General features: G+C 43.9%; 1 long non-coding RNA gene across 2 annotated transcripts; it reads left to right on the forward strand.

The window, feature by feature from the left end:
• The first annotated feature begins 2,782 nt into the window (after positions 1-2,782).
• Positions 2,783-87,842, forward strand: LOC142491067 (uncharacterized). Of its 2 annotated transcripts, XR_012800255.1 has the most exons (4): positions 2,783-2,905; positions 22,404-22,468; positions 86,042-86,217; positions 87,150-87,842. It is a non-coding gene; the product is annotated as an uncharacterized LOC142491067 (long non-coding RNA). The 2 variants fall into 2 exon arrangements; XR_012800254.1 differs by lacking the exon at positions 86,042-86,217.
• Positions 87,843-117,758: the final 29,916 nt, after the last annotated feature.

Genomic DNA, 117,758 nt, shown 5'->3' on the forward strand with positions numbered 1-117,758 from the left:
AAATGGCATTGTGTAACAATAAAACATATGTATGTGTATAACAACAAAGAATAATTGATTAATGTATCATGTCAGACATATTAAAGACATGAAATAATGAATGAGCTATAATTGAATAATACAAACATAAATGTCTAAATAATGGAGATAACCGACAAGTATGTTGGATATAACATGACATCTCTAACATATAGTATCTCATATAGACCAGGGCATAATACAATATAGTATAAGTCAAATAAACCATGAAAGAGAATACAGGTGTAAGAGTCAACCTAAAGTCTAAACACATCTAACATTGGAGTTTGTTGATTAAGATGATATATTTATTGAAAATGTTTTTATGAGGAATGATACTATAGAAAATGTACCTGTTCCCAGTCAATGTTAATACCGTTGGGATGCATGGAATCAAGGGAGAAGATCCAAAACATTTCTCGTTGATTTAATGTCTTCAACCTGTCCCCACCACGATTGTGTATAAGGACATGTTCAAGACCCGATTATGAAAAATTCTTGATGCCACCCTTGCGGCATTCTGAGAAATGTCTGGGGACCGGATGTAATAAATCCCTCTTTTTGATGGCTCTCACATGTTCCATGATCCCCTTCTTGAGGTGTCTAATAGTACATCCAACATATAATTTTTGGCAACCACATTTCAGAAGATAAACCACATGACTAGTATTGCAGTTTATGAATTTCTTAATAGATTTAAAAATCTTAGGTTTAACACATGACATTGTTTTAATAGGATGTGCATATTGGCATATTGCACAAAATCCGCATTTGTGAAAACCCCTCGGGATATTCCCCAATCTTGAATGGGAATCGGTGGAACTAAACAAAGAAGGGGATAAATATGTTCCCAAAGATCTAGCCTTCTTAAAGACGAATTTTGGTCCTTGATCAACAATAGAGACCAAATCTTTATCCAATCGTAGAGTATCCCAGTGTTTCAGAACTATGGATCTAATTATATCAGCCTGTTGGCTCTGTTGAGTGATAAACAAAGGTGTTTTGTTAATACTATCAGACTTAATTTTGTCTGATCTTTTATATGAAGACAGTAGATCTTGTCGATCCATAGCCCTGACAACACTGAGCGCCTCATGTAGGTCAGTACTGTTATATCCTCTTGATTAAAATCTAGCCAGAAGTTCCTGAGCTTGTACCTCAAAGGTCTCTTCTGTGGAGCATAACCTTTTGAGCCTCGAAAATTGGCCCTTTGGGATGCCCCGCTTGAGGGGTTTGGAATGGTTACTGCTGGCCATAAGAAATGAGTTCCTTGAATTGGGCTTCCTGTATAGCATGGTTTGTATCGTCCCATGTAAATCTATATACAGCATCATATCCAAATAATATAAATGTTGTATATTGTGCTCAAAAGTAAAATGCAGATTATAATCATTGATGTTAAGTCCATCAATGAATGTTTGTAATGAATATGTGTCACCATCCCAAATTAACAGTAGATCGTCAATATAGCATGCATAAAATTTAATGTGATGTCTAAATGTGTTGTATTCATTGTAAATAAAAAGAGATTCCCAGAAACCCATAAACAAATTTGCGTAAGAAGGTGCGAAAGATGTGCCCATAGCAGTGCCAGTGGTTTGTAAATAAAACTGTGCATCAAACTTAAAATAGTTATGTGTCAAAAGAAAAGTGATAGATTCAAGAAAAAAAGTGCAAAGTGCCTGTGACAAATTGGAGCGGTCAAGAAAATAACGTGTGGCCGCAATGCCCTGCTGATGTATGATGACTGTATAGAGAGATACCACATCCATGGTAACCCACCTATAATTGCTCTGCCAATTCACATGTTTAAGTTTGTCAATTAGATCATTACTATCCTTAAGAAAGGAAGGCAGAGATTGAACAATTGATTACAAATGTGCATCTATGTAGCGTGAAAGACCATCTCCCAAAGATCCAATGCTAGACACAATGGGCCTACCTGGCGGATGTGTCAGCATTTTGTGGACCTTTGGGAGATGGTGAAAAATGGGCACCATGGGATGTGTGGGATACAGGAAGTCCAATTCTTTTTTGTTGAGAACATATAGTATCTGACCAAATTCTAACAATTCTTTTAGTTCCCGTTGAAAATTGTTAGTGGGATCCCGAGGGACTTTTTTATATGACTTAACGTCATTGTGCTGCCTACGGGCATATATAATATATTTTTTTATTGGTTTCATCACATCTTCACAGGGCATGTATATATTTTTCAGCCCTGATTTTACACTTTTTGAACACATGCAGTATTTAAGTGTTTATGCATATACCGTGATATGGCTTTATTGTCATATTTTATATTGTATTGCAAGTGTACTGTGATGTATATGTGTTTCTGAGACTATGGTAACACAATATTTTGTTAAACCTATGTGGTGTCTTCACAATGGGCATCTGTCTCTTTAGTTGTCTATCAGTGATGGGCTGTGCTCGATTAGTATCGGGCCAGCAGATCACTGATGGGGGACACCTGCGCAGAGTGGGACACTACATAAGACATTGACCTTCCAAACATTATTACCCTTTGAGAAAGCACCCTGAGAGGCGGGAAACACGTCAGGGGATACCCTGTGCTTTTTATATTGGCTTACATGCCTCAATAAAGAACTTTTTATCAGCATCAACCAGCCTTCGTTTCCAGTTGCTGTGCCCGAATTTTCTCTTTTTATCTTTCACTACTTGGCTACTTCATTTGGTGCACGCCTATTGACAGCATATATCTATATCTCAACACATGTGAGATCTGGTGTTCGGCCACTGCTCCGGTGCCAGCAGGGAGTGTTCTGCGGCAGTTTGTGGCAGTCCCGGTGAAATGATGCAGGCAGCCAGAGACCGGTGATTAGCGGGTCGCGGCGTGATGACGTCATTGTATCGACACTTCCAGGTGAGCCACCACGTGGATCAGGAGGTCGACAGCGCAGTCTGGAGCCCCCCGAGTCGATTCCCTGCCTCTAGACCGGATCGTGGGTAGTCCACGGGCAGCAGCCGTGTCTGGAGCCCCCCCCACTACCTTCCCCCCGGATCACGTCTTCGCTTCCATACTGGACCGAAGGAGTTATCCAGGGACCATATGCTCAGCTAAGTGCCATACCCCCATACTCCTTCTCTGTATTTTATTCAACTGTGTAGTTGCCTCTGTTATATATCGTGTATTAGGCATGACACATTAGCATTCTTGATGTCACTGCCAGACACGGGGAGGTTCAACAGGTTATATCATCAAGGGGGAGACACACACGCTGGTTTGTGGGATTTATTACTAATGGACTACCTATCATTGTGGCCTTTTACACATTTATTCATTCATTTTGCTGTCCTGTAACTTTACCCTAAGGTCCTTCATATCACATCCGCTGTTATTGCTATTGGAGCACACAGAGGGCAGCTTCTCTACCCGTTCCATTTGACTTTTGATTACTGTGTGGCTCATTCAATTTTATGGATTTTTTGTGGACTATATGGACATTTCTGGATATTTGTCAATATGCCATTTTGTTGCCTATCATTTTTTGGGGCAACAATGGCTGGTTCATGAGTTCTTTTTCTTTTGTCGTCCTATTATGGATAATATGTTTTCATTATCATTATTTGTTTGATATTTTGTCATTAATGAGGAATATCTTATCATTATTATTATTATTTATTATTAATTAATGATTTAAGATGGTTTATGACTTATAATGGAAGACTTTCAAGATGAAGATATACAGGACATTAGACTTGACACTTTTGTTCACACTTGCAGTGATCACACTAAACGTACACAAAGGGCATTGCATATATTCAATGAGGGAGGCGACATTACGTGTGATGAACACTCTGACCTAATTACACACTTCTTCAAACTAGAGAAACTCTTAACGTCTAATGTTAGGCTATGGTGGGATATTACATCCTTAGAAAATTACCTCAGTGTCAAAAGGATACCTCGAGGTCTGAGGATAAAAAAGTCCCCAACGTTTGGTTTCATTAACAAAGAGTTTGAAGATGAAAGAGGTCCACACTTGATGAATGCTCTTTCAAATTGATTAAAATTATCATTCAACATAAAACTAATGAGAAACAAGGTTTAGAGAAATAAATCACTAGTTTACAAACTAAACTTAAAGCATTTGACCATATGGAACACTTTTCTAGCAATGATGGTATTTTATTGGAGAATGTTAAAGAGGTAGAAAATACAATCATGAACAAAAAACAAATCAAATTTGATAGGGATAAACAGGATTATGTAAAAAATCAGGTTTACGTTTGGCAGATACCAAAAAATCCAAATTCCAGACGTAATAGATTCAAGTCCCCATTTAGATCTAAAGGTGAAAAAGATCATGTAGATAACATTCCCAAAAAATCTATATTAAAACACAGGTATGCTGAGACCTCCAGTTTTGAGTCAGATGCATCAGATAGTGAGAACCGTGCTTCTACGGTTTCATTCAATCGCACGGATGATGACTGGAGGTCTAACAGCAACTTGGGGACAGCACGTAGGGATCAAACTATGTTTGGACGATCATAATCCCCTACGACATTCCAACAGGATAGGGCACCTAAACATTTTTTAGGACGAGGAGATCAAAGAGGAAGAGGGGAATAAACGGGAGCTGTCAAAAGGAAAAAATACTCTTGACGGGGGAGATGACAATGTCATTAATATCTCTGATATTGCATTAACCCCCGATCAGCAGTTTCTTTTAAATAAGGGACTCAATTTCGCACCCAATTGTGATTTTCTCCTCTTCGATACAACAATTGATCTCCATCAATTTACACGTAAACTCTGTCTAAAGAAACATTTTCATAACAATATGTCCATGGTTGATGAGGTTGATATTGGTCCACAGAGTCAAAATGTTATGCAAAATAATAATATAGATGTACCAACATCATAATACATATTAAAAAAATACATATAACCCCCCCATACATATATATACTGTACACACACACACACACACACACACACACACACACACACACACACACACACACACACACACACACACACACACACACACACACACACACACACACACACACACACACACACACACATATATGTAACAGTGTTTGCCCGGGCCAATCTCAGATTACCCCCCCCCCCTATGTGGACACTGACCCATGTTACAAGGCATACAGTACTAGTGTGGTGCACCTGCTGGCTTACAGGACTCCTGAGTCTCCCGCTTGATGGTATTATGGGGAATGGCATCAGGACTGGCTTATGAGGTAATGCTGAGTTATACCAACTGTGGCGGGGGAAGGGAGAACCAGGGTTATAATAAAGGTCAAGCCCACTTGGTTACCCCTGACCCGTGTTTTGGGGTCCTAGTGTGTCAGCTCTTGGGCCTAGGCATTGTATATGCATTACTGTGACTGTGCTTACTGTGACTGTGCAAAATATGAAACAATTGCCGTTTGTGTTTTACCGTTTCCAGAGGTGCTGGGATGCCCTGCTTCAGCACAGAGCAGGAAAAGGTAAAAATGGGACACAAAGGGTTCATGTATATCTCCACACTCCAGCCAGGTATAAGACGGAGGTTGGTTTGATTAAATAGGGTTCAGGGGGAAAATCATATAATGTATGTTAACAATGTTTTGAATAAGGGAAAAGAGAATGGGGGTTAACCATCCCCCAAGCTTGATATGATTGAAGGAATGTCCTAATGTTCTAATTTTTGTATGCAAACGATTAGGAGAGAGACATGTAGACTGATATGATTTTATTAATAGTACCATGGGTGTAAATGCATAAACGGGCATGGCTCTTGTATAGGTTACAGTTATGTGAGGTGGGGGGATTTAAATGACAGGCAGGGGACAGAATACATTAAAAGATTCACCCTGATAGTTTATGGCCAACCATTCCGAAGGCCTGGCTTTTAAGGGACCCTGGGGAGATGCCATACAGGATGTATACAAAAAGTTAGAGCTTCAAAGGGGATTCTTGACCAGAACCAGATATGCTGTCACTGAGCACAGGGGATTTGGCATGCTAAGTGGGGGGACGTGGGCAAAGCTTGTTGCCCAGTTACCAGGACTACTGGCAATCCTGCAATAGGGCAGAATTTGGCCCCAAGCCAAGATTGGTTCCCCATTACCCAGATAGGGTTTTTGAAGGTCTTATAAGCTTGTGCAGGCCATGGGGAAGTTGTTCTCTGCTGTAACATCAAGAAGGAGGGGGTGAGGGTGAAGAGGACATTTATCACCATCCCAGATTTGAACCCCGCTCAAGATGCATCAGTTCTAAGAGAAACATCTAAGTATTTCAGGAGTCTATCAGTTCCATCTTGTGTGTGTAGCCGGGACCCCGTTTTTCCCCAATTGGATGAAGGGGAGGTGCCCCTAGGGAATGCTCCGATAACAGAGGTTCCGCGCAAGAGGGATCCGCCATGTTAGGTTGGCGCCAGCGCAGAATTGGTACGGCCGGAGGTTGCGCATGCGCAAGGCATGGAGACAAAAGCCCGCGAAGGAGGAGAGCTAGGAGAGGGGGGGAGTTAGGGGACTAGGGTCCCAGCAGCCCCCGCGTTTCCCCCGTGACGTGTCAGGACCAATCAGGTACGGGAGGAGGAAGGAAAAGGAAGTGAAGGGGCGCACAAGGGTCAGAGCTAGCTGACGGAGGAAGGAGAAGGAGCTCCGGTGTAGGGAGGCTGCATGCCCCTACCTAGGCCGCATGCCCCAGGCCCAGTTAGACCCTGAGCCCCAGTAGCGTGCAGCTGAGCTAGGGACTGGCCATAGTTAGGTTCCGGATCCCCTTACTGTGCTACGAGTCATACCAGGACAGTTCTATACCCACGGGAGGCCTGGGACCAGGCCCCGCCACTAAGTCGCAGCATGTCAGGATGGGATTGCCACGGACATCTACGGGTGACGTCATCTACACCCTCGCCGATCCTTTGTGAAGATAGTTGCAAAACCGGGTACAGGAGTACCCGGCAGGTAAAACGTCAAGTGCACCAACGGTACCATTCTCACTCAGGGACACGGTGGCTGCGCAGTCACACACATATACACCCACTGACTCACTTGAAGGGGGGGTGGGGAACGTACTCCAAGGGGAAGCTGGACACGGGGTGGGATCACCCGGTGGAGGGAGAGGGAGAGTGAGCGTTCCAAGGACGCTGGTAGTAGTGTCGCCTCTAGAGAGGGGCACCTGTTATTACGTTACTGGTTGCATAAGTAAAATATCTTGGTTACGGTATTGCTGTGCGTGTACATAAGTTCATGTACATAAGTTCCTGCGAAGACCCACTTCCCCTAGGGCGGAAGCTATCGCAGGTGGAGGCGCTGCACCAAGGCATAGGTATTGTGAGCACCCCAGGCTCTCCATGGCAGAGGCTTAGGCCCTGTGAGCCTACAGGTTATATAGCACATAGTGGTGGTCTGCGTTCGATAGGAAGCAGGGCTACATTTGGAGGCGCTGCTGAGAGCTTAGACCTGGGGTGCCCCCCAAGAAAAATATATCGCCGCGGCCCTTCCTTCGCGTCAAAAAATACGCGACTGGGCATGACAAATGCGCACGCCCACCAACCGCGCAGTGACGGTGACCCAAGTACCCCTGGCTTTACCCTTAGAAACATTGCAAACGGCCTTACGACAACTACTGGGTTTTGCCAAAGCCTGCCTTGTAAACGTACTCATAGATCAAGATGCTAAGTGGAACACCTTGCTCGTAGATTGTCAGCGAGATTTAGGAGTCCTCGAGCCTACCGCCCCGCAATATCTGCCGCTTCCAAACTCTCCGTCCGGTGGCAGCCCCTTAGCTATCCCCTGCGGGATCCTCCTGTGGGGGAACTTGGTGACGACGAACCGACACACCCCTTTGCTCACTACCCTGTGACCGAGGCGGGTAGTTGTCCGTCAGAATGTAGCTACCCTGAGTCAAGCGCCTCTGAAGAAGCGGGGCTGCGTAATGATATGCTTCAGAAACTAAATGATAAGATAGACCAGTTAACCACCCCCTCAAGCTTACCGCCGTTAGTGGAAGCGCTTACCCTGGACGCGGATTCCCAAAGCTACCGGAAATTAAAGTGCCCACGGGGGAGAATGGGATAGCCCCTTGGAAGGAGCATACTAGGGGAGTAATGGAAGAATGGTCGTGTACCTATGTAGTGAAACGCCAGCGGCTCATGGAGTGCTTGAGACCCCCGGCGTCCACCTTGATCAGTATCCACCGAGAGTAGTACCCCAATCTGACAGCTCGTATGATGATTGAGTTTCTAGTCGAGGCCTATAGTGCGACCGAGGATGATGGGGCCTTGTGGGCTAAATACTACGTCATAAATCAAAAGGAGGGAGAAGATTTGTCTGCCTATATCCACCACGTGCAAATCTCCCTGGGTCCTCTCCTGCATCATAAATACTTGGCCGCATCCCAGGTGGATGAATACGTCCGCAAACAATATCTACGGGGGTCCAGTCCTACTCATCCTATTGCAAACATGATTCGTGATAATCTCACTTGAGGGCCTTCCCCCTCGTTTATCAAACTGTTACAGCAAGTCAAAGAGCACGAAACACATCTCATGCTTCACTCCCCACAGAAGTCTAAAGCAGCCAGCAACCCTAAACCCAAAGGGGGTGCTGAAAAGAAGGAAGAACCGCCGGACAAACCAGACATGGAGAGGCCAAAATACCCTGGCCGAACCTCGCCTCATTATGACCGCCGTACCTCCTCCCGAGATATGTCCTGCTATAAATGCAGGAAAAAGGGACACATCTCCTACGATTGTCGAATGTGGGACTCTCGCCACCGGAACCCGTCACCCAAGAAGTTCACGCCTCAGACCATGATATGTGGCATATACGCAACCAGCCCCGAAGCCCCTGCTTCCACCCAAAGTGGCGGCGAGAGGAGAGTAACCGCGTGGGGCCATGTAGCGCTGATCCGAGTACTAGTAGACGGTATCTACTCCTCTGCACTGCTGGATACAGGATCCCAAGTAACCATCATATATCGAGGATTCTACGATCGACACCTACAGAAGTGTCCTCTGAAATTGGCTGGGCATATCAAAGTAAGAGGGCTGAGAAATGACGACTACCCTATTGATGGCATAGTGACCGTGGACTTGGAGATACAAAAGCTCAACACTGGGAAGTCGCATCCCATGAAGGTGGACGCCTTGGTGTGTCCGGAACCCAAAGAGACACCTGAGTATCCCATCATCCTTGGTACGAATGCTGACATTGTGCAAGCAGTCATCCGGGCCTATGTACACGAAACTAACGAACTTCCCATGTCCAGTCTACAGCTTCAACTGGTCCAGGTGGACCCGGACTCCCCTCCGGCCCCCACGGAGCACCACGGACTGTTGTGCTGCAGCCGGGCAGGGCTGACCCGGCTCTTACCGGGAGAGACGCAGAGGGTACCCGCCTGGTGTGCATATGTGGAACGAGTAGGCGAGGAGCAGCTCTTTTCTCTCGAAAGTACGCCCGAAGAAGATGTCCGCCGAGGGTATCGTCTAATACCGGAATGTCAGAATTGGCCGACCGCCATTCCCCGTTGAATTTATGTGATGGTTCAAAATCTTTCGCCCTTCCCCATGGCCATCGACGCGGGACAAAGGATAGGGAGGATTTACCCCGTCAGCTCTGTGAATGAGGCCGTACAAGTAAAAGCCGCCAGAGTGGACGATCATGAAGCGCCGCTAGACTTCGACTTCGGCTCGTCCGGATTGTCGGATACCTGGAAGGAGCGGCTGCGAGTACAGCTGGAGGAGAGATGACCCATATTCTCTACTGGAGAGATGGATGTGGGGTGTAGCCGACACGCCCAACACACCATTCGGATGACTGATACCAAGCCCTTCAGGGAACGTTCCCGCTGGCTCGCCCCCAAGGACGTGGAAGATGTACGTGCGGTCCTCCATGAAATGGAAGAAGCCGGAATCGTTACAGAGTCACGAAGTCCTTACGCCTCGCCCATAGTGGTAGCGCGCAAGAAGAATGGGACGGTGTGATTATGTGTAGACTACCGGACCCTTAACAACCGAACCGTACCGGACCACTACAATCTTCCCCGTATAGAAGAAATCCTGGACGCGCTACATGGAAGCAAATGGTTCAGTGTGTTGGACCTACGGTCCGGGTACTATCAGGTACCTATGAGTCATGAGGATCAAGAGAAAACGGAGTTCATTTGTCCCTTTGGGTTCTACCAATTCACCCGTATGCCCCAAGGCATATGTGGTGCCCCTGCCACCTTCCAGAGGCTAATGGAGAAGACTTTAGTGTACTTGGATGACATCATAGTCTTCGGGAAGGCCTTGGAGGAACATGAGGCTCGACTCTTGAAAGTACTTGACCGATTAGCGCGAGAAGGACTTAAGCTCTCTTTAGATAAATGCCGTTTCTGCCGAACCTCGGTGACTTACGTGAGACAACCCTTTGGGGACAAATGGACGACAGAGTGCGAACACGCCTTCCAGGACCTAAAACAGAGTTTAACCGCGGCTCCCGTGTTGGCCTATGCAAATCCCGAACAACCATATATCTTACATGTGGATGCTAGTCTGCATGGGCGAGGGGCGGTGTTACATCAAAAATATCCAGAGGGACTACGGCCAGTAGCTTATATCAGCCGCAGCCTGACACCCAGTGAAAAGAACTATCCCGTGCACAAACTGGAGTTCTTGGCCCTCAAGTGGGCCATTGTCGACAAGCTTCATGATTATTTGTATGGTGTGTCATTGGAGGTGCGGACCGACAACAATCCACTTACCTATATTATGACCTCAGCTAAACTCGACGCGGCCGGCCATCGCTGGTTGGCTGCCCTGTTCAATTACAATTTCACTCTAAAATATAAGCCCGGGCCATTAAACATTGGCGCTGACGCCCTGTCTAGGCGACCAGGGCTGGCCAATACACCCGATGAGGACCAATGGGAAGAAATCCCAGGACCTGGACTAAGAGCGCTATGTGGTACCGCAGGAGAAAGAGATGGGGGAGCACAGGTGGAAGGGTGAAATGGAACAAAATACGGTTCAGGTGTGTTAAGCCCTGAAGCAATGACAATGGGGTTTTGAAGTATGTATTATATCTTAACACTCACACGGCCTTGTGCAAATGCTGTTGCATCAAGGTATCTTTTGGTCTTCTCCTCTCTGTCTTGTAGAGCAGTTCTTCACTCTGCGTCTGCGAACTTCTTCTCCTTCTTCTTTGATGTAGTGTCACCCTCGGGATAAACGAATGAACAAATGAGCAGAATTCCGGGACCTGGACTAAGAGCGCTATGTGGTACCGCTGCCATAGTAAATGATCAAGAGGCATTCTCAGAATTACGGGTGGACGATTCTCTAGGGTGCACATCCAACGCTATACCGGAGGCTTATCGGGATCCCTGTGGCATACACGTTGGTCCAGACAAGATCATAGCCTGGAAAGATATGGTACGCTACCAAGAGCAAGACCCGGTCGCAGGGGCCATTCGCTATGCTATCTGGCAAAATTGTCCGGCCCTCCTCAGACAAGCTCCGGGGGATGTAGGAGGTATACTAATGCGGGAAGCCGACAAGTTCGAACTAAGAGACAATATGCTGTACAGAGTGGTAGAGTATCATAACCACCCAAATAGGAGACAACGAGTACTTCCCAAAAGACTACAGTACTTGGTACTGAGGGCTCTACACGATGAACATGGTCATTTGGGAGTGGACAAGGCTTTCGGTCTAGTGAGAGATCGATTTTTCTGGCCCAAAATGAGAGAAGCAGTAGAGCATCACTGTCGATGGTGTGTGCGGTGTATTCAGCGAAAGACATTACCCACCAGGGCCGCCCCAATGGGCAACTTAAAAAGCACAGGGCCTATGGACTTATTGTGTATGGACTTCCTATGCATTGAACCTGACAGCCGCAGCATAGGTAATGTGCTGGTCATCACAGATAATTATACTCGCTACACCCAGGCCTTCCCGACCAAAGATCAGAAAGCCATCACGGTGGCCAAGGTGCTCTGGGAAAAGTATTTTATGCATTACAGGCTCCCTCAACGACTTCACTCCGATCAGGGAAGAGACTTTGAAAGCAACTTAATAAAAGAACTGCTGAAAATCTTGCACATCGCTAAGTCTCGAACTACGCCCTACCACCCCGAAGGGGATGCATTGCCGGAACGGTTCAACCGCACTTTATTGCACATGCTAGGCACCTTAACGGGGGTGGAAAAGACTGAATGGAGTCAACACGTAGAAATGATAGTGCATGCCTACAATTGCACGTGACATGACTCCACGTGTCTGTGCTCCGAGCATAACTAACATCTGGTCTGTCGGGGTCACTATGGGGCACCTGGTTTAAGAGCCTATGCTGGCTAAAGGTTATCAGCTATACTAGATCATCACAGGTCTGCAACCTAGATCTTAGTAGGTATATAGGCTGATCATCCACCTTGCCCCAAATTAGGTCATTCCATTCTGACCATTATTACAGCTCTGAGATACCAAGGGTTATTATAGTTCATTTCTCATGACACACTGCTCATGTGCTAACTGTCTTCCCCACTGCAGCTTATGAGATTAAGGCTGTGGTCCCAGTCACTGCCACAGCGCACGGCGCGGCGTGCGCTGTGCGTATAAGCACCGCCCCTCAATGGGGAAGGGCCCAGTACGCACCTTCACGCTGAAGGTGCAGCCGCGCCGTACTGCAAGATTTTAAAATTTGCGACGGAAGCATGGCCACGCCCCAAACGGCGGTTCACCCAATGAGGGTGAACCAGCCACGTGATGTAATGGGCACGCCCCTGCAAATCCCCGACCATGCTCCCTCCCATCGCAAGCTCCCTCTCTCCCCTGAGACCGCAGATCGTGGTTAGCGCTGTGCACGCGCCGCCCCCCCGCCGGGCGCGTGTGTCACAGACATGACTGGGACCGCAGCCTTAAGGACATATCAGGTGCTTTTCCTTTCTGCAGCAAGATCTGTTTATTGCTTGTGAACATACTTACCTAGATACGCGGGGTAACAGGTTGATGTACCTGATGCACAATAACACAAACAAGGCAAATTAATGAAACAATACATTGAATAACATTTGTTTTATTATCCATTTGTGCTATACAATTATATGTGTCAGTACCTACATCCCCAGTAAACAACAATGATTACTTTATACAGCTCAACAGCAGAAAAATCCCTTCTTGATCTACCAGTTTAACGCACCCTTAAAAGGGTATGCTTTCAATAGTGGATACCTTATATTTTCACGGTTAATCCACTGGTAATCTCAGGATCCTGAGAACACATTACACTCAGCATAAACATCCAGTACGCGTCTTAAGTGTCATCTTAAAACCCAATATTTTAGTTGTTGTTTATAATAAATACAGTGTTTTATAATACCACAATTCATCAGAGCGTGAGCTTGAGTGCTTATTTTGGGTTACTTTCTCCTCCTATGTTAATTCCACCATAACTTAACTAAGTATGGTAAAACCTATCCCTTGCTTCGTTTTTTGCATAGCCAGTATAACCAACCCAACACTGAGGAGACCCATTAAGGTCGATACAATCTGTCTGTGGGTTGGTTTGTTGGCTATGCATCTTAACCCTGGCTGTACTCAAAGCTGTGACCATGCAGCAAGCTTAAGCCTATAGGGAACCATGTTTATGGTTTTGAAGCAAAAGGTGGCACTGTGTGCTCATTTGCATGTCATTTCCCAGAATCCCTTGCTGCAGTGGAAGTGCTGTGTGCTGGGTGATAATGGTGAAAAGCGGGGTTGCAGACCTGTCTAAGACATGCAAATGAGCATACAGTAATATTTCCTTTTGCTGTATGCTTTGCAGTGGAGGGTTTTTGTCCCTTTTTTTACCCACCATAACTTAACTAAGTGTCTGTATGTATGTATGTATGTATGCATGTATGTATGTATGTATATCGGAAATAGCCATGTTAATCCAGTTGTGATAGTGTAGAATAAATGAGTTCTTCAGTATTAGGTGATGCCTTTATTACTTGGACTAACAATTTATGTGATAGGACAAGCTTTCGAGAGTTCTCCTCTCTTCCTCAGGTAACCAATATTGGTTTACAAAGTATTCTATAGCTAAAACAGAGGTTTGAAAAGCAGAAAAAACAGAAAAGTAGATAAGGTGGGGTGACAAATGGATGTTTGAAGAAATAGGAAGGGTAATAAAATGGTGACAAGTAACAGCATAGAGGAGGAAAGGGATGCTGTGGTGGGGAGGCAGGGGGGGTGGGAGAAAGTTGTGGATAAGAACATTAGCAGAGAGGCAGGCAGGCCGGATAATTACAGTCACAATCTTGGAAATCACAATGTTAAAAGATCATACTGCTGCACGTCCAGGACTGTAGTTTATATGATTCAATGCAACAAATGTGACCAAGGATGTTACATTGGGAAAACCAGCAAAAAAATTCAAGGAAGAATGAATATGCACAGACACTTATACTCCGCCACGAAGAAGGAAGATATTGCTCACCAGTGGGGCATCATTTTTCACAACGATATCATTCTATAAATGATTTAAAAATCAAAATCCTCAATGGAATGTTTAAATGCACCCAAGAAGGGAAAACATTTGAACCCAGACTGGTAAGACTTTTTGACACCAAAACAAGAAGACAATGCGGATATTGGGTTTCTCAAACACTATCACAAATGTTTGTAATTATCCTGCCTGCCTGCCACTCTGCCAATGTTCTTATCCACAACTTCCCCCGCCCAACCCCCCATCCCACCCCTACAGCATCCCCTTCCCCCTCCTTGCTGGTATTTGTCACCGTTTAATTACCCTTCGAATTTCTTCAAAGATCCCTTTGTCACCCCACCTTATCTAAATCTGTTTTTTCTGCTTTCTAACCCCCTGTTTTAGCCATAGATTCCTTTATAAACCAGTATTGCTTACCTAAGGATTAGAGGAGAACTCTCGAAAGCTTGACCTATGACATACATTTTTAGTCCAAATTAAAAAGGTATCACCTAATACTGAAGACTTCTTTTATTCTACAATATATATATTTTTTTTGTATCCCCCTGAGGAAGGTCCCATTCTGTAGGACCAAAACGTTGGGTTTCTGAATGTATTTTTGCTTTCACTAATACACTTTGATTTTCAACATTGAGTGCTGTCTCTTGTTTACCAATCCTTGGAACGGTAATGTATTACTATATATATATATATATATATATATAAATACATGTAGAGGTATCAGTACCGTGTTAGCCGAGCTTCAATAATCAATAATCCCCCCCCTCCTGCATCACTCTGTTGTCTTTTGTACTTTGGCCTCTCTGAATCTCTGTATCATTATCTCTGTATATGTATTATCTAGTAGAGACCCATTTATTTAAATCACTAGGATCAATGTTATCTCTCTATTAACATCTGTTTATTATATTATTATATGATTTTGCCGATGATGCAATATTATGTTGTATGATGTTATATTATATTTTGTTGTAGTATTTAAATGTATTTTAATTAAAAAATTTTAATTGTATGTTATCACATGTACTGCTGCGGCCAAGTTTATTCGAGCATTTGCCCGTTCTTGGCCGCAGCAGTATCCTGGCGCGCGCCGGAGGGTGACGGGCGCGCGCCGAAGCAGCGGAAGAGCGCCCTCCGATCGGGGCGCTCTCCCTACCGCTGCCGGGTCCGCCGGGTCCCCCGGAACCCCCTGCCGCCGTCCCGCGATCGCGGGACACCAGGGCTCCCTCGGGGAGCCCTGGACGCGCGTGCAGGGGGCGCTGGCACCCGATGATGCGTGACCGCGCATCGGTGATGCACGGCACGCTGAGGGAGTGCGGCTCGCAAGCCGGGACATTTCCCGGCTTGCGGAATGAGCCGCACTCGGATAAACTGTGTCGGCAGTGTATCTGTTTATTTGGTCACTTTCTTTAGTATTGTTGGTCCACTTTGCCCATATGTGTTCTGGAACATATAGGGGTTAATATTATCCTTACATTGATCGTGTGTACCTGATTAGCAATTAGTAGTCTTCTTTGCCCTGATTGGTTCATCTTACTATAAAACTATGTCCCCTATCTATGTTTTTAACTCCTGATGAAGTCTTTTTGAGACGAAACGCGTAGAGAGTGTTGTGTGGAGGTTTACTGCCCAGTTTTATTATATTTCCACTCACTGGCTTGCTACAGCATTTATTGCGTTTTTGGATGTATCACTCTCAGCTGTCCACTCGTTGCATACATTGGAACTTTTTCCGGTCGAATCCACTGACGTCACTGAGTTCTCGCGGAATCTGGAGCTGAGAACTCATTGTGTGACGCAGGATTGAGAGGAAGGCGGCATCACTCGTGTTCCCCGGGCTCCGGAGGTGTCCATAGAGGCTGTTGCAGTGTACCTACAGCGGACACTATACCTAAGTCATCTGCTACCTAGTTCCTGCGTCTGGCTGGCTGAGTTTTACTCACAAATGCTTTTTATTAAGCTATGTTTGTGAGTGTGCATTTTTAATCCTTGACTCCATAAATATATTGTTATACCTTTAACGCTATGAGTGCGCCTGTTTTTTCTGTGTTTATATATATATATATATATATATATATATATATATATACATATATATATACAGTATATATATATATATAATAACCAAGTGTCAAATGAGCAATTTAAGAAGGATTTCAACAACACTTACTATTTAAAAACTGTTTTTTGGGGCATCGGTATCAGGAAAGTTTAATGTACCCAGAATATATACTGAAGAAGTAAGGAAGCCAACATATAACTTCATTCAACCCTTAAATTGTAAAACTATTCAGTTTCTTTTTTCTAAAATTCATGAGATTTGAAATAAAAATGAGCACATAATACAAAAAGTGTGTGTTTTTACATACAGTAAGATTATATTTACTAGAGCTAAAACTCTGGGAACTTTTTCAACTATTGCAGCATTTTATTGACATTGCAAGCCTGTAGCTATAGGAGTAAAATGATAAATACCTTGTAATGTGATTCTCTTTTATACAGTACATCCACCTGATGATGTATGCATGTAAAAAATGGTCAATAACACAGAGATACTAACATTCTGATTTATGTTTTGAATGTTAGCAAGTAAAGTTTGCTTTTATTATATTATGGACTTTGTTACTTTATGCTGGGTGCAACACAGAAAGATGTTTTCTTGTGAAAAAAAGATTCACTTACCAAAGGTATGATCCTGCCTTAGAAGTGTTATATGTGTTAAAGTGTTCCCCTTTAAATTAGTCCTAATAAGGACCTTTTTGTATATTGTGTATAGTCTTTGATGTGTAGCACCTACTAATGTATCATATATTCATACTGCTTCTCTCTTATTCACTTACAATGAAAGCATATTTTTGGCATTGGAGAAATAGGGACATTTATTGCAATATTATAGTTCATATCAACATTAGGCATATACAGATGCAGCGGCCATTATTTTAACAAATCACTGCGCCGTGTTCGTACGCGGCTGCTGTATTCCACGCGGCATGAATGCGGTCAATCGCCCCAGGCACACATGTTTATCGCGGTTGCTTTGTTTGAATTTCATGGTTTGTGTGCAATTAAATGCAATGAAATTAATTGTAATGTGTACAGTACTGTGCTACTGTGTCAATTTCAGGAGTTTAAAAGCCAGAACACTAAAATGCCAATTTATGCACTCGCCTGCACTCGCATCTTAAGGCGGTACGGTTGGAAGAAATCCCGCGCCATGACATAGGTATTCCGAAGTACCCACGCGTGATTTGTTAAAATATTGTCCGCTGCATCTGTATGTCCCATATTTTAATGTAAACTGTGTTCAACAGCACAAAATTGTACAATAGTCTAATATGCTCAATACAATTTATTCTTTGATTTTTTATTCTACAGTGTTCTGTAATGTAAGGCAAATATTTTGCCATATGAGCAATACAAATGTGTGTTTTTTACTGTCCTGTGTAATATTATATTAATTATTTGTATACAAACAGGCTAATAATGACCTGTCACGGCTGTATCATTGCGGCTGTGCAAAAACAAACAATAACTAACTGCTATAAGCCACATTTTTCTAAAAAGGCCTTTTTAACATTTTACTATCCATGTAATGTGATCATGGTGAACAAATGATGTGATACTATTGTATGTTAATGCAGTAGCAAAGCTTTGACATGCACATTGGAGCTTTTTCTAGGTTGTGTCAGAACATGTAACCTTGCAAACAACCTTCATACAGACTCCCTATCCACTTTGATTGATGTCTCCAATATGGATCCATTCCTCCTCTTCTTTTTCCAATCAACATGACAGCAATTCTCAATTCCTTTTCTAAAAAGGCTGATAAAACTCAGTATAGCACTCTCTCTGTTATTAACTTCCACTGTAGTATTATTATTGATATTTCCACTATTGAGATATAAAGCTATTGTTAGTGATAATTGCATGTAATGCACTGTTACACAAATAGACATTGCAAAATGTTACCCTATTACTATTACTTAACCACTATTAATTAATGCCAGGGCATGTTATTTTAGACTTTCTTACTTTCATTTTTTCATGAGATAACTTGAATTACAGATGCATTTATTCACTGATGCAGCATCATTTTGAAAAAAATACTACAGAAAAGATAGTAAACCTACTGTATATGAAACTGTTGGTAATGCCTATGTATGGTAGGGTATACATGGCAAAGTCCAAGCCTGTAACAGTGCATTTATTGGTTTTTACATTCGTCCAAGAAAGCCTGAAAGTTTAAACCCTCACTGAAAGTAATTAGGTAGTGCAGAAATAACACAATAAAATACCAATGCGTATTGGAGAACCAGTCAGGTTTGTTTTGTTTTTTTTTAAATGGTGGTAGTGCTGAACAGGGAACTATCATATGGAATATCCCATTCATTTCAGTATACAGTATTTTACAGGGTACAGTGGCAGAATGGCTGTGATCAGTGAGTAGGCAACGCAATTCTTTCGGTGTGAAAAAAATTTTGGGTGGTTTTTTTCCACATAAACAAACATAAGTTAGGAACGTCATGCCTTGGATATCTATTTCTTCCAGATTGATATGAGCTGCAAACTGTTTGCCTGTGTCTGCTCTTCTTTGCTCTCTCTCTCCTCCTGAAAGTGACATGTCTGCAAAAGCTTATACCCTTTTTAACCAGGTCAGTTTGAGTTAATTAGGTACACCTGTAGAATGCTTAGCTTGAGGAGTTAACCGCCAACATGCTGGGAAGCATGTATACTCCAACATACTGCAGTACCACACAATCTACGGGGGCCTATTCATTAAACTTATTGACTGGTAAGACCACTTTCCAAGCGAGTTTCCATGTGTAGCTATTCAGAGAGCTCCGATAACATGGCAAACTCACTTGAAAACAGCTTCTTACCGATCGATAGCACTCTTGAAGACAAACCGAGCGGTAGATCCAAAAATGCCAAAACTTACATTTTTTGCCTGTCGCTTTGATAATTATCAGGTCACTTTGATAATCACATCACGGCTTAAACTTGCATATTCTGATCTCGCCACCTAAAGGGTTATGAGATTGGAAACATGATGTGCATATAAAGGAGAAACATGTATTGTTTCTACAAAGTCGGGGATCTCTGGAGCTGACATGCATTAATATCAGCTCCAGAGACCCCCCACTTCAATCCTATGTAAAAAAAAAAAATAATTACAGCCAAGCTTCATTACCGTAGTGGCAAACTGATAAGGTAATGAAAGGGTTAAACAGCACTGTCCAGTTTTTCTGTATGTAACCCTGCTTCCCCCCCCTCCTCCAGACTCTACAGTAGTGTCTACGGTGCATGAGGGCAGATTACATGCGGTGTGGTGCATAACTGTGAGGAACAGGTGGGCCCGAGCTTCCCGCAATGTTGTGGGGGAGCCAGGACCGGGCTTCTGGGGTGATACCCTCCATCTTCTCTTATTGGTGCAGCGCCTCCATCTTCTATACTCCCATGAATATGGGACAGGACCTGCATAGAAGAACCCCTTGGGTCCCAGGGTAATACCTTCCAATTCACACACAGTCTTTGGTAATAACGAATAGTCTCTTTTATTGACAGATCAGTAATCTCCCAACGGTAGTGGCTTCCAGTAGCCGCAACAACAACAGCAAAGACTTGTTATTACGCCGCTCTCCTTCCACACAGATAATTCCTCCTCTCCTTCCCTCCAAGTCTCTCCTCCAACAGGATGGTCTGGGCTTAGGGCTTCAATACCCCGTGGCCCACCCCCGAGGTTATCCTCGTGGTGGGGCTTGGATTCTCTACATCACCCCTGGCAGTGGGGTGAGGGCATTGGTCCACCAAGTCTATAATTCTATCAGCTCTACTAAAGGAAGCTGAATCTTTCCACTCCTCTCTCTCTGGAGACCGCGGTCTCCTCCCACTCCTCGGACCGATCCGCAGGATTCTTCGACTCACGGCATACTAACTGAACTGCATACTCCCGGCATAACTAACCGGCAACTCCAGACTCTCGATATCACTATCAACTAAACTCTTCTCACAGGAGTTGGCTGCTAAATATAGAGCTAGCCCCGCCCCTCATGATGTCAGCAGAACCTCCCCTCTTGCTCACGCCTGCAGCAGAGTCCAGGCTTGCATCTACCACTCATGATAGGGCTATGAAGGGGGGAAAACCCATGATGATTACTGGTGCCTGATCTTAACAGGACTTACCACAGTAGAAGGAAGATAGGTATAGCCTCTGCTGTTTTCAGGGGGCTACATGTAGTAGAGTGGGTGAAGCTTGTAGTTGCCCCAGGGTGGGTGGTTTAGGCCTACTGGGAGGGTTTGGTGGAGTTAACCAATTCATTACCTTAGCAATAATAAAGGAGTTAACCCCTCCCGCTACCCACCCAGGAGGCCTAAAAATCCACATCGGGTCAAATGTCAATTTCACAGTTGACCCATGGTGGGTGGTTAGGCCTCCCGGGAGGGATTACCCCCTCCCAAACCTTAGCGATTACAACCACTAAGATAATGAAGGGGTTAACACCTCCCACAATGCCTAAAAACCCACCCTGGGGCAACTACCACCTTCATCTACCCCCTCTACCACCACAACCACACAGGAATGGGCAAAAGTGTGTGATGGTGAGGGGGTAACCAGGCTCTTAAAAGGTCAAGCCCTGTTTGGTTACCTTTGATCTGAATATAAGGGTTCCAGAGTGTCAGCTCTTGAACCCAGTCATTGTCAATACATAACTTGTAATTTGCAACAATAAAGATTTTTTATGTTTTTGCCTTTCCCTGGATGCCAATGAGCAGGGATTGCTAGGGCATGAGTTTCAAAGGGGGTTTGGGGGACAAATTGTTGTCAGAATGTGCGTAGGTAGTTGGGGTCCGGAGTTGTCAGTTCCCCTAAAAATGTACCTGGTAACCATGCTTGATTCTCTGATACATGTAGGCACATTGTCCCAGCAATATCTCCACTTGAAAATGCTTGCGCGACTCACCGCTAGGGTTCCCTGCTTCCGCATAGCCCAGAAAGTTAAATGGGGCAAAAGGGTGCAAAGTGTCCCTGTAACTATGAGGGGTCCCTAGGTTAAGGGGGATACCCAGTTCATGCCCAGGTAGCCAAGAACCTATATTGGGGTTCATGGGCACTCCAACCATAAATTTAAGGTCAGAGTCCAGTCTAAGTCCCTTGAAAGTATGTGGGAATAAGGGCTGATAGAATTAAAAGTGCATCTTTCTATTCTATTCCCCATACCCAGAGACTTAGGATGTATTAATAGTATATTGTATTAACATTGTGTTTAATCCTGTAATGTACTGTTGTGCACTGTATATAAGCTGGGGGTGTCAGACCCAATGACCACTTCGACTGTGAGGGCTACCAAGTAGGTGCCAGCAAGTTTAGTGGACATCGGAGTTCAAAGTAGCCAGAGGATGCAGGAGGTTTGAAAGCCATTTGGGAAGGAGGGAAGGGCTCAAGTACCCAAGTCTGGGGAACAATGGTAGTCATCCTGGCTGCCATCTGCTAGCCCAGACCTTGAGGAGCCAAACCACACAGCTAGCATCTGAATAGCAAGGGACACAGGTGGCAAAGTTGCGTATGTCCCTTGGCAGATTCAGATTCCCTGCTTACCTGGCTTTTCAGACCGGCTTTACTCTGATTGGCTACTGAGAAAGTTACCACGCTCTGATTGGCTGTAGTGGAAGTAGAAGACTAATCACTGCTAAAAGGGCTGAAGGCTCGCATCCAATACAAAATATGTATTTAATATTGCATAACTGCAGTTATTGCTGTTATGCAATATTAAATAAATATTTTGTATTGGATGCGAGCCTCCAGCCCTTTTTACAGTGATCAGTCTTCTACTTCCACATCTTACCTATCCCAGACTGAAGCACGCCATGCCGAGACCATAGAGATGCCGTCACTTTAAGTGCCAACTCACTTTCTTATCTACTTTCCCCGACAGCCAGCGTATCAACACATCGCTCCAGCCGCCTATGCCGCTGGGTTGACTCCTGCGCATACGATCGGGTGAGTGCTACTGTTTTCTTCACTTACCCCCCATTGCGCAGTCTCTGTCTCCCAATGTCGGCTGAGATGGGGCTTTTATTGTGAGCAGGACTGTTTTGACTACTCATACACGCAGCTATAGTGCAACTTCGGGGGCTTTCAAGTTACATTGTCTCGGCTCCACTATCAACGTTTTGCCTGTGTTGGCATACCTAGAAGCACCAGTGTAGAAGCATTTTCCTATGTCTCCTAGCTTTAATCTGATTGGCTGTAGTATTTTGTGAATGAACTCCAAAATACTAATAAGAAACCCCTAAAGCCAATCAGGTTTGATATTTCCAGCGCTAGAAGTACAGGCGGGATTTTCAAAGACGCTCTTGCGTGAATTGCAGAGCACTGGCTTTAGAAAAATCTGCCTGGAAAAGTTCTAAGTCCCACTTTTTGCAGCCAAGTTCTCAGAATGGAACTTAGCGGGCATGGCTGGGATTGCAAGATGATTTTAGTTCCAGGTCATTTGGTACTAACTCCCGGTCAACAGAATACAAGGGAGAGAGGTGCCAGGCTTGTGCATGCCTACTGGCTTTTTCAGATTTCCCGCTGACCCTGCTTTTCAAGCTGGCTTGGCTCTGATTGCTCGCTTGGGAAAGTTCCCATACATTGATTGACTGCTGAGTTTTGTGAGTGAAACTCAGAATACTATAAGAATCTGTGAGCCAATCAGATTCGGAGTTCCCTGTAGTAAGAGTGCGGTGCGCTTTTCAAAGGTGCTCTTGCATGAATAGCAGAGCAAGCGGCTTTGATTTCAAGCCTGAAAAGCCTGGCTGCCAGAGTTTAAGTACCGACTTTTGCACCCAAGTTCTCAGAAAGGATCGTAGCGGATGCGGCTAGAATTTTATGCTTATTTTAGTTTCAGAAGATTTATGGTAGATCGCGGTCAGGCGGGACCAAGTTCTCAGAAGAGAACTTACCGGTGGCATGTGGAACATCATGCCGATTTAAGTTCCATTTAGAGTTCCCTGCACCTAGGAAAGTCTAGTTTTCTACCCCAAACCCAAACTAAGTGTGTCTTTTTGTCTGTATTTTGTGTATCATTGTGTGTAAGTGAATTTATGTGAATAAACTACAATTTATTTCATTACCTTGGTTTGCTCAATGAATGATCCTGGTAAAAAGTTGTAAATAACCTGGTATCCTGTGACAGCAAGCAATGGACACACAACAACACCCCCCTTCCCTCTAACCCCAACTTCCCCAACACACACTTTAATGGACAAAATGCCTATTATTCATACTGTATCTGGATAATATTGCATTTTCCCATTCAAAATAAAACATTAGCCACACAGCAAATAGTAAAAAATATGCTGTACAGAAAAATAAGTGACGGCGCTTCCATGTAAGCACTCAATAATTAAGTGGTGAAACAAAGGGTGAAACAAAAAATTGTTATCAGAACATCAAAGAGTCCAAAGTCTATGAAATACAATAGATCTACCATGCATATGGGTCCGATAAAGCGGGTCCGGATAGTTCTCACATGCCCAAGTAGACTTTATATACTGCTGCGACAGCTTTTATTTTAAAACTTCTCGTGGGTGTAGCGGTTGCATTTTCTAAATTTCACATGCTTCACCTCATTCATGCCACATTCATGCCGCAGTCGCGCCACCCAGCACCCGGCTGATCCGCGGTTGATCTGTTTAATTATAATGGCTCGGATTTAATTGGGGGCAATTCTTTGCTTATCCACCAGGTGGCAGACATTCATGAATTGTAATGAATTCTAATGTGCTACAGTAATGTATCTACTTGCAGGTATTTAAAAAAATAACACAGTGGTCCATTGTGAATTGACCTTGGTACTGAAGAAGTTACAATACAGTATCAATTTAGGCGTTTCATAATAAAAACTCAATGCACAGTGTCTTTTTTACATAACTGTACTGGATTTATCCTGTCCTGCAATGAGTACACCGCCTGTAACGATGCACGGAACACGCCCCCTGCGGCGTGTTCCTTCCGTACCTGTTTACTTCTGATCGCCGCCCTCTAGCTGTGAGTCAAGATCCTGTGTCTTTAAGGATTCTGAAGCATACAACGCCATCTTGCTTCCTGGCAAATCCTGCCCTCTTCCTTCTGACAGGAAGTAAGCCTCTCTTTGACTTTATCTTGGCTATTAGTCATTTGCTGCCTGCCCTGGTGCCTGCTAGTACAATCATTGCATGCTTTTCCTGCTTGGACCTCCTTGGGACCTTTACTCATCTCCTTTGGATTCCGGAAGACTGGGACAGTCAGTCATATACTACTGAGGTTAGTTTACCATCGGGTAGTGTAGGACCTGCTTAGTAGGGTTCACCTTGACGTGGTAGCAGGCTTATAATTTGTTGGTCAATGGATTAGACTAAGAACCCTTATGTTATATTTAGTTTCGCTGCACCTTGCTGTTTCTGGCACTATGCCTTAAAGGAGGCTAGACGTCCTCCAAGAAGCAACTCCCTTGTGGGTGTTACCTTGTGCTCTGGACTCTACCTCCCCTGCTCCTCATTTGTGGTTTCCCACAACCCCCGCGTTGGTGCCTGAGAAAGCGCACACTCCCACTCTTTTGTCAGAGCATGTGCTGACATGCAGCTGGATCACTCATGTCTCTGAGCCAGGCACCACACCTCTGGGCGCGTCGCGCATTATTATGCTTGCGGCGTGGTCACGTGACCCCCAACGATCCCCAGCTGCGCGGCAACTCTCTCCCTTCATGTCCCCAGCGGATTCCCCACCTCGCTAACGGGTCCTTCCATTTCCCTGGCGCTTGTGTGTGTGGAGCACAAGCGTGACACCGCCGCAGTCCGTGTGCAAAAAGCCCGACATAACGATACTTATTTAATATGGTACGCAATTAATGCAGCAGATGATAATATGGCCACAGTTCGTCAAATGTATCAATATTTTATCGAAATTATTACTTTTACAAATTTTCACCAGATGCATGTGTGTGGAAGCGTGCAATAAGGAAAAAGTTATGAATTGATCCGTGTTTTTTTCGTATTGCTCCTGCACCCGGAGTTAGAGGAGGGTATTGGTGTGTTGCACGAGATTTTTCCAGTATCTTTGATCATGGAGACTTCAAAAGGGGAAAGGTCATGGTAAAACCAACTAAGATTTGTCAGTCCCAGGCCAGCAATGGAACAGCGCCAGTGTCGCCAGCGCCGCCAGCACCGGCTTACAATAACAGTCCGACCATCAGTGAAAACATGGTGACCGGCAACCCTTGCTATCTGTCCCCGCCTGGATGTACCAAAAAGATTTCCAGCTTCATCAGCCCTCAACTACAGGTGTAGCAGGCCCGCTGTCACCTGTCAACTACATGTATAATCAAGAATACAGGACTGGTGGCAGTGGCTCGGCGCCAACCGATTGGCAAAGTCTAAGGTGAGGGTACAGTACAACTGCCGTATTTTATTCTTTTTTTAAAAATATCAATACATTATGCACACAGTCAAGCGATTAGTTACTGCACATCGGTTCGTTCTCCTGTAATCAATCGCTTTGCTTATGGTTATTTACTTCTCTTATTTTAGTCACAATTCGCGAAAATGTAGTCCAGCAATATCATTGGCTGAGCAGCTTCTACAGTAGATACTGAACAATTGGTGGACAGCTAGGCGCATGCGCGTACTGTATGTCTCATTGGAACCTTGTTGAAACGCATATGCGTGTCATCACATTTAGGCGCATGCGTGTATGCAAACAAGAGAAGCCCCCCGAGAAAATTATTGTGGGGACTGACTGAGGGGACTGTGGGGACTGACTGTGGGAACTTCTTTAGGGGACTGACTAATTTTAACCAACCATTACAGTATGTGAAATGTTATACAGTACTTACTGTATGTTTTAGAAAACACTGACATTTTTATAAAAGGTTGCGCAATGAAACAATGAAACAATTTAAAAAATATTCAACTTTGTTTTATTTTTTTGGAGTTAAAACATTATGGCATACATTTTGAACAATAGAACAATCTATCAGCAGCAATAACGGGAAAATATAACACACAGTACGGTACAAGTAATAAATGTATTTTTCCTCAGAAAATAAACTTTGTCATCAAGTGGAGAACGACAAATGGAGGGATTTCGATGGATAGTATCGCTTTTTGTAACGTTGCTTGCACACTGATGAATCTGATTTAAAAATCCAAGTACTAGAGGCAACAATTTAATGACAGTGCCATTTTTATTGATTAGGATAGAATAACTGTGAGCTTTATAGAAAACTTTAAATAGTACAGTATGCTGCTGTTTTCATACAGTATACAATACTTTTTTTATAATAAACCCCAAAATTAAAAAATTGTTATCTTTTATGCTATACAGTATGTATTTATTCTACAGTATACAGTATGTGTATTCTATACCTGTATGTATTGTTTTAATACTGTTTTGTTTTAATGCGCATGCCTACAATATGTCTCATAGAACCTTGTTGAAACGCATATGCCTGTCATCACATTTATGCGCCTGCGTGTATGTGAACAAGAGACACCACACATCCCCACCCCCGAGCCATTCATGAAAATTCTTGTATTTACTAACTAATCCTGCACACACTTCGACAGTAGCAGTACCCCCTGTTCCTCCTGTTTCTCCTGTCTTAGTCGCCTTATCTGTGTTGTCATCTCCTGGCGTGGTCTTGACGGGGTTGTCATGTCCTCCTCGTCAATGGCATACATATACACATATTCTTCAGATGGAGGTGGTGCGCTTGGTGATGGAAGGGTGAAGGTCACATCCATGCCACCCTCCTGCACCTGTGTCCGACATACAGGGGCAGGAACTCAAGCAAACTATGTATCCCTGATATGTCAGTCTCCATCTTCTCCATCCGCCTATCCATATTTAGCATGGTCTCTAAAAGAAGCTCTACCTTTACCACCATAGAGTTCTCAGGGATATCGACATTCAGCATGCGGGCAAACGAGCTGGATCTTGTGCTAGGAGTGCTGTGGATATCTGAGTGGATGGGTGCTGGAGTGGATGAGAAAAGGGGTTCCCTTGAGAACAGCATTGTGAGTGCTGCAGGGAAATCCCTGAGTATTTCTAGACAGTAACAAGACTATAACCACAGAGCATTTGCATTGGTCTGCAATCGTTTGCAATATGCTGCATGATGGAGTTTTGCCTAGCCTGGGGTATAATGATGTCCCACTGGTTAGAGGCTATCATGAGTTGCAGTTGTAGCAGGAGAGCGGGGCCCCTACCAAATCGTGAGGGTCGCTCTATGCTGAAGCACATTAGTTCACCTAAGATGGTAACTACCCATCAGGGGAGTAAACCGCCTGGACAGTGTGATCTAAAATGGAGGTTCCCGTCAAGTCTGGATGGTGCATGTGCTGCGTGCAACCAGGCTGCAAGAAAATTGTTTTGAATACATAAAATTATACAGTATATACATGGGGAAAACAACTGCTACATAGCACACAATATCATACAAGCCAGCCATTTTAGCCACAATAATATGGATACTATTACTACTCTGCAGCATTTGACACCGTGGACCACCCTCTTCTCCTTCACATTCTCCATACTCTTGGCATTCGGAACAAAGCTCTATCCTGGATCTCATCCTTCCTCTCCCATCGTACTTTCAGTGTCTCTTCTGCTAACACCTCCTCCTCCTCTATTGATCTCTCTGTGGGGGTACCCCAGGGCTCTGTCCTGGGACCTCTTCTCTTTTCTCTGTATACACTCTCTCTAGGTGACCTAATAACATCTTTTGTGTTTAATTATCACCTCTATGCGACGACACACAAATATACTTTTCAACACCCGACCATACACCTGCTGTACAAACCAAAGTTTCTGAATGTCTCTCTGCTATATCATCCTGGATGGCCCTCCGCCGCCTTAAACTCAACATGACTAAAACAGAGCTCCTCATACTTCCTCCCAAACCTGGCCCTACTACCTCCTTCCACATTACTGTTGGAAGTAAACGAAAAAGGGGTAGTCCGGCGGTGCACAGCTGCCGTCTGGATATGAATCGATAGTCCACACGCATGTAACTTAAAGGTTGTAGTTTAATGAGTGCATACACCAAAAAATACTGCTACAAAAGAACTCTTGACGCGTTTCGTCCCGCTTGGGACTTTGTCAACAGAGTGACTGGCACTGACCCTTGTGATGCTTATAAAGGGAAACTAACGTTACTATAGGGTGAATCAAATTGGATTAGGTGTTAGACACACCAGAAAGGTAATAGAGCAATCAGCTCAAAGGTGGATCGCCCTTAGTTAACCCCCTAACTACTCCTCTTCTACAAGACATCACTTGGGCCAATCTCATGTAGTAAACATAGATAAAAGACACAAAAGGTTAAAAACCAATACCAAATACTGCCGTTTAAAAACAGAAAAAACATATACTAAACAGTTACCAGTAATAATGTAGCAGAAACAGCAACAATAACCAAATTATACTGACACATAAAAAACCTATTTTAAAGCAACATACAATAAGTTTATATAAAGAAAATATATATATTACTACTAGATATATAGTAGATTCTAAAGCTATGTAGGATCATGTATGAAAAATACTATTGACAAAACACACAGTAAATAAATCTATATATATAATGGATATAAATCACTTAATATAACCTAAAGACACACAATATTGTGAACCTCTATATATCAAAAGAAAAAGCAAACATGTCATTAAATAATTTATAAAACTGAAAATATATTTAAACATATTTAAACATTATTCTAATTCTACCACCTATTGCCATATATAATAAATCTTTAATAAAAAACCTTACATACATTTCTTATAAATCATATATGAAGACCAAAGAAATGTCAAATATGAATGACCCTATATCAAATTAAAAAATGCTTGAGATCCCACTCTACATTAATCCCTGTAGGTTGCAGTGTTTTCATAGCATGGATCCAATACATTTCCCTTGTATTAAGTTTGTTAATTCTATCTCCCCCTCTAGGGTGGACACCAACATGTTCAAGGGCTGAAAAGGAGAATTGTGAAATATCCCCCTGACTACACATTGAAAAATGTCGCGACACTGGATGCAACATATCCTTTTTTTAAATATTTCTGATGTGTTCCTGAACCCTTATTCTCACTGGCCTAATGGTCCGACCGATGTATGACATGCTACATCCACATTGTAAATGATAGATCACGTAGCTTGAATAGCAATTCATAAATTTACCAATACGATGGTTACCCTCACAAGTGGGAAAAAGGATTTGCTCAAGTAATGAAATGTTTTTGACCCGTTTACATGAAATGGCCAATAACTTTAGAGAAAGAGGTTACAAAGATAATGATATTATTAAAGCATTTGAATATGCGGATTCCCTTGATAGAGAAGAAATTATTAAATCGAAATCTCTTTATAAGAAAAAGAAATAAAACAATTATGAAAGTGATTCTATGTGTCCATCCTTTATTTCAGTTTACAGTAGACAATCCAAAGCGATCAAAGAAATATTTCATAAACATTGGAAAATACTTACTCTTGATAAAGATATAGCACCCCTGATACAGGAGGGACCAAGGTTTATTTATAAAAAAACTAAAACCTTAGGTTCTCATCTCTCACCGAGTCTATTTAATGACCAACCACAAGGATCGCTTAGTACCATACCTAGAGGTTTTTTCCCATGTGGGCGGTGCTCAGTATGTAAATATGCTAGAGCCATTAAAAATATTCCCACTTGTGAGGGTAACCATCGTATTGGTAAATTTATGAATTGCTATTCAAGCTACGTGATCTATCATTTACAATGTGGATGTAGCATGTCATACATCGGTTGGACCATTAGGCCAGGGAGAAAAAGGGTTCAGGAACACATCAGAAATATTTAAAAAAAGGATATGTTGCATCCAGTGTCGCGACATTTTTCAATGTGTAGTCAGGGGGATATTTCACAATTCTCCTTTTCAGCCCTTGAACATGTTGGTGTCCACCCTAGAGGGGGAGATAGAATTAACAAACTTAATACAAGGGAAATGTATTGGATCCATGCTATGAATACACTGCAACCTACAGGGATTAATGTAGAGTGGGATCTAAAGCATTTTTTAATTTGATATAGGGTCATTCATATGTGACATTTCTTTGGTCTTCATATATGATTTATAAGAAATGTATGTAAGGTTTTTTATTAAATATTTATTATATATGGCAATAGGTGGTAGAATTAGAATAATGTTTAAATATGTTTAAATATATTTTCAGTTTTATAAATTATTTAATGACATGTTTGCTTTTTCTTTTGATATATAGAGGTTCACAATATTGTGTGTCTTTAGGTTATATTATGTGATTTATATCCATTATATATATATTTATTTACTGTGTGTTTAGTCAATAGTATTTTTCATACATGATCCTACATAGCTTTAGAATCCATAGCGTACTCTAGTAGTAATATATATATTTTCTTTATATACACTTATTGTATGTTGCTTTATAATAGGTTTTTTATGTGTCAGTATATTTTGGTTATTGTTGCTGTTTCTGCTACATTATTACTGGTAACTGTTTAGTATATGTTTTTTCTGTTTTTAAACGGCAGTATTTGGTATTGGTTTTTAACCTTTTGTGTCTTTTATCTATGTTTACTACATGAGATTGGCCCAAGTGATGTCTTGTAGAAGAGGAGTAGTTAGGGGGTTAATTAAGGGCGATCCACCTTTGAGCTGATTGCTCTATTACCTTTCTGGTGTGTCTAACACCTGATCCAATTTGATTCACCCTATAGTAACGTTAGTTTCCCTTTATAAGCATCACAAGGGTCAGTGCCAGTCACTCTTTTGACAAAGTCCCAAGCGGGACGAAACGCGTCAAGAGTTCTTTTGTAGCAGTATTTTTTGGTGTATGCACTCATTAAACTACAACCTTTAAGTTACATGCGTGTGGACTATCAATTCATATCCAGACGGCAGCTGTGCACCGCCGGACTACCCCTTTTTCGTTTACCTTATTTGCATTGGCTGGAGCACGCGTCACTGCACTCCCGGATCGGAGGAACTCCTTTCAGCATTTGAATTGGACTCGGCGTGTCAAGCTTGTGAGTAATTTATCCCCTATTTTGACGTGAGTGGCACAGGGTTTGTGAGGGCAGTGGCGGAGGATCGCAGTGAGCTAGGGGCCGGTGATAGTCTCCTGGCTGGAGACCCGGCTTCAAAGTTTGCATATATTCTCCCTACCACAGTATTACCCCATCCCGTGGCAGAGTGATGTATACACGGCATTTATCAACATAAGGGTTTCACATTCTGCAGTAACATCTATCAGTGAGACACTGAACGGGAGTGCTATTATAGGATTATTGATCCATTTGGATTTCTCTTGGATATCTGTAGAACTTATATGTGCACGATTTTGGCAGCATTAGTCATACCTTGGAGTAATTCTGGGACACTTTGTACTGTTGGAAGTACGATCATTCACCCAGTAGCCCAAGCACGCTGCCTTGGGGTCACACTCGACTCCTCTCTCACATTTGCCCCTCACATTCAAAACATTTCTAAAACCTGTCGCTTTTTCCCCCGCAATATAACAAAGATACGCCCTTTCCTCTGTTGCTCGACTGCTAAAACTCTGACTCAGGCCCTCATTCTCTCCCGTCTTGATACCTGTAACCTCCTGCTGTCCGGCCTTCCTGCCTCTCACCTGTCTCCCCTACAATCTATCCTTAACGCTGCTGCCAGAATCACTCTACTCTTTCCTAGATCTGTCTCAGCATCTCCCCTCAAGAAATCCCTCTCCTGGCTTCCGATCAAATCCCGCATCTCACATTCCATTCTTCTCCTCACTTTTAAAGCTTTACACTCTTCTGCCCCTCCTTACATCTCAGGCCTAATTTCTCGTTATGCACCATCCAGACTCTTGCGTTCTTCTCAAGGATGTCTTCTTTCTACCCCCTTTGTATCTAAAGTCCTCTCCCGCCTTAAACCTTTTTCATTGACTGCCCCTCACCTCTGGAATGCCCTTCCCCTCAGTATCCGACTAGCACCCTCTCTATCCACCTTTAAGACCCACCTTAAGACACACTTGCTTAAAGAAGCATATGAATAGCACTGTGGCTATTCTGAACACATGATACATAAAGCTTGGCCCCCTGCAGACGCACTTACCAGAACTCCCTCCTACTGTCTCTGTACGTTCTCCCTACCTACCAATTAGACTGTAAGCTCCTCGGAGCAGGGACTCCTCTTCCTTAATGTCTAAAGCACTTATTCCCATGATCTGTTATTTATATTATCTGTTATTTATTTGATTACCACATGTATTACTGCTGTGAAGCGCTATGTACATTAATAGCGCTATATAAATAAAGACATACAATACAATACAATACTAACACTGAAGTAGCTGGTTTTTTCATGTACCTGTGCAGGACAGTTCTATTAAGACCATTCTCCCTCCACTACAGAGGTAAATAAGAATTTTCACAAGTAGTGTTATTACCTCCATACTGGTCATGCCGTGAAGTGGTTGCAGGCTTACAACGCTTTGTCGAAAGGTCATCTCCTTTTTTAGTTTTTTATCTTTTCAACTCATTAAGAATCCCTGTCATGATCAGGGTTGACAAAAATACCCGGTATCATAAAGCACCAGATAGAACGCAAGGATTTTATAAACCAGAGTTTATTTAGCCAAAGCTAACAGTGAAACCACACTAAGAGATTACAGCAATAACTCACCAAACTCACAGGGAATATGGGGGTACTGCTAGCTGACCAGTTGGAATGCTCTGCTGGAGAGAGATTACCCTAAAAGTTCCTTCAGAATCCATCCTACAATTGTTCCTACATGATATATAGAGCAGAAAAGTAAAGAAGTGCTCCCAGTGGAAATTGTGATGAAATAAACAAATAAATAAGTGAATATCAGTGAACAATAGATTTTGCTGCTCCAACCGTTACATAGACTGTGTGCTTAGACTATTTAAAACATACTCTTCGTACTGCACTATGAACTGCCTTTTCTTTATCTGAACGTGTCTTAAGGAAATCACATAATAGGAAGACACTGGAGGGGACAACAAGTAGCTGACCAGTCTGTTTTAACCCTTTCTTATTTGCATTGGGTAAAATCACCTGCGCTCTATCAATCCTATATCATTAAGTTTTCCTGCAGATAGGAATGACCAGTCTGTACAAGTTGGTCTTTGACTCCGAATTCAACAAAGAGTAACCCGGGAGCTCCATGTACCCATTGGCTTATAACAAGAGACAGGGGGTGCCCAATGCTGCATCCAATTGACAAAACATATAAAGTAAAATACTTCAATAATAATAATTGGTTATTTAGTTAACCCTTTGGCCAAAGGCGTCATAAGCCTGCATACCAACGTCAATGTATAACCAAAATAATGCAGGTCCTACACTACACTGTGAACACTTCCTTTTACCTCTGTGAGAGGGGAAACCATAATGGGTCTTGTTCCTGCAGCAAGTGAAATGACCTTCCAAGTTAAAAGGGTGAAGGAGGAGGAGTGAGCTCTGGGGGGAGGTGCCACAGCCTCCAAAGAGACATAGGTTAACACAGATACCCTACAAGCTCAAACTCCCACACCCACCACAAAGTGAATATATATTTATGTCAACCAGAGAGCTACTGAGCGTGGCAATTGTATATAACAAGAGACAGGGGGTGCCCAATGCTGCATCCAATTGACAAAACATATAAAGTAAAATACTTCAATAATAATAATTGGTTATTTAGTTAACCCTTTGGCCAAAGGCGTCATAAGCCTGCATACCAACGTCAAGGTATAACCAAAATAATGCAGGTCCTACACTACACTGTGAACAATTGGATGCAGCATTGGGCACCCCCTGTCTCTTGTTATATACAATTGCCACGCTCAGTAGCTCTCTGGTTGACATAAATATATATTCACTTTGTAATTCACTCCTCCTCCTTCACCCTTTTAACTTGGAAGGTCATTTCACTTGCTGCAGGAACAAGACCCATTATGGTTTCCCCTCTCACAGAGGTAAAAGGAAGTGTTCACAGTGTAGTGTAGGACCTGCATTATTTTGGTTATACCTTGACGTTGGTATGCAGGCTTATGACGCCTTTGGCCAAAGGGTTAACTAAATAACCAATTATTATTATTGAAGTATTTTACTTTATATGTTTTGTCAATTGGATGCAGCATTGGGCACCCCCTGTCTCTTGTTATATACAATTGCCATGCTCAGTAGCTCTCTGGTTGACATAAATATATATTCACTTTGTGGTGGGTGTGGGAGTTTGAGCTTGTTGGGTATCTGTGTTAACCTATGTCTCTTTGGAGGCTGTGGCACCTCCCCCCAGAGCTCACTCCTCCTCCTTCACCCTTTTAACTTGGAAGGTCATTTCACTTACTGCAGGAACAAGACCCATTATGGTTTCCCCTCTCACAGAGGTAAAAGGAAGTGTTCACAGTGTAGTGTAGGACCTGCATTATTTTGGTTATACCTTGACGTTGGTATGCAGGCTTATGACGCCTTTGGCCAAAGGGTTAACTAAATAACCAATTATTATTATTGAAGTATTTTACTTTATATGTTTTGTCAATTGGATGCAGCATTGGGCACCCCCTGTCTCTTGTTATATACAATTGCCACGCTCAGTAGCTCTCTGGTTGACATAAATATATATTCACTTTGTGGTGGGTGTGGGAGTTTGAGCTTGTTGGGTATCTGTGTTTACCCATTGGCTTACATAGTTTTTCGGCCTCCATCTGAAAACATTGAAGACCAGGTCCCAACCAATCAGCAAATAGATTGTCTCTGCTGAGCCAATAAAAGGTAGTCGCTCGCCCACAATAAAATGAATCATACAGAAAATACATAGTCAACACAATCACTTAATAAACTGTTCCTTCAGATAACTAACTGTGCAAATAAATTTGAATAGTGCTTTGCAGCGATTTTGACTATACTTAGATGGTCATTCTTTAACATATAGTAGGTCGCCATCTTGACAGGTAGGGGCAACTAGAAGACTTAGGGCCTCATGCAGTAAGCGGCGGAAAGGCACTTCTCGCCACTTTTCCGCCTAAAAAGCCTATCCGTATTCAGAAAGGGGCCAGAAAGTGGCGAGATTGAAAAAAAAACGCCAGTTTTGCTGGCGGTTTTTATTTTCCGCCGGTGGCGGGGCGAGAAGGTACTTTCCGCCTAAAAATCCAACTTTTTCAGCCACCCTGTATTCTAGTAGAGGCGAGTAGCTAAGCGGAGCTATTCGCCTCTCTAGAATACCGTTTCGCTGGCGGATCAGCCACGCAATAAAAAGATGGCAAGTTGCTGCTCAGAGGCAGCGGATGAGCGGCGGATCGGCACTTAGAAAAAATTCAGGCCTTTTTCCTGGCTGGGATTGATGCCGGGGGTCTCCGGAGCTGATACCATTAATATCAGCACCGTTCCCCCCCGGCATGCATCCGAGGCAGGAAAAATGCATTTAAAGCCCACTTCATTACCTTAGCGGTTAACCGCTAAGGTAATGAATGGGTTAAAGAGCCGTGCCAGGTTTATTGTGGGTAGCGGGGGTGGGTGAAGGGGGTATTTGGCCCTTGGTGTTTGTTTAGGGCTTGCGGGGGGGTTGCGGGTGCACTTAACCCCTTCACGAACGTAGCGGTTAATACCGCTACGGTCATGAAGGGGTTAAGGCCTCCCGCTACCCACCCGCAAGCCCTAAACAAACACCAAGGGCCAAATACCCCCTTCACCCACCCCCACTACCCACAATAATAAAAAATACACACACCAGCCCCACATTAACTAAATATATATATATATATATATATATAAATATATATATATATATATATTTATATATATATATATATATATATATATATATATATATATATATATATATATATATGACCCCAACAACACCTATACCCCCCTAACATACAGTATAGTAATGGGCACAATGACTATTATCCACAAATGGATAATAGTGCAGTTGTCCATTTAAAATACATACACAACAATAAAGACATTAAATACATATAGCACTCACCCATGTGCGGCTGCCACGATAAAGGCCATCCTCATCTTCATCATGCCCATGCACCATCCGCTTCTGCAAAACAGACACAAGAATTAAAACATCCAATATAATGTCCCCTAACCCCTTAACCACATAACGGTTATTAACCGCTACAGTCATTAAGGGGTTAACCCACCATCACCCACATACCCTCCCCCACTAACCCCCCCAACCACCCTCACCCACTACCCACAGGGGAGTCCTACCAAATACCCTTGGGGCCAATACCCTCTCCCCCAGCACATACAGTACAATAATGTGCCAAATAACTATTATCCACATAGGGATAATATATTATTTGGCCATTATTAAACACATTAAATACCGTAATAAAGTAAAGAAAATTCTACTAACCTCATCAATAAGAAGGCTCCGTCGCCAGCATCATCCTTGGGGTCCGTTGCCAAAATAATAAATAGCCAATACATCTCAATTACATTAACATACCAAGGAACCCCTTAATCACCTTTTTGGGTACTAACCTCAAAGGTAATTAAGGGGTGAAGCCATCCTCCAATGGCAACACCACTTATGCATAACATCCTCAATTAATTTAAAAGCAATTTCCTACACAAATCTCATGTAATCATTCAATCTGAAGCCTCAAATGCCACTTAAAACATTGCATTTACAGTGTATACATGTAGCATAACATGTAAACTACATGTACACGCTGCAAATCAATGTTAATAATACAGTAATCCAACTCAAATAGCCTGACATCACAAGAAGTATATTATGTCAGCAAATGAAGTCACCATCAATGAATTAACAGACATGAATTACATCCCTAAACAATTAAAATACCATCCATACCAATTACACAATTAACTATAGCTATCGTAACAGAGAAAAAGTTCAAAACATACAAAAAAGGACACCAACAATTACAATATACTATAGCAAGCCTCTCCATAACCTATAGTACAGCATAAAGCCCAAAACTTACATCTCTCTAACAATAAAATACATTTAACACACATCTATGCATAGCAGCATAGCCACAATCACTTACAATACAGAAAATCAAGCTTTAACAACACTATCATTTCTTACCCTGTATGTATATATCTCTCTAGACATACATACATACATACATACAGTGGCAAGAAATGATATGCATAAAAAAAAATGAAGACATGAAAAAGCAAAAAAAAACACATTAACATTAAATACATTTCTTTATTTAACTTACCATTACTTGCCCCCACCGACTCCCGTTGATCAGCTTACTCACGAACCAATCCACGAACAGGAACCCATAAAATAAAAAAACATAAAATAATAAACATTAAAATAATAAAACATGACAATCCAGGGGTCTTCTAGTTGTAATCCATCTTCATCTGTATTCTTCTACCTTCTTCCGGGGTCTTCTTGCCGTCTGGTGCCACGCCCTGGTCTTCTTTCTTCAGAGGAGGTCCTTCCTCCTCGGCATCTGGCTTCAAAATGAGACGACATAGGCTTTTAAAGGCCTATGACGTCACATTTTCGTCATATGGTTCCCACGGCCCTGATTGGGCCGTGAAAACCATGTGTTTTGGCCGATGTAAAAAAAATGATGACGTCACTTAAAGGCAATGACAGCACAGCCAATCAGAATGGCTTTTCTGCAATTGCCTTTAAGATGACGTCATGAAAAGACACATGGCCGGACTCACATGGTACGGCAGCCAATTAGAGCGTGGGAAGTCTATCCCTACTCTGATTGGTTCCAGTACCATGTGACAGAGGCTTGGGGGAGAAAGGATGTGACGTTATTGAAAGCCTCTGTCACATGGTACTTGAACCAAGCAGGGGGTCCCTGGTCCACAAAGCAATGCGGTTCAGCTCCCTGCCCACTGTACAATATTATTAAATAAATATTCATGCTGCTTCGTTACCGTAGCAGATACCCTGTAAGGTAAGGAATGAGTCTTTATTGATATGTGTGTTTTACTCATAGTGTAGATGTGCAGAGGGTCTCCGGAGCTGAAGCGCTTTTGTTTTAGGTCCGGGGACTCCCTGCTCCCCGAGATACAGGCCCCTTTAGGGGGTGCCGGTATCCCTCTGCTTTGTTTACATGCCGCGGTCACGTGATCGGGACCTTTAAATGCAGAGGGATACCGGCACCTCATAAAGGGGCCTGTATCTCGGGAAGCAGGGGTTTCCCCGACCTGAAACCAATGCGGTTCAGCTCCGGAGACCCCCTCCACATGTACACTATGAATAAAAGTTGTTTTAAAAATAATTTTTATTGTGCTGATGTTTGTGCCGAGAGAGCAGCGGATCTCTCTGGGCTGCAAACACAACTCGGCAGGGGACGGCTTCTCGGCAGTTTCTCGCCAGGCAGCTGTCCCGCCATCGGTTACACGCCATTTCATCAAATGGTGGTGGCTAATTCATTCACCAGGGATTCGCCCCTTACAGCATACAGCCAGTTTAACACGCCAAAAACATGGCTAATTGCTAAACTGGCAAATGCATTTTTTCGCTGCTTACTGCATGATGCCCTAAATATTTTATTTACTGTGCCTGGCTGCCTTTACCAGAGTCCCTTCCTCTTAATCCATTTTATTAATATTCAAAGTCTTTTTGTTATGGCTAATCAAGAGATTTGTAGTAGCAGTTTACAACATTTTTGCATGCTATTAATATTTTACAAAAACTACAGTACACTAATAACCATAATGAGGCCAAAACTAGTAATTTGATCATAATCATTTGCTTATTAATTGTATTACTTTTGGGGCTAACTAACAGTACTAATCAGAAGTTGTTAAAAATGGAATAAGTCTAGAGGGTTTCAATATATGAACATTAACTTGCCCTACTCAGGGGTCTTATTCCAGAATTTACTTATCATGTGATTGAGCATACAATCCCTATTTTATAACAACATTAATAATTAGCTGGGACACAAATGAATCATCCATGGTATTTTAAGCAACATTGTTTTTTGATATTTTTAAATTCTTCCCCCGGGTATATATCATTAATTCAAACTTTTGAAAAGCAGTTTGTATTAGTAATTTTGTAATTAGTGGCAAATTCCCCAATGTTCACAAGCAACATATGTTTTACATTCTTAATTTTAACATTTGATATGACAAGTATTCCCTACTGATAACATGCAGCCTCGATGAGACCAAATACAGTATGTAACTTGTTGAAACTAATTGGACTAATGTAATATTTTTAAAGTAAAGAAATAAAAAGAATATATATATATAAATATAACTTTTTCTAGACTTTAGTTTTATTCTTCTTCTTATTTCCTTTATGATTATTTCAACATTAAGAATAGCATATAAGGAAAAATCTCATATTTAGATAACAAAGGTATGAAAAGCCTATGTAGAGACCTGCAATTACTACCTACATTAAGGGCCTCATGCTGTAAGCAGCGATAAGCCCCTTATCACTAAAAAAGCCTACAGCGATTCAGTAAGCCCCGATAAGTTGGCGATAAGAGCAAAAATCACCATTTTTTTTGCTGCTCACCGCCAACTCGCTGTATTCTAATTGCCCTGATCAGCTTATTGCAGCTGATCGCTGCTCTAGAATGGAGATTTGCTCTCCAAATCGCCTCGCCACAAAAAGTTGGCAAGAAGGTGGTGAGAAGCTGCGGATGAGCGACGAGATGGCACATAGAAAAAATCAGGCCTTTTTCCTGCATCTTATTGATGCCGGGAGACTCCGGGGCTGAAATCCATTCATATCAGCACCGTAGACCCCCGGCATGAATCAAATGCCTGAAAAATGCATTTACAGTCCACTTCATTACCTTATCGGCTATCCGCTAAGGCAATAAAGGGGTTAACCACAAGTGTCATGCTTATTGTGGGCAGTGGGGGTGGGTGAAGGTGGTATTTGGCCCATGGTCGGTGTTTAGGCCTTGCGGGTGGGTAGCTGGTGGTCTTAACCCCTTCATTACATTAGCGGTAAATACCTCAATGGTAATGAAGGGGTTAACCCCTCCCGCTACCCACCCGGTAGGCCTAAACACCCATCCTTGTGACTACTACCCTCTTCAACCCGCAAGCTACAATAAACACAAATACACACAACAGCCCCACAACCCACCTCCTAGGCCCCAAATAAACCATTACAATATCTAATAAACACCAATACACAAACCTATCCAACCACCCCCTGTGCCCCTACAAAAAAACAATATTTATTTTTTTACACACACGATTAATACCCCAGGCTGGTTGGGGTCCCCGGGTGGTTCCAATGGGGGTCCGCAGGCCCCACAGTGCAACCCAGGTGGTATCCAAGAGTGTCTGGGGGCCTTCGGTGGTCCCCGCTAGGCACCATGGGTCTCCAGGTGGTGCCGGTGGGTCCTTGAGGCCCCAATGGGGTCCACGGGTGTTCCCCGCAGGTGTCTTGAGGTCCCCAGGTCATCCCCATGTGTGTCTGGGGGCCCTCTTATTGGTTGTATCAGACCATGTGACAGAGTAATTCGTGGGAAAAGATGTGACATCATTCAAAGGGAGTCACATGGCTATTACAACCACTCCAATTGGGGATTTAGTTACCACATTCTGATTGGCTGAAATACCATGTGATGCCAGCCATCTTGGATTTAGTGACGTCATCTTAAAGAGAAATGAAGCACAGCCATTCTGATTGGCTGCCTTCATTCCCTTTAAATGACGTCATAGAAAAAAAAGGCACATGGTTTTAACAGCCAATCAGATGGCTGTTCAACCATTTCCCGCCCAAATATGACGTCACATGCTTAAGGCCGTGATGCCTCATTTGAGCACAAGAAACCGATGAGACAACATCGTGTTGTGGATCTACCATTGGGTTTTTGGATTCACAGATGAAGAAAGAAGATATAGAAAAATAAGAAATAATTACAGAAGAAGATAGAAGATGCGGATTGAAGAGAAATGAGAGGAGAATTGGGGTACCTGATCCATATCTTCATGACGGATGGCAACGGATGCAGTTTTTGGCCTTTGCGGTACATGAGCTTCCTGATTCCACGTGAGTCAGAGGGCCAACGCTAAAGGTAAGTAAAATATTGAATGTATGTAAATGTATTTTGTTACAGGTTTTTCGATTGGCTATGTATTGTTTTTCTTTTTTTTATTGCTCATTGACTGAAAATGTATTAATCTGTACCCGTTTAGGGTACAGATCAATACATTATTTGCCAAAGCATTTGTTTTTAATTTCTTGCTTTGTATTGAGTGTAATTAAAACTTGTTATGTTTATTATGTGGATGTAATTGTTTGTCATTTTGCTGCCTTATTTTTATTTTTTTGTACGATTGATTTTCGTTTTTAATTAATGATATCTTGTGTTGGGTTCTGCTTTTAATGGTTGTGTTGCCTACTTGTTTTATTAATTAATTAATTGCTTTGTTGGTTAGTGGTTCAATTAATTCATTTTATTTATTTTTATTTATAAAATGTTTTACCAGGAAGTAATATATTTAGATTTACCTCTTGTTTTCAAGTATGTCCTGGGCACAGAATTATAAAAAATACATGGTTACATTAAAAGAACAGGGTTATACTTTGAATTCACAGACATTTCATGGACAAATAGAGTTGGAAAATTGGGTACAGGGGATAAAGGGATGATGAGTTTCAGATTGAAATAGAGCAGCTTTAACTACTAACAACTCATTGTTGTGTTGGTTAGAGCTTTTATTAATTGCATTTGTTGGCTAGTGTTTTTATTTAGTGAATTGGATTGTTAAAGTGTTTTTGTATGTTTTATTATTGTGTCTTTTGGGCATTCTTGTATTTTTATTAAGGTGCCAATTGACTTATATAATAGCTTATCATCCCAATATTATTATATGGGTATGTGTGAGGATTCGCCATCCCAGCAGTTCTGCCCCCTTAACCCTCACCTCTCCTGCAGGTTCCAGAGGCGGTCCTGTCAGGCACTCCAGCGCGGGTTCACGTACGCGATGCTCGGTCGTAGCACGGTTCTTATCTGTCCCCACAGTTCCCAAGTCTATGCTGCGCGATCCCCCCAGCAGCGGTGACACTTTACGCACGCCCGGTGAACATTCCTCCTGGTCTTCCGTGGTCTCCGTTCCCCAACTCTGCCCCCGCCCTGACAACAGCAGTGGGCGGCACAGCAGCCGCACACGCCCCTTCCCCTTTGTGTCTGGTCTCGCTTCCTCCGGTCTCTGCCCCCATACAGACGCGGGCCAGGGTTAACCCCTTAATTACTATAGCGGTTATTAACCACCAAGGTGATTAAGGGGTTAGGAGCCATTACAATGTATTTTGCTATGTATTTTTTCTGGCAACGGAGGATATGGACCTCCAGTTAGCTGATGAGGACACCCTTCATATTGACAGGAGTAAGTAGAACGGTTTTTATTTATTTATTTATGCTGGCTGGCTAATGTTGTGTTTAATAATGGGCAAATAATCTATTATCCATATCTGGATAATAGTTATTTTGCCAATTACTGCACTGTATGCATTTGGGGATGGGGGGAGGTGTATTTATTGAAATGTAGACAATGTTTTTGTTTTTTTAAATACAGGAATGGTATTGCAGGCCATCCAGGAGCCACGGGGACCACCCACGGATGCCCACGGGAACCACCTGAGGACCCACGGACACCTGCGGGGAGGAACCAGGGACCTATATGGGACCTTGGGGACCTGCAGGAACCACTATGGGGCCCCCGGGGACCCACGGGGACCACCAAGGGCCCCCAGTCCCCAATGGGAACCACCCAATGGCCCACAGATGCCCATGGGGACCACCTGAGGACCCACGGACACCCATGAAGACCACCCGAGGACCTCCGGATGCCCCTGGGGACCACCTGAGGACCCACAAACACCTGCAGAGAGGAACCAGGGACCTCTATGGGCCCCTGGGGACCCACAGGGACCACCTGAGGGCCCCCAGCCCCCATGGGAATAATCCAAGGGCCCACAGACCCCTGTGGGTACACCCCAGGGTGCACTGTGGGGCCTGCGGACACCCATCGGGACCACCCGGGGATCCCCACCGGCCTAGGGTATTAATCGTGTGTGGGTACTCGATTGAACACAACAAGGAGCAAAATAAATTGTGATTTATTTCCTTGATAGACAAACACACGACAACTTTAGAATACACTTAAAACAACACTTACTGGGATGAGGAAACTAAATAAATTGTCCTTTGCACGAAAGCCAAGAAAGGTTCTGTGGCTAAATCGCAAGTTGCCGATCAAATATCTCTGCCAAATCAAAGTATTTAGTAAAAGGTCATAGGCATTCATTAAGGAATCCCCAGGGCTAACGAATTCCGAAGTTTGGGGTAAATTCTTGGTTGCGATGGTATTAACACCTTGCGTACTGGAACCATTACCGCTGTGCTTGAACGAAGTCCTGCGTGAAGCGTAGTTACATCATGAATGGTATCTTGATCACACTGGGGATAGTCCGGTGGGCACAGTTATAGGCTGACCAAGGGTATCCTTAACATGTGCACCCAATCCCCTCCGTGTGAATATTTCACCCACCAATGTCCGTTTTGCCCGCAGTTTACAAAACTGGGCAAAAAGGCTTTCCGGTTTGAAAAGTGCATGTGTCAGCTTGACCCCATGCAACTTAGCATACCTGCTGTACACCCCTTTGTTGGTGCCCATTTAGTCTGGGGTTTGGCCCAAAGGTGTCAATGGCCCGGGATCTGCCACTTATCTGGATTCCGACCATGTTTACATTATGGTGCTCTGAGGCTTTCATCCCTGTCACTTCTGAGGGTCGCTGGCTCAGCGGGACCTCTTTGAAGTGCAGGGAGGAAAATACCCTCAGCTCTTTCACCCCAAGCATATTTACATGTCAGAGGATTTTACAGAAAAAACTGTTCCTGCCTGTACATTTTAAATTCACAGTTTTATACACTTTATTAAAACTTCATGTTCCCGGTGTACCACGACTGTAATTTATATGTTTGTTTGTGTTTAACTGCACACAAAAAAACAGAGTGCTGTGTGCCATCGTTCACAAGTTTGCCTGCTTTATTGAACCGGCTTTCTTGTGGCAACCCAAGTTCACCCGGTTCCCACGTCAATTGACCTACTTCCCACGGCCATTGACTTACTGCCTTTCAAGTTCTGCAGGCTAACAAGGTACGGATACATTGTATCGGTAAAACCACTTGAAATCTAACCCAAAGCCAATTATTCAATTGCCTTGCGGTTACGGAGTGAAGAGTTTGAAATGGATACCCATCTAATACAACAGACCTCCCGTACACAGGGCTGGCTGTGGTGCTAACTACTCCATCTTGTGTCGCAATAGAATATAGCAGGCAATACATTCACTTCCATTACAGCAGCAGGGAATAACCTGCAAATGGGGGTTAATAAGGCTAGGACAGGGCAAAGACAGCAGTGCAGTGCAAATACTTTTAACCCCTTCATTCCCAATGTGAGTTGGGGTTAATCAGCCCGGTATAATACCTTTATTTAGGCCTGATTACCCCTGTTCTCGCCACAATTTCCGAGTTACAGGTTCTGGTATGGGGCATCGGGTGCCGGTACCGCCGCCATTTTTAAAGCATCTGCATGAAATAACCAGGGGATTTAAATACAAGGGCCTGTAACTCGGGAATCAGGGGGTCCCTGAGACTGAAATAAAAGTGGTTCAGTTCAGGAGACCCCCTGCTTCCACACACTATTGATAAAAATTACATTAAAGCAGCTTCATTACAATAGTAGATAGCCACTATTGTAACAAATTTTTAAATTGTTTAAATTTGTGTTTTAATACATGTGTAGATGAGCAGGGGGTCTCCAGAGCAGAACCGCATTGATTTGAGATACGGGGACCCCATGCTTCCAGAAATACAGACCCTGTTATGGGGTGCCGGTATCGCCTATGCACTTAAATGTCACGCATCACGTGACCGTGGGAATCCAAAGCATAAGAGATACTGGCACCCCATAACAGGGCCTGTATCTCGGGAAGCAGGGGGTCCCTAGACCTGAAACCTAAGCAGTTCTGCTCCTGAAACCCCCTGCTCATCTACACTATTATTAAAATTGAAATGAAAAAATAAAAAATTCCCGGCGAGATTTGCACAGGGAGAGTGGGCCTTTTCAGAGGGCCGATCCTATCGCCGGCGGGTACTTGCCAATTCTGCAAATATTGTTATCACTGGTAAAAAATGTGACATGAAGCTTATTCTAATGAGATGGAGAATGGCTGTTGTTTTCTCATATTATTAGCTTTGTGGTGCGTCAGGTAAACCTTTAGGTAATGCGACATTATGAATCAGAGGAAGGGGGGGGAAAGAAACCACACAGTGGATGTGTCTCCTAAAAGAATTCACTATACTGCACTCCTACTAAATTTTAAAATTTAACTTTTAATATATTTACATAAAACATATGTTACCAAATCGTTGTGTATAATGCATTAAAAATAAATTAAATTATCAAAAACAAGCGTCCGTGTCAGTGAATGTGCGTTGGAATAATCTCAGGCAGCAAATAGTATACGAGATAGTAAGACACAAGACGCTGATAGTCAGGGTTTAAACCCCTCTGGGACGACTATGAGACCAGGTGCATGTGTATATATATATAAATGACTAACAAACTCAGTGAATGATGGTATCACGAAAATACTGTAATCCTGCTTGGATTTATAAACCACAGAGCACTTAGAGATGTTAGTTTAAAGGTGTATAACCATACAGTAAGTATAAATGTGCTACTGATAGTGTGATGATGGAGGGTCACTGATTCATAGCAAGTGAAACAAATGTTCACAGCGTTTTGATCAATGAATCATTTTACAGCTCACTCCAAATGAGCATGCCATGTAGAAAGCAGGAAGATTAGCACACTGAGTGTTAGTAACATAACCAATTTCAGATCTACATAGATAGAACCAGGAGACTACAGAACACTACATAAAAGCAGCTCCAAGTAGGAGACTGACAACATTGCGCGTCCAACGCGCGTTTCCCTCCAGCAAAGGAGCTTCCTCAGGGACAAATTTGCTGGGGGGAGGAAGAATGAACCCTTATATACCCAAGCAGTACCTTGATTAGAGATTGAACAATTGCCAGCTGTTGCACATGCGCAGTTGGTCAGATAACAAACAAAACCCATAAAACTTCAGAAATGCTAATTAAACAATCTGTGTCCGTACCCACACATTTAACAACAGTATTGCTGAATTTTGGAGTTGATTCGAGCGTTTTATAGGCATTATTTGTGTCCCTATATTTGTATGGCATTGATCGGCGAAATTAGAGTCTAATGCGCATGCGCGCGGACTCTAAAAATCCAACAGACCAAAGTAGAACATGTTGCGCATGCGTGGGCACTTAGAGTAAAAGTTGCTGAATAGAAATCTAGGCACTGCGCATGCGCGAAGACTTAAAGGCTCTAGCCCGATGCCCGTGTAACTGCGCATGCACGGGGATCCAGAGTCACTCGTATGAATGCGCATGTGTAAGAGACTAAAGCAGAAATGCTGCCATAGTCCAGGCGTATTGCGCATGCGTTCGGACTCTGAAATTATATTGCTTACTGCCATCCGTGATCGCGCGTAGTGCGCATGCGTCGGGACTTAGAAAATTTCATCAAAAATAAAAAATAAAAAATAAAAAATAAAAAATAAATAATAAAAAAGGAAAGTTTTCATATCGCGCATGCGTGGGCACTTAGTAATATTTAGCCTTATAAATACACAGTATGATTCTAATTGTTCAATCAATCTGTCCTCATCCAATATAGTTAGAAATGCCAATAGTATACATCTAAGTCATAAAGGGTATATATAGAGAGCTTTACATGTGTAATTAGTATATAATCATAGAAAGCTCATACCCTGAATTTGGCAAGTGAAAAGGGTATTGTTGAATATATGACAGATAATAATCAACTAATGGTGGGTAAGGGTCTATCATAATTATTATGGAATATTTTGTGCAGAGTATAATTGCAAAAGTTAGATTGTATATACTCCCCCATAGTAATATACTGCTCAATGTGTCAGGCTTGGAGGTAGTGATAGACTAAATAAAGAAAAATAAAAATAAATAACAGATTTATGTATATGTATATAGCAATTTTGCGTGGTATTTTAATTGTATAATTACTATTCTACACACATATAGCATACATAACGACTAGGCCCAGGACTGGGCTAAGAACTTTGGTAATACAGTCATTAATATAATGGTAATATTTGATATAATTCAATATCAGAGGCTGGGAAACAACACAGTGGGCATGGAGAATAATGTGGCTGTACGTATATAAAAATATATATAGTATGTATGGTAAACCATTTAAAAACAACAAGAGAACACAGGGTAAATAGCAAGGTGTAACACCTTGCTATTTACCCTGTGTTCTCTTGTTGTTTTTAAATGGTTTACCATACATACTATATATATTTTTATATACGTACAGCCACATTATTCTCCATGCCCACTGTGTTGTTTCCCAGCCTCTGATATTGAATTATATCAAATATTACCATTATATTAATGACTGTATTACCAAAGTTCTTAGCCCAGTCCTGGGCCTAGTCGTTATGTATGCTATATGTGTGTAGAATAGTAATTATACAATTAAAATACCACGCAAAATTGCTATATACATATACATAAATCTGTTATTTATTTTTATTTTTCTTTATTTAGTCTATCACTACCTCCAAGCCTGACACATTGAGCAGTATATTACTATGGGGGAGTATATACAATCTAACTTTTGCAATTATACTCTGCACAAAATATTCCATAATAATTATGATAGACCCTTACCCACCATTAGTTGATTATTATCTGTCATATATTCAACAATACCCTTTTCACTTGCCAAATTCAGGGTATGAGCTTTTTATGATTATATACTAATTACACATGTAAAGCTCTCTATATATACCCTTTATGACTTAGATGTATACTATTGGCATTTCTAACTATATTGGATGAGGACAGATTGATTGAACAATTAGAATCATACTGTGTATTTATAAGGCTAAATATTACTAAGTGCCCACGCATGCGCGATATGAAAACTTTCCTTTTTTATTATTTATTTTTTATTTTTTATTTTTGATGAAATTTTCTAAGTCCCGACGCATGCGCACTACGCGCGATCACGGATGGCAGTAAGCAATATAATTTCAGAGTCCGAACGCATGCGCAATACGCCTGGACTATGGCAGCATTTCTGCTTTAGTCTCTTACACATGCGCATTCATACGAGTGACTCTGGATCCCCGTGCATGCGCAGTTACACGGGCATCGGGCTAGAGCCTTTAAGTCTTCGCGCATGCGCAGTGCCTAGATTTCTATTCAGCAACTTTTACTCTAAGTGCCCACGCATGCGCAACATGTTCTACTTTGGTCTGTTGGATTTTTAGAGTCCGCGCGCATGCGCATTAGACTCTAATTTCGCCGATCAATGCCATACAAATATAGGGACACAAATAATGCCTATAAAACGCTCGAATCAACTCCAAAATTCAGCAATACTGTTGTTAAATGTGTGGGTACGGACACAGATTGTTTAATTAGCATTTCTGAAGTTTTATGGGTTTTGTTTGTTATCTGACCAACTGCGCATGTGCAACAGCTGGCAATTGTTCAATCTCTAATCAAGGTACTGCTTGGGTATATAAGGGTTCATTCTTCCTCCCCCCAGCAAATTTGTCCCTGAGGAAGCTCCTTTGCTGGAGGGAAACGCGCGTTGGACGCGCAATGTTGTCAGTCTCCTACTTGGAGCTGCTTTTATGTAGTGTTCTGTAGTCTCCTGGTTCTATCTATGTAGATCTGAAATTGGTTATGTTACTAACACTCAGTGTGCTAATCTTCCTGCTTTCTACATGGCATGCTCATTTGGAGTGAGCTGTAAAATGATTCATTGATCAAAACGCTGTGAACATTTGTTTCACTTGCTATGAATCAGTGACCCTCCATCATCACACTATCAGTAGCACATTTATACTTACTGTATGGTTATACACCTTTAAACTAACATCTCTAAGTGCTCTGTGGTTTATAAATCCAAGCAGGATTACAGTATTTTCGTGATACCATCATTCACTGAGTTTGTTAGTCATTTATATATATATACACATGCACCTGGTCTCATAGTCGTCCCAGAGGGGTTTAAACCCTGACTATCAGCGTCTTGTGTCTTACTATCTCGTATACTATTTGCTGCCTGAGATTAATCCAACGCACATTCACTGACACGGACGCTTGTTTTTGATAATTTAATTTATTTTTAATGCATTATACACAACGATTTGGTAACATATGTTTTATGTAAATATATTAAAAGTTAAATTTTAAAATTTAGTAGGAGTGCAGTATAGTGAATTCTTTTAGGAGACACATCCACTGTGTGGTTTCCTTCCCCCCCCTTCCTCTTATTCACTTATCAGTTCACAGTTTGCACCCACTTTTTTGATTACCATATATTCATTCATTATTTCATTTCAATTGGTGTGGTTTTGTGATCACTCCCTAACCCTAGTGTTTTCTCCAATGCGACATTATGAGCCTTGACTTAATGTAGCTTTATTGATCTATCCCTTAATAGGAGATTGTACACCAAACATACTGTATGTCAGAAAAAATAATGTACAAGATGCATAAGGACTTAAGGAACCCTCCTGGATGAACATATTGTTGTTGCAGACTCTATACTCTTAGATGCTATACTGCAAAGTGAAATACTGTACTATACGTACCAGTTTCAGTAATGCAAAAGATGGAGACTTAATAAAAGCTGATTATCCTCCTTTTACTCCCTAAGCAGAACCATTGTTTGTATTCCATCATAAGGATCTCTATGCATATTGCCACCTGATTTACCAGGACATGTATCCAAATACCACTGTTTGGAGTTCCTTGACTGTAAACAGTATCCCAAATGTAGCAATTTTAAACACTTCGCATATACTGTACTACTAGATAAGTAAATTGCCAAAGGAACAGGTCACATGGCACATAGTAAATTCTCCTTTGTATATGTAGCATGGTCACCCCTGGCTACTATTCTACCCAATGGGCTGGCAGTAAACCCTGGTACTATCAGGTTACCAGTAGTTGGTATGGGGTTCTCCCCCTCACCTTTGGTACTGCACTTGAGTGACAGAAGAGGGTGGTAAATTATGTTGTAGCTGGGACAACAGGGTGCCCACCTTCTGGCTGTACTTAAGGGCAGGACCGCCCTAAAATTAAAGTTGTTCCTTCCCACTTGAGAAAGGCAGGTCACACATTGGAGAGGATGCATATTGGGCCTACTCTATTCCCCTTCACCTTGTGGGAGAGTGAGTGTCGACCATACCACTGCCTCTGCTAGGTAGGTGGGGAAGAGCTTGGATGGCTGTGGGTGCCCTTAGCCTGTAGTGACTGTCCAGGGACCATCTTCAGTAATACAGTAGAGACTACGACTATTCTAACACAAACCAGTGGCAATCGTCAAAAAGACCCAAGTACAGCCTGAATAAATGCCTTAAACTAGCCCCAGCATTTCTGCATTGATTAATGGCCCTTCAGATTAACAGCGGGGGTCCCTGGCAGTCCCATTCAAACTAAATTGGACTGCCAGATTAATCCTATGAGTCGTTAGTCAATGCAGAAATGCCTTAAACATGCCTCAAACTAGCCCAGCACATACCCAGCACATACCCTGAATGTAACCCGGTTAGTTTAAAGCAAGCGTTAGGATAATCATGGCCTCGTCTGTAGCTGATCTGAGAGACTGTATCGGACAGAAGAGTGCTGTGTAACTGTTACTGCAGGGTGTAGTAATAAACCCGTTCCTATTTGCAATATACCTCTTGTCTGGTGCGTGACCTTACTGGGGGGAGAGGTAATAAGTTCTACCGTGGAAGATCATCTTCAGTTCCTGGAGTCCACGGCAGATGGTGGCGCAGCAGTACTAAGGAGATATATGGGCTATGAACCCCAGAAGCCTGTTCCTGTGTCCCCACTATCATCGGCGGTAGACTCAGCCCTCCTGTTGCCAGCAGGTATATGCACCATACACCCTGTAATGGCCCCTATCTGCGATTGGGTGGGGGAAAACTGTTACATATAACAATGAAATTTTCCCACATATCTTAAACAAATTGTTGTTTCAAGTCTTTCGGATTTTATCACTATTGTTATTCAAAATATACGCACTTTATCATGTGGGTAAGATTATCTAAACACACAGATTCCCAACAAGTTCTGAGAAACCCCAAACATTAATATATATATATATATAATACTGAGTTAAGTTATGGTGAGTAAAAAAAGTGACAAAAACCCTCCACAGGAAAGCAAATATGCAAATATAACTGTATGCTCATCTGCATGTCTTAGGCAGGTCTGCAACCCCGCCTTTCCCCATTATCACCCAGCATACAGCACTTCCACTGCAGCAAGGGATTCTGGGAAATGACATGCAAATGAGCACACAGTGTCACTTTTTGCCTCAATAACCATTTTTAACATGGTTCCCTATAGGCTTAAGCTTGCTGCATGGTCACAGCTTTGAGCACAGCCAGGGTTAAGGTGCATACCCAGAAAACCACCCACAGACAGCCATTTCGACCTTGATGGGTCTCATCAGTGTGGGGTTGATTTTACTGGGAATGCAAGAGAGGCTATGGGATAGGCTAAACCATAATTATGGCTGTCTGTGGGTGGTTTTCTGGGTATGCACCTTAACCCTGGCTGTGCTCAAAGCTGTGACCATGCAGCAAGCTTAAGCCTATAGGGAACCATGTTAAAAATGGTTATTGAGGCAAAAAGTGACACTGTGTGCTAATTTGCATGTCATTTCCCAGAATCCCTTGCTGCAGTGGAAGTGCTGTATGCGGGGTGATAATGGGGAAAGGCGGGGTTGCAGACCTGCCTAAGACATGCAGATGAGCATACAGTTATATTTGCATATATATATATATTGAGCATACAGTTGTATTTGCATATTTGCTTTCCTGTGGAGGGTTTTTGTCACTTTTTTTACTCACCATAACTTAACTCAGTATTATGGTGCATATGCATATGCATATGCATATGCATATGCATATGCAGTGGTTGACAAATCACCAAAAAATCTACTCGCCACCTAGTACCAAACGTGTGCTGCTTGGGCCAATATTTACTCGCCCGGGGGTTAAATCCACTCGCCCGGGGCGAGCAAATGTATAGGTTTGTCGAACACTGTGTATATGTATATGTATATGTATATATATATATATATATATATATATATATACATGTAGAGATATCAGTACCGTGTTAGCCGAGCTTCAATAATCAAAAAATAAATAGATTATACCGTTCTGTGGCTAACAAAATACTTTTATTTGTGCGAGCTTTCGAGATACACTGATCTCTTCTTCCGGCGATGTTACAATGAAAAAAGCAAGCAAAGGATATACTTATAAACAGTGTCTCTTGGAATGTTATCTGTGCTTGTCCCTCCCCCGTGTGTGGATGTGATTTATGGCTAGAGGTGTTATATGGTTCCTGAAAGTTAGTGATGTAAGAGTGTGTGTGTATCTGTGTGAATATAAATGAATGGAGAGCCCACAGTGTATACAGTAATTTACAAAAGGTGTGTGTGGAGTGGGAGTTAATATAAATGGTGTGGGTAGGTGTGGAAATGTGAGAGATTGAAGCATAACTAAAAGTGTGTGTAGATACTATGTGGTCCCTATTGGTGTATAGGGATGGAAAAACAAGGAGTACAAGTATGTATAAGAGACAGCTGTGTGTGCATACATATAGCATAGTATGTACAGACATGGCCTTTAGCGCTCATGGGAAGAGAGTTCACTTGTGTCAGTAATGACTCATAAAATTTCGATCTCTGTTTAGGCCACCGCTAAGTGTCCTGAACAGTTGCATACATTTGTATTCATGCAACCGTATCTCTTTCGGTGTTTTAAGATTACCTTTGAGTATGGCAACCCTCAGATCATTCATCTTATGGCCAGAGTCAGAGAAATGTTCGGCGAAATGATAAAAGCATTTCATTAGCCACAGAACGGTATCATATATTTATTTTTTGAATATATATATATATATATATGTATATATATATATATATATATATATGTACCACCTTTCCCCCCCCCCCCCAATCGCAGATATGGACCATGTGAGGAAATACACTTGTGTTACCGGGTGTGGTGCGTTACCTGATAGGCTCACAGAAGACCTGAACCTCCGCCGCTGGGAGCCTGGGGTTATCTGATTCATCGAACACAGCGCCTCCACCTGTAAGGGTTCCCACCTGAGTGGGATGGTCCTCTTACAGGAACCACAATAATAAGAAACGGACACAGTGTATGCTAACAACTGTTTTACTATTGTAACTACTAATAACTTCGGTACCCTGTACCACACAGCAGGATGCATAAAGCCATACACATAGAAGTGCACCGGGTGCACACATCACCAGAGATATTCCCCAAAGTACCTTATGTCCAAACCCACCCACGTGTGTTGGAGATAGCGCTATCCCTTGACGTGTTGGTGCACTACTTATAGATATCTGCCCGGGGCTCCAGCCCACGGGTGCCGCAATACAACTGGATTTGATCCGCCTGATCCGACGAAGATGACCTCCTACGCATGAGGTGAATTCCGGCGTGGATAATATCACCTACTTGCACCGTACCGTCTATAACTTGCAGGGTTTCCGTCTGCAGCCGGCAGGCCGCAGTCGCTGCTTGGCGTGGCCTCCGTAAAGATAGTCTCTATATATCTGAGGGTCTGATCCCAGACCCAGGAATCAGGCTGCGTGCCACTGAGTGCTTCCTTAACTAACCAAACGGCTTAAGGGGCAGAAGCACTCACATAGGGCCTGTCCCTGAAGCAATCACAAACTGGGGGCAAGGGTAACTGTATCTGGGGCCTATGGGGTTTACTAGCCTAGTGCAAGGAGCTACTGCTCCCCTGCACCCTCACTCACCCAGCTCCCTACTCCAACTGCCCACTGCAAGCCCGCAAAATGTATCTATCTTCCTCTCCCGAGAATCTTGGGCACTCATTGGCCGCTATGAGGCACCTGGTGCCTGCCTCCCTAGGCCTCATGGGACTTGTAGTTCCGCGGAGGCTACTATAACATTGGGGCCGTGTGCGCGAGCGTACTGCACATGCACGACTGTGTAATGGCCGTCGCAGCTCCCTAGCCTCATCTGGGCATGCGCGACCACAGCGCATGCGCGTGCATCCATAATGGCGGCCCCCGCTAGCCGGGTGCGCCGCAGAGCCTCCCGAGGCTCGGAACGCTCCCTGCTCCGGCCCCCACCTTTGCCGTGTGCCGGCGGGTCCCTCGCTGCCTCCGGCGGCACCTGCGACCGCCCGCAGCGCAAGTAGGGGGGTCGCGGGAAGCCGAAGGGGTCCGGGGCTACATATATATATATATATATATATATATATATATATATATATATACTTCTTCCAATGTGACAAAAATACACAGTGCAATACCTATATAGTCTCTTGAAAAGGGGTCATTTCGTTTAAGAAGAGTAAGGAAATGGGGAGAGGGAGAGTGAACACTCTTGCTACTGTCAGCAGTGAAGTGAGGGTGCTGGGGCTATAACATGTTTAGAAAAGAAATACCTATGAAGAGACATAGGTTAAAAGAAAGGCCCCTATTGTAGCACTCCCCACAATGTTTTGATTATCTAATTAATATGTAACTTTTATTAGTAAATATTTAACATAATATTGGACTATACAACATAAAAGGTCTCAAAGGAACCACTTACTCAATCATATACATATATGAGTAATATGCTCGTCCGTAATATGTGTTCCTGTAGGAACAAGTTAGGTTCATCTGTAATCCTGGTTCAACCAGATAAAGGTAGAATCCCTTTGTCTTCAAAAGCGAACAGAACCCCTGAATGGGTAAGCAGTAATAACTAAGTGCTGGTATTATCTATTGCTGCTTTTCCTAATATTGTTATGTTTATGTTCGCCACTAAATAGAGAGCGTATGAGTATAATAAAAAGTGATTAAAAGGACTATTATTAGATTGATGTGGCTTTAGCACTAGACCACATAAACTTATAGGGTAACTTACTAGTGACCCCTAGTGGAGCAAGCTGTGTTTAGGTATGCTCTTGTAACCTTCAATGTTAATATATACTGACTTCATATTATTTGAACAAAGTATACCTTTTTGATGGTATTGATGGTTAGAATAGTAAACTTAGTAAATGCAAACATGTATAATAGGTTGCTATAGGTTCTAATTATTGATGTCCCTGATATGGTTGGTAACCATATGGTAAGTAATCATTGACCCACTCCTTTTTTTGTTGTTGTTCAAATGAGAATATAAATTATACCCTGTGGGTTCCGATTATCTTACTGCTTCGTTGTGTGTGGTAATTCATTTAAGTTCAAATCAAGGTAGACACAGACTTGTCAAAGCGGGGCACCAATACTTTTGTGGATGGCAACCTTTATTGGTGAGTAGTACTTCTGTTAGTGTTGCTCAAAAAGCTGTACTGTACATACTATTCCTATGGTATACCTTATATTTGGTGTGTGAGTCTATTCAGACCTACATATAATCATAGAAAACTTATTTTCCATCTGCTAATGGTTGTTTTTTGTTGAATACATTTAGCCACACCCATTAGCACACTAGCACTCCTTTGGACACTTACATATATATATATATATATATATATATATATATATATATATATATATATATATACATATATATATATATATATATATATATATATATATATATATATATATATATATATATATATATATATATATACAATATATGTACAATTACAGGACGAATAATCAGCATTGGCTCTGTCGTAACCCAGCAAAATGAAACTGACCTGCCAACTTGAAATGTGGGGAGGGGCAAGCTAAAACTCCAAAAAGAAGCTGAGACCAGCTGCACATAGTTAATAAACACAAAGATTCCCAACAAGCTCTGAGAAACCCCAAATATTTCCACATAATATATATATTATTTATTATTTGGGGTTTCTCAGAGCTTGTTGGGAATCTTTGTGTTTATTAACTATGTGCAGCTGGTCTCAGCTTCTTTTTGGAGTTTTAGCTTGCCCCTCCCCACATTCCAAGTTGGCAGGTCAGTTTCATTTTGCTGGGTTACGACAGAGCCAATGCTGATTATTCGTCCTGTAATTCTACAGGTAAATAAGAATTTTAACTCAGGGAGTGTTAGGACCTACTAACGGTCATGACTTGAGAGTGGCAGCAGGCTTAAGACGCTTTGGGCAAAGGGTTAAACTAAATTACCCTTTTTCAAGAGAATATAAAGGTATTGCACTGTGTATTTTTGTCACATTGGAAGGAGCTTTGGGCATCTTTGTTTGTTTTTGTGGTAAGATTAAATAACCACAATGTGCATTGGAAGATAAACATTGTTTAAAGAGAATAGATTATTAGCACTGTTTGATTTTACGTATGAATTTTTACATGTATGGTGCAGTATGCCATAAAGCTGTAAACAAAGATGGCCAGGGTTAATTCTTCACCATCTATTCTTCTACTGTACTTTTTAAAGCAAAGGCAATATAATATATTCTCAATGCTGACTTAATCTCACATTTTCAAACCTGATTTATTGTACTTTCTAGAAAACCTATTAACTCTAATCTTCAAAGTGCAATAGGTTTATGTTGAACTGATAATAATTGTTCTGAAGTCTTTATGGATAGTCTTTCCTTCTTCAGTTTTTGTAATTATGATCTTTCTTCTCCTCAGGAAAAATCACATCACTAATGCTACAGGATATTATATTTTCTATTACTTAAAGCCCTTATACTTCATCTTACCTGAAAAAAAGTCATAGGCTATGGACAGACAACTTGTCTTCCATTTTATCACTTAGATTCACTAATCTCTGATAAGGGAAAGAATGTGGATTTTATTTTCAAAGTTAGTTTGACCAGGTAATTCATTCATACCAGCATACGTGCGTTAATAGCACCACATTATTTGTTCACATGCTATTCACTAATCCCAATACATGGATATATCAGGCTACTGTCAAAAATAGTGAAGCTTTTTATCACCTACCCAAGGCTATTGGAATTGGAACTATATACATAGGCAAGATAAAACTAGCCAAATCTAGGTGCTACAAATACACAATAAAAATGAAGAATTTATTAATATATTAAACACTTTATAGCCCAAGACCATCTTGCCATTACATGTATGTTTTACTATATCCTCTGAGCTGATTTCTCCTTCTTTCCTTGGATGATCGCAGACCCAATCTTTAAAAAAAAATCAGGAAGTGCAGCATCACCAGAAGCGTCAAGTACTCCAATTTAGGTGGATTCCTGCTTTTCTGTTCACATACTTGCAATATTTAATGTTCTTTTGTTTATTCATATAATGACAATTTTATTGATCAAGAAGTAGAAGGCAGTGTCCGCACTGTGCAGCAGTTAGGACTCTCAGCTCTGCAATCCTCCTACTGTTTTTTTTCTCTCACAATGACTAGAGGGAACACTTTTGTTTAATAGGAATCAAAGATTTGTATAGATGTTATCCCAATTCAAATAGAATGTTATGTTATTTAAATTATAGTGCATACATTACGCTACACTCATTAGGTTTGCGGTTTCATTATGTTACGTCGGTGCTGCCCGCAGACCAGACCCGTCCCCTGAGCTGAAGGGGGAAGTGGTAATACACGCACCCGCAGCAAAGGGAGCGTGTCCGAAGAAACTGTGAAATCACCAAGAGTAGACAGAGTATCATCCATGCAGAGACTATGTCGAGCGAGGACTGAGAGGACAGAGAAGCTAGATAAAGCAGTGAGGTCCAATCAGGAACGGGGGCAGGTCAGGAGGAACTGCGGGGAGACTCTCCTGATGGGTGCAGCCATTACAAGCCAGGTGAATTTTAGTATTGCAGTGAGTATGGCCGTGCAGCAATGCGGGGGCGGAGCCTGAGGTCGAGGGGGCAGGAAGAAGAGTGTGCGCGCGACCCATGCCAGAGGAAACTGCACGCGTGCGGGGAGAAGGGAACACGCCCAGCGCCGAGGAGGGGGAATAGCGGCGGAATCGCCGAGGGGGGTGATCCCGCGAGGGCGGCAGGGACGAGGAGCCTCGGGGGCCGGTAAGGCAGTGTTGTGCCGTGCATTCAGGGTCTCCCTGAAGGTAGAGGATGTTCTGTGTAGGGGACGCAGGGGACGCCGAATCCTAACAGTACCCCCCTCTTCAGGAAAGCCTCAGGACGGTCCATAAAAGGTTTCTCTGGAAACTTTCTTCTGAAGGCCCTAAGAAGACCCGAGGCATGAATGTCCTTTAACAGGACCCAAGACCTCTCCTCAAGGACCAAAGCCCTTCCACTGCACCAAGAATTGGAGTTGGCCCCTGGATAGGGGGGAATCCAAGAGAGAGTGAACTTCATATTCTTCGTTATTTTTGACGGTAACGGGGTCCGGTTTACGAGTCTGGTCCGGAAAAAATGACTGGCGACAAAAGGCTTTAAGAGGGACACATGAAAAACATTGCGAATCTTCATACTGTATGGTAGTTGAAGGCGGAACGCCACAGGATTGATCCGTTCACAGATGGGAAAAGGGCCCAGGAATTTGGGTGCCAATTTGGGGGATGGTACCTTTAAGTGGATATTCTTAGAAGAGAGCCATACCAAATCCCCTGGTATAAGGAATCCACACCTGAGTTTACTGGTTGCCTTGCCGACCTGGGCAGTCCTGGAGCACTCCCCCTGGTATCTACAGCAGCTGTGCAAGCTATTTACTGCAGCTCCAGCCTGTGCTCTCTCATTGGAAGAATGCTCTTACACACCCCCTCCTGGGATTGGCCCGCTGGCCTTTATATACTGCATTCACACAACTCTTCTCTGCTGAGCATACAGTATTCCTTCCTGGATGTCTCCTGTGTTCTGCCACAAGCCCTGGCTTGTTACCTCTCGTTTCTTATCCTTGTTTCTGTTCTAGTTCATTGTACTAGTTCCAGTTTCCTCCAGGCCTGCTACTACTTTGCTGAGGCCTGTGTTTCCTGGTTCCTGGGGCCTGCTGCTCTCTCTCCATTGCAGAGGCTGTGTCCTGGTTCCTGTGCTGAAGTGGAGTATCTCCAGCATTTACTTCAGCTCCCTGTTTCCTGAGGCCTGCTGCCCTTCCCTTAGCAGAGGCCTGTCTACTAGTCCTGAGGTCTGTAGCTCCATCTCCTCGCACAGGCCCGTTCTAGGACCCCTGCGCTGTCTACCCCTTCCTGAGACTGGTACCATGGGCCATGGTCACCGCACACGCAGAACCCGCTCCTGCCCTGCAGCTATTACGCTGAAGCGGGACCTAGTTGACTTCCTGTTACCGAAACTCCGCTTGGATAACGTTTACCCTGATGTCTCCTATCATGGCCCTGGCTCGTCCACTGACTACGCTGCGCAATCCGGATCCGACTACGTGGTCTCAGGTCGGTGATTATACAACCCCACCTCAGCCCCGTGGTCCGGTCCTGGTTTGTGGCGAGCACAACCGTGACACCTGGCTTTTAACTGGGTGCCGTACGACGATGACGATCGGCTTGAAGTTTCGATCTGCGAGAGGAGTCCAGTAGGGTAGACTGAATCCTGGACCTAGCAGTTTGGAGTGCGGAAATGCGTTCGTCTTCAGCCGGTATTCCCGAGGGAATGTTGGAAATGGGTAAACAGGGAGGGTGAAACCCAAAATTTATTAAAAAAAAAAAAAAGGGCGACTCACGTGTGGCTTCATTCTTGGCAGAATTAACGGCATACTCTGCCCAAGGAAGGAGTTGAGTCCAATCGTCCTGGGAATCAGATATGAAGCATCTTAGGTACTTCTCCAGGGTTGTAAAACATACATGACACCTGCAAACTCATATTAAACCCTCAAATTAACCACAACATATATATAAGCATATAAGTGTCACAGAGGAGTGCTACTGAGCATGGCAATATATATTTAAAACCAGAAACAGAACATGAAACACAGACAGAGCTCAGTGCACATCCAGTGAAACTTATACACGGTACAGTGCCTAAATATATATGTATAGATATCTATTAAATAAAATGGCGGGATAAAGTGAGACATCTTAGAGAATCTGTCCACGACCACCAAGATTGTGTTCATTCCTCTTGATTTGGGCAAGTCCACGATGAAATCCATCGAAATATGGGACCAGGGACGGTCGGGGACTGACAGAGGTAACAGAAGACCCTGGGGTTTTTGACGAAGAGACTTGTTCTGCGCGCACGTAGGGCAAGCACGGGTAAATTCCAAAACGTTTTGAGACATCTTAGGCCACCAGAAAGTCCGACGAATAAGGTCAATAGTCTTCTTAAAACCAGGATGACCTGCGTATTTCGAAGAGTGACCCCAAACCAGTACTTCAGGAACAAATTTGGAAGGAACGAAGAGTTTGTTGTCAGGAACAACCAAGTCTTTAGGAATGCGTCTCTGGGAAAGCATAATCTTATCAAGATTCTTGAAGGAGGAATTGGCGAGAATCCTCTCCTGTGGAAAGATGGTCTAGAGACTCTTCTGGAACCTCTTCAGAGGAGTGTAGTCAGGAAAGTGCCTCCGCCTTTACGTTCTTGGTCCCGGGAATATAAGGAAGGTGAAAATCGAATCAAGAAAAAAAAAAGATCAACGAGCCTGTCGCGGGCCGAGACGTCAGGCACTCTCAATGTAGAGAAGGTTCATGTGATTCGTGAGGATGGTAAATGGCTCATTTGACCCCTCCAGGAGATGCCTCCACTCTTGAAGAGCCATTTTCACGGCCAGAAGTTCCCTGTTACCCACGTCATAATTCTTCTGCGGAAGAGAATTTCTTGGAAAAATATGCACAGGGATGTAACTTATCTTGAGGCGTGGGTCTCTGAGACAGAACTGCCCCTGCGCCACAATCGGAGGTGTCGACCTCCAGGACAAAGGGAAGCTCGATGTTGGGATGGCGGAGAATAGGTGCGGATATAAAGGCTTGCTTGAGTGTCTCGAAGGCTGCAATGGCTTCAGGTGACCAAGACGAAGGATCGGCTCCTTTCTTCGTAAGGGCAGTGAGAGGTGCCACGATGGTAGAGAAATTACGTATAAACTTACGATAGTAGTTTGCGAAACCCAAAAAGCGTTGTATGGTTTTGAGGGAATTGGGTCTTGGCCACTCCGTCCCAGCTTGACGTTTACCGGGATCCAACATAAAGCCTTCATTGGAAATTATGTACCCTAGGAATTGGGTAGAGGTCTGATGGAAGGTGCACTTCTCCAGCTTGGCGTATAAATGATGTTCACGGAGGCGAGAGAGAACGTAAGAGGTGTGGCGTATAAGGTCCTGAAGGCTATTGGAAATAATCAAGATATCATCTAAGTATACTATCACAAAAATGTTGAGTACTTTACGGAAAACATCGTTGATAAAGTCCTTGAAGACAGCGGGGGCGTTACATAAGCCGAAGGGCATAACAAGATACTTGTAGTGGCCGCTACGTGTGTTGAAGGCCGTCTTCCATTCATCCCCCCTAATGCGTACCAGGTTATAGGCTCCAAGTAAATTCAACTTGGAAAAAATATTAGCCCCCTGTAATTTATCAAACAGTTCAGTAATGAGGGGGAGGGGGTAACGATTTTTAATGGTGATACGGTTCTTGCCCCTTTAGTCGATGCAAGGTCTTAACGTCCCGTCCTTCTTTATAACGAAGAAAAAACCAGCTCCTGCTGGGGAGTTAGAAGAACGAATAAAACCTTTCTTGAGGTTTTCCTGGAGATATTCTTCCCTGGCCAGAAATTCAGGTAAGGACAAGGGGTAGGTCTTAGATTTGGGTAAGGAGTAGCCTTGAACAAGATTGATCGGACAATCGTAAGTCCTATGAGGTGGCAACAGGTCTGACTGGACCTTATTGAAAACGTTCCGGAATTGATGGTAGACAGGAGGAAGGATAAACTCAGAGGCCGAGGTATTGGCTAATAATTGCTGGGTTTCTCCTGACCTCGTTTTCCAAATGATAGGAGAAGAGGAAGTCCAGTCGATGAGTGGGTTGTTAAGCTGCAACCAAGGAAGACCAAGGGTTACGGGAGTTCCAGTGGCATGGATGGCGTTGAGAACTATGGTCTCTTCGTGATGGTGCGTGGCAAGAAGCAGGGGAGCCGTCTCTAAGGAGAAGTGGGCTGGTGTAAGGGGAAGTCCATCTATTCCGACGAGTGCGATAGAATTTTTCTTCCTCACGAGCGGTATCTAATTGAGCCTGGTGAATCCTAAATCCACAAAGTTTCCACCTGCTCCAGAGTCAATAAAAGCCGCGGTAGAAGTCTGAAAGTTCTCGCCTGAAAGAGATACTGGTATGGTCAGTTTCTTAGGGAGTTCTCCCTGTTGGAGGGGATGGGGAGATATTACACTCAGAGAGAGCCCCTCCATACTCACTGGGTGCTCCCGTTTCCCGGACGTAGAGGGCATTCCCGGACCAGATGCTCAGCGGACCCGCAGTAGAAACACAATCCCCCGCCGTGGAAAAACTGCCGAGTTTGTGTGCGGATGCGCAGTACCCCCAATTGCATTGGCTCTGGAAAATCCAGGACAGGACTAGAAGGGGTGGTAGCACTTGTAAGTGCTGGAGAACTGCTGGGCGTACTGATGAAAAGGGTTTGGAAATTATGGACGCGAGTGCGCTGCCGCTCAGAGCGGCGTACCTGGACCGTTGATCCACTCAGACTGCCAGTTTGATTAGGGACTCCAATTGTTCTGGCCTGGGTTGACGAGAGAGTTCATCCTTGATGTGATCGGCCAGGCCTTGCCAGAACACCAAGACGAGAGCCTCCTGTCCCCAGTTAGTTTCGGCGGCAAGGGTCTGTAATTCCACAGCGTACTGCATCACCATACGACGCCCTTGAGTGATCTGGAGGAGAGAAACAGAAGCCATCTCCCGACGTGCGGGGGAATCGAACACTTGTTGGAACTCTACTTTAAAGGCCGGGTAATCCTGGGTAAGGTCAAAACGTCGTTTCCAGACCGGGGAAGCCCAAGTTAGGGCGCTGCCTGTTAGCAGGTTATAAATGTAGGCTACCTTCTTACGGCCAGTATCGTAGAGATGGGGGGCCATTTCAAACTGCACCTCACACTGGTTAAGGAAACCCCTACATTCTTGCGGTTCGCCAGCGTAAGGTTTGGGGGGTGGAATCCTTACATCGGAGCTGCTATCTGGGCCTGTGGAATCACGCGGGGTTGCGGTAGGTACTCCAGCGGAGAGTACTGCGACCTGAGGCGTAAGTGCCACAACCATGACCTGGTTTTGCTGAAGCAGATTGGAGAGACACTGCCTTAGATTGGTCTGGTCTGCGTCTTTTGGGCTCGACATAATGTTACGCCGGTGCTGCCCGCAGACCAGACCCGTCCCCTGAGATGAAGGAGGAAGTGGTAATACACGCACCCGCAGCAAAGGGAGCGTGTCCGGAGTGTGGTATTAAGCATTGCCAGGCCAGAATTGTGATTGTCACGCCAAGGTCAGGGAGCGGAGAGTGGAGGAAGGTCAAAGTCCAAGCCGTGTTCGAGGGGAGCCAGAGAGTGCGTAATCCAAGGAGTGCCGAGTTTGAGAGCCAAATTGGGTAGTCGTACGAGCCATGTCAGAACCTGTGAAATCACCAAGAGTAGACAGAGTATCATCCATGCAGAGACTATGTCGAGCGAGGACTGAGAGGACAGAGAAGCTAGATAAAGCAGGGAGCTCCAATCAGGAACGGGGGCAGGTCAGGAGGAACTGCAGGGAGACTCTCCTGATTGGTGCAGCCATTACAAGCCAGGTGAATCCTAGTACTGCAGTGAGTACGGCCATGCGGCAATGCTGGGGCGGAGCCTGAGGTCGGGCTGGCAAGAAGAAGAGTGTGCACTGTGCGCGCGCTCCATAAGGCGCGTGTGCGCATGACCCGTGCTGGAGGAAACTGCACACGTGCGTACGCGGAGAAGGGAACGCGCCCCGCGCTGAGGAGGGGGAATAGCGGCGGAATTGCCGAGGGAGGTGATCCCGCTAGGGCGGCAGGGACGAGGAGCTGCGGAGGCCGGTAAGGCAGGATTGCGCCGTGCGTCCAGGGTCTCCCTGAAGGTAGAGGATGTTCTGTGTAGGGGACGCAGGGGACGCCGAATCCTAACACATTAGCACATATTACATTATATCTCTACAGTACATATACCTAGGAAAAAGATCCTTTAGTCATGGAGTAGAGTATAGATCTACTGATGACACAGACTAGAGATCTAGATTACTAGTAACTATCCTTGTTTGGTTACATGGTACGCACATTATTTAGATTAAGCAATTAAGAGGACTATGGAGGTCATGCACTAAGCTCCGTTAAGTCACTTTTAGAGCGCAAAGTGCTCTTAGAACGTGATGTTGCGCTGAACCCGATGCACTAAGCAACACAAACAGGCACTTTGCGCTCTAAAACTGACTTTTTTCAGGAATTTTTACTAAGTCCAACTTTGCTCGTTCGTTACCCTGTTTGCGTTAAATTCTGCCCTTAAGCGGGATGCACTAAGCAACGCAACCTTAGCGTACGAGAAAGTTGCGTTGATCAGAACACGTCAGCTCAAGGTAGACGCAAAAAAAGCAGGACTTAGAAAAAATTATTTTTGCATGCACAAAACCCATACATGAGGCCGGCGGGTATCCCCGGCTTACCCCGCAGGGGTCCCCCAGGGAGGCAGGGGGTCACACGGGTGTCCCTGGCTGATCCCGTGGGGGTCCGGGGGTCCCCGGCTCACCAAGCGGGGGTCCCCGCGGGAGTGCGGGGGTCCCTGTGGCCGTCCCGGGGTACCCGTGGGCCTGCGGTACCAATGTTGTGCCTCCAAAAATAATAAACAATTTTTATAACTAAATACACCGCCCTAACACAACACATATGGATAATAATGCATTTGCCCATTTTAAAGACATACTGTATATCTTTCAATAAATACAGTAAAGACATATTACACTTACCTTTTACAGGCACCCATGATGAAGGCCGTCTTCATCCTCATCTTCATCCTGCCCATGCCCCCTCCAATGCTGCAAAACATACACAAGAATAAAAACAGCCAATGTAATGTCCCCTAACCCCTTAATCACAATAGCGGTTATTCACCGCTACAGTCATTAAGCGGTTAACCCACCCTCACCCACCACTCGGGAGGCCTACATACCCTCCCCCACTACCCCCCCACCCCAACAATACACTGCCCCACAATAAACATCATTCTATTTATTAAATACATAACCCACCCCCTGTGCACCCCCATAAATACATGATTTATTATTTTACATACAGGGTTAATACCCCAGGCCCATGGGAGTCCCCGGTGGGCCTGACGGGTCACCAAACAGACCTACAGGTTACCAGCATCATGTTTCACACAGGGTCTGGAGGCCTGTTGGTGGGTCCCGCCAGGCACCATGGTCCACCAGGTGGTCTCCGTGGGTCACCGTGGGCCACAATGGGGTCTCCACAGTAGGCCCGCGGATGTCTGCTGGGCCCCGGGTCAGACCCACAGATGTCTGAGGGGCCTCGGGTGGTTCCCAGGGGGGTCTGGAGCCCACGGGTGGTCCCTACGGGTCTACAGTGCCCCCACAGATGTGGGGCCACCAGTTCTTCCCCGCAGGTGTCCCCTGTGGACCCGGCAGCCTGGTACCCGTGAGAAGCCTGAGGATACCGCAGGTGGTCTCCAGAGGTCCCCCGCAAACCAAAAGGAATCAACCCTGTATGTAAAAAAAATAAACCGTACCTATACATTAAATACATCAATCCCCCCCCCCCTAACACATACAGTACAATAATGTGGTGATTGGAGGTGCAAGGGGGGAGAATTATGTGAGGTGCAGGGGGGAGAGTGATGTGAGGTGCAGGGGGGGAGAAGGATTTGAAGTGCAGGGGGGGTGGGATGTGTGTGGTGTGCAGGGGGTAATGTGTGTTTGATTTGGAGGGGGAGTATTATGTGTGTGGGTGAGGGGGAGCGATGGGGGTATGAGAGATAGAGGTGATATGAGAGGGAGTATCGCAAAGGTTGATAGTGAGGGGTTCTGGGGGAGATATGAGGATGATGATGATGATGAGGGGTGCTGGTTGAGATATATGAGGATGATGATGATGAGAGGTGCTGGAGGAGAGATGATGATGATGATGATGATGATGATGATGATGATGATGATGATGATGATGATGATGATGATGATGATGATTTTACCCGTGCGGCCCACATTTTTTTTCCTTGGAGCAGTTCGGCCCTTCTCGTTTTACGAGTTGTGCAGGCCTGCCTTAGCGGATAGCCGCTAAGGTAATGAAGCTGCATTAATGTAAATTTTAATAATAGTGTGCGGGAGCAGGGGGTCCCCTGAGCTGAACCGCATTGATTTCTGCCTCAGAGACCCCCTGCTTTCCGAGTTACAGGCCCCGGTTTGGGGCATCGGTGCCAGTGTCGCCGCCATCTTTATAGAGCCCACGTCGCGTCTTGGACGCTATAAAGATGGCGACGACACTAGCACCCGATGCCCCATACCGGGGCCTGTAACTCGGGAAGCAGGGGGTCTCTGAGGCAGAAATCAATGCGGTTCAGCTATTACTAAAATTTACATTAATGCAGCTTCATTACCATAGCAGATAGCCGCTACGGTAAGGAACTATTGTTTATTGTTATGTGTGTTTTAATACTAGTGTAGATGTGCAGGGGGTCTCCTGAGCTGAACCGCATTGGTTTCAGCCTCGGTGACCCCCTACTTCAGGAGATACAGGCCCCTTTATGGGGTGCCGGTATCCCCTGCAGAATTTAAATGTCCCGGTCACGTGATGTGGGAACTTTAAAGTGCAGGGGATACCGGCACCCCATAACGGGGCCTGTTTCTCCTGAATTAGGGGGTCTTCGGACCTGAAACCAATCCGGTTCAGGTCCTGAGACCCCCTGCTCATGTATGAAAAAATAAGTTGCATTGTGCTCTAAACAAAATTTATCAGCAAACATGAGTATTATCTTTGAGTATGCAGCGGATTACCCCTCCAGAGAAAGCAAAAATAAGGCTGGAATATAGGTAGCACCCATGTACCTTTTAGATGAGTAACTGGAAAATAAAGTCCCACATGCACTGAAGTAAGGACAGTATACACCTGCCGGTGTTCAGCGTTAGTAAAACATCATGGTATACACATGGGGCTACAGACAAATTCCTTGCAGCCACTTAGGAAAAGGAGAGTGAAAAAGGCTCAATATAGAGTATTACTCACGCACTTGTAGAGCCTGGTGTGTCACAACTCCTGGGGTGTACCGTGCCTCCGTTGTAGTAGATGAACAGGAACAAGGGAGGAAGAAAAAACGAAGCACTGGTTCCACTGAGAACAAAAGTTAACACAGAGGTGCGTACCCACAATAAAAATGTAATGGATCAAAAGTACAAAAAATAGAACACCTACGCGTTTCGGGCTTATGGCCCTTTCTCAAGGTGAATGAGAATGCTCATGTACACTATTATTAAAATATATTTATTTAGTGTACGATCGCCTGTAACAGTTTTGCATGGAGATACAGAATCTCCATGCAAATGTTAAATGCAGCTTTTTTTTCTATCAGCTAGCGTACGTAAAGGTTAAGAACGCTAGCAGGGGGGGGGAAAAGCATCACGTACGCTGTGGGTGTTTTGAGCTATTTTGAGCAGGTACGTTAAACAATTGGCTCAAGGCCTTAGTGAATCGCGTCCCCGGCCTCACTTTTTAACGAACCTGCTTTTTTGAAACATCAGAATGCAAAGCCATTGAGCTTAGTGCATAGCCCCCTTTGTGAGCAACTACTGTAGCGTTTCTTATATGAAAATAACAATAGAGACTGATATGTTTGTCTGTCTTCAAATCATCCCCTGCTGTGTTTAAATTAAGTTCTATTTAGTTCTATTTAGGTAAAAACATATTTCAAATTGTCTGTCTGTCTTTAAATCATCTCTTGAAGTGTTTTAATTCAATTCAGCTTTCACACTTGGACAAGACAACACCCATCTTAGAAAAACCATCTGCTTTAACGTCCATCACATGTGCTAATTAAGTTGCTGGGCCAGCAGGGTGATTTTTAAAAGTATATAAGTAAACACACAGCAGCCATTGCTGTTTGCAGCCATGCTTTTAAGTAGACATGTTTAAAGTAGAATGGAAGTGATGAAGTTTAAAAAGGAAGTTACTGTAAACAAGTGGAAAAGTGGACAACACCTACTGGTTCTGATTCCTGCATTTGATCTATGCTGTAAAGGAGGATATCATCTATCCCAGACTGCACATCTCAGCACTTAACTATTGCTGTGATGCCACCTTTACTTTTTATATTTGCTGTAACCTCACTTATTTTCAAATTATGCACCTCCTTCCACCAGCCTCATCATGTCTCTAACTCTATTCATATATCTCCATATCTCCTTTCTTCCCCACTTCTCAGTTCACATGAACTCCTTTCTTACCTGCACCCTCTGACACCACACAGCTATACCCCCTGCACTAAAACACACCCCTACAAATCATCCTCACACATCCACTTTCATTCCATGCTTTTTCTCCTTGCTTCTGGGGATATCTCTCCCAATCCTGGTCCCTGCCTTATTTCTACATGCTTTCGTCCTCGCCTCCCACATGCAACGTCTACTTCTTCTGGTGTCAACCCCTCCAACCTCATACCCATTCTCTGCCACCCTCTTCTCTCCCATTCTTCTGTGCCCTTTGGATGCTCTCTCCCTTTCTAACAAATACCTCTCAGTGCATGGCTTCTTTCTCTCTCACTCTATGCTCCTAATTGCTATAACTGAGACTGGCTCACTCAGTCTGTCTCTGCTCTAGAAGCTTCCCTCTCCTATGGTGGCCTTTCCTTCTCCCACACTCTGCGCCCTGATGGCAGGGGTGGAGGCATGGAGCTCCTGCACTCTTCTCTCTGCCGTTACCGAACCCTTCCTTTTACCCCCTCTCTTGCTTTTCCCTCCTTTGAGACTCACACAGTCCAGATCTTCTCTCCTCTCCCTGTTCATGTGGCGGTCATCTATCGCCCACCTACCTCTACTCATCCCCCTTCTGCCTTTCTCTCTCACTTTGAATCCTGACTCTCTTTCTTTCTCGCCTAAGACTCCCTGTTCTTCTCCTTGTGGTCTTCAACGGCCACATTGATGACCCCTCTCTTCCTTGGGCCTCCCGCTTTTTCTCTCTAACCTCTTCTTTGGCCTTCAACAGTGGACTGCAGCCACCACCCACAAGGATGGCCACTGCCTAGACGTGGTTTTTACTAAAAACGTTTCTCTCACTGATTTCTCCATTTCTCCTTTTCCTCTCTCTGACCATCACCTCATCTCATTTTCTCTCTCTCGCTTCTCCCCCCTCTCCATCTCCATCTAGCCCTCGTTTTGGCAGAAACCTGCACTCTATTAACCTACCAGCTTTTGATTCCACTTTACGCTCCTCCCTCTGCTCTCTCAGTTCTGCTTCAGACCCTGACCTCCTCTCTTGATCTACATGCCCCGCTTTCTCTCTGTCGTCCTCGCCCTTCTAACTCCAGACCCTGGCTAAATTCACACACGCGCATGCTGCGTTCCTCCACTCATTCCTCTTTACACCTCTGGAGGAAATCTCACACTCCTGCAGACTTCCTTCACTAAAAATGTATGCTATCCTGTTTCAACTCTGCCATCTCTCAGACTAAACAAACCTACTTGTCATCACTAATCAACACCCACAAGTCTAACCCACGCCGACACTTTTCTGTCTTTGACTCTCTACTCAGACCCCCCTCAGCTGCCTCCTCGTCTTCCTCCATCTCACCTCAGGACTTTGCTGACTTTTTTAAGGAAAAGTTGGAATCCATACGTCAGAACATCCCATCTGTTGCCTCCTCCCATCCCACACCGCTGCCTAACTCTCCTTCTGCCTTTCTTGACTTTTTTTCCACTGTCTCGGAGGAGTATGTGTCACTGCTGATCTCCTCCTCTCCCTCTACCACCTGCCCTCTTGATCCCATTCCCTCCCATCTCCTAAAATCTCTGGCTCCTTCTATAATCCCTACGCTCACACAGATTTTTACCTCTTCCCTCTACTCTGGTACCTTTCCATCCTCCTTCAAGCATGCAACCGTTATACCATTACTCAAAAACAGCAGGCTTGACCCTACCTGTCCTTCTAACTATCAACCTGTCTCCCTCCTGCCTTTTGCATCCAAACTCCTTGAACGTCTTGAATTCTCTCGATTGCTACACTTTCTCAACACCCATTCTCTCCTAGACCCTCTACAACCTGGCTTCCGCAATCTCACTTGACTGAAACAGCTAACACCTCCTCCTCCACTATCTGTCCTGGGACCCCTTCTCTTTTCTCTGTACACACTTTCTCTAGGTGACCTAATCACATCATTTTGGTTTAAATATCACCTCTATGCTGACGACACACATATTTACCTTTCAACCCCCGACCTTACACCTGCTATACCGATTATTATTTCAGATTTGATCCAAAAAGGATCAGAAAGTTTCCCCCTATTGTTAGCACTCCATGCTGGGTATAAGTGGATGGACAATAATGGCCCAACAGTACATTGCTGTAAGTCGGTCTATTGACCCAGAGGAACCGGAATGAAAAAAATAATAAAGTTTTATTAATTACAAATAAAGATTAAAAACATATATGCAACGTTAAAAATCCCCATAGTGGAGTGGCTTATAGAGCAGTTGACAAAGATAAGTATATCTATCTGGAATAATTTCAAACTGCTCTATATAATCATCCAAATGTTCTGCATCAATTGCTGCTCAGGTCAGCAGTTTATCTAGACTCCTCCCCCTGAAGAAGCGTGTTGTACACGCGAAACGTACGTCGGGATACGTAGGATGTCACGCATGTGACGTCATCCGAAGTGGCGACATCCTCCGACTCAGGCAGCAGTTAGGCTTGTAGCAACGGCAGGGTTTCCTGCACATATGAGCCTCCGTGGTCTCTCCTTGTTACACATATACTATTCTACTGTGACACCAATCTATGTGCAGGCGGTCTAGGTCTAATTACTATACATGCTAACAAGCGTTCCAACATACATTTTCATGCGCATATAGGCTGTTTGCAAAGATCGCGAGACACCTCACTAATGTGGCAGGCTGTTGTGTACATTGATTTGTACCATTGTATATGTTGTTTCACAGCTATATAGTATCACTGAGAGACATACTGGCAATGTATTATCAAGATTAATATTCCACTCATTAGATGCTATACCTTGATACAGTAGCGACATATCTTATTGAACTAAATACCGGCGGCATGCCGGGATCTGCCCCAGCTGCCGCCAGTAATGCACGCGCGCCGCCGCGTTCCCCCACTCACCCCCCCTCCTCCATCGCGCGCAATTTACACACGCTTCCGGACCCCTGTACCCCTTCTGCTCTGCCACTCTGCTTCCCCGAACCCCCGCTTACCTTAATGTCATCTCCAGGGGTGTCGGGGAAGCCTGGGGAAGCCGGGGAAGACGGGGAAGCCGGGCGCGCATGTGACTGTGACGTCACAGTGCGCCGCCACGCGCCGCGGCTACCCGCTTTTCAGCCACATACAGCCAGCGGCTTTTGCTCGAATAAGAGCTGCCGCTGCTGTAGGTACATGTATGTATTGCTTATACAGTATATGCAGTAGCAGACTACACTAATTAGGATTACCACCCTGCAGTTGCTCTATCACCAGATATACTATGTAACATCTGACTGTAGTATTGAATCTGGTTGCTATCCGATGACTATGAGATACAGTATATGCACTAGCTGATCTTCTCACCAGAGATTGTATATCAGTACTGACTGAGCAGAATCTCTGCATAGGGTGGTACATATGTATTTAGATTGTCTTTTGTGGAACATACCTACAACATACCTGATACTCTAAAAGCCTTCCATTGATACATGTGATACACATACGCCATAGATATACTGCTGACCTGAGCAGTAATTGATGCAGAACATTTGGATGATTATATAGAGCAGTTTGAATTTATTCCAGATAGATATACATATCTTTGTCAACTCCTCTATGGGGATTTTTAACGTTGCATATACTACTGTTGGAACTACGATCATTCACCCAGTAGCCCAAGAACGCTGCCTAGGGGTCACACTCGACTCCTCTCTCACTTTCGCCCCTCACATTCAAAACATACTGCACCGACACACTTTATTCGAACAAATACCCAGTATCTACCTGGCAGATACCTGGAATGCGCCGCTCCTCACCTCTGACAAGCCCCGTTGCGTTTGCCTTCCCAGCCTGGGTTCATGCCTGGCTGACGGGCGGCTGATCTGTTAAATGATAATGATTAGGATTTAATAGGCTGCAATGCTTCGCGTGTCTACCAGATGGCATAAATTCATGAATTGTAATGCAGTATATATATATATACTGTGCAGTATTGCAGCCAGCGGGAATAAAATGCTTCAATCCCTGCCTGGAAAATAACGCAATGCACTCGGGCAGAAAACAGTCACAAACCTCAATACACCCGGGTATACCCGAATTCGTGGGACTAGCCGAGCTCGAATAAAGTGTGTCGCCAGTGTATCAAAGACCTGTCGCTTTTTCCTCCGCAATATGACAAAGATACGCCCTTTCCTCTGTTGCTCGACTGCTAAAACTCTGCTCAGGCCCTCATTCTCTCCCGTCTTGATTACTGTAACCTCCTGCTGTCCGGCCTTCCTGCCTCTCACCTGTCTCCCCTACAATCTATCCTAAACGCTGCTGCCAGAATTGTATTGTATTTTATGTCTTTATTTATATAGCACCATTAATGTACATAGCGCTTCACAGTAGTAATACATGTGGTAATCAAATAAATAACAGATAATATAAATAACAGATCATGGGAATAAGTGCTTCAGACATAAAAGTAACATTAAGGAAGAGGAGTCACAGCTCCGAGGAGCTTACAGTCTAATTGGTAGGTAGGGAGAACGTACAAGCAGACACAAACAAGGGAGGTCACCAGACAAATATTGGTTACCAAGGCGTTTGTTAAAACTGTCTTCACCCTAACCAAAATAGCACACACACCTCCCACCGGAGGTAGAAGCGATGCACCGCTGTGAAAGGAGACTGCATGCAGGCAATGGTGGTGAGAAAAAACTTTAATAGAACATCAAGGTAAATGTCTGGCGGATCCTCTAACGCGTTTCAGCCCGGTGGGCCAATGTCAAACTCTTTGACATAGGCCCACTGGGCTGAAACGCGTCAGAGGATCCGCTAGACTTTTACCTTGATGTTCTATTAAAGTTTTTCCTCACCACCATTGCCTGCATGCAGTCTCCTTTCACGACGGTGCATCGCTTCTACCTCCGGTGGGAGGTTTGTGTGCTATTGCGGTTCATCATCGGTGGCACGCCGGACAGCTGACTCACCTGTTCAGTCGACAACTGCGGGGGAAACACCTAATCAGCACAGAGAAGCTCCTGGCCAGTTGCAGTTTGTCGGTCTGTGGCTTCATTCCTCTATTACCCAACAGTCTTCACTGCTCCCCTAACCGTGAGTCTCCATACACAATACCAATTGTGCTCGATGGAGAGCTAGTTGTTAAGAGGAGAAGGTGATACTCATAGGTTTATGTAGGAGATTGACTGAGACTTTATATGTTTATTTATTCACAAACAGGACACAGCTATCTCACTGACTCTTGAAGCGCCTGAGGGTTAACCTCTTGGTTACCGGTCACATTTCACCCTAACCGATACTGTCCCTTAGGGTGGTCACCTTGGTAGAGATAAAACCTTGGACCGTATTTCATTCCGCTTCTATTAGCCAGGAATGTATAGTGATATTGCTAATTTATGTGCGGTATGTCCTGAATGCCAGCTAACTAGTCCGAAGGGACAAAAACCAGCCCCCTTGGTTCCTCTACCCTTGGTGTCAGTTCCCTTTGAGAGGATTGGTGTAGACTTGGTAGGGCCTCTGGAGCCTTCTGCGAAAGGACACAGGTTTTTTTCTCGTAATAGTCGACTATGCAACAAGATATCCTGAGGTGTTCCCACTGAGGACAGCAACGGTGAAGCAAGTAGCCAACAAATTGTTGGAGCTGTTCTCACGGGTTGGACTCCCCCAGGTTATGTTGACAGACCAAGGTACACATTTTATGGCTAAACTGATGCAGGATGTCTTAAAGTTACTAGAGGTCAAGTCTGTTCAGACATCGGTCTACCATCCACAGACTGACGGATTGGGGGAAATATTTAATCAAACTCTAAATGGTATGCTGAGAAAATTTGTAGATTCTGAGAAAAGAGTCTGGGATGAACTTCTCCCTTTTCTGCTGTTTGCAGTTCGGGAAGTTCCCCAGGCCTCCACGGGATTCTCTCCATTTGAATTGTTGTATGGCTGCCAACCCCGGGGTATCCTAGACCTCCTAAAGTAGTCATGGGAGGAACAGCGGTCCCCTTCTAAGAATACCCTGCAATATGTATTAGACCTTAGGAAGCACCTAGATGCGGTCGGCCATTTTGCTAGGGAGAATCTTAGATCAGCTCAGGACAGTCCGGAGAGACATTACAATCAAAATGTTCGCATGAGAGTGTTTCACCCGGGAGACCAGGTGATGTTATTGTTACCCAGTTGTGAGAACAAACTCCTAGCCAAATGGCAAGGCTCATTTGAAGTTCTCCGCCGCACAGGTGATGTGGATTACAAGATCGCTCAACCAGGGTCCAGGAAGGGTAAACAAATTTACCATGTGAACTTGCTGAAACCCTGGAAGGTGCAGCGGTCTCTATTCATCCACCCGGTGGAGGAGGAAATGGACCTGGGTCCTCAGCCCCCACGGGGGAACATCTTTGGTGACGAGAAAATCCCAATGGGTAGACAATTGTCCTCTGAACAAAAAGGGGACTTGTTAGAAATAATTACACAATTTAATGATGTTTTCTCTGATTTACGAGGGCAAACTAATTTAGTTTCACATGTGATAGAGACAGCACCTGGGGTAAAAGTACGTTCCCGTCCTTATAGGTTGCCTGAAAGTCGTAAGGCCCTGGTAGAGAAGGAGGTACAAGAAATGTTACACTTAGGCATGATTGAGGAATCATGCAGTGAGTGGTGTAGTCCACTAGTTATGGTCCCTAAACCCGATGGGAAGGTAAGATTTTGTGTGGACCTCCAAAAGGTCAATGTGGTATCCAAGTTTGACGCATATCTGTCGCCATGGGTGGACGAGTTAATTGATGCCCTTGGTAACGCAGAATATATATCTACGCTGGACTTAGCAAAAGGATACTGGCAAATACCTTTAGAAGAAAAGTCCAAGTGCAAAACAGCCCCATGGGTTTATCCCAGTTTGTGACAATGCCATTTGGACTTCATGGATCCCCGGCCACATTTCAGAGACTCATGTATAAAGCGCTGAAACCTCATAGGGCTTATGACGCAGCCTACCTTGATGACATTGTCATTTATAGTAAACACTGGTGGGCCCATCTAAATAGGCTGAAACCAGTCCTCAAGTCTCTAAGAGAGGCAGGGCTCACAGCCAACCCTAAGAAATGTGCCTTAGGTAAGGCGGAAACAAAGTACTTAGGGTATGCAGTGGGAGGTGGAAAAGTAAGGCCACTAGCCAATAAGGTAGCTGCCCTAAAAGAAGATCCAACCCCCCGAACACAAACACAGGTACGCTCCCTGTTGGGTTTAGCAGGATCCTATCGGAGCTTCATCCCCAACTACTCGGAATTTGCAGCCCCATTCACAGACCTCACAAAAAAGTGTGCCCCTACACATGTGGTATGGTCAAGGGAGTGCCAAAGAGCCTTTGAGGAAGAAAAAAGGTGTCTATCAGAGGGTCCCGTCCTTAGAAACCCAGACTTCGATAAGCCTTTTATTGTGCAAACCGATGCCTCAGAGAGGGCTGGGGCAGTGCTCTCACAATAGTTTGAGGGAGTGGAACATCCGATCCTTTTTCTGAGTAGGAAATTGTTTCCAAGGGAAAAAAACTACTTAGTAATTGAGAAGGAGTGCCTCGCAGTAAAGTGGGCAATCGAGGCCTTGAGGCATTACGAGGCGGGAGTCAATTTTACATTGGTAATAGACCATGCACCATTAAAGTGGTTAAATACTATGAAGGACATCAATGCTAGGTTGACAAGTTGGTATATGGCCCCTCCAACCCTTCTCATTTGAGATTCAGAACAGGCCTAGAAAAGAAAATACAAATGCTGATTTCTTTCTAGAGAAGGGGTGGATGGTCGGGCTTCAGATGTGCGTGGCCCCAGCCACACACTAACAGGGGAGGAATGTGACAGGGTGAATGAACGTCACAGCCCTATGCCTGGAAGACCTATGTTTAGGTCTGCAGTGCAGCAGTGACCAGGTTAATATTCAGCTGGGAAGTGTAACACTGTACTGCCCGCAGACCAGACCAGTCCCCAGTACTGAGGTGGATAAGAGTATAACACACACCCACAGCATTGAGGGCATGCCCGGAGTGTGGTAGGGTGCGTTGCCGGGTCTGGTGAGAGAGGGTTAGCCAGATATTTGTCGAGTCCGGGGCGCCAGAGGTCCGAGTAGTGAAGTCCAGATTCCGTGGGTCAAGGGTAGCAGAAAACAGCATAGTCGTAGTCCAAAGCCAGGTCTGGGGTTAGAGAGGTACACGTAGTCAAAATGGAAGCCGAGATCAAGTCCAGAGAGGGTACACGGGGTAGGTAAAGGAATGAGAGCTGAAACACAGAAGAGAGCCAGGCACAGAACTCCGAACAGCACGAGCCACAAGAAGCTATGAAGAGCAAGGAAGGAGAGGGCAGACTGGGGTAATATATCATGGTGGACCAATAGACGGTAAAGGTTAAGCTGAGATGCGTGTCCAGGCCGGCCCTGAGACAGAGGAGGGGGGAGCCAGGTGTGTAGCAGAGAGTGGGATAATGTCCAGCAGCAGGTGGGGGGCAGTACCAGCCATGCAAGGGGCAGAAAGATAGGATTGGGTGCGTGCGCGTCCTGTAAGACTCCTGCATGTGTTACCCGGCAGCGTGGAGGCAGTGGCGGCGTGTGCCGCAGAGGAGAGAGAGCGGAGCAGCATCCGACCGGAGGAGGTAGGAGCCCGGTGAGCAGGGTGCACAGCGGGTGCGGAGGCACTCGGGGCCAGAGCGGGGGACACACGCCGTGGGGAGCGTGTCCCCGATCCCTTACAGTACTCCCCACCCCCTTGAGGATCGAACTCCGGACGTTCCTCCCAAGGTTTGTGAGGAAACTTCCGGTGCAAACATTTGAGTAAAGCTGGGGCGTGAATGTGTGATGGGGTACCCAAGAATGTTCCTCTGGTCCATACCCCTTCCAGTGGACGAGGAACTGAAGCTTGCCTCTAGAGAATTGAGAGTCGAGAATATATTGTACCTCGAATTCCTGCTGCCCCTGTATAATAACAGGATTGGGTCTGCAAGGGTGGTCCGGAAAGTGTGCATTCTGAAATAAAGGTTTTAAGTGGGAAACATGGAAGACTGTAGGTATCTTCATGGAAGGTGGCAGCTGGAGCCGAAAAGCTACAGGGTTTATCCGTTCGAAGATCTTGAAAGGACCCAAGAATCTGGGCGCCAGCTTTGGGGAAGATGTCTTAAGCTGGTTTATATTCCGGTGCCATCTGACGGCGCCGATCCGCCTGAGTCTTCTGTTTCCGAATGGCCACTAGCAATGCCCTTTGAATCTTCCTGCAAGAGTTTTGTAGGTTGGCAACTCGAACATCAGCTGCTGGTACCCCCGAACGGTTGGAGGAGAGAGGAAGGTGGCTGGGGTGGAACCCATAATTAACGAAGAAAGGGGATTCCTGCGTAGATTAATTCCTGAGTGAATTAATCGCGAACTCTGCCCAAGGTAATAAGTCCACTCAGTTGTCCTGAGATTCGGACACGAAACATCTGAGATACTGTTCCAAGGACTGATTCATTCTCTCTGTTTGCCCATTGGTTTGGCGGTGATAGCCCGAGGAGAACAGGAGGGAGATGCTAAGTCTTTGAGATAATGCCCACCAAAATTTAGAATTAAATTGTGTGCCCCTCTCAGAGACAATAGTGAGAGGAATACCGTGTAGCCTGAAGATCTCTTTAGAAAACACGTCGGCCAATGTGGAAGAATTAGGAAGGCCCTTGAGGGGTACAAAATGTGCCTGCTTAGAAAATCTATCCACTACCATGAGGATCGTATTCATCCCTTTGGAGGGTGGGAGTTCCACTATGAAATCATGGATATGTGCGTCCAAGGGCGTTCAGAGATGGTAAGAGGCAGAAGGAGACCCGATGGCTTATGTCAGATGGACTTACTCTGCGCGCATACCGGACAAGCTTTCGTGAAGTCCTGAATATCCTTGCTCATCTTTGGCTACCAAAAGGTACGTTTAATTAAATCCAGCGTCCTTTTAAAACCCAGGTGACCAGCCGATCTGGATGAATGCCCCCATTCCAGGATTTTGTGGCGAAAACGTGGAGCGGCATACAGGAGTCCTTCTGGAACCTTTAACCTCCTGGGAATATGAGCCCGGGCTTCCGTGATCTTATCCAGGATGTCAAATGTATTGGCGGAAATTATGCAGTTAGAAGGTAAGATAGTTCCGTAACCTTGTCGGACTTCTCTTCATTAGAGAACTGACGTGAAAGTGCATCGGCCTTGACATTCTTGGTGCCTGGAATGTACGAGATCGTATAGTTGAAACGGGGGGGAAAAAAGCCCAGCAAGCTTGGCGGGATCCCAGACGGCGGGCCCCCTCAATATTCAATACATTTTTGTGATCAGTGAGAATCGCTAACGGCTCCTTTGAAACCTCAAGGAGGTGTCTCCATTCTTGTAGGGCTAGCTTGATCACCAAGAGCTCCCTGTTCCCGACGTCGTAATTTCTCTTGGCCGGAGAAAATCTCCTTGAAAAGAAGCCACAAGGGTAGAGTTTGTCTTGAGGAGTGAACCTTTGTGATAGTACTGCTCCTGCCCCAGTATCAGAGCCATCGACCTCGAGAGTAAAGGGAACAGAAGTGTCCGGGTGACGAAGGATAGGAACGGAGACGAAGGCTCTCTTGAGGAATTCAAACACCTTGGTAGCTTCAGGGGACCGTAACGAAGAATCAGCCCCTTTCTTGGTAAGTGCGGTAATGGGGAGGACTGTGGTAGAAAAATTGCGGATGAATTTCCGATAATAATTCGAAAACCCGAGGAAGCGTTGGATTGCTTTTAGGGAATTAGGTAACGGCCAGTCCAGAATTGCCCTTAATTTCTCTGGATCCATGGTGAGCCTTTATCAGAAATAATATAGCCCAGAAAGGCTGTGGAAGATTGGTGGAAGAGACATTTCTCCATCTTAGCGTAGAGCTTGTTTGTGCGGAGACGAGAAAGAACCACCCTGGTATGGTGGATATGCTCTTCTAGGTTTTTGGAAAAAATAAGTATGTCATCTATGACAAAGATATCCAGAATGTCCTGAAAGATCTCATTCATGAATTCCTGGAAAACGGCCAGGGCATTGCAGAGGCCAAAACGGCATCACGAGATATTCATAATGGCCGCTGCATGTATTGAAAGCGGTTTCCACTCGTCGCCCTCCCGGATACGAATCAGATTGTACGCCCCTCTTAGGTCGAGTTTGGAGAATATAGAGGCTCCTTGAAGCCAATCGAAAAGTTCTGAGATTAATAGAAGGTGGTACCGGTTTTTAACAGTAATCTTGTTGAGACCTCGGAAATCAATACAAAGTCTTAAAGAGCCATCTTTTTTTTCACGAAAAAGAACCCTCTCTTGAGGTTTTCTTGGATATTGGATGACATAGCCTCGGTCTCAGGCACGGAAAGGGGGTACGATTTAGACTTGGGGAGTGTGGCTCCGGGAATTAGTTCCATGGGGCAGTGAAACGAGCGGTGTGGCGGCAGAACCTCAGCCTGGGTCTTGTTGAAGACATCCTTGAAATCATGTAAACATCAGAAAGCATGGAGGGAGGCGGTACAGATGTCTCGAGGCCGACGAGTGTAGTTACGGAGGGTTTCCCAGAATCCTTCACCGAGGAACCCCATTGGATCGGCAATTTGCCCGTCCAATCAACACATGGATTGTGCAGCTGGAGCCAGGGTAATCCCAGAATTTTAGGCACTATACCGTGTATGAGTTTCACTGGATGTGCACTGAGCTCTGTCTGTGTTTTATGTTATGTCTTTGGTTTTAAATATATATATTGCCATGCTCAGTAGCACTCCTCTGTGAAACTTATACTGTTTTTCTAAGTGCCGATCCGCCGCTCATCAGCAGCCTCTCATCATCAACTAGCCAACTTTTTTTGCCGTGGCTGATTAGGCATAAAAACGTCATTCTAGAGTGGCGAATAGCAGCGCAAAGCTACTTGCCACTACTAGAATACAGCGTGGCGGAAAATGTGTCTATTTTAGGCGAAAAGTACCTGACCAGGGAGGCGCGAGCTACCCCCCCCTCACCTAGCATTAATTATGTGTAATGTACCAATAACGAGAGGACACAGTCTGGAGGTAAAATGGCCGCGGCTTTGTTTATATCCCAAACGCCTGCACCCAGTTACCGAAAGTGCGTGGGTACAACCGTCTCTCTACATCCTCCTTCTTAGCTTCCCCTTTCTTTTCGGATCTCGCTACTGCTTCATTGTACCCAGGAAGCAATGTCAGTAGCTCCACATAGTCCCCTGCCCAAATTCTTTCCTTCACCTCGTCTGATAGGTGCGCGCCCAGGACCGGGTGACCGCTGTATACGAATCAACGTATGCCGCATCCCTTACCCTCTTTGATTTTGCCGTCGCTACTGGCACCCCCGTCCCTGCCCCTTCCGCTGGTCCTCCTACTGCGCTGGCTGCTGCTGTTGCTCCCGCTCCCTGCCCTGACCGCCCCTCTGTTGTTACCTGGCTAGCTGCTGATCCCACGCCCCCGCTAACGCCTGCTTCCCCTGTCGAAGTCTGTTCCTGTGTAACCACTGACGCGCTTGCTGCTCCGGGGTTCGCCCCCGCTGTTGTTCCTCCTTGTGCCTCGCTAGACTTACCTACGCCTGCCGCTAGCAACGCCGCCTCAATGGCCTTTTCCACTATGCTGATCAGTCTCGCCTCAGCATTGTCCGCTGCCCCCGCTACCGAACTCTCTGGTATTGGGGAACCACGGATTCCTGGCGAGGTAGCCACTCCAACATGCGCAGCTCTCTTACGCTTACCCTTTGGTGTCCCCGTCCCCGGCGGCGATGTGATCCACCTGTCGGGACCAACCTCGAGGCGCTTGCCCCTCCGAGTTCTGTTTGCATGCCCTCCAGGGCGCCCCATCCGCTTACGAGTCGTGGACGACGTACCAGCGCCGCGAAGCGAGGTTGAACGTGTCCCGACCGGTCCAGCCTGTCCTGTAAGAGAAAACAAGATTGAAACACCCCGCTGGATTCATCCACTCCTTATCGGGGTTCACCATCCAGGGCTCCAGCCCATCCCCGCACGCGCCCCCTGCAGGCCCCACGTGCTCCTCTCCACCACCCTGTGCGCCATTCGCCCCTACCATGGCCCGTCTGTCGATCAGCTCGCGGCCCGACCTGCACCGCTCTCCCCGCGCCCAGTGGTGGGATCTTCCCTCCATGTTGGGCCTCATCCCGTGCTCAGACCTACGTATATATATCTATATACATAATTATGCACACACTTTTTTTTTTTTTTTTTTGAGACCCACCGCCACCTTCCGTTCGCTCGCCCTCCAGGCTGCGTCCCCTTCCCCACGGCCTCTCCTGTGACCAGGCTCTGGCCTTCCCCCCAGTCGCCACCGACTTACCCTTCTGCTTTCCTGTAAGCAACCCGACCGGATGTCGTGCTCCGCCGCTAGGACCGCCCTCGTCGCTTGATGACGGCCATGCGTCGGCGCACGTGGCCTCCAAACCCGCTTGAGCGCTCTCCCGGCTACTCGATCCTCCCTAGTTGCTTCCGGAGCCCTGCATCGAGAATGCCCGCAATTGCTGGTACAGCCACCCCTCGTCGTGGTCGTGTGCTTCCGCCAAGAGCCGCATTGTTCTGGCCTGCAAATACATTCCCCAAGAGCACTGCGTGCCGGTGCTTTGCCATCCCGCGCAACTGCTGTAATAACAAAATTACACGTTACCCCTTGCCTATCCATTTTTTTAAAATTATATATATACCAATATACACGTATATATACTTATATGCACGTGTATCTATATCTATGTGCACGTATCCTTCCTTATATATACCTATCTATGCCCGAATGCACGTATACTCCTATATCCACATATCTGTATATCTATTCTACCATATTGTTACTGATGCCCTGTATAACACCTACTATCTCATAACACCTGATGAACTAACCACATACCTACCACATATCTGGCCCATGTTTGTTTTGCCCAAATGCCCGTATATAACCTATGTCTAATATCCCTCCCGCATATATGTATATCTATTCTACCATCTTGCTACTGATGTACTGTATACCCTACCATCTCATAACGCCTGCTGAACTAACCGCATCCATACCACAATTCCCCCCACCGAGGGCCTTAAGCCCCCCACGTGGCCAGGCCTTTCCCCGTCGTCTTTACCTCCTGGTGGTAGCGCGCTTAGTGGGAGGGGGGGGGGGAGACTGCATGGCTGCGGGAGCGAGCGGCTGGCTGCCGGTGACTGCAGGGAAGCAGCAGCACTGCGTGCAAGCAAGGCCAGGCGGAGCTCCACGCGGATGCCACGTGGGGGCAGGGGTCCCGGCGCCTCTCCTTCACCGGCCCCCCTTGTCCTGCTCCCCCCCGCATGACCACTACCACCCGCGGGCTCTTAGCGGGACACGGCGCCACGTGGGAGCGGAACCCAGCGCTTCTCCCCCTTCACCCCCCGTGTCACTGCTACCCCTAGCAGGACGCGGCGCCACGTGGGGCCGTGGACCGCGCCATGCGGGAGTGACCCTGTCGAGAACCCTGTTCCCTCCCCCCCCTCCGGCGCTCCGTTCCTGCTGGAGGACGGGGGCAGCCATGCGACGGTAAGCATATGCTACCGCGCTCCTCCTGCGACAACCCCGCAGGCTCAGGCCGGACCTCCCCAGCCCCATGCTGCACGCCACCGATGAGGATGGGGACGAGTTCCCTCTCCTCCCTGCCTCCTGCCTCCCCCCTCCCCGCCGATTCAAAATCGCGGCTTATACAGGAGGGGAGAGTGCCCAGGATTGACCCCCCTTTCGTGGTCTTACCTTAATTTAATTTGCAGTGGAGGAGAGGGACGTCCGAATCCTTGGCCAGCCATGAGCAAGAGGACGGAGCTCCCTCCTGGCTGCCAGCTTTAACGCTGATGCCCCTCCCCCGGCCGCCCTTGCGGCCAATCTGGTTCGGGGAGGCCGAGCCCCCTGGTCAGGTGCTGTGCCGCCCATTCAGGCTAGGCCCGCTTCTTTCTCGCCTCGCCACTGGCGGGAAAAAAAAACTGCCAACAAAACTGGCGTTTTTTTTTATTCTCGCCACTTTCTCGCCCCTTACTGAATAGGGGTAGGCATTTTTGGTGGGAAACGGGCGAGAAGTGCCTTTTCGCCGCTTACTGCATGAGGCCCCATGTCGGGATCCTCACAGCTGGAGTTGCTGCACCCTGCTCCCTGCATCCCAAATTCTCTATGCGCAGAGACTCAGGCTCCTATATACCAACCAGGTGAGCACTAGACTACTTCCTATTGTGTGCACTCATTACAAGGGTATAGAGGTGTTACATAAAGGTGCAGCATCTTGTTTCTATCAGCCTCAATGGATGCTCCGTTTGTACTCTATGAAGCAAGTAGTGCGGGTCCGCGGCATGCTGAACCTTCTCCGTTTTAATTTATTTAATGGTCAGACGGAATTATTATTTGTGTTATTGCAGTTCAGTGCATGTTCAGTTGATGGCGAACTGAATGTCTTTGCATATGGGAACTCTAAATGCTACTGCACAGTGCAGCTCAATGTCCGAAAGCAGGTGTCTAAAAGCCCATATAAAATGTATGTATGTTTCTTTGCTAAATGACCTTGTACTGTCAATACTCTAGTTAATGTTGGGGTTTAACATTTTATTAAAAAAAACATATGTATTTAACATTATAGGCTAAAGCAGTAAAATTCCGGGCATTATTGAAAACCCTGCTCTCTGATTGGTTAAAATTCTGAGCATTATCCAATCAGTAATGCCCGGAATTTTAGCAGCTTGCAAAGTGCAGTTTTCAATGTGTTAATTTCCAGCCAATCAGCTTTCAGAACAGCTGAGACAGGGCAGGGGATTGGTTAGAATGAAGTAACAGCTCTGAGACAGGGCAGGGGATTGGTCAGGAAGTATCAGCCATGGGTTGACTCCTCCCCGTCCTGAGCTGACTGAGATTTTCTGAGCAGATTCAGTTGAATTGGGGGTTGTGTGTAGAGGTGCAGTGTTGTGTGTGTGTGTGTGTGTGTTGTGTGTGTAGAGGTGCTGTGTTGTGTATAGAGGTGCAGTGTTTTGTGTGTGTGTGTGTGTGTGTGTGTGTGTGTGTGTGTGTGTGTGTGTGTGTGTGTGTGTGTGTGTGTGTGTGTGTGTGTGTGTGTGTGTGTGTGTGTGTGTGTGTGTGGTGTGTTTAGAGGTGCTGTGTTGTGCTGTGTTGTGTGTAGAGGTGGGGGGGGGGAGAGTGCAACGTTTAGTAACTGGCTGCATTTTTATTGTGGCTGCAGTGTGTGTGTGTTTGTGTGTGTGTTGTGCTGTTGTATGTGTAGCAACAGTTTGTGTGTGTGTGTGTAGAGCTGATGTGTGTGTGTATAGAGCTCCATTGTGTGTGTGTGTGTGTGTGTGTTTGTGTAGAGCTGCTGTGTGTGTAGAGGTGCTATGTTGTGTGTGTGTGTGTGTGTGTGTGTGTGTGTGTGTGTGTGTGTGTGTGTTTGTGTAGAGCTGCTGTGTGTGTAGAGGTGCTGTGTTGTGTGTGTGTGTGTGTGTGTGTGTGTGTGTGTGTGTGTGTGTGTGTGTGTGTGTGTGTGTGTGTGTGTGTGTGTGTGTGTGTGTGTGTGTGTGTGTGTGTGTGTGTACACAGAGGGGGCGGCAGAGTGTGTATATAGATATCTGCAGTGTAAGTGTATATAGAGGTGGTTGCATGTATTTACCATTTTATTTTAATTAAAAAATCTATTTAACTATACAAAAGTGTCTATTATTTATGAAATAAGCGTACATTTAACCTATAATAGTAATAATCCCCTCAGAACAGGGCAACTTCATTTCTGAGTGCGGTACTGTATGGCACATGATGCCAACTCTGTGCAGCAAAACACCTGCTTGTAGCTTTGCATATACAGTATGATATATTCGGCAATTGAAATCGGGACACATAAAAGGCCACTCTATCTGAGATCTACAGTATGAGTATATCATTGACAAGTACAAATACTTCAAAAATTCACCAAACCAGCAAGGTTGGAAGAATTTTATAAGACCCAAGTTGATATACAGGTATATGGATGATACAGATTACTGGCATTGAAAATATAGATTTTCACATTTTTAAAGAGGCTAATTCCAGCAAATTTTAATAAAAGTTAAGTTTTACATTTTATTTAGGTTTAGAGTGCAGCATCTAAGGGACTTTATTTCTTTCTAGAGAGATTTTGCCGGAGTGATGTGCCTATATGCATCCGGGATTCCAACCTGTTTCCCGGGTACATTTTTGGAGTATCCAGCAATTCTGGACATTCTGACAACACTTTCTCCGTAATCCCCTCCCCCCCTTTGAAACTCATAGCCCAGCGATCTCTGCTTGCTGATATTCCTGGAAAGGTATAAACACATACATTCTTTATTGGCGCATAATTATTCACAATGCATATACAATCACTGAGCTCAAGAGCTGACACTCCTGAACCCCAATACATGGATCAGATGTAACCAAACGGGCTTAAACTTTATTAGTGAGCCTGGTTACACCCTCACCGTCACATAAATGTTAAAATATGACTGTGTAAAAAATCACAAATGTATATGCGCCCTGAAAGGTCAGTTCTGAACTTGCAAGGATTGGGTGTGTTTCTAAATGTCAATTATTAAACCATTGTTTGGAGGTTTATGACCTCTCCTCCATTGTTTTAAGGTCACCCAGCCCACTTTTAAATGGCAGGTCTAGTGATGTACCTGTGAATGAGCAGTCTATTAAGATTTCTTCCTTCATCAGAGAGGTAAAGAGAATATTTAAAGATATTGTTAGGACCTGTAAACATGGTATACCTTGGTAGAGATGGGTGAATCCATCCAAATCCGTTTCCCGGATTTTCTAGCATTTTCCCCCAAAATCGGTTTCACACTGTAAAATCTGTAAAAAGAATTTGGTCGGTTTTAATCCACGCAGATTTATTAAAAACTGCTATTGGATACAGTCCGTTGACGGATTTGTAGAATCCAATTAACGGATTCAGCAATCCGTGGCAGATACTTTAGAATCCGCCAACGGATTGCTGAATCTGCAGATTGGATTCTACATATCCATCAATGGATTCAGAAACTGCAGAGTGTATTGGTAATAATAATAAGAAATATGCTGTCATGGGAGACCAGGTTTATTAACACCTTTTATACCGGGATCATTTAATTGAGCAAGATAAAGCAGTAAAATAAATTGTAATTTATTCCCGCATTTGATATACACACAAAGTAACACAATTTGCACTGAAAACACACTTACTGGGAACAGGGCTAACAAAATAAATCTTCTTTAGAACGAAATGTTAACAACCGACGGCTGTAGGAGCCCTTTCCAATGACCTGGAGGCACTCATGAAAGATCTGGAACGCAATTCTGCATGTAATCCCAGCCGCGACTGCTACATCCTCAAAAAGTCTCTGAATCTCTGAAGCTGGCTCGCATCTATTCAGCACAGAGCATCTTTGAATTTTCCACTGATGGTTTGGAACTTGGAATCTGAGGTCCTGATTGGCTTCAAGATTTCTTATAGGTTTTAGTGTCCCATTCAGAAACCACTATACCCAATCAGCGCGTGGGAATTCTCCTGCCAACCTATCACAGATTTGACGGTGGGTACTGATTTGGATTCTGCTAAGCGGCATGTGTCAACCTGGCACCTCTGCCTCTTAGCATATTGAGCCCACCTGCTGTACAGGCTCTGCAGAGTCTGGGGAAGGGCAATTGGTTGCCAGATAGCCCTTTGTTAGCCCAGGACGGGGGTACATAGATATAACAACAGTACTCCTCCTGTTCTAACACCTTGGCATCCCTGAGGCTTTCAACTTTGGGTCCCGAGCACACTCGGTGGCGCCAAGTTTGGTAGCTACCCTGTCTCTCGGAACACGGTCTTGGAAACCTATAGCCACATACAGTATACACTGTTACAAGCATTTACATTTATTAAATAAAACCTTTAATAAAATACACTTTGCTTATGTGTCTTGTGTTTTAACAGGTCTAAGTCTTCTGGTGTCAGGGATAGAATAAGAATATATGTTCCCTATTCTTACCAGCTTTATCCCTGGCACGCTGCAAAACCCTGACTTTAATTGTATTCACACAATAAAAACCTTGCAGCTTTCTGACATAGCTGGAGCACCCCCTGAACCCCTATACCAGGTTCAGGGTGACTTGGGCATGGTCTGGGCATCCCGCCTTATGCTAGGGACCGTTCTGGGGATACATTGATCCCCCCATGCCCTCTTTACTTTTCCAGCTTGTGTTGAAGCAGGGAACTCTGGCGGTGAGTCGCCAAACGTTTCCAGGGTTGGATTTTGCCAGAGCACTGTGCTTTAATGTGCCCGAGAATCTTACCTGATTCCCGGGTACATCTTTGGGGTATCCCCACTAAATAGCAACAATCTGTTTGAAGTTTCTCCACAAAACCTACTCTCAAACTCACAGCCTCGCAAGCTCTGCTGCCCAGCACCCCTGGAAAGGCAAAAACACAAAATGACGGTATTGTCGCATAATTTATACACAGTCTCAGTGATGCATATACGACATTTGGGTCCAAGAGCTGACACTCTCGGACCTTTACAAATGGATCAGGGGCAACCAAGTGGGCTAAACCTTTATTATTGAGCCTGGTTACCCATCTGCACACTGCGAATTTCCTTTTTGAGATTCATCCGCTGAAATCCGCGGACCAAAAAAACTGGACGACCCACTGCAGATCCAAATCCGCGAAAAAAATGCACTCTATACCTCAAAATGGTTACAGGCTTAAATGTACTTTGGCCAAAGAATTTGACTAAATGGCCATTACGTATGAGAAGAAAGACAGATAAGTACAGTATTTAACTACATCAGTTGTCATATTGGATGCAGCATTAGGGCTCTTTGTCTTTTGCTTAAAGGTTAGTTGTATGGGGAAAAAAATATTTTGGGGCAACTACAAGAAATGTTAAATTATCAGTTTACACACCATTACTGTACATGTGTGGTATCATATTTGCTTTCACTAGACTAAACAAGACGCTTAAAAACCATAAGATTACATTTAGACAGTTTTCTTTTTAAAGAAAATGTAAACTGAGAATTTGTTTTCCTTTGTAAGTTAAAAATGCTGTTTGACAAATATTATTTGTTTTAGTTTGCTACAGATATATATACTCCTTGTTAAAAAGCAATCAAAGCCTACTGTTAACACGGTTAAAAGCAACTAGACAGCCAATATGCCATGCCTCCATGGGATGAGTAATGTTTCTGTTCTATTACTATTGTTAAACCCAATATATAAACACTACAGTACATTTCATACATATCTAAAACTTCAAACAGCATTAATAACAATAAGAAGAGATGAATGAGTAGCAGTCCAAGCCTAAATGAAGGAGTACATGTAAATGAAAGTGCAAACAACATGACAAATTGAAAACTGTTTAATGTATACTGTAGATGTAGCCAACATTATTGAAACACCTGGCATTCTGCAGCAGAACTTACAGAACTCTCCAGTTGGAGAATCTACCACTGTTTTGAATGAACCTTGCAAGAACGGGGTGGCGAGGTACAGCACTATTTCACCTGCAGCAGCATGCTAGTGGGTTCAATAACATTGGTTACATCAGTTCAGAATAAATGTAGCTTTATCTATACAGTTTTAGTACAGAATGGCCAAAAGATAACTGTACTATTTTTTAGGCTTACATACTGTAGCTAACACAACGGGTAATTACCAGAATCTTAAAACATGTGTTCATATTATGTGCTCACTTTGTTAATATTGTTAGAGGTTGAAGAGAACTGCATTCCATTGTAAAACGTGTTATTAATATCTGTTGCTCTTTCATACCAACAATGTCGAGATATTTAATGTTTCCATTAAGTAGTAGTTCATTTTAAAATTCACTTTTTTGTAAATAAATCATTTTTAACAAATTGAAATATATATATTTTGAACTGTATTTTGTACTTGTTTATTTTCTCATTTATATGGCTTTTTGTCAGGATGAAATGTCTTTATTTTCAATGAACTAGTAAAGAATGAGTTCAATCTATTTCCTATCTACATTATAGCGATATGGAAGGTTTAAAATTGTTTGTGATTGAATTAAAAAATCAAATGCAATAAAAAAAAAAAACAATGTAATGAATGCAGCGTTTCATAGAAGCTTAACCCATGTTTTTTAAGGCGCTGTGCTATTTTCTATTCATAAAGTACTGGAACCCAAAACACTAGATTTTCTGAAGGTCATTTCAAATAACTAGAGAAACAAAAAAATTACAATATCAATGACTTTCTCTTCTTCAGGAAATTTTGAATAAGAAAAAAAAAATGCCTGATTCACAAGGATGCATCTTAATATAAATTTACCAAAATCATGAAATAAAGTTATCAATGTTAAGACAAAATAGGTGTAATGCATTCCCTCTTCAGCACTAGTTTTAGAAATGGACCATATCTCACTCATGATATAATGTACTCAACACATCTGCATTATCAGAAATATAAACATAGACCACATCTTTATTTATTTTAAAGATTTGTAATTAGTAATGCACTTAAAAGACATTAAAATGTCTATTTTCGCTATAAATGCGCTATTTTCAAAATATCTTAGCTGAAACACTGGTGAGACATTATGGTTATTATTATTTTCATTTATTGATGTATACAATCATAAGAATTTCACAACACAGCACAATGGAGATGTGAAAACCATAACAAAAAATACAATATTAACATACAATGGTGGATTGAAGAGTAGGCGTGGGGCAAGGATGTGGTTGAATTGAAGGTATTAGTTAAATCGAGGTGTTTGGGGCGGAACCGTAGTTGATTAAGGTAGAATATGTTATGGGTGGTTGTTATGCATGCTTTTTTGACGAACCTATTTTGATTCAGGGGAGGAGGATGTTTAGATTGTTTGTGTTGCAGGTATAAGGAGTTTATCAAGAATAAGACAATCGGGGAGGCGCATGCGCGACGGAGAGAGACATGGTCGCATAGGCTAAGAGCTCCGTGCCTTGCTTGAGGAAAAACGCGAGCTAACACCCAACAAGACCCCCAAAACCACTCAAATTTCCCCGTATTAAAGATAATACCGCCCCGCGATGTCAAAGAAAGGCCCTAAAACCGCAAAAAAGAAAGGGATGCCGGAGTACTTCAGCCGCGCCAGAATGAGCGGAGCGGGGACAGAAATGGCGGCGTATTCAAATGCCGGCTCGGACTCAGAGCCGGATTGCGAGGAAGAAGAGCATGCTGAACAGGCGATGCGCCCGGCCAGACAGGGAGACTTCACTAAACTATATACGGATCTAAAAACACTCTTCCAAGCGGAGATCAAAGACCTCAAGAAAGAAGTGTCGGGCCTAGGAGAACGGACAAACATTTTAGAAACTAAAGTGGACCACTCAATTAAGGCGATCAAAAAACAAGACCGGAACCTCAAGGACCTCCAGGAGCAGGTGAATGCACTACAGGAGCGTCAGGAGGACGCCGAGAATAGAGATAGGCGAAATAATCTCAGGATTAGAGGGATCGCTGAAGCTATTCAGGACTGCGATGAATACATAACAAGATGGCTGGAGACCCTTCTGCCAGACACTCCTAAAGACCTCCTGACGCTAGACAGGTGCCACCGGGCCCTAAGAGCTAAACCGCTGCAAAATGAGCAGCCCAGGGACATTGTGCTCCGGATGCACCACTACAGGACCAAAGAAGCAGTTCTCCATAAAACAAGACCCCTACCTGTAGTGGAGTTTGAGGGCACGAGGCTGTCGGTCTTCCAGGACTTGTCCCCTGTGACACTGGCTCGCCGCAGATCCCTGCTACCGATCACGAAGGTCCTACGAGAGAAAGGGGTCAGATATAGATGGACATTCCCCTTTGGTCTGTTAGTGGCGAGGGGAGGCAAAGTGACCACAATAAAAGATCCGGAAGAAGGACCAACCTTCCTACATAAGTTGGGCCTGGGTGAGGCCCCCGTGGTCTCAGACCCGAGGAGTCCACTCCCAGAACCCATATGGGAGCAGAACACCAAGTCTCCCAGAAGGCAGAGTGGAAAAGAATGAAGGGAAGACATCCACAAGTTAAAACCAAAGTTTCGGCAATGGCCGCAGTTCTTCATAACAAGTTACATTCAAATAAAAACATTAAAAGGGGGTCCCCGGTCCCCAGAGACACTCTGCTGCAGATAGGCCCCACGCCCCCAAAGGAAGTGCAATAGACACCTAACACCCGATGACTTCCCCCTAACACACCAGGAGGAGAACGACATCAATGGAGCAAAAGCAAAGAAGACATAAAAGTAAACATAATCAAAAAATCAAAGGCCTACCATTTCAGCAAATCCCGCTCCAAGATGGCGAAGGTACCTGGATTGGCGGGAACCCACAGTGAAGCGCAGGAGCCGGAAGAACAAGGAGCAGGAACAGACGCCCATGCTGCCAGACTGATGAGACGCAAGATCCAAAATGGCGGCGGCCCGGATGCACGTCATAAGGTAGACCCGGAAAGAGCGACGCCATCTTGGAGGTGGCACAAAGACGGACCCCGATGCCGCACGCTGATGACGTCTGCGGCCGATACAGCTACCACCAGAGGCCCCGATAGGTGTCCAAGAAGCGCCGGACCGGCACAATAGGCAAGCCCGGGACATCCCACGAAAATGAAACCGCCAGCGGGAAATTTGAATCGGCAGCACAAAAGAAGCCGGAACAGAGCTAGAGAACGGCAAAGAGGAAACGGGAGGAGACAAATAGGCAAGTTAAAAAGCGGATGAAGGATGATAGTAAGGGGGCACTAAGGGAAAGGAAGCTTACAGGAAGTTAGACAAAAGGATAGTAGAGCAGGTGCGGAAGGAGTAGAGAGTGGAGACTGAGAGAAGAGAGGTAGGGGGAAGTGACAGAACGGGCCGAGATAGGCTAGTAAGTGTGGGTAGGCTAGGAAGGGACAAAAACAAGTAACAGAGAAGAGCAAGATAAGTTGATTGGGAAAAGGGTAGATAAGTTTAGGTTATGAAGGAAATAAACTAGTGTAGACACCATTCTGCGCAGATGGCTGAGAAGAATACTAAGAAGACAAATTATACAGTCAAAGTTAGATGTAGAGTTAATACATAATTTAACACATTAGGAGAGGGGAAGCTCGGGAAAGGTAAGCACAGGATAAAGAGATACAAACAAGGGCAGTAAAAGGAAGATTAAGCAGAGATATGGCTAGGAAGAGATGGTTACAATAAGACAGGCTAGAGCTGGGTTAAGGGGACACCCACTAATCGTTGGGTTTTGTTCAAAGAAAAAGATTCAGAGATAAGCAAGGCAGGAGCCACTGGCGGTGACACACCTCGACGTCAGTATGGGCCTCACACTAGAGAGGGGGAGGGAGTCTCCCCCAGCCTCTAGTGAAAACCTTTGGGACAGGACTCTTGGACGGGGCATCACCCGCTCCAAGCCAACCCCGGACTACTGGAACAGAGTTCGGAAACCTAAAGGAAAAGATCTCGACGGAAGGACGATCTCGTCAAAACGTCGAGAAAGTATATGCTGTGAAAGGTGTTATGTGTTGTCTATGTCCCCCCCGGTTTCCCCTTTTGTGTGCCCCTCCCTTTTTTTCCCCCCAGGCGAGAGAGTGCCGAACCAGAATAAGTGGAAGAAACACCGCTCCAGAAGTAAGCCCCACAACCAAGGGCATAGTGAGGCATCACAACGAGAGACGGAAAGAAGAATAGAGATCGGGCCCAGAGAATCAGCAGCTCCATCATCTCACTCCTTCAAATGAATAAAGAACTCAGGCTCGTATCACACAACACTAAGGGGTTCAATAATCCGACCAAACGCAGGATCGCCTTCAGGGATTATAAGCGTAAAGGGGCAGAAATCCTGTTCCTACAAGAAACCCACTTTTCCAAAGATAATTTCCCCAAATTCTTAGATAGAGACTTCCCGACGTACTTCTTGTCCTCCGCAAAGGTCAAGAAAAGAGGGGTAGCTATACTAATTCACAGAGGAATACCGTTCTTACATGACAGGACCTTTATAGATAAGGAGGGACGTTACCTTATAGTGAGAGGGTTTCCAATTACCTTAGCAACAATCTACGCCCCGAACGAGATAGCTCCGGGTTTTTTTTCTTCCTTCTTTGGAAAACTCAGCAGAGTAGCCAGAGGCAATATCATTGTCGCGGGGGATCTGAATAGAACGTTACGGGAAGACCTTGACAGATGTACAGCTACTAAAAATACACACATTCCCGACGTACTAACACTCAAACAGGGAATACGCGACTGTCAGCTACTCGATATCTGGAGAGAACAACATCAGAGACAGAAAGAATACACCTTCTACTCACACCCACACGACACATATAGTAGGATAGATTACTTCCTTGTATCTAACAGAATGGTCCCTGGGGTCTCTCATACCGAGATCCATGATATTTCATGGTCTGACCATGCATCTATAGAGCTGCGATGCACACTAATCCCACTAGACAGACCCAGAGCGAACTGGAAACTAAACGAAATTCTGCTGAAAATCCCAGCTCTACAGCTAGAAATTGAGCAAAAAATTTCACAATATTTTGAGGAAAATGAGGGGAGCGTGGCCACACACTCTACACTGTGGGAGGCCCATAAGGCTACCCTCAGGGGGGTCATTATGAACCTGGCCGCTAGACGAAAAAAGGAAAGAGAGAGTAAAATCTTGAAGCTAGAGGACCAGCTAGCGAAGCTTTCCTCTCTTCACAAAAAAGACAAAAAAGCCCACACATTGACTCAAATACTAGCCACCAAAACAAGTCTTAACCTCCTCCTCTCCGCCCAGGCTGAGAAGGAATTGGCCTGGTCTAAGCGGAAATTTTTTGAAAAAGCCAACAAGCCTGACACACTACTTGCCAATAAGCTAAAAAATAAGCCCCCAAATAACCACATTCACGCGATTCGGAACCAAAATGGGGACCTTACATCCATCCCAGCAAACATTGCGGGAGAATTTAAAAAATATTACGAAGCACTATATAACGGAGATAAGGTGACCCATAACCCCAAAACAAAAGAAGACCTTAAGACCTTCTTGAAAGAGGCACATTTACCCAGTCTGAAGAGAGGCGATAGGGAGGCACTCCAGTCGGATTTCACGATGGAGGAACTCTCTGGGGTCATAAAAGCGCTAAAACCAGCTAAAGCCCCAGGGCCAGATGGCTTCTCGAATTTATATTATAAGAAATATTTAAAAATCCTAGCTCCTCATATGTTGAAGCTATTCAACGAAATCTTAGCAGGGGCCTCATTCCCAGCACAAATGCTCCAAGCTTCAATAACAGTGATCCATAAACCCGGAAAGGACCCGGCAGACTGTAAGAGCTACCGGCCCATTTCACTGATTAATTCAGACCTCAAAATATATTCTAAACTTATAGCCAACAGGGTGGGTAGCGTTCTTCCCGGGTTAATACACACAGATCAAGTAGGGTTTATCGGAGGTAGACAAGCGGCAGATAACACCAGGAGAATCATTGACCTAATTGATCTGGCCCAAAAAAGAAAAATTCACTCCATGGTGTTAAGTCTAGACGCTGAGAAAGCCTTCGATAGAATAGACTGGCCCTACTTAGCGGAAACACTAAGAGCATTTGGCTTCGAAGGACGCCTCCTGCAGGCCATCTTGGCGCTATACAAAAACCCCACGGCAAGAGTGAGATATCAAGGGTCCCCATCAGAACAATTCGAAATTAAAAGCGGAACTCGTCAGGGATGCCCGCTGTCACCTTTATTGTTCGCTTTATGTATTGAGCCTTTGGCGGCACATATCAGAAATAGCCCAGATATCTCTGGTATCCCACTGGGAGACCAAATGCACAAAGCCGCTCTTTATGCGGATGATGTCATACTCACACTAACCAAACCCCTCACCTCTCTCCCTAATGTATTTAACATACTGGGTAAATTCAACCAAATTTCGGGATTTAAAATCAATCAGTCCAAATCTGAAGCCCTCAATATTAATTTACCAAAAGAAGTCGAAAAACTGATTGACCTCAATTTTCAATTCAAATGGCAACCCTCCGCCATCAAATATTTAGGGGTGTATCTCACAAGGGAGTACAAAACACTATTTAATGCAAATTTCCCCAAGATCATAAAGACGCTGGGGGAGGATCTACGAACCTGGATGAAAGGGAGCATATCATGGATTGGGAGGATACATAGCGTGAAAATGAATCTCCTCCCAAGGATGTTATATCTCTTCCAGAGCCTCCCTATTCCTTTAGTACAGGCAGACATCCTCTCCCTCCAGTCAAAAATTATGAAATTTATCTGGAACGGGAAAAACCCAAGAATCAAGAAAGGAATATTAAAACGTCCTACAACAGGCGGAGGATTAGCGGTGCCCTGCTTGTTGGCCTACTATAAAGCAGCCCAATTAGGGCAGATTTTCCAATGGCACACAGACCCAAGCTTACGGAGATGGGTCGAATTGGAGAAAAGTTGTTGTGCACCAATTGAACTCCACAATTTAATCTGGCTACCCAATACCGGGGTACGCAAGATGAACAACCTAACACAGACCATGGTCAATTCGTTAAAAGTCTGGGGGGCCACGAAATTCAAATATAATCTGACCACCAAAACATCGCTAATGACACCAATAGTGGGTAACGCAGATTTCGCTCCGGGCCTGAATAGCAAAAACTTTCTAAAATGGACACAAAATGGATTGTCCCGACTACTAGATCTGGAGAGCAGAAAGACCATACAATCATTTGAGCAAATTAAATCCTCTAAGAATATCCCAAACAGCGAATTTTTTAGGTACCTCCAGATCAGAAATTTCTACAATAAGACGCCAATTCGACCGGCGCGAACAAATTTTGAGCAGCTGTGTTCTAGAGCTACGGACACAAGGGGACTCACATCTAGAATGTACAGGGAAGTGGTCTGTCAGAAGTCGCCTCTAGACAACAGACTGAGTTATATGAGACACTGGGAATCCGATCTAGGCGAGACTTTAGAGGACGATGAATGGGACGAAATTATTAAGGCGGCAGCAAAAAGCTCAATCTGCACCACATTAAAGGAGAACGCATATAAAGTCCTTATGAGATGGTACTACACTCCGACGCGCCTAGCGAAATTTGTAAAAGGCTACTCCCCTCTCTGCCCTAAACAGTGTGGGGAGCCTGCAGATCTCCGACATATGCTGTGGTCTTGCACTAAAGTGGCCCCTATTTGGGAACAAATCAGAGACTGGATTCAGCGGATTCTCGATTTAGAGATCCCCTTGGACCCGTGGCTGTTCCTCTTGGGCAGGCGGATCCAGGGTATATCGAATGCGTCGCATAAATTAATCGCGCATTTCGCCACTGCCACAAGATGCGAGATCGCAGCACTATGGAAACAGCAGGAGGTACCAATTATCCCAAAGATCAAAAACAGAATTTGGCACGTCTGCCGGATGGAACAATTAACGAGTTTAGTTAATGACACCGGCACAAACTTTCTAAAAGTCTGGGATCCATGGTTGACCCAGGCAGACATCCCCGGAGTGGAGGCCACCTCAATCCTGCACTAATTAAAATAAATGCGTTCTCCTTTGAGGTCAGATTAGACAAAAAGACATAGTGACGCGCGGAGAACAGACCTTTACACGGCCCCAAGATAAGATAACTCTAATACTAAAAAGAACCCATAGGAGGACCCGCCACATATAAACTCCTTGGTTTTGGCCTATCATTAGGGCCGAGACACAAAGAAAAAGACACGATTTTGCCTGGCCATCCACCCCCCCCCTCCCCCACCCTCTTCCCCTGTTTCCCTGTCTAGTTTGTCTAGTCCTGTATGTACAGCCTCAAATGGTTGAGTCTCAGAGGCAATATGTTATATGTTTACTAAATTTGGAAAGACGATAATGGGCTGTGGAATAATGGCTGTATATGTATTTTTCCAATAAAAAAATTTAAAGTTGAAAAAAAAAAGAATAAGACAATCAGGATGGGGACCATCATGACTGAAGGGGTTAAGTAGAAGTCCATTTCATGGGATGGTGTTAAAAGGTAGGCCCCAGAGGAGCCAAGTATTGAGGAACATGACTCGTGATCTTCTCTTGCCTGTCACAGAAGAATATGTATGCTTGTTTCTGCTGCTGCACTTGCTCTCTTACAGAGCTGTGACACGCTCCGCTCCTAACCCTGTTCTTGTCCCTCTGAGGCAGACAGAAGTGCTGCTGGAAGTTAAGGACCAGGGGAGCATGTCGGACACAGCTGAGTCAGATACACACACCCCCTTGCTACCACAGTGCAGCTTTAATGTCAGACAGAATATTCAGCAGAGCTGTTGTCACCAGAGGTCACATTTAATGTTTCCAGGAATTATTTATGCCTGTAGTATTGATATATGTAATTCAGCACAGCTGGTTTAATCATTACTGTATGTATAAGCCACTGATTAATGCACCTTTGATGAAGCTGGCAAATACGACAAATGATATGTTGGATAGTCTATAGACATTTTGTTATTAACCTTTGTTTCATGTACTGTACTAGGATACTAAAATAACCTTTTGCAACACATACGGATGCAGCAACTTGCATCTATAACCTGCCGCAACACATGTGCTGTCAAATCAAGCCAGCCAATCAGGTAGCATATGCTTTCCTCTCTTTAAGATGATGTCAAAAACAAAATGGAAGCCATAACATGGTACACCAAACAATCTGATTTGAAGATATAATGTGTGATGCCTTTCCTTTTTTGGAGTTATGTGATGTCATCAAAATGGGATGGAAGATAGCCAATCAGGTAGCATGCCTCCCTCCCTTTTGAGGACGAGGTTACATCCCTCCAAAAAAGGAAAGGCATCAAATGGTATATCTACCAATCCGATTGATGTTATAACTTCCATTTTGTTTTTGCTGAAGTGATGTCATCTTAAAGGGAGGGAAACATATGCTACCTTATTGGTTGGCTTGCCTCCATTTAAGATGATGTCACATCCTTTAAAAAAATGTAAAATGTCACATGGTACACCAATTAGTGTACCAACCAATCAGATTGGAGGTGTACAAATTGTCAATCAAATGTGATGTCACACGCCTTGTATAAGGCCTGTCCCATCTAATTTGAGCCCAAAAATCCATCGGAGCAACATCTACTGGACCCTTTGCATTACAAAGAATAGAAGAAAGAAGTAAAGATGGAATAAAGGAAGAACTAACCAGAGACTCCTCTTCAGTCAGCAAAGGTAAGAAATCCATTGATTGTATTTTATTTAATTGTGTCATTTTTTTTAGGATGCCCATTGTCTGCCAATGTGTTTATCTAAGCCCCTTTCAGGTTATATATAACCACTGTGACAGGCAATGCATTTTTTGGCCAAAGCCTTTTTTCATTTCATTGTAATGTATTGTATTTTTTATGTTTTTTTTTAGGTTGTCCATTCATTGCCATAGTGGCAATCCATGCCCATATTGTGGGCATGGTTTACCACAGTGACAATCAATGGGTTTATTGGCAAGTGTAGTGTATTGTACTGTTATGCCAATGTTATTTTATAGAGTATATCTTGAGTTTTGCAAAACTCATGGGCAAACATGTTTGGCTACTAGTGCCTTTGCCCATTTTTAGGTGTGGTGATGTGGGTTGAGAGGGTGGGCTTAGTTGCCCCAGGGAGGGTGGTTAGGCCTCCCAGGTTAGTGTCATTGGGGTGTTAATCCCTTAATGACTATAGCGGTTACTAACCGCTACGGTAATTAAGGGGTTAGTGGCCAGTAATTCAATTTTTTTATTTTAATGTTGCTGCCCATGGAAGACACGGAGGATGGTGATGAGGATGAGGGTGGCCTTCCTCCTGTCAGGGGTAAGCACAACTTTAATTTACTTTATGTTAGCTTGGTAATGTTTTATTTTTAATGGGCGAATGCGCTATTTTCCAAATCTGGATAATAGAGATTGTGTTCATTACTGTACAATATGTGTTGGGGGTGGTTATTGGGGGAAGAGGGTGTGGATATTAGTGTGCTCAGTCATTGATATTTGAAAGGGGATCTGGATACAGCTCTCCTTAGAAAGGAATTGCGGTGGATTTATACCTTGAGAACTCTCTTCCCAAGAGGTATGAATGAGGGTTTCGTTTATTCTGCTTTTCTTTGAGGCCCCATATATATCATCACACATATATCATTATACATCACTATCATCACAAATATATCTGTGCGTGTTATTAGATGCATATGTATATTCATGTGATATGTGTACTGATGTATATACATGTATACAGATGCTCACCCCCTGTGGTTCTCTAACCTCATGGTAAGAAGTATATAATATATACTATATACCAGTATCCAGACTAATATATTATCATGCCTGTCTACATACCCTCACCTTAGTGGCCCATCATAGCATGTTTTTTGTTTATGTTTTTAACCTGTTTTTTAATAAGATATCTCCACTAACTTAGCAACATATGCTGCAGAGCAGTTTACAACTACAGTTGATATCAATGTGCAACAAACTACCAATATGCATACAGAAAGCATGTTGTTAATAACAAGTAGTGAATTTCAATTTTGTTCAATTGGAACACTGTGACCTGATTGTTTGTAGCCTTTTGGTCTTCTGCATCATTATTTTAAAACGGTTCTATGGATCAATAGGAGTCCGTGATTTTACACACCTCCCTCCCGATTGGCTTGTGGCATTCGCGCCAACATGCAGAGGCTCCGCAATTACGCTATGGGCACCATAGCAACGCCGCCTGTATAAATAGCCGCCGGTAGCAGAGGTCCGCCCACCCCCGAAGAAGTTCCAAGCAGGAACGAAAAGCGCGTCGGGTATGACGTCAGCGTGACGTCAGCAGCGCGACGGACAAACTAGTTATCCGGTCACTCTCAGTACAACACTTGCTACTACCTAGATTAGAGCTAACTATGATGTGGGCCGTACAAGGATCCCACTAGCAAGGATAGGGGTTCTGCATTGGTACGCCTTGAATGTGTAGTGTGTATTAAGCCACATCAGACGCTTGTCAGCTGACTTCACGTGTGTTGAGTTCCTGGTGTCTCCCCTACCAGGAAGCATATAAGGTAACACGCAGCTGCTACATGATACATGGTGTGGCATTCCAGCGATCTACACATACATTAACCCCTTATTCATCTGCTATAGCTGACACTCATTGTGTCCACATATATACACCTTCTACATAGATTATATACTGTCTAGTAGATAACCACAGACCACTGGTAGTCTATAGGTGGTTATAAGGTGTGAATCACTTATAATAGTGGTCTACTATATTGTGGACAAGTAACACGCATTGGCTCACCAATTATACACAGCTGGACTCAGGTTATTCAATCTCAGTGACACTATATATGTTATATGTGAAGTGACTGACACTCCGAATATACGTACAGAGTGTGTAGAAGCCACGTCACTAGAACGTAGTGTCCGGTGTATGATTACCTTACAGGAATATCTGGTAGTATTAACATGGATATTGTGTCCATTTAGTTGTCTGGGATTAGCGCTGCTTCAGGTTTTAATTAGTGTATGTTTTCTATATATCAATAAAACTTTATTATTTTGACTGACAATCAGTGAGTGCATCTATAGGGATTCTTTCCTTCCATTACTTTTTCATTATTTGCCATTATTTAGGCAGTTTCACTTTTTTTAAACAATTTCCTTCAGTTCTTCGTTTTTTTCAACTTTTTCTTTTATTTTTTTACTGCTCTTCCGGTTTTTTTTTTTTTTACTAATTTTAACTTCCTTTGGCCGTTTCTTTGGGTCGGGATGAGGCTCCCTTTTATCACTCCTTTATCCAGCTTCATGTTTTGTTTTGTTTTATTTTTAACTGTTGCACTTCTTTGGATTGTTTTTCTTGTCTTTTTTAACAGATCACTAATTTACCTTAATCTACTTTAGCTACTAAAAATTAGAAATATGTATTATTCTCCAACTGAACATATCTATCTTTGTATAATCTGTGTGTGCCACAGATGTCTGCTCTGTATTCTCTTTTCTCCAGTTTATGGCTATGTTATGTCTTGTTCAGTTTAAGAATAGTCCTTGAATTCTTTAGACTAGTTTATTTCCCCCCCATATTTTTAGTCCAATAGTGAAAATGCAATTTTACTAATAATAAATCTAGTGAGGATCTATTTACATCTGTCTATGAGAGGTGGTGTTACCCTGTGAATATGTCCTGAATTCATAAGTGTATTACTTTGTGTTTGCCAGGAAGTTGAAAATAATACTTTCTTGAAAGACAGGACACTACGCAATAATAAATTCAAAATATAACAGCATCACTATCATTACAAATGTGTCCATTGTTTACATTATACAGAGTATACTATTTGTCAATGCACCACTAGAGTTTAAAAGTAAGTACACCTGAATTGCATTTGCATTAATTAAAGATAATAATCTATTCATAAATAAAAGGATTAATCTATATTGTAGTATACACTTTGCATAACCTCAATCCTACGGTGTCCCTAATTTCAAATAATTAGTCATGTGTTAACACAAAACATTAGCAGGTGAATAATATTCTGTTGGCAAAGAATCATGTGTCATAAACCCAAAGTTTATTTGACATGCTGAGCTGTTACATAGAGCAATTTCTTAAAAATAAATATGCAAATGGTTTGAATTTAAGATGTAGCTAGCTTAATGTATCTGGCTTAATTGATCCCATGGATGTGACATGAGGTGGGCTATTTTATGTTCTATGTAAACACTCACATTGAATCCTATGAAAGTCTGTGTTATTTTAAGATTATGTGTAGTGTGGTAGATTGCACTATCTGGGGTAAAACATGTGTTATGCACACTAGATCTGTACGTAGAATCCACTGAACCACTTACCTCAATAGCTGCAAGTTGTGTGTCAGTCTCTTATATAAAAAACGGGGTACATGTTCTAATGTTTGACATACATTAATCATTGTACAAACTCTCTGTACAAACTCTCTGTAAATACAATTGTAGCTTTTGGATTCCCCAAATGACTGTCTCATGATGGCCCCTTCTTAAGTTTAGAAACCAATTTCCAATAAAAATACATACTTTTTTGTAAAATTCCCCTACAGTATGTCCTGTTGGTGAGAAAGATACATCACCACATCATACAGGTGCATAATGTAATATCATGTTTGAGGCAATTATGTCATAATATTACAGCTACCCAGCATGACTTAATGACCAATATTTACTAAACAGTCTTCTTCTAGCACTGGAAGACACATTATAGCCCATTGACTTGAATGTGCAGTAAACAAATAGACATTTCCCATACAATAGTAACATCACTGTAAAAAATACTACAAATTTGTTCAGTAATAAAAATTCATATTACAAAAATGTCCAATTGGATTTCATATCTTCTATGATGACAGTAAATAAATATTAATTGCAATGTATTGTGAGCATATTATCACTTTAAGTGTTACTGAAAATGTAAATTGTGAGCTACAGTACTTCATCTTCCATAGTTAGTGTTAACAAATTATAATATTAAGCTACCTTAGCTACCACAGATTATGAATGAGAAGCGATGTAGGAATGGGTGGCTTATTACCAGGGTATGGAAAATAAAAAGTTTGGACAACAGATGCTTATTATACAAAGTAAAAGTTGATCATCTGCAATTTGTGAATACCAGTCTCTCACTAAGGGCCCTATGCAGAGAGCAGCGCTAAAATAAATTGGAGATGTTAATAAATTGTACCTGTAATGGCGTGATTTAATGTCCATATGCAGAAAGGCCCGAAAACTGCATTTAAAATCATGTGTGATTATGGAGAGTTTCAACCGGCGAGATGCGCGCTGGTGAAACATGTTTGAAAAAAAACGCGTTTTTTTTTCTTCTTTTCCCTCTCGCCGGTGAGCTCCAGCTTCCTGCCAACTTTTTTTGGCGGAGCAAATTGTACAATTTCTCTCCATTTTAATGGCGCGAACAGCCACTAGATGGCGATCGTGCCTTTCTGCATACGGCGGTTTAAAAGACTGAAGAAATATAGGTTCTCGCCAGCCGCGCGGCGAGATTTACAAATAGAAAAAAAAAATGGCGCGTTTTTCGTAACCCGCCATTTTCTGCTGTTTTAAACGCAAATTTCTCCAAAAAATGGCTATATTTACTATAGCACTGCTCTCTGCATAGGGCCCTAAATAAAGAACAAAACAATGACAAAATATTATTATTAATATAATGTTACAGTAAAAAACAATTGAATGTAAAAGAATGTATACATCATGAACATATCAACACTTTTGTCAGGCTAGAAATATAACTAGCATTAGAACATAGGATACTATGGGGAAGGGGAGCAAAATTGAGAGGGTGGGGGTTGGGGGGGGGGAGAGAGAGAGGGAGGAAAACAGATCAAGCACACAGCACAGAGATTGGAGTTATCATGGAACACCTAAGGGAGAGGATGTTCAAGTGAAAAGTTAGCTGTAGAGAGAGGGGCAGAAATGTACTATATGAGACCAGAGAACCATCATCCTACCCAGATAAACAGTGTGGGTCTATCTTGACTGGGTCTTGAGGTCTTGAGCTATAAATGCCTTCTATTTACGCATTACCCAACCAAACCATGTCATGCTATTAATTGGGAGAAGGATTTGGGGTTGGAACTAAGCACTGGAGAGTGGACACAGACTTGGGTATGAGTTAAGTTTTTGATGATCACAGAATTAACAATTTTAGCCACTGCCAATGATTAATCAATATACTGTAATAATTACAGCATCTGGCCACCCTAATCAGTTGTATGCCATTTTCATTGCCCGCAACCAAATAATTAATGTAAGATTACTTCTCTGGATATCATGGCAAAGACCACCTACCATAGCAACACATATTTACACCTTAAATTGGGCAAACACTGCTAGGTTTCAGTTACATGTATGTGTTTTCTATTCACATTAAATGCACTCAATACAAAATTAATGTATCTAAAACTATGGGCCAGATATATCAAGATGTGGAAAAATTGTGTAATTATCGCTTTCCGTAAAAATATTTAAGACGTGAGTAAATTCTGCAAATATAAGTATTTATCATTCTTGAACCATCATAGAAATGTGCGATGTTGCAATAAAACTTTACAAAATGTTTTACATAATGATCGCGTTGCCATCAAAATGGTGCAGACGTTGAGTAGTTGCTCAAAACAGTGGCAAAAAATTGTGATAAGTTCCTAGGCTGCACACTATCTAAACCCTTTATTTCCTCATACAAGTTGCAAATGATGTTGTGAGGTTAGAGAGAAAAAATTGGCTACAGTGAGTTGGAAGTTGGATTGAACTTGTTGACTTGTTGACTTGTTGAACGTGTTGACTTGTCCTTTTATATTTGTTGCCTGTGTGGGTGCATGTGTGCTGTGCGTATTTTTCTGTAACTTGGAACTTCTCTGTCTTTTGTGTGTGCTAATATTTTCTATGTGCTTTTGTTTTGTACTGTGTACTTTGAGTGTGATAGAGAACGAATAGTTTTGATTAACAAAATTGTAGACTGCTACCATACAGTATCATTCTGGGTAGAATGCAAGCCACAACCTCCATGTCCATAAAGAATTCTAAATGGCAAACTATAACTGATGCTGTTCACCATTTTGGCACAGTGCCGTGTACGGTGGCTAATGGTAAGAAAAGGTATGCAGACAGCAAAAGAAAATGAAAGGAAAAAATGATAGCACAACATAGCCATGACAGCGCAATGGGTGGAGGACCGCCAATTAATATGTTGTACATGTAACGGTGTTTCACTGGGCCCTTCTGATCATGACCCCCATATGTGAGAAACTATCCCAATTACATGGCTGTGTAATGTGGTGCACCTGCTGGCAACGGGACTCCTGAGTCTCCCGCTTGATGTTGTGGGGATATCACCATGACAGGCGTCTGAGGTAGTGTTCTGAGTCCTACTCACATTTGGTAAAGCGCCTCCACCCCATCAGGATCCCCACGGTAGCAGGGAGGAGTTTCTGACGGGGAACTCCTAGGTGCACCTTCTCCCTGAGTAACTCCACTCACAGGCAAGAAGGGTCTTTCCATAGGCATCTTTATTGGCATATCTTTTGGCAGCATGCCCATCACAGCGGCCGACACTTAGCCGCACATCTTGCAGAGGCCCTCCAGGCAGAAGGTTCCTCCTGTCTCTTTAATTGAGTTGTTCTTCAACCTCTAACCTAAGGGAGACCACCAGCTGTACCAGCTCCCTGGACACAGTGCGTACTCAGATTGTCACTTGCCACTCTGACAGACAGACTTGAACTGCTGCAGACCTTGAACTCCAGAGATCAACCACTCTCTGAACTGACACTTGACACACCAACTTAGAGGAAGTGTTGTGCAATATATAGGCTCCAGAAAGACTCACCTCTGTGTCACTAACAGTGGACACAAAGCATGCTGTCACTTCCTTTGCTACATATATGACACATCACAGGGTTTTGAGGGCAAACCTCCATGGTCACTTCTGGCAACCCTGCCTTCTTAACAGGATTACTGCCAGCATGAGAGAAATCTGTACACCAATTTTACACATGGCTACATACACTCATATGAAACAGCTCTGAAGTCATGCACCCCACATTAATATTCGGCATGGTTAACCTCCGAGACACTGGATGACCAATGGCACATAAAGAACCATGTAATCACATGTTAATGTTAATGAGGTGATACAGTGAAATTACTATGGGGGTCATGCACTAAGCTCCGTTAAGTCACTTTTAGAGCGCAAAGTGCTCTTAGAACGTGATGTTGCGCTCAACCCGATGCACTAAGCAATGCAAACAGGCACTTTGCGCTCTAAAACTGACTTTTTTCAGGAATTTTTTCTAAGTCCAACTTTGCTCGTTCGTAACCCTGTTTGCGTTAAATTCTGCTCTTAAGCGAGATGCACTAAGCAACGCAACCTTAGCGTACACGAAAGTTGCGTTGATCAGAACACGTCAGGTCAGAGTAGACGCAAAAAAAGCTGGACTTAGAAAAAATTATTGCTTTTCATTTTTGCAGGTGCAAAACCCACACAACAGGCCGGCGGGTGTCCCTGGCTGACCCCGCGGAGGTCCCCGAGGTAGCACGGGGGTCGAGCAGGTGTCCCTAGCTGACCCCGCGGGGGTCCGGCAATCCCCGGCTCACCAAGCGAAGGTCCCCGCGGGAGTGCGGGGGTCCCTGCGGGAGTCCGGGGGTCCCAGTGGCTGTCCCGGGGTCCCCGAGGGAGTCCCGGGGTACCCGCGGGCCTGCGGTACCAATGTTGCGCCTCCAAAAATAATAAACTATATTTATAACTAAATACACCACCCTAACACATACAATACAGGAATGGGCAAATTTACTATTATCCACATATGGATAATAATGCATTTGCCCATTGTAAATATATAACTTTCAATAAATACAGTAAAAACATATTCCACTTACCTTTTACAGGCACCCACGATGAAGGCCGTCTTCATCCTCATCTTCATCCTGCCCATGCCCCCTCCAATGCTGCAAAACATGCACAACAATCACAATAGCCAATGTAATGTACCCTAACCCCTTAATCACCATAGCGGTTATTAACCGCTACAGTCATTAAGGGGTTAACCCACCCTCACCCACCACTCGGGGGGGCCTACATACCCTCCCCCACTAACCCCCCACCACGTGACGCCTAACCACCCTCACCCACTACCCAGCTGGGAGGCCTACCCACATACCGTTGGGGCCAATACCCCCTCCCCCCACCCCCAGTACCCACAATAAAAACAATACACTGCCCCACAATAAACATCATTCTAATGATTAAATACATAACCCACCCCCTATGCCTCCCATAAATACATGATTTATAATTTTACATACAGGGTTCATACCCCAGGCCCACGGGTCACCACACAGACCTACAGGTTACCAGCAACATGTTTATCACAGAAAATAGAAGAAAGAAGACACAGACGTGGATTGTAAGGGTTTATTATTTTATGGTTACCTGTGGATTGGTTCCAGTCCTTCCGGGTCGCCTGGATTTCGGTGAGTGGGCATCTATTGGTGAGTAAACAAAAGAAAAGTTTATTATTTTTACTTTTAAGGTTTTTTGGATTTTTGATTAATGTCTTTTATTTTTTTTCCCTACCCTTTCTACTTATTCAGTGTATACCCAGAGCACCATTCACCATTTTCTATGAGGCAGCAGCAGGGGCTCCCCTATTACCTTATTTTATTTTTTCAGTCCCATTTAATGCCCCTGAATGTATCTAAGTATATACATACATTCACGGACACTGAATGGGTGTATTGTATGCGATTTTTGTATGTAAATGCATTGTATTTTATGCTCTATTATTGCCCCTGTATTTTATGTATATCTATCTATATGGATAGACATACAGGGATACTAATTGATTGTTTTGCTAATGTTTATGTTCTTTTCATGTACAGTATGGCTAATGTATTTATCAGCTTTATTTTGTCATTGTTGTGAATAATGTAATTTGTATTTAGTTATAGATTATTTGTAATGGCTTATTTCTGGTAGTTAGATTAGAATGATGGTGGTTACTATCAATTAGAATTCTTTTGGCAATGGTTTGGCTTTAGGAATTGAATAGGGAATTGTATAATTGATTTGTATTGTATTGTAATTGTTTGAGGAAATGGATTAATTGATTGAAGCTAATTGTATTGATGTTGCTTAGTTTCTATTTGATTTTCATGATGGCATTGGTGGTTAGGGGACATTGTTCATAGTGTATTTTATTGTTACATATATTTTGCATAGTGTTACATGATGCACAGATTAATTGCATCATGTACACACTCAATGCAATTGTGTGACATTTCATATACATTTGTGTAGCTGCTGGTTTGTTGGTTTATATTTACAATCGATGCTGGATTTATTGTAACATGCAATGTGGTGATTTTTAGATTAAGAATACATGTTTTGATTTATGCATGTTTTATGTGTTTCATAATGGGCAAATAATATATTATCCATATCTGGATAATAGTTATTTTGCACATTATTGTACTGTGTGTGTTGGGAGGGGGGGGGGAGGGATTGATGTATTGAATGTATAGGGCCGTTTTATTATTTTTACATGCAGGGTTTGTTCCTCAGGTCTGCGAGAGACCTCTGGAGACCACCTGAGGTATCCTCAGGCTTCTCACGGGTACCAGGTTGCGTGGTTCACGGGGGACACCTGCGGGGAAGAACCGGTGGCCACACATCTGTGGGGGCACCGCGGACCCGTAGGAACCACCCATGGGTCGCCATACCCCCGTGGGAACCACCAGAGGCCCCTCAGACACCTGTGGGTCTGACCCGGGGCCCCCAGACATCTGCGGGTCTACCGTGGGGACCCAATTGTGGCCCACGGTGACCCGCGGAGACCACCTGGTGGGCCATGGCACCTGGCGGGACCCACCAACAGGCCGCCAGACCCTGTATGAAATAAGTTGCTGGTAACCTGTAGGTCTGTGAGGTGACCCGACAGGCCCACCGGGGACTCACGTGGGCCTGGGGTATGAACCCTGTATGTAAAAGAATAAATCATGTTGGGGGGGCACAGGGGGTGGGTTATGTATTTAATAAATAGAATTATGCTTATTGTGGGGCTGTGTATTGTTTTTATTGTGGGTACTGGGAATGGGGGGAGGGGGTATTGGCCCCAAGGGTATGTGGGTAGGCCTCCTGGCTGGGTAATGGGTGAGGGTGGTTAGGCCTCATGGGATGGGGAGTTAGTGGGGGAGGGTATGTAGGCCTCCCAAGTGGTGGGTGATGGTGGGTTAACCCCTTAATGACTGTAGCGGTTAATAACCGCTATGGTGATTAAGGGGTTAGGGGACATTACATTGGCTACTGTGATTGTTGTGCATGTTTTGCAGCACCGGAGGGGCATGGGCAGGATGAAGATGAGGATGAAGGCGGCCTTCATCGTGGGTGCCTGTAAAAGGTAAGTGTCATATATATTGACTGTATTTATTGTAATTTATATGTATTTAAAATGGGCAAATGCATTATTATCCATATGTGGATAATAGTAATTTTGCCCATTACAGTACTGTATGTGTTAGGGGGCAGGGGGATGTATGTTGTTTATTGGGGGCAATTGTACCCAATAAACATGCTAATGTGCCTTAACCCCTTCATTGCCATAGCGGCTATCCGCTAAGGTAATGAAGCTGCATTAATGTAAATTTTAATAATAGTGTGCAGGAGCAGGGGGTCCCCTGAGCTGAACAGCATTGATTTCTGCCTCAGAGACCCCCTGCTTCCCGAGTTACAGGCCCCGGTTTGGGGCATCGGTGCCAGTGTGGACGCCATCTTTATAGAGCCCACGTCGCGTCTTGCACGCTATAAAGATGGCGGCGACACTGGCACCCGATGCCCCATACCGGGGCCTGTAACTCGGGAAGCAGGTTGTCTCTGAGGCAGAAATCAATGCGGTTCAGCTCAGGGGACCCCCTACTCCTGCACACTATTATTAAAAATGCATTAAAGCAGCTTCATTACCATAGCGGCTATCCGCTACGGTAATGAATGATTGTTTATTGGTATGTGTATTTTAATACTAGTGTAGATGTGCAGGGGGTCTCCTGAGCTGAACCGCATTGGTTTCAGCCTCGGGGACCCCCTACTTCAGGAGATATAGGCCCCTTTATGTGGGTGCCGGTATCCCCTGCAGAATTTAAATGTCCCGGTCACATGACGCGGGAGCTTTAAAGTGCAGGGGATACCGGCACCCCATAACGGGGCCTATATCTCCTGAAGTAGCGGTTTCTCTGACCTGAAACCAATGTGGTTCAGGTCCTGAGACCCCCTGCTCATTTACACTATTATTAAAATGTATTTATTTAGTGAACGATCGCCTGTACCAGCATTGCATGGAGATGGCAAATCTCCATGCAAATGTTACATGTGGCTTTTTTTTCTATCAGCTAGCGTACGTAAAGTTTAAGAACGCTAGCAGGGGGAAAAAAAGCATCACGTACGCTGTGGCTGTTCTGAGCTATTTTAAGCAGGTACGTTAAAAAATGGGCTCAAGGCCTTAGTGAATCGTGTCCCCAGTTTCACTTTTTAACGAACCTGATTTTTTTGCAAAATCAGAACGCAAAGCCATTGAGCTTAGTGCATAGCCCCCTATGTGTGATGTCTCACTGCCTTTATCCTTCCCATTGGCTCTGTGTGCTTTATATGCTCAGCCAGCCCCTAGGCAAATTGGCTGATCATAAACTTTTGTTTATGTACTAGTGCTTGCACAAGCATCCTGCTGCCCTGCTGTTGCTCTGTGTATTCTGCTTTGATCTCTTGAACCTTTGACCTCAGCTTGTACCCGGACCTCTACGTTCTCTGACCCTGGACCTCGGCTACGCACAACGATCATTCTGACTTCTCTACTCCTGGACCCCGGCTACGCACTAAGACCATCCAACTTCTCCTATCCAAGACCACAGCAAGTGTTATGACTATTCTGATCTCTCCTACCCTGACCAAGCCACATGAATACGACTTTGCAATCCGGACGCGGTTGCGCAATTGTTGGTCGGAGTATTCTAACATCCCCACCTCAGCCCTGCGGTCCCATCCTGTTTGTGGTGAGCAGTCCTTACAGTATACTTAGCATCACAAACATGGACCCTGCTTAGGTGGCTCGAGTTCTGCACATGCACTCTGACATGTTTAACTAAATAGAGTAACAGCTTGATCAGAATAGTCGGCGAATGGAGCAACTTCAACTTACAGTACCAGCTTTGACTGACATGGCTAAAAGTGTCCATGTGGACCCTGTTCCCTCTGCGGAGTCTGCTCCCACAATCGAACCCATGAATGGAGCCTCCAAACATAGTTACATAGTTACATAGTAGATGAGGTTGAAAAAAGACTTCCGTCCATCAAGTTCAACCTATGCTAAATTTAGACAACAGATACTTTATCCTATATCTATACTTATTGATCCAGAGGAAGGCAAACAAAAAACCCCATTAAGAGGAAAAATTAATTCCTTCCTGACTCCAAGAATTGGCAATCGGATAATCCCTGGATCAACATCCTTCCCATGTATACTTATTTGGTATATCCCTGTATACCTTTCCCATCTAAAAAGATGTCCAACCTTTTTTTGAACAAATCTATTGTATCTGCCATCACAGTCTCCATGGGTAATGACCCTGGCGCTCGTTCCCCCGTCCCCGGCGCTCATTCCCCCCCCCGGGCGCTCGTTACTCCACCAGGACCCGGCGCTAATCCATCCCCCCCTGTGAGCTGTTCCCCCCCTGTCCCCAGCACTTGTTCCCCCTGTCCCCAGCATTTGTTTTCCCCCCCTGTCCCCGGCATTTGTTTTCCCCCCCTGTCCCCGGCATTTGTTTCCCCCCCTGTCCCCCGGCACTCCTCCCCCCCATCTCCGGCCCTCCCGGCGGGGTGAGGATGTGCATAGTACGGGGCCTATGGGGTGAGGATGAGAAGAGCGGGGGGAGGTGACCTGTTCCCTCCCCCATGTCCCCGGCGCTCGTTCTCCCTGTGCCTGGCGCTCGTTGCCCCTGTCCCTGGTGATCGTTCCACCCCCCCCTCCCGGGTGGTCATTCCCCCCTCCCCAGTCCTTGGCACTCCTTCCCCCAATCCCCGGCAGTCCCCATTGAGTGTGGCTAGTAAGGGGCTTGCAGGATGAGAAGGAGAAGCGCTGGGGGAGGTTACCTGTAGGTCCGATCAGTGAGGAGGAGAAGAGCCGACTGAGAAGGATGGAAGATTGCCTTTTAGCCCCTGCTGGTTATGTCACCCCGGCCCTTAAACCCCGCCCCTCAGCCAATGGGAGAGAGCGCCAGCAAGAGGTGTGGCCGGCGCCAACCAATCACAAAACGCACAAACGATTTCAGTTTTATATATACAGTATATATAACCTAGATTATACAGTATGTACCTTGATAAACATCTATAATAAGATGTAACATTGGGAATCACAACGTAAATACCAACGTTTTGTTTTAATCCACACGAACAGCGTGGCATTTTGTATAAATGTAGAAAAATATTCTTATGATATTATAAATGATCCAACGAGAAGAGGTGGTGCAGCTGCCTTGCGGTAAGGAATCAGACCGAGACTGGATCACAGGTAAGTGCAATGCTTTATTAACACATAGCAGCCAAACGAACCACTCTAACGCGTTTCACCCAGTGGGGCTTTATCAAAGAGTACCAGTCAGTATCAAGAGTAATAAGATATTATAAATGAACTTCATTTTTTCTTTTGCTGTTCTCTAAGTGTTTATTTTCCCTTCTTAAAACACGTGATGGATTAACCATATACAATGGAATACCAACCTACTATTTTTGCTGCCTGAAGTATCATCTTTATTTGGATTTAGTTCAATATGATAAAACACAAAAAGCCCCAGTGCTGCATCCAATATAAAAAATTATATAGTTAAATACTTATCTGTTTTTCTTTTCATAAGTGAGGTTAATTTACAGTAGTTACATTCTTTGGCTCAAGCGTTTTAAAACTGCAAACCACGGCAAGGTACTGTATCCCTTCTTTTGCAAGTCCTAACACTTCAGTATATCTGGAACATGCAAAATCATCATTATTCTACTAATTGGCAAGATTTACATTTGCAGTTCTCAACAGATTTATTTTACTCTTGAAAACTTGATGAAGTACCATGCATTATGTACATACAGTATGTATATACTTCCATTTATTCTATACAAAAAACAAGATCTATGTAATTTAGTTATACCTAGGATATACTAATTAAACACTCAAATAATTATACAGACACAAGATAGCATTCATTATATTAAGTAAATGCTGTAATAACTAAAACATGATATTTTTTAGAATACATTATTATAACATTTTAAAAAATCCAATAAAAAGTAAGGCCTTCCTCACTTTTTCATCAGAATTATTTTTCCCAGTAGCCTTATTAATAACGGCACTACAGTGAATTGAAGTAGAAGAATAGACATACTGAAATATATGCTGTTGGTATTAATATATGGATCATCTTTATGTCTATTCAGCTGTATAATTGTATGTTCATACAATATATTAGATCCACATTTATTGTAGTTTTAGTTATCAGTTTGCTAATTGGTTTCTTTCTATTGATTTATAACTTGATGTTGTCATTATCCTTGTCGGTTAAAATTAGATTATTATTTGCACACTATGTATTACTTTAATGAAGAATTGGCAATCCCCTTGTAGTCTGTTAGAAATGTTGTCTCAATTAACATTGAGAGAGAGTGCTATTTATGTAAAGTATCAATTGACTTATATACCTCGAATCCACAATCCCAGCAAGCTCTAACCCCAAAACCCACCATATCATATATATTTGTGTCAAAAGGACACTCCCCACTTTTGAAGTAGCAGTTTTTTCCATGTACCTGTGCAGGATAGGTTCACTGAGACCATTCTCCTTCCACTGCAAAGCTAAATGACAATTTGCACAGGTAGTGTTAGAACCTGCATATAGGACATGCTGTGAAGTGACTGCAGGCTTATAACACGTTGGCCAAATGGTTTAACTAAATGACCCTTACTCAGGAGGATACTAACAGTACATTATGTATTTTGTCAGATTGGATGTAGCATTGGGTATTTCTATTTTTTGTTGTATACATTTGGCGATGCTCAGTAGAACTCCCTTTGACACACATATATATATGATGTGGTGGGTTCTGAGGTTAGAGCTTTCTGGGATTGTGTGTTCATTCATTTTACTTTCCAACTGGTATCATCAGTTGGTTGGAGGTTAATGGCTCTTCCTCCAAGGGTTTAAGCTCACCCCTCCACACTTTTTAAGTAGCAGGATTTTCCATGTACCTGTGCAGGACAGGTCCACTGAGATCATTCTCTCTCCACTGATAAGGTAATTGAGAATTTTCACAGGTAGTGTTAGGGCCTGCATACTGGTCATGTCGTGAAGTGGCTCCAGGCTTATAATGCTTTGGCCAAAGGGTTTAACTAAATGACCCTTACTCATGAGAATACTAACATTTAAGTATTTAACTATGTATTTTGTCACATTGGATGTAGCATTGGGTATTTTAGTTTTTTGTTGACTTATATACCTCATCATAGATTCCTTTATACAACATGTGATAGGTACCTGTGAACAAAAATGAACACACCTGAGACGCGTTTTTGTTTTACAATTTTTTCACATTGTTTTAATTCTGCAGTAAAAAGTATGTTGTAATTCACTGTCAAAATACATTTTGGGGTATTTGTTGGTGTTTTGGGCCAGGGCCAGTCAGAATGTCTAAGGCAGATTCATACCCTCTCCCTGTGTTATGTAGCTCTACTCCTTTTCCTTCTGACGTGCAATACCCATAGCATCAGTAGAATGCATGAGGTCACCTGTGTATGAGATCAAGCCAGGGCCCTCTACGTGTATAGTAAAAACCAAGTATATTAGGAATAATCAAACTCTACAGGGCAGCTATATCCACATGCAAAGCAAAACATAAACAGTCAACTTGGGGAAAGTCCAGCCATGACAAGTGAAGTTTCTGTTTCTGCTCTTTCTTTTTCTTCTAATTCACTTTTGATACTGCAAAGTCACTGTGATTTAGTGGAGTTGAAAACCTGGGGCATTTACCACCATATATATACTGTATATTTTAAATATAATAAGTTATATTTACTTTTTCTAATTGTTCTCATAATTTTATAATTATTTTATGCATTGTAATTTTTGCAATAATTTTGCCAAACCCAACACTAAAACCAAACAAATAGAGTTTCAGCAAAACCAAATCCAACCATAATTTTTTTTAGAACCTTTTAGAACCAAACCATGTCCAAAACACAAAATTGTTTTAGGACCAATAACAAAATAAAACACCACAGAAAGTGCACTTTCTTAATTATAATACTGTAAGTAATCCTCCCTAAAGGCCACATGCACTAAGCTCAGGTAAATCAGAGCAAATAACATTTAAAAATATAAGTAAAGTTTTCCAATAAGTTATTGTCATCAGGAATGTCTCAACAATAAACTTTTTTAAAGAAAATAAATCCTTTTACTTCTAATAGACAATTTTCAAGATTTTAGGAATAATCAATGAATTAGCAAGCACATAATTGCATTCATTCATCTTTTATGTGAACGTGATTAGCTGGCTATCCCTAAAACATGGCAAGGCTGGGATGTCCCATGGATAGGTTTGAGAAACACTAGCAAAGAAAGAAAACACAAAGAACATTATTGTTATTACTACTGTTTAGGAGGGCTGTTAAATATCCACAGGTGTGGCAGTGTGGCACACTGGAAAGCTGGGAGGGCTGGTAATTACCCCCACAGAGGAAGCTTTCCCTTCTTACAGTGTATATGCCCTCCCCCCTCCCCCTCCTACAGGTGGGAATCAGGTAGATTTTCTCAATTCTATCTCTTGCTTCACAGGTTGGGGTGGTTGTATATTTTCCCAAAATGCACTATAACATAGTACATGTGGTGGATGTAATTAGACTGTAAGCTCCTCGGAGCAGGGACTCCTCTTCCTTAATGTTACTTTTATGTCTGAAGCACTTATTCACAAGATCTGTTATCTATATTATTTGTTATTTATTTGATTACCACGTGTATTACTACTGTGAAGCGCTATGTACATTAATGGTGCTATATAAATAAAGACATACACTACAATGTTGCATGGTGCTGTGGGGAGATGCCTGATCATGTCCTCCCTGGTCAAGCCACAAGATGTCAATGCAAGGCATGTGTTAAGGAATTGGGTTATAAAGTTTTTATACAATTATCAGTGTAATGTCATCCTATTTCGAATTTCAGCAGGCGAGACACTGAGACAGATTTAGGAGAGAGTGAATTGATTCTAGCAGCATTGATGATATATTGTAAGTTAGACATGTAGGAGGCAGGAAAGCTGACATTAAATTGTTACCAAAGTAGTCAATGAGAGAATGTGTTAGAGTTTTTGCAGTAGAGCAACACAGGAAAGGGAGTATCTTTGCAATTCAAGAGGAGAATGTGTGGGAGGAGTCAAATGACCTTAGCATCGAACTTGTTATACTTAGGCTGACCATACGTCCCGTTTTGAACGGGACAGTCCCGTTTTTTCCCTATTTTCTGACCGTCCCGTCTTTTCAATAAAAATGTCTATGTTGTACCGTTTTCGGCCCCCCTCTACCTCCCCCCCCTTCACCGGTAGGGAAAGAGCACTCCAAACTGTAATGCCCCCCCGGAGCCCACACCAGCAGATGGTGACGAGCTTAATTATACAGTCCCAGGCCTGGACGACTCATTATATAGAAGCCAGTGTTTCCAGTATGATATAAACTGGAACAGGACTTCTTTGAGTTGCAAAAACCCATTATTAAATATTACACCAGCAGTTGGACGACGCTGCTGCTAGAGTGCGCGTCTGACCTCATGCTGCTGACCTGAGGCCTGCCGCCGCTGCTTCAGCCATCGCCGCCACCTCTTCTGCCGCCGCCGCTTCTTCTGAAGGGTGGTTGATAATGAGGGCACTACTTAAAGGGACTGGGGGAGATCATCTGAATGGGACTGGGGGAGATGATGAGGGGTACTGCTGAAAGGGACTGGGGAGGTATGATGGGGGTGGGGGGTGAATACGGAATATTACATAACCCCATCCCGTTTTGCCATCCCAATGTCCCGTTTCTGTCTCAAGGAAATATGGTCAGCCTAGTTATACTGGGTGTTTGATGATGCTGCTAACAGTACTGGAGAAAGGGACAGTAGTGCCAGGCTTGTGGAGAAGCATGAGGAGCTCAATTGATTGCCTGCATAACTCAGGTTAAGTGGTACTACAAGTGTTTGGGTGGGGGTTATGGAAAGAGAGTGTACACCAGCGTTAGTGATGTTGGAGGGTACAGCTGTTGATCACCATTGACCACCTTCTCTATGCAAGTTTTTAG

The sequence above is a fragment of the Ascaphus truei genome, chromosome 3 (assembly GCF_040206685.1).
Source record: "Ascaphus truei isolate aAscTru1 chromosome 3, aAscTru1.hap1, whole genome shotgun sequence".
NCBI classification, from domain to species: Eukaryota; Metazoa; Chordata; class Amphibia; order Anura; family Ascaphidae; genus Ascaphus; species Ascaphus truei.